Raw genomic sequence first — 130529 nt, 5'->3', positions numbered from 1 at the left:
TCATATGGGAGAGGAGTTGGCCTAACGGCTAGAGCAGTCAACCTCGAATCTCGGGAACCGAATTCGAGTCTCGGCAATGACGCTGAACATCCTGTGATTCTGGGCTAATTACTTAATCTCCCTGTGCCTAACAAAACAAGCATTTACAATGCAACGGTTTCGCCTTTGTAAAAGTTAGAGCTATTGGCATTGTGAATGACAATTTTTTTATTTATGTGTTGGTTTTGAAACAGATAAATAAATGGCATTGCCATTTACAATGCCAATAGCTTAATCTCTCGCAAACAGTAAAAATGATTAATAACTAACTTTCTTATCAAAGGACCAAAAACCCTGCCTTAAGTTGCAGTCATTAAAGTGCTTGCTGACAATTAGGAGCTCCCTGAGTGATGGTGTGTGTTTTGTAGGTGTGTGTGTGTGTGTGTGTGTGTGTGTGTGCACGTGTGTACTGCTGACATGCAATGCTCACATTCAATTAGGAGCTCACTGAGTGATGGTGTGTGTGTGTGTAGGTGTGTGTGCGCGTGTGCACGTGAGTATGCACATGTGCACGGGTGAGTGTGCATGATCATTGTGTGAATGAACGTTCACGAATGTGTATGAATGTGCACATGTGAGTGAGTGTGCATATGCATGGATTCACAAGGCATGAAAATGTATGTGCCACTCTAGTTCGTTGGTCTGCAAGGATTTTTTTATCATGCCCTCTGAGGCAATCATGGACAAGAAACAATGTTTACTGCATGTGTGAGTGAAAGCAAGTGAATGTCAGAGTGCATATGTTTGTATCTGTGGCAATGTGTTGAAAGTGGTGCGTGCATGTGTGAGGGTAAGTGTGTGTAAGAGAGAGATAGTGTGCAAAAGGCCTTGAAGGGCTAGTGTCAATTTGCAACAAATGTCAGCAACTCATTCTCCTGCTCATCTATGCAATCATAAACCAAAATGTACGTGTGTGTTCGTGCATGTGCACTCGTGTAAGTGTGTGTCTGTGTGCATTTGTGGAAGAATGCACAAGTGTATTAGAGTTTGAATGTGTGAATAATGCGTACGAACGAAAGGGTTAGGCGGGCCGCGGTCACAAGTGGGGGCCAGGAAGGGAGGTGCCTTGGGCGCGAGACGTGGACAGTGTTACGGGGTGGCCGGCGGCCACACACAGCGGGGTGGTGCCGGTGAGGCCGTTAACGTGTGTGGGCTCCATTAAAACATGTCAGAGGCTTCTGTTCATAATGGGAGGGGGCACCGAACTAAAGGGTTAGGCGGGCCGCGGTCACAAGTGGGGGCCGGGAAGGGAGGTGTCTTGGGCGCGAGACGTGGACAGTGTTACGGGGTGGCCAGCGGCCACACACAGCGGGGTGACGACGGTGAGGCCGTTAATGTGTGTGGGCTCCATTAAAATATGTCAGAGGCTTCTGTTCATATTGTGAGGGGGAAGGAACGAGAGGTTTAGGCGGGACGCGGTCACAAGTAGGGGCCGGGAAGGGGTGTGTTTGACTGTGATCTGTTCACCGGCGGCAGCTGCTGAGCCAGCCCATGACAAAGGCGGGACAGAGGGCGGGACGGGACGGGGCCGGGCTGTCCCGCCTCACAGAGCTGGCCGCTCGGAGATCCCACGCAGGTCCGCTGCTCCTCCATATAAGCAGCCGTGCGGGCGGTAACCATCATTTCTGCTCACAGGCTTATTTTTATTTAGGGCATTTTTATAGAGCGCGGACATTACCCAAAGGAACATTAACCAAGCGATGATACTGGGCGGGGGGGCATTGGGCAATGTGTCTGGATGGCACTGGGAGCGATCGACAGGAGGCGGGCAATCCGGGAACAGAGGACGACGGCAACGAGACACGCAAAGACGTAAATAAACAAAATGCTGCTTACCTGATAAGGAGAGGACTGAAATCGCGCAACCCACCCCTGCAAAACACACGTCCGCAAAGACGAAAATAAACAAAATGCTGCTTACCTGATAAGGAGAGGACTGAAATCGCGCAACCCACCCCTGCAAAACACACGTCCGCAAAGACGTAAATAAACAAAATGCTGCTTACCTGATAAGGAGAGGACTGAAATCGCGCAACCCACCCCTGCAAAACACACGTCCAAAATGGCCAAAACATCATGGGGAAAAAAAAAAACACCCGCCCACCGCCTCTTGACGTTTTAAAAGGGGCGGAGAGGGAAAAAATCACCGGAACACCCACGAATCGCCTCGGACAATGACGGACAGATCTCTCTTCCAATGCTAGCCTCCATTTATGGAGCTAGCCAATTGAAGAGAGAGGCCGGACTAAGCCACAAACTGTTCTAACATAAGATTTCGCCTGCGCGAACGCTGCTGCGCAGCGGACGCCAGGCGAAACCTAAAAAATGAATGCGTCCTCATGTAACGCAACTGGTGCTATGTAAACCGCTCTGATACCTGATACTTCGGGTCAAGTACGCGCTATATAAAACTCTGTAAAATAAAAAATATAAATATTAAAAAAATATGTCCACGTGGGTGTGTGTATGCATGAGTGTTAATATGTGTATACATATGTATCTGCCTACATGGCTGGATGTGTGAATGTGCATGCAGCAGTGTGTGCCTGTATGTCTGCAACTTTGCCTATATGTGAGTGTGTCTTTGTTGTTGTGTGTTTGCCTGTTCATGTGTCTGTTTGCCTGTGTGAATGTAACCCGTCATGTGCGTGCCGTGTGTGTGTCCGTATGAGTCTCTGCGACTGCTGTGTGTGCCTGCATAGCTGTGTGTGTGGTTGCGTATGTGGGAACGTGCAAGCCACAGCGTGTGTTGAAGCCGTGTGTGTCAGTGTGTGTGTGTGTGTGGTTGTGTATGTGGGAACATGCAAACCCCAGCGTATGTTGAAGCCGTGTGTGTGAGTGTGCGTGCATGTGCGTGTCGGGGGTGTGTGTATGGTTGTGTATGTGGGAACGTGCAAATCCCAGTGTATGTTGAAGCCGTGTGTGTGAGTGTGCGTGCATGTGCGTGTCGGGGGTGTGTGTATGGTTGTGTATGTGGGAACGTGCAAGCCCTAGCATGTGTTGAAGCCGTGTGTGTGAGTGTGCATGCATGTGCGTGTTGGGGTGTGTGTGTGTGTGTGGTTGTGTATGTGAGAACGTACAAGCCCCAGCCTGTGTTGAAGCCGTGTGTGTGAGTGTGCATGCATGTGCGTGTTGGTGTGTGTGTGAGTGTGTGTGAGTGTGCGTGCGTGTGCGTGCTGGTGTGTGTGTGTGTGGTTGTGTATGTGAGAACATGCAAGTCCCAGCGTATGTTGCAGCCATGTGTGTGAGTGTGCGTGCATGTGCGTGCCGGTGTGTGTGTGTGTGGTTGTGTATGTGAGAACATGCAAGCCCCAGCGTGTGTTGCAGCCGTGTGTGTGAGTGTGCGTGCGTGTGCGTGCCGGTGTGTGTGTCTCTGTGTACCAGTGTGTCTTTCTGTGTGTCTGAATCTCTTTGAAGGACCCCGGGTGGCCGGTGACTAATGCCATCCCAGCTCCACGCTGAAGCACTAAACGACCGCGTCTGAGACTTGCAATAAATGGGTATTCCACCAAGCATGAAATATGGAGGCGCATAATCACCTGGGGGCAGCGGGGGGGGGCAGGGAGCTGCTACAAGGCAGGGGGGTGGGAAACAAGGTCACCTTCCCAGAAAACAATTAGGGCTGTTCAGACCTCCTGGTCTGTGGCTGGGAATGGATTTCATGTCTGACTGGGCCCCAACCTCACCTTTGGGTCTGTGTGGGGGGAGGAGGGCGGTCACTGCCCTCTTACCGCCTCCGCTGTTCTTTTGTTGATTTTTTTTTAAATGGCTTGAAATGAAACATAAAACTTTATGGTACATTCCATCTCTACAATGTTTCACTGGCTTTTATCGTTACTTTTATTTTTTTCACTGAGTTTGTAGAGGTATCTGCGGTCTGCGGCAAAGGCTGGTGTCCTTGGCACGCGCCGTGCAGCCGCCACGCGGCCTCATTGTGTGCCCGGACATATGGGCCCAAAACGTAGGGTCCGATTCACACACTGCCTTTTGTAGTGCGTGAACTGGTACTACAGTAGCACGACTTACTTTCCACAAAATGCTATTCACAAACCTACGAGTGTAAATTTCCACTTCTCATATCTTTTCTATGGCGAGAGTCTCACGCTTGTAAGTTTAGTTCATAGCAGTAAATGTGGACGGGACCAGGGAAGTGGGGGGGAAACGGGAATACTTACTACTACGGGGGAGAGGTGTAGGGAGGAGTAGGGTATAGTGAGAGCTAAGGAGGTATTTAGGGAGGGACAGACAGTTACCCACAAAAAAATAAGCCCAGAGCTATTCACAAACGGCACATCTAAAGTTACTACAGCCCAAAAGATCAAGCACAGGAGTAAAGCTACTCCAGCTCTGACCTGGAGTAAGTCTATCACTACACGTAGCCAAGCACTGGTACTGTAACACCCTCCCGTACAAATAACGAGGCAAGGACATAAAATAATACCCAATCGGCAATAACGTTAAAATAATGAATTTATTTCAACTTTTTATAAATATATTTAAATTCATGTTAAAATATATATCTAAATACAAAATAAATATAATTTTATGGTAAAATATTTTGAAAACCTTTTTCTATTTAAAATATCTGTAATTCAATGTAACACATTGTTTAAAATGATTTATTTACATAATGTTTTGACTTTTTAATACATGAGTAAATGTAAACATTGTACTTTGGATTGGATTTTTTTTAAATAAATCTTTAAAATTACATTTAATCCTAATTTGAATGTAATACATTTAAATTAATTTAACATTTAATTCATAATTAATTCACTAGTGCTGTAGCATTTTTTTTATTTTGTTCGCCATTTAAAATAAACACATAAATAAACGTATTTTACAGTAATGTTTATTTACAATTTTTTTTAATTTTCCTATACTTTACCAAAGGGAGATCTCTGCCCCAGTAGTGAAGAACTCTGCCTGTATGCAAAATGTCAGTAGTCATACATCTACATTACTAACTTAATTTTCAATTAAATATGTAATTCATTTAAATATATTAAAATAAATTAAAATAATTTCCAAAGATGTATTTTTAAAAAGCCAACCTTGCTCACGCTATCCTTCAGCAGCATTTATTTATAGATTTTAATTGCAAGCAAGCCTACATGCTTTATTAGTAATGAGGCTGCTTGTGTGGCCAGAGTACTAGACAGAACCAGGTGCTGAGTTTTCCCTTCCCCTGAAGTATTTTGTAATACCTAGAAACAGGTGCTGCTTATCACACCTGGCCAAAACAGAAGAGGAACCCAAAAGACCCTTCATTATGGTTTGGATCCAAGCGTCCCATTATCCTCTGGCAAGCCTGGGGAAGCCAATATCCCGATGGGTGTCGTCTCCGAGCCATGGTGGCTTTCGAAGGACTGCGGATGGTTGTATATGGACGGCCGGGTACCAAGGACTTGGTTGGTTCTCCATGGGTAGAACCTCCAGGCTCTGAAACAGACTGCTATTCCTGTTTGTGCCAAGGACTGGAGAACTGCCCATCTGGAAATCAGGGATGCAAGGAACACCCACAGATTCTGCCTAGGGAGTTTTGAGGTGCAGATGTTACACACTTGAACAATGAGCCATGAATGTGTAAACAGCAGGCTCAAAAAACTGAAGAGTTTTGCGGCATCATACCAGTCCTTTGCAAGGATGCCGTGACCTGGTCGAGATGACACTTTGCTCGTTAGGTGTTCACCCTCTTGGGTCCACTTGTGGTGCCGTCATAATTCAGCGGTTTGAAATGACTCTAACTGTCCTTGCTCCGTACTCCTATATGTATGTTCATTAACCTCTCCCCACCAACTATATGCATAAAAGCAAGGTTAGAATGAAAAGGTTGTTTCAAATCAAAAGCATCTGACCCAGTGTTTCAGCTCTTTAGTGCTAATCTTACACAACATTGGTTGACTTCGTTGTCACTCGCATTTGCTTGCTTCTTATTGGTTAGCTGCCGAGTAGGCTTCCTTCCTCTTTGTGTGCTCATCCCACCCCTGGAGCAGAGATGCCTTACTTGTGTCTTATCAATGGTAATATTTTTAGGTGCCACTGTTTTCTTTGTGTTTAACGACTGTACCAAAGTGCATCTTTTTCAGCTGGCTCCCTGGTGTACTTGTACCAACTCCAAGGTTCCGCCCACCTACTGTTCTACCCTTTCGTTGTCCGGGGTTCTGGCCGCTCACACCCACCCACCCTTTTCCTCCTTCCATTCCATTCCATTCCCTGTGATGCTACCCCCACTGACCCACCCGCCTTCCTGCCCTTCAGTTCGCTGTGGTTTTGCCCGCTACCACTCACCCACGCTCCATCCCTTCCGTTCCATTGTCCTTGGCATTGCCAAGTACCAACCACCCACCCTCCTTCCGCCTCTTCCGTTGTCCATAGTGTTGCCCCTTTCCAACCACTACCCTTCCTTCCCTCCCACCCACCCACCCTCCTGGCTTCCATTGTCTCTGGTGTTGCCCCCTACCACCCAACCTCCTTCGTCTGGGCCGGCAAACATCTCTCAGCTTGGCGGGCGATGACTTGCTCAGAGCAATGGAGTGCTTCCATCCATCGCAACGACAGGGTAAATTCCCATCCACCAAACTATACATCAGGCTGATCGTATTGACACCATGAAAAACGACTTGATGATTAAAAATGACCGACCACCGGCCTCGCGGGCTGGATGTAGGCGCAGTCTTGCATTGTTGCATCAACTTGAAGATGGTGGAATCGACAAAAAGCTTCGTACAAAATTAGTACTGATGCTCTGAGCTTCATGCCTGCAATCGAGCTCTGTATAGACTTTGTATCTTTGATGTGAACCTTTACTGCTGTAAAGCGCTCTGATACCTTTGGGTCTAGCTAGCGCCATATAAAACTCTTAAATAAATAACTACATTGTCTGTCTTTCTCTGCTTGTTTCTTTATGTTAACTCAGAAAATACAAATACACTTTAAAAATCACATTGGTACAGCCTTATGGACATTCCTTCTGTCTTAACCTTAAGATCTCTGTAACCTGAATGGTAGGGCAAATATCTGAGGGGGAACATCCTTTACAACGCAACTTTTACAACGCACTACCATTACGATGCAACTTTTACAATGCAAGTTATTACAACGCATTGCGCTGGGGGGCGCTCTAGGATAGGGAATAGTTTAATTACTATCCAACACCTTCCCTACTATCCACGGGGACTGGAGTTGGAATAGTAAATTAAACTATTCACTATCCAGCACCCCCCAACGCAAGTCGTTGTAACGACTTGCGTTGTAAAACCTGCGTCGTAATGGCATCCGTTGTAAAAGCATGCGTTGAAATGTCATACATCCGTATCTGAGCATGTAATATCTGGCTAAAATGAGCGATAGCTCCGATGCCTAACTTAGGGGAATATTATCAACGGCCAGTGATAATGATCGCTGGCCGTGCTTAGCGATAAAAATATTATCGCAGGCTATCTCTGCAATTTATTACCCTGGTAGCGCGTTATTAACAACGCGTTTCTCCAGGGCGATAAAAATTCCAGAGATAGCGAGGTTATCGCCCTTTTGCAGGGAACACCGCTGGTTTTCCAGCGATGTTCCCTGCAAAACGGCGATAACCTTGCTGATATGACCCACAGGGTCGTATCAGCATAATCCACCCCACTGATGGCTAAGTCAGGATTTTAGCAGACGTTAGATTTTGGCGAAAACGTCAGTTTTCGCCAAAATCTAACGTCTGCTAAAATCCTGTGGGCTGCCTTGTAAATATTGCGATGTAAACATCAGCGATATTTGCAAGGTAGTCCATCCGGGGTACGCCCAGTAACACCCACTTTGCATCTCATGGGAGATGCAAAGGGAGGCGTTGGGAAAAAGGGTGCTAACATGCGATTATGCATGTTAGCACCCTCTAGTAAATAGGGCGCTGGTTTTATCTCCGCTTTTTTGGCTTTGTAAGTCAAAAAAGCGGAGATAAAGCCCTTGTAAATATGCCCCGAAGTGACACTGTAGGCCTTATTCACAAAGAGTGTTTTCCATTCGTAGGTGTAAATAACACCTACTCATCGACATATAGTTGGTCCCATGTGGCATTTCATTGTCTTACCTTCAAGTTGATTCAGAGTTAGAACCTAAAATATATTTATAGAGAAAGGATGGAAAAGTAAAGGGAGGTGAAAGGCAGAAGTCACTGAACATGACAAGAGGCCATGTCAAGCAGTGTATCTGAATGATTCGAGACACCTTTAGACCTATGGTTTTTAAGTCCTTTTTTAGGGAAATTGAACAAAAGAAATGTGCTGTTCTAGTAGCATTTTACGACTCCGCCAACACTTTTGGGCATGATCAGATTCCTTTGACACACCATAAACAAATAGACAGATTTAGTAAGTTCCCCTTCAGAACAACATGTAAAAATTAATGCTTTGTAGCAAATTTATTGCAAAATTGTGCCATAAAATCCAAAATTTGTCCCATATTTCTTGCATTTTACTGAGGGAGAACCCAAGACCTCACTCATTACCTGAACACTTCTTGGGGAAGATGATTTTGCACTTAGTGAAAATAGGTCCAGCTTTGTATGATGCTCTGTCCACCCCCTCCATGGAAGGTCACACATTTCACCATTACATTTCAGTAAATTTTTCACCAATATGTAACTGGAGTAAGGGTCCTTTTGGGGTATCTGAATGGCCAAAGAGATCACCAACTGTTTCATGGTTCGCGTAGTGCTAGGCGGGACAGTCCACCGGGGTTTGGTAAATTTGACCAGTGGGAGTAGACATGGTGTGGGACTTCCATGGTGTTGATGATGGCAGGTCCTGACAATGCACTAACGTCTGTGTGTTTTGATTCCTTGTTTCCACCAGGACTGGTTGGCAAGGTTCGGGTACCTACCTCCACCGGACCCGGTCAGCGGGCGGCTGCAGACGCAGGAGGAGCTGATGAAGGCCATCAAAGCCATGCAGCAGTTTGGGGGTCTGAAGGCGACGGGCGTGCTAGGTAAGATTCACAGGGGATTTACTTCGACAGCCGGCGAGAAGCAAAGAAAGTGCACCTGTGTCTTCCTTGCATGCTGTAATCAAGCCATTCCCAAATGATGCTATATTCAATTTTCTCTGACCCCCAACACAATAATGGTACCTAAGGGAGAGGTGTGTTCCCACCCTGAACAGATCATTCCAAACTCAAACTGTTTGGACCGTAGCCAGGCATGTGGCAACTCTACACGGCTCACACAGCTGAAAGGCAATGTTGGAACACATGGACACATGCCACCTGTTGAAAGGTCAGGTAGAACGCCTCCAGGTTAGACCATCTAAACATGCACCACCTTATTGGAATATCTGTACGCACACCACCATGTTGAAAGGTCAGTGTGAATGCGACATGTCAAAAGATCATTACACTGACCGTATGTTGGAATTTATGTATTCAAGCCACCATGTTGCAAGATCAGTAGACTCAAAACAACACACCAGGTCATAGAGGGTCTCAGGGAAAAGTTTAAAGACCAGCACGGATACAATCCCCACTTCAATACTATTATAAACATATGAAATCGGCGGGTCTATAATACTCCAATTTGAAAGCACAAATGATACTGACACGAATATAGTGTGAGAACATGGAAGGAGTCTTATTTAGGAAGACGTAATCCCATCACCCACTGAGGTGGCTTGCTTCATTATCTGGGATCTCCTCTTAGTTGCAAATTCTAGTGCAATCAAGGGCTTCAACCCCCTTCACTGTGAGGGAGGATCTCACGGATGTTTTCAAGAGGGACAGTTGGTCTGATCTCCTAAGATCTCTGAAGCATGTAAAAAATGATGTGGGGTGAAGTGTTTGCAGTGCCAACAAAGGTATTAATGTGACATTAAAATTGACTACCAACCGAAAAAATATATTTGATGGTTATCGCTTGGTATCAAGCAATAACAAACAACAGTGCAAACACGATCTGAATGAATATGCGAACGCGTTAGAAAGAGGGTCTACATGTTTCAGCCATGACGATCGTACTCCAATCTTGGCCTTCCTCAGGACCTAGATGATAATTGTACTGCAAAAAAGTGTGTGAAATAAAATCAAAATAAAGGAACTATTTCACCATATGAACGGGTAAGAAAATGAACTTTAAAAATATCTTGAATGCACAAATGATAGGAACATATATGTTGAAATAGTTCCTTTAGTGATACAACAGTGTTTTGAATACTTACTGATATGATTGAGGTATCAACATGGAATAGAATGTCACTGTGTTTATCTTCTCCCAGGTGACAAGACAAAAATCCTGTAGATCAGACCAAAGGTGATTGTAGGTTGTAACATTCCAGCGACGTGTTATTACTGTATTTCGATTTTTTTCCACACACACTTTTTTGCAGTAGCATTATCATCTAGGTCCTGAGGAAGGCCAAGATCGGAGTAAGAGAAGATCCCAGATGATGACGCATGCCACCTCGGTGGGTGTTGGGATTCCGTCCTCTTAAATAGGACTCCTTCCATGTTCTCACACTATATTCGTGTCAGTATCATTTGTGCTTTCGAATTGCTCCTTGTAGGAGTATTATAGACCCGCTGATTTCATATCTTTATAATAGATCAGTAGACTGACCATCATGTTTGAAGTTCTGTGCATGTAGCACGTTTTAGGAAGATCAGTGCATTCACAATCATGTTAGAAGATTTGTATGCACGTTACCGTCTCAAAAGATCAGTTCACATGCCTCTATTTTGGAAGATCGGTGGACTCACTATTATGTTAGAAGATTTGTACACACCCCACCATGTTGAAATATCAGTACGCTTACAATCATGTTAAAAGATCAGTAGACATGCTGACCATGTTAGAAGGTCTGTACATGCGCCACCATGTTGGAGTATTAGTACACTCACCACCATATTAGAAGATCTGTACGCTTGCCACCAAGTTGAAGATCAGACAGCTCATCTTCTTGTTAGAAAATCTGTACCCACGCCACCTTGCATGGCACTATTTTGGAATATCTGTACGCTCACCATTATGTGCAAAGATATGTATGTGTGCCACCATGGTGAAAGATAAGTACGCTCTACACCATGTTAGAAAATCAGTACGCGCATCATATTGTTGAAAGATCAGTCGTCCCACAGCCCGGTTGGAAGAATGAGTAGTCTTGCCACTGGTTGGAAGATCAGCCGCTACACGGCCATGTATGTCACCTTCATCGTGAAAGGGCAGCACGTGCACCGCTACATTGGAAGATCTGCACAGGCTCTACAATGTCCGAGGAGCAGTATACCTGCCAACATGTCAAAAAATGGTACCAATGCCACCATGTTGGAAGATCAGTATGGAAGAAAGGGAGTCTTTGACAAGTCGTCGTAAGCATTTGTACAAACTAGACGACCTAGTGCTTAGAAGCAGACTGGCCTATCCTAGAGTTCGTGGGAGACCGGTGCCTCGCAAGGGAAAGCATCGTTTGGGAAGAATCCATCACACCTGAAAGTCTGTAGAGAGCGGGGACAGTCGTCACACAGCAGGTTCATTCCTGTTAAGGACCGGTGAGGCTGGGCCTTATTAAGACAAATCAGGATCATCTTTGAAGGTCTAAAGATGGCTGAGTCTGATTCACCCCAGAAAGGCCTGCACAGAATAAACACAGGCAGACACATGTCAGGAGAAGGGGAGGAGATGGAAACCATGAGAGAAAGACCATCCCAGAGCAAGAAAGCAAGAGAGACATAGGAGAAGGGGGAGAGAGACTATCTCAGAAGCCTGAAGACTGAGCTAGATGAGGATGAGAGGGGATGGGGGGCAGGAAGGTCTTTAGAGGGAGAGACACATAAAGAGAGAGATACATAATGCTGCATAAACAAAGAGAGAAGCAGGTAAGCAGAGAGGCAAGGAAAGCGAGAAAGTGGGTCAAACAGGTGAGATGGAGGAAGGAAGGGAGCTAGAGAAAGAGAGAGAAAAGTTTAGACAGTGTAAGCGCAGAAGGGTGGAATGGAAACTCACCCTGCTGTACTTGAAGGCTGAGCCTTACCGATATGCCCCGGGGCCTGACGCTATTTACAAAGATTGTTAACTGACTTGATGGCTCCACTTCACTACAAGCAAGATACTGTGAAAATTATTATTAACCCCTTGGGCGCGGGCGCGATTCTGCGCCTGTGTGGCACTTTTGATGAGTGGGCGGGTTCATGACGGCCCCCAGCCGTCATCAGCACACGAGCACTGTGATGCATGGCGGCTGGGGGCCGTCATCAGCACCGAAGGGGTTAATATAACTTATTTTTTGTAAAGCGCATCTATCACCCAGCAGGCATCTTGGCACTGGGAACTGTCAGTGGATAATTAGAGAAACATCTTATCAGGCGCCAATTCCATAGGCAAGAACGGAAATGGTGTGCTGAGCCTTGCCCACGGGAAAAAGCCAAGTAGAAATCTTTCCTGCAGGACCTCAACCACGCCATCTTTCAGGCCAAATCCAGTTTTCTCACTGATAGGATAGTGTCGGCAAACAATTCCTCCAGCATGCTATTCAAAGTCATGAAGGAGATTGCTGAGCCCCCTGGGACACAGCTCTTGAACCCTTCCCTAGACTTCTGTGACAGAGTAGCACTCTACTTCCAGGAGAAAGTCCTTAAGATCTTTCATGAGTTCACCCGACTGCAGAGGATGAACCTATCACAGAGGAAACCAAAGGGGAAAATGAAGACCCATCTAAGGGGAAGCTTGGCCAGGTTCTTGGGAAGCATGTCCTGTCCTTCTTTCCATTAATCACAGCTATACAAACCAAGAAATTTTTACTTGGCCGAAAGTACGAAGCTCCCTCGGACCCTTGTATGCCTTCCACACTCAGACTTGCCCCAGACTTAATAGCCAACTCCCTGTGCAAGGTCTTCAATAACACACTACTGTCCGGCAACTACCCAGCCACCTGGAAGGAAGCAAATGTCTCACCTCTTCTTAAAAAACCCAACGCTGATCCCACAGGGTTGCAGAACTTTCTACCTTTCTCCCTTCTCCCCGTCCCTGCCAAAATCCTGGAAAAATTAATCGATGTTGAGCTGGTGAAACACATTGAATCCCAGGAAATCCTTGACAGCTCTAAGAATGGATTTCGTGCGGGTCATAGTACTGAATCGGCCTTGGTAGCGGCCACTGACTGTATCCACACGCAGATTGACCAAGGCGGATCTGCAGTGCTGATTTTGCTCGCCCTCTCGGCGGCATTCGATACCATCTCTCCAGTGCGCATGATACAGCGACTGCGGGAAGCAGGAGTCACTGGGGGGCCCTGCAGCTTCTCCACTCTTTCATACCCGGCAGAACTCACACCGTCAGTTGTGGAGGCTTTAACCCGTTCGAGTCTCATGACGAGCTGAGCTCGTCATGAGCCACGGTGCTAGTGTGCTCATGACGAGCTGAGCTGGTCATCACCTTTAGAACGCTTGCATGCTGGGATAATTCCCCTGCTGTGCGAGCGTTCTAAAGAAACAGGTGTGGTCATGACGAGCTCAGCTCGTCATGAGTACACGAGCACTGTGCTGCATGACGAGCTGAGCTCGTCATGAGCATGGGGGCGCTGTGCGCGCCCCCCAGCACAGCAGGGGAATTACCCCCGCAGCGAGGGGTTAAAGCAAAGGCCTTTGACCTTCCTTGTGGGGTCCCCCAGGGATCTTTGCCTAGCCCCACTCTTTTTAACCTCTATGTGACCCTCTGCCAGAGTTGGTGAGATCGTTCGGTTTCCAGGTGCTCTCCTACATGGATGACACACAAATCGTTGTTTCTATATCTAATGATTTGCAATTGGTTGCCCAAAAGTGTAAACAATGTATGTCCAGCATTGTATGCTGGATGAAGGACAACTCATTAAAAATCAATGTGGACGAAACCCAGGCGCTAGTTTTTAGACCACAGAATTCCATCTGGTCTAATGCCTGGTGGCCTGCAGATTGCAGTCCCTTTCCTGTACCAGTCAAAACTGCAAAACATCTGGGGCTCATCTTCGACAAGGGTCTGTCCTTTGATGCCCAGGTTAACCGTACAATCAGCACCTGTTTTTACATTTAAAAAATCTTGAGGAAAGTACTGCCGTATATTCCATCGGAACTACACCGGCCCACTATTATCGCACTAGTCACCATCCAGCTGGACTACTGCAACGCTCTGTCCCTTAACATCAACACAGGATCCCTGAACAAACTTCAGGTGGTACACAACGCTGAGGAGGGCCCCCGGCCGTCCCACGTGACTGTGGGCGTGTGCGGAGGGCGGCCGGGAGCCGTCCAAACCCCGCCCACTGATTAAAATGTCCGCACTGCGGTGGGACATTGCACTGCGGTGGAATTTGTCCGCACTGCGGGTGAATTTGCGCTGAGGTCACCGGGTTAATGCTAAAACTGATCACATATGGTCGTCTGACCAACTGACAGTAATGGAAGTATTTATCATTATCTAGTCTGGGGGAGCTAGAATTAGGTTCAGGGTGTGCCCACAGACATGGGTTGGACCTCTGACCTGTTGAGTTAGGCCCATACATTCGTAAAAGTTTTGGGGGGTCCCCTGTTTGACTTTGAAGGGGATTTTCAGCCCAGATATTGAAGTCACCTAGAATCAGCCAGTTGGAGTGGGATATTACAAAACTGTCTGTTGTTTCTAGGAAGGGTTGGATAAAGTCTTTTATCGGTCCTGGGGGTCTATAACATGGTTAACAACTGATACAAGGGCCCTAACTGTACGTGGCCCTAGGTCGCTTATGAAAATGGTGAACCCCTATGTCCTCACAATAATTGTGATTTCCTACATACTTATGAGACTTGTTCTATAGGCTCCCAGGAAGTTGATTGAGCTGATAATCACCATCGGTCACAGTAAAAGTGGTAATCTGCAAAACTGCACATTCAGAAACACTTGTGGAGAAGTGTGGCTCACTGGTTAGAGGAGGCAGACCTGGAAGCAGAAGTCAGCCCGGGACCAGGGTTCAATTCCCGGCTCGGTGGGGTCTTGAGTCCTAAAATGTCCATGGACTCGACAATTCTCGCTCCGGTGCCTACTCGATTCACGGGTTCACACTTTGCGACTCTGGGCAATAGCTTGCTTAATCTCCACAACGGCCCCTCGCGGTGGGATGCCTGGCTTTCACCTTGCGGTTACTCTGCCGCGGTTATCTCACAGGGGAATACCAGGACGGGTTCCCTAAGCAAGCGCTTAGAAACCGCTCGGTGATTTGCGCTATATAAATTCCTGTACATTTACATTTACTTGGTTATGTCACAAACCTTCTGCCCTGGTTAGTTTTTTCATATTTTAGGTGCTTTTTTATGTGGATCTAAGCAAGCAGTTGGTCGTTGTGTGGCCCTGATGAAGACCAGACAAATGAGCCACTGGGTCGAAACATGTTGACCTCTCTCTAAGGAATGTATTTTCTGTGCACACAACAACAAAAAACGATCAACAAACAACGTTCATATTTACAATTTCTGAATAAAGAAACCTCTTATCAATAGGATCGCCCCTTGCACTTGCCTGGTTCTGAAGCTGCCTGCAAATAAACAAATTAAAATTATCCATTCATTGTTATGCCTTCTTACAAAAGAAATTGATAAAGGACAGACAACTAGTGTAAACGTTTTATGATGAGTTTTTTTGTGAATATTATATTCTGTTTATAATGTGATGTCTGTCATCTTTGTGTGATTGAATAGATTGCGTTTATTTTCCACTGTTTACCATGGTATTTTGTATTTAGTTCAGTTTAATAATAATTTTTTGTAGTTCAATATAATAATAATTCCTTGTAAAAAAACAGTATTTTTCTACGTTAGAATTTTTTTTGTCATAAATGTAAAAGGCAGATTGGATCAATATGTTTTCATTGATTGGATTTTTTGAGCTAGAAAGAAAATATAATTACAACAATCAAGTACAGAAGCATTTATCAGGTGCAGAAAGAGTGGTTTGGGTCTCCTCATTAAATATAAGGTCTCACCCCGATTGCTCTGGGCGTCTTTACCTGTGACAGCGTGGCTGACGTCATGACGTTCTCTTCTCTTATCACACAGATGAGCAGACCGTGGGGTTGATGAAGACGCCGCGCTGCTCCCTGCCTGACCTGGCAGAGTCCGACGGCGCCAGGAGGAGGCGCTCCACTACCCCCGGCACCAAGTGGAGCAAACGGAACCTGTCCTGGAGGTAGGTTCTGTGGCTTGTGGTGCTCACAGGCAGTTCAAGTCTCGTGGCTATCTTGTGACATTAAGATTTCCCACCTGATCATCACATTGTATTTGTAAGGGGCTGAATAACAGATGTTTGTTGTTACCCAACTCAATGGTACTCATTTTATCGACCTCAGAAGGATGAAAGTTTGAGTGGGCCCCCTGGTATTTGAACCTGACCATGCGGTCACACACAGGTCCCTACAGTGGGCCCTACAGTGGGCGCCTTAGTCCACTAAAACACCAGACAATGTGGGCCCGATTCACACTTTTAACTTAAGACAAAATCCTAAACTTACTACTTTTGATATTCACAGAAGACATTTAGTAGTAGTAAAGTTAGGATTTTGTCTTAAGTTTGACTTAAGACAAACTTAAGACAAACTTAAGACAGACTTAAGACGGACAAGACAAACTTAATACAGACTTAAGACAGACAAGGCAAACTTAAGATAGACGTAAGACAGACTTAAGACAGACAAGACAAACTTAAGACAGACTTAAGACAGACAAGACAGACTTACGACAGACAAGACAAACTTAAGACAGACTTAAGACAGACAAGACAGACTTAAGACAGACAAGACAGACTTAAGACAGACAAGACAAACTTAAGACAGACTTAAGACAGACAAGACAAACTTAAGACAGACTTAAGACAGACAAGACAGACTTAAGACAGACTTAAGTCAGACTTAAGACAGACAAGACAAACTTAAGACAGACAAGACAAACTTAAGACAGACTTAAGACAGACTTAGATTAGGATTTTGTCTTAAGTTTGTCTTAAGTCTGTCTTAATTCTGTATTGTCTGTCTTAAGTTTGTCTTAAGTTTGTCTTAAGTCAAACTTAAGACAAAATCCTAACTTTACTACTACTAAAGGCCTTCTGTGAATACCAAAAGTAGTAAGTTTAGGATTTTGTCCTAAGTTAGTTCTGTGAATCGGCCCCTGTGTTATCTGTTTCCCAATAGCCAGGCGTGATGTCACAGATGGGTCCGTCTGGTGCTCTGGCACTGTCTGTCTGATGGGGCTTCACAGTTGCACTGGACTACACTCCCCAGGTTCCCTTGCTCTTCTTCCCAGCATGCTCTCGTGCTCACTCTTATTGTCATATTTAGACTCTTCAGCTGCCCCCAGGTGTGCACCAGTCTCTCCATGTCACGTTCTCATTGCATTTTATTTGTATTATTCAGTTTTGTAAGAGTCGCCTGCCACAGTCTCAGAGCGCTTGCTTTATAACTGTCGAGCCCCGGCCCTACCGTACCTAAGATATGAACTAATGCTATGTGTCCAGCCGAGCCGGATACGTGACTGCCTCTACTATTCTTTAGATGACTCAATGGTGGTATAAAACGGAATACAAATAAGCATATAACATAGAAGCCATGTGGCCTTTTTACTGACTCTGACCCATCCCTGTCGAGCCTAGCATGACAGACTCTTTCCAAGCACTACCAGGCCTATAGCCAGTGCTTAATTTGAGCCAGTGTTTTCCAGTTCTCAGCACCGGCACATAAATGTAAATGTAAATGTAGTAGTACTTGTATAGCGCACAAATCACCCATGAGTCATCTCGGCACTTGTACGAATACCGCTGTGGAACCCTTCCTGGCCTTTCCCTGTGAAGTGCCCACTCCTGGGCACCCCCAAGGCTAAGCCAGGCATCCTAGCGTTGTTGGGGCCGTTGTGGAGATTAAGCAAGCTATTGCCCAGAGTCGCAGAGTGGGACTTATGATAAGAATAGGCACCGAGGCGAGAATTATCAGGTCCGAGGAAATTGAGCCCAAGACCCGGCGAGGCGGGGAATTGAACCCTGGTCCCGGGCTAGACCTCTGCATCAGGGTCTGCCGCTCTAACCATTGAGCCACACTTCTCCACATACTACATATCATACTACTATACATTCACATAAGTATCAACATCGGCGCGTGAGCACCAGTTAAGGACACATTCTTTTTTGGTGGGCACAGAGAGATTGAGTGATTCGCCCAGAATTACCGGATGTTGAGCCGACGCCAAGACTCCAACCTGGTTCTCCAGCTCTGAGGTCGCCAGCTCTGGCCATTACACCACATCCCCTTCCCAAATGTAGGGTTTTATTGGTTCTGTGTTAGACAGCGCTAAAAGGAGAAATGGACTCGTGAAGCTGGCTCCTGACGGGAGCCCCGGCACTTCTGTTTTTTTTTACAAATTAACTACTGCCTATAGCTGCCTCTTGGGTAATATCCCCTTTCATATAGGTCTTCCTGCATGAAGCCTTGAGGTAGCCTGATAGCTCAGTGGGGTAAAGCAGCTGCTCTAGAGATCTGCAGGTCAAAGGCGTACATTCTGCCAAAGTCAAGATAGCCGGTACCCTTCCAAGGTCAATAATGTGAGTAACATTGAGCTAGTAACAGTCTGTTTTCAGAACATGGTAACAATTCCCTCTGTAGAATTCACAATAGAAGCTAAATAAGTTTTACCTCTACTAATAATGTAATAACAATATAAGGGATGAAGTACCCCCGGCCGTACATTAAATGGTCTTGCAAGTCACAGAGGTGTTCCGTAACCCTGTAGAGGAGCGAGTTCCTTAATGAGGTTATGTAACTCAGAGGTGATTTGCAATATCCTTATCATCTGTGCAAAGGGGGTACTTTAACCCATATAATACATGGTCACATCATCACCTTTCACACAAACCACTTACAACCTTGGAGCGTAGCTCTTTCATTTGAAAGAGCAAACACGTTTGCAAACATGAAGAATAAAAATAAAACCTGTAGTGCAAAATGAAACACATGAAAAACCTGTTAGATATTTGTTGCAAACAGATATTAGAAACAGTTCAATACATATCACTTTGAAAAAAAAACTGCAATAGCTCAAAATGTGTAGAAACATGTAGAACGATTTACAAAAAATAAACACGTTCTCTCTGCTTGTCAACTGTAATAACTTATTAAAGGTGACTTCTGTTGTCTTTTCTTTATAATTGGCGACTGGGTGCGTCACTAGTCGCCAATATAAAGAAATTAGAGACAGGCAAATATACAGGGATTACAGAATGTCATGAATTATCACAGTAATTATGAAAATGTAATAATAAGTCTATGAAATAAAGTCTGCAAAAACCCACATCCAGAGTGGCTCTCTATAACTATTTAAGGAAGCAGTGGCTTTTACATGAAGCAAGAGCGCCCCCTGTTGGCTTTAAGTGGAACCTACAGAACTGTGGCTAAGGTTTGCTGTATTTTCTTTCACCTGTTTAAGTTGGTCTTCTGCTCTGACAGCTTTAACTGTTTAGTGATCCTTTGCTAATAAAAAAATTATAAGTAAAAAATACATACAATATACATAAATAGAGAGGGTTGGGGACAGTCGTCTTCATCCACTGGTCTATTCATATGTCATTCACATCTGACTCCCTGCCAGCAAAGCATGCTTGGGGCAGGGGGTCAGACCCCTTCAGCCACGGCTCTCTTACACTTTGAGAGATGAGTTGCTTCTTGAGCACATGGACTCATCCAGCTAAAAACAAGGGCACTTGACAACCAGGACAAGTGGAACAATCCTGTACTTTGCCAATGCATTTTTTCATTCCTTTTTTAAAATGTGTTTCAGTCATTTTTGTGTGTTTATTTTATTTATTTTATTTATGCAATTTGTTAAGGGCACAAATACCCTTGAGTGTCTCGGCACTGTGGACAGCTGAGTTGAGAAAGAGTAGGGGAGGGGTGATTTATTCATTGAATAACCAGGGGGCATATTTACAAGGGCTTTATCTCCGCTTTTTTGGCTTAAAAAGCCCCAAAAAGCGGAGATACAACTATCGCCCTATTTACAAGAGGGTGCTAACATGCATAATCGCATGTTAGCACCCTTTTTCCCAACGCCTCCCTTTGCATCTCTAATGAGATGCAAAGTGGGCGTCACTGGGCGTACCCCGGATGGACAACCTTGCAAATATCGCTGATGTTCACACCGCGGTATTTACAAGTCTGCCCCAGCATTTTAGCACACGTTAGTTTTTGGAGAAAGCTGCTGTTTTCTCCAAAAACTAACGTCTGCTAAAATGCAGACTTACCTATCCCTAACATTGGGGTGGATTATGCTGATACAACCCTGTGGGTCATATCAGCAAGTTATCGCCGTTTTGCAGGGAACATCGCTGGAAAACCAGCGATGTTCCCTGCAAAAGGGCGATAACCTCGCTATCTCTGGAATTTTTAATCGCCCTGGAGAAACGCGTTGTTAATAACGCACTACCAAGGCGATAAATTCCAGAGATAGCCTGCGATAATAAAATTATCGCTAAGCACGGCCTTGATAATATGCCCCCAGGTTTTTAGATGTTTGCGGAAGGAAAACAGTGTAGGGATGGTTTTGATGTGAAGGGGGAGTGTGTTCCAAAGTTTGGCTGTGGCGACAGGGAATCTTCTGTCGCCGCAAGAGGACTTTTTGGTTCTGGGGACAGTCAGCAAATGTGCTGCTGAGGAACGAAGGGGTCTTGTCGGCCTGTAGGAGCTTAGACTTCTTTTGAGGAATTTGGGTCGTGTTATATGGATTGCCTTGCGGGCAATGCAGAGGGCCTTGAACTTTGTTCTGCTTTTGCTGGGCCGCCAGTGTAGCTGTCGAAGTACCTTGGATATAGATTTGGACTTAGGGGTGCCTGAGAGAATTCTCGCTGCTGCGTTTTGCACCATCTGAAGTTTGTGTAGGACTCTTTCCTGGGCGGTAATAAGTAGACCATTGCAGTAGTCTAGCTTGGACATGTTTAAATGTAGGGTCTAGTCACAAACTGCCCTTTGTACTACGTTTGGTAGTTTTACAATAGTACTACTAGCACACTACAAAATGCTATTCACAAGCCTATGTGTGGGGCTTACGCCTTCACCTTTTATCTTTTATGTGAACAGAGTTCTGCCACAATTGCAGAACTCACCATACACTTAGGCATATACTTTAGTAGTAAATGTGGCTGGAAATGGGAAGTAGTTACTACTAAATTAGATTGGCTAAGGGAGGGGTATGGAGGGGATTAGGTAGGGTGAAGGTAGGGGTTTAGAGAGGGACATGCACCCAACCACAAAAGAGTAAGCCCATTGGTAGTCATAAACTGCACTTCCAACGTTACTACAGCTAAATAGAACACAGAACAGTGGTATGTGGTATGTGTACTCCAGCTGTCTAGCACCACACAATGCTAACCACTGGTACTGCAACACCCTACCGGTGTTGCCATAAAATATAGAGGCTGGGGCTTAAAATAATAGCCCATAGGAGCTAATGTTAAATTAAATGAACTTTTTTAAAATATAAAATATCTTAATTTAATGTAAAAAAAAAATATATATATATATATATATATATATATATATACACCATTATTATTTGTTTATTATTAATATATTAAGAGTCTATAGATAACATGCTATATTTTTGCATAATGAATACAAATACCTTAGCTGGGATTTTTTAATATAAATCTCAAGAAAAATAATTTTTATCTGACATATTCAAAATAATACTTTTTTAAATTTAAATTAAAGTTAATGATTATGTAGCTTTTTATTTTTTTCTACATTTAAAACAAATATTTTTTTATTTACATTAAACTTTACATTAAAATATTTGTAACTAATTGTTTTTCTTAAGTTTAATATTTTTTTTTACTTTTCCCCATATTTTACCATATGGAGATCTCCACCCCAGTGGCATAGACCTTCGCCCAGAAGTGAAATCTTACAAGTAGTAATTTTACACTCATAAATTAGACTCCACCCCTTAAATTCAGGGAGTGGGAACAAGTAAATCTACAACTTTGAGTAACTCTACACTCTGAAATGGTGAATGGCCAAAAATAGTAAACTTACTCAAAAGTATAAAGGTACATTTATTTCTAGTAAATCTACATGTGTAAATTTACATTTGTGAATAGGGTCCTATGTCATTAGGTTACAGTACTTCAAATCCAACAATACATTTTCTTTGTGCTAATAAGAATCATATTTCTCTGTGAAAAAAAGGTTTATAAACATGTTCTAAGTACACCTGTCTGCTAAGAAGCAACCACACTGTGCAAATACAATTGTATGTGATTGTTACATTTTTATATTTAACATTTTTCTTACAAGCATATGGCCTCCATATTTAGCCAGAAGCCTGTTTTCTTTTTTTTCTTTATAGTATATGCTTGCAATAATAATAGAAATAAATGTAACCATTACTTCAGCTTGCCAATGCTAGGCTTATTGGTTTTGCCAATGTTTGTTGATGGCAGTTATACATTTACTTACTTAGGTCATGCTATTATGCATTTATTTTTTTACTGTTATTTGCCACTTGTGCTGTACATTTTGTAGGTGGAATGGCATACAATTATTTACGTAGTTGTTCCTGGGGTTTTCTACATCATAAACCGGTTCTGGAAGATGGACCGTTATCAGGGGTCCAGAGAACATGGGCCAAATGTTTAAATAAACAAACATACTGTATGGTATACTGACGATGGATTATAAACAATAGGATCCTCTTGGAATGACATTGGGCCCGATTCACAAAAGTGAACTGAGACAAAAATCTAACTTTACGTCTTTCGGTATTCACAAAGGGCAGTTACGAGTAGTATAGTTAGACTTTTGTCTCAGTTAAGCTTAAGTTTTGGTCTTAAGTTTAACTTTTTGGTCTCAGTTACACTTAAGACCGAAACTTAAGTTTAACCCCTCCCACGCTCATGATGAGCTCAGCTCGTCATGAGCCACGGTTCTCGTGTGCTCATGATTAGCTGAGCTCGTCACGGCCGTTAGAACGCTCGCACGCGGGGATAATTCCCCTGCTGTGCTGAGTGTTCTATTGAAACGGGCGTGGCCGTGGCGAGCTCAGCTCGTCATGAGCACAGGAGAACCGTGGCTCATGAGGAGCTGAGCTCGTCATGAGCATCGGGGCACTGAGCGCGCCCCCCCCCCCCCCTTCCCCCAGCACAGCAGGGGAATCGGGCCAGCAGCGAAGGGGTTAACTGAGACAAAAGTCTAACTTTACTACTCGTAAATGAACTTTGTGAATACCGAAAGACGTAAAGTTAAACTTTTGTCTTAGTTTACTTTTGTGAATCGGGCCCTTTATCTTTTGAACACCTTCTGGTGCAGCTGTTGGCTTTGCCAATATTTCTTCTAAATGTTGTGAATATTGGCTTCTGAATTTGATGTTTTCCTCATTCCACATCTCTAGTCAGTCAGTTTGGCCTCTAGAAAACATTTCTTTCCAGCATCCTGACTGTAATCTCTAAGAACAGGGACCTTCTCATTTCCACATTCATCCATTTGATGTGACCATCATATACTAGGGCTGGTGGAAAGTGCTGTTGGCGAGTGGAAGCGCAAACACTACAACGCGTGTTAGTGCGCCGTAAGGTTGGCGTCTCCCTACTTATTTTCAGGGCACCATGTTTCCAGCCTTGGGCTTCCATCTGACAGCCACCTGGCTTCTGGTTTGCTTCATTTGGATGTATGACGTTACAACGCATACTTTTACAACGCATACCTTTACAATGCATTTTTTACAACGCAACATCCATTACAACGCATTCCATTACAACACATGCCATTACAACAAATTTTTAAAAACTACCTTTACAACGCATTCCATTACAACGCATACTACCTTTACAACGCATACCATTACATCGCATAACATTACATTGCATGTATGGTAAGTATTGGATAGTGTAGGGGTAAAAATTACTATTCTAACTCCAGGGGGGTGCAACAGTAGGGTAAGTGTTGGATAGTGTAGAGGTAAAAATAACTATTCTAACTCCAGGGGGGTGCAACAGTAGGGTAAGTGTTGGATAGTGTAGGGGTAAAAATTACTATTCCAACTCCAGGGGGTGCAACAGTAGGGTAAGTGTTGGATAGTGTAAGGGTACTAAGCGTTGTAATGTTATGTGTTGTAATGGTATGCGTTGTAATGACATGTGTTGTAGTGGTATGCGTTGTAGTGTCATGCGTTGTAATGGTTGCGTTGTAATGGCATGTGATGTAATGGATGTTGCGTTGTAAAAGTTTAGTTGTAATGGTAGTGCGTTGTAAAAGTTGCGTTGTAAAGGTTGTTTCCCCTTCATTTGACTCTGCTGAACTTTCACACCTGTTACCAAGGATGTGTAAGAGAAAATCTGAGGCTAGAGGTATGACGTCCTGTGGCACGAGCCACCAAACGCAGTGCCACCCTGTTGTAGTGTGTGTGGCACCCGATTGCTGGCATGGGTGTGGTGGGGCTGGTGGTGGCGTAGTGACCCAGCCTCCCTGCAGTTCCAGACTTCTGTCATCTACAAAGGCTGTACTGAATGCAGCTAAAGTCGTCCTAACCCAGACCACGTCTCCCAGACCTAATAATAGTGTCCATTTAACTCACCGAAATGTCAGCACATCACAGCACTATAAATGATGCCAACCCATCCTAAAAGGCCAGGATTACAGAGAGAAAATAGAGATAATGAGAGGAAAGCCTTCTGCCCTCAGAAAATTACACACCACCACCAACAGCTTGGTTTTATATGGTACTTAGTGCCACTTTTTGCCATTTTTAAGTGCAGTAAATAACAGGTGTTTTTATCACCCAATTAAATGGTATTAAATGTATGAAACAGCTTTCTGGGAACCACAAATTGTGACCTACAACAGCAGGCACTTGACCATTTGTACACTATGTCCATCTGCTTCCACACCCTGGCAGCCACTAGGAGTCCGCACATTAGTAGTAAACTCCCAGGGCCACACTGGGCACGAAAAGCAGCCCTAGAAACAGTTTCATAACAGCCCAAAATGCACCATTCAAGCCAGCAAGCCTGTACACTCCACAGTGCACCATCAAACACAGCAAGGTCGGCCACGCCACACATCATATTTGGAGCAGGCGACCATAACCACACCGGAATGCAACCCGAGAGACAGCAGGCCTATCCACTCCATAGAGACCCACCCTAAAGATGAAGCGTGGCCGCTCCTAATGCCCTGTGTGAGAGAGTGAGCCACCATCCAGGGCGTTGAGCCCAGTGCACCATCCAAGACAGTGAGTCTGACCACTCCACAATGCACCATCCAAGAAAACAAGACTGACCAATCCACATATCACCATTCAAGACAGTGAGTCTACCACTCCACAATGCACCGCCCGAACAAGTGAGCCTGTCCACTCCTCAATGCACCATCCAAGACAGTAGGCCTGTCCACTTCACAATGCACCGCCCGAACAAGTGAGCCTGTCCACTCCACATATCACCATCCGAGACAGTAGGCCTGTCCACTCCTTAATGCTCCATCCAAGAGAGCAAGAGTGACCACTAAACAATGCACCATCTGAATGAAAGAGCCTGTCCACTCCACAAAGCACCATCCAAGACAGTGAGCCTGACCACTCCACAATGCACCATCCAAGACAGTAGGCCTGTCCACTCCTTAATGCTCCATCACAGACAGCAAAAGTGACCACTACACAATGCACCGTCTGAATGAAAGAGCCGGTCCACTCCCCAATGCACCATCCAAGACAGTGAACCTGACCACTCCACAATGCACCATCCAAGAGAGCAAGAGTGACCACTTCACAATGCACCGTCTGAATGAAAGAGCCTGTCCACTCCACAATGCACCATCCAAGACAGTGAACCTGACCACTCCACAATGCACCATCCAAGAGAGCAAGAGTGACCACTTCACAATGCACCGTCTGAATGAAAGAGCCTGTCCACTACGCAATTCACCATCCAAGACAATAAGCTGGTCCACTCCCCAATGCATCATCCAAGACAGTGAACCTGACCACTCTACAATGCACCATCCAAGACAGTAGGCCTGTCCACTTCTCAATGCTCCATCCAAGACAGTAGGCCTGTCCACTTCTCAATGCTCCATCCAAGACAGCAAAAGTGACCACTCAACAATGCATCGCCGAACAAGTGAGCCTGTCCACTCGACATATCACCATCCAAGACAGTGAGCCTGACCTCTCCACAATGCATCATCCAAGAAAGCGAGAGTGACCGCTCCCCAATGCACCATCCAAAGGAGTGAGCCTGTCCACTCCACAATTCACCATCCAAGACAGCAAAAGTGACCACTCCTCGGGGCGTGGCCAAGACGGCGAACATGGCGGACGTAGCCTAAACGAGCTCCGTCCCGCCAGCCACATATCCTGCCTGCATCCTACGTCGCCCCGACTGCACTGCGCCCATAAACCTGGTGGCAGACGGCGGATCCGACGGCGACGCCTCGGCAGTGACTCCGGTGTCCCGGCGGTCTGCGGCTGGGGAGATACAGCCGCCGGGAGTCCTGACGGCGAAGGGGCCTGCCTCCACGCCACGGCCGGGACCTCGATTCTGGGCTGATCCGCCCGGAAGTGTGTGGCAGCCGGGGCGCGCCGGCCGGAAGGTGCCGCTCCAGCGAAAATACAGTGGCGGAGAGGCGGCCGGGACTGATCGAGCCCCGCTGCCGCCTGGACACTTGCTGCGGTGGCGGCAACGCCGGCTGGGGAGGACGAAGTCGGCGCCCGTTCTCCAGCGGAGGTGGGGTAAGGAGAGGAGACTGGGTGTAAGGCCTAGTGGGGGAGGGGACGCCCTGGGACTGTGCCTGGCCCCATTCGGCGGCGGGATCGGGCCGCGGGGCTCTGAGACACTGGAACGCTAGGGGGGTGGCGGCCCTGCCGACCCCCTACTTGTCCCTCCCTCCCCCCTCCATATTCGGACTGCGACCCTGCTGGACTCTTCCTGGGGGCTGGATTACTGCTACACCCCTGCTCGGTGGCCGCCTCGGGCCGCGGTGGGGGCGAAGTGACCTGGACAGACCCCCGCAGTCTACTGGCACGATCCTGGGCATACAAGCGGCCCCCCAAATTGCTTTGACACTACAACCGAGAGGTGGGGAACGGGTGTTGGGCTGATTGCTGCGGGCCCGCAGCGGAGTGAACGGTCCCGATACCGCGTGGCACCATCCCCTGCCACTGCACGTATAGCGCCTTGCGGGAGCTCCACGGGGGTGCGCTCCATATCCAAAGGCTCACGGCGGTCCGGGAGACGTTCATTATCAGAGGCCGTGCACGACGTGAGGAGCACATTGGACTGCTGGTCCCTCGTGGTCGAAACCATCACTCTATCCGAGCCATGACGAGAGGGGGCAACAGCGGCAATGCTTCAAAGCAGGGCCCAATGGACAAATTTGCAGGACCCAGTGGGAATGCCGGAGCATCTGGGGGTCCCCAAAGCACGGGACCCGACAACGCGGCGCTGATGGCGGCGATCACGCAGTCGAGGGACATGTTGGATGCGAAGATCGGGGCGGTCGGAGCCGACGTGACCTTGCTCCGGCAGGACCTACGCAATGCGGTGGCCCGCATCACCGAAACGGAATCCAGGATCACGGAGGTCGAGGATGATGTGGCCGTCCTCAAGAAGAAAGTTGCCGCCATGGAGGGGATTCAGAAGGGACTTGCGCTGCGGGTGGAGGATGCGGAAGGGAGGGCCAGAAGGAACAACCTGCGCTTCGTTGGCTTCACGGAGGACTGTGAGAAAGGAAATATGGAGGCCTTTCTGACCCAATGGCTTGAGGGTTGGCTCCCCCCAGACACCCTGTCGCGCTGCCTTGTGGTAGAGCTGGCGCACCGAGCACTCCTTCCAAAACCACCTCTTGGAGCTCGCCCCCGCTCGGTGATTGCCAAATTGCTCAACTACCACAACAGGGACATTATCCTGCGACAGGCCCGCGCCCAGGACCCTCTCATGTTTGAGAACCACAAAATCCTTGTGTTCCCGGACTACACAAAGCTGGTCCAACAGCAGAGGCAGTCGTTCACCGCGGCAAAAGCACGTTTACGTGAGCTCAAAATTCCCTATGCTCTACTCTTCCCGGCCCGCCTCCGCGTGGTCTTCCAGTCCCGCACCCAGTTCTTCAACTCTCCGGAGGAAGTATTTGAATGGACGGACGAGACTGTGCGTGTCAAGGTGAACACCCCCCCCAGGCGGAACTCGGACTCGTCGACCACCGGGAGACCTCCGAAACCACCCAGAAGGTCACGTAGCAGAAGCAACTGGAGGGCGCGCTCCCAGAAACGCCCTCCTCCCCGCGACGAGTCGGCCGAGGCTCCGGAGGAGACAGACTCTTCCCCATCGAAATCCTGACGCCCTTCTCTTCACACTGGCTCCGGCGATGGATCTACAGGACTATTGAGGTGCTTGGCTGTATAGTGTAGGCCAGGCGCTGCTCTCGGACATGCCACTCATTGATGGACTACACAATTTCATACTCATGGGTGGGCAGTGGGTCGGGTGACGCCTCCCCAAGGGCGGGCCTCCTCCCGGAGTTCGTTCCCACGTGTTAAGTGGGAGGTTGTTAGATACCTTGTGGGTAGTTGGGTGGGATCCATTGGTGTAGTGGGTCTTGGATCTCCCGTTGGAGGTCTGTGATTGCCTGCACCGCGACAGGTACTTCAATGTTTCTGAGGTATGGGGTGGGGGGTTGGAGAGGGGGTCGTTGGTACAGTTCGGGGCAGGGGAAGGGGTGCAGGGGGGGAACCGGGGTTTTGGGAGTTCGGGAAACATGGGGGGGGGGAGTTGGATCTAGCTCTAGCACGGTGTTTGCAGGAACCTGGGGGCGATTGCATAGGTGCGTGTGGTCTTGGTGGCCCGATACTCTCGAGATTTGGGTGATTGATGGCGGCTGATGTACAGGGTGCGAGCCCCCCGCATGCTACGATACGCGTACTAAGTTGGAACGTGAGAGGTATGCTTGACAAAATCAAACGTAGTGCGGTTCTGAGATTGGGGAAGACTGAAAAAGCGGATGTATTGTTACTTCAAGAGACGCACCTCATGGGTACAAAAGTTCTTAGTCTGCGAAGGTATGGCTATGACCAAGTGTTTCATGCTGGGTTCACGAGAGGGTCCAGGGGAGTTGCGATCCTGATACACCGCAGGGTCCCTTACACACATGATACACAGTGGCTGGATGTGCATGGACGATACGTGTTTGTTAAGGGGAAGCTGGACGGTGAACCTGTGGTCTTTGGCAGTGTGTATGCTCCACCCCCACTACAAGACGCTCTGATTGAACGACTGTTTGATCTCTGGACTGGCATCCCGCTTGTGTTGACGATTGTGGGTGGAGACTGGAACGACGTGATGGACGGGAGGCTGGATCGCTGTAGACCCGGGGGAGGCCAGTTGACAGATGCCACTACACGCCTGAGTAGGATGGTGCAGGGGATGGGGTGGATTGACACCTGGCGACACTACCATGCGCGTATCCGCGAATATACCTTTGTATCAGCAGTCCACAAATCCTTCTCCCGTCTGGACTACCTGTTTATCCCACAGCCCTGGATAGGGAGGGTTGTTTCTACCTCCATACTTCCTAGGGGTCTGTCGGACCACTCCCCGACTGCGCTGACGTTGAGTCTGGGTGCGCGGCGGCAGCCGTTTCGTTGGCGACTCTCCACGTGGCACCTGCAGCGCGACGACTACCGATCACACATGAGGGAGGCGATAGCACATTACTGGATAGAGAATGAGGACCCGAGCATTGATGCCGTGACCTTGTGGGAGGCCCTGAAACCTGTGCTCCGGGGTGTGGACATTGCGTGGTGCGCCGCGAATCGCAGGGCCCGTACTTTGGCCCTGGCGGACGCGGCGGACCAGGTGCGTGCCCAGGAGGCGACCTGCCTGACAGGGGAGAGCGACGACGCGGTAACTGTGTTGCTGCACCTCCAGCGCTCTTATACCTCCCTATTGCTTGATGAAGCCAGACAGAACTGGCTAGCTACACAGAGTCGAATCTATCAATGGGGGGACAAATCTAGTACGATGCTTTATAGGTTATGTCGAGAGACACCTACCAGGCCCAGCCCTTGCCGGGACTCTGTGATGCCGCCGGAACTCCTATATCAGCTCCCGAGGTCTTGGCCCAAACGTTTGCCCAATACTACGAGGCGCAATATGCCCCCCAGGACTCCCTCCCAGCAGAGGAGATCGATAGGTTCCTTGCGGACCTCCCGCCCCGGGCGCTCTCAGATGAAGCTAGAGAGCAGCTGGACCTTCCGCTGTCTGCTGAGGAGCTGGGAACTGCTCTAGGCGGACTCAATACGGGCAAGGCCCCGGGGCCCAATGGATTCCCCTGTGAGTTCATGAAGCAGTTCCATCTTCAGTTGGGGCTGCGCTATAAAAAGGCCCTGGAAGTGGCTAGGGACCGCGGTAGGATGCCGGCGGACTGGCGACACGCCGAGATTGTGGTTTTCTGCAAGCCGGGGAGGCCCCAGGATAGTCCCGAATCTTATCGTCCGATATCGCTGTTGAACTTCGAGGCGAAAATACTGGCAAAGGCTTTGGTGAATCGCCTTCTCCCGCATATTGCGGACTTAGTCCACGCGGACCAGGCGGGCTTCATGCCCCACAGAGCGACACGACATAATATACGCCGCGCGCATGTAGTGGTAGAGGCGGTGCGGGCGGCGGGCATTCCTGCGGCCCTCCTGCTGGCGGACATCGACCGCGCCTTTGACTCCCTGAGTTGGCCGTATCTTCGAGCGCTCCTCCTCCGGCTTAATCTGGGCCCGCGCTTTTTGTCGTATATCCACTTGCTGTATACAGACCTGACGGCGGCGGTCAGGGTCGCGGGGCGGTCTCCGGTTCATTCCCCATTGGTCGGGGCACCCGACAGGGATGCCCCCTCTCACCCTACCTGTTCGCCTTGGCTATGGAGCCGCTTGCGGCTTGGGTCCGGATGGACGCTCAGCTGCACGGAGTGGAATGGGTGGGAGGTCCATCCGATAGGATTGCACTTTATGCGGACGATGTGCTCTTTTTCCTCACAGACCTCAATAAATCGGGACCGAGGGTCCTGGATATAATGCGCATTTTTGGCGAGGTGTCCGGTCTCAGGATCAATGTACGGAAGTCGAAATTGTGGGTCCTGGGTGACCGGGGGACCTTGGGTCCTTGGGCCTCGGCCTTACAAGAAGCAGTGGGAGGCCTTAGATATTTAGGATTCTTCTTGACGGATATACCGGGTGTGTCATGGTCCCGAAACATAGTGCCGGTCTGGGACAGGGTCCGTTCAGATATGCAGACGTGGTCCAGGATGCCCCTCAATGTTTATGGCCGCTCGGCCATCTTCAAGATGGTGGCACTACCCCGCTTGTTGTACCAGTTGCAGAACCACCCGTACTTAGTTCCGCCGCATTGGTTTCGGCAGGTGAACTCTGCCTTGGGTCGATTCCTGTGGACTGGGGGAGCGGTAAGAGTGGCGCTCCGTACCTGCTTCCTGTCGACCTACTGTGGAGGGCTGGCCACATCGGACGTCCAGTCCTACTACCAGGCGTCGCACCTGCTTGTCCTCAATGAATGGTGGTATGGGGATCGGGGAGACCCGGCCTATGCCCTGGAAAGGTATCTGATGGATCCGGACACACTCCATACTATCCTCTACTCGGTTGCCACCCGGAAACGACTCCCGATGGTCACCCAGGTGGTCTTTAAGGTGTGGCGCGACGCTCTCCGCCGCATGGGATGGTGGAATAGGCTAACAGGTGAGACCCCCCTGTGGCACAATGGGAGACTGCCCGGCTTGGCTTCCCTACGGGGCTTTGACGGTTGGGACGCTATTGGCATCTCGACACTGGGCCACGTACTGAAAGGCACAGTCCTCAAGTCGTTCCAGGCATTGCGAGTAGAATATGACATGCCCCAGTCTCAATTCTTCCGATACCTACAGCTCAGGCACGCGCTGACCCCCGCAATTGCGACTTTAGCGTCCTTGCCGGAATTCAGCCCCTTGGAAGCTAAAGTATTTATGGGGGAACTGGAGACGAAGAAAATTTCGACTATATACCAGACGCTGGTTACCCATTGTTCCCCCTCCCTTGATAAACTGCGGGCGGTTTGGGAGAGTGAGCTGGGGGAGTTAGAGGAGGAGGACTGGAGGGAGGCTCTGGAGGCCCCTAGAGGAGCAGCAATAGCAGTGCGCCTGCGATTCATCCAATTTAAGTACCTACACAGAGCATACTATACAAGGGAACGGCTGTGGAGGGCTGGGCTGATAGCCTCCCCGGAGTGCCTGAGGTGTGGGACTGAGATAGGCTCCTTCTTACATACGGTATGGGAGTGCGTGCGGCTGCAGAGGTTTTGGACGGTTGTATGGGACTGTCTGGAGGAAGTCTTGGCATGGGACCTCCCTCGCACGCCGAAGCTGGGCCTCCTCCATGTTATGGAGCAAGTAGGGGGCAATAGGTATAAACGGCATCTGCTCCTGTTGGGTCTCACGGTGGCCAAGAGGGACATAGCTCAGGCTTGGAAGGCACCCAGAGCTCCGCTGGTGGGAGTGTGGAAGCGAGGCATGGACTTCAACATGGGCCTGGAACGTCCTATCTTTGAGGCTAGGGGCTGCCCTCGAAAACATTACCGAATCTGGAAGAAATGGGCAGATTACCGGGGCCTACTGCTGGACCCCCCAGCGACGAGAGACGTGGGTCTAGACCTTGTTGGCTCTGCCCCTGTGTGAACTGTGCCACAGGTTGCTGATGTGATCCCTCAGGTTATGTTCTGGACAATGTAAACACCGTGCAGGGTGGGGGGGGGGGGGGGGGCGTTGGGTTGGGATACGGGGAGGGGGGCCTGGGTGAACGTTGATTGAATATTTTGACTTCTTTGCTCTTTTATTTTCACTACCTTCCTGATACTACGGAAGCGGTGTCTTGTTTATATTCTTTCAACTGCTGAACTCCAATAAAATTTGTTCTGAAAAAAAAAAAAAGTGACCACTCCTCAATGCACCACCCTAAAGGTCCGAGAGAGTGAACATGATGACCCCACAATGCAGCGTCCAAACGAGTGAACCCAGCCTCTCCCCAAAGCACCATCCAAGACAGGTAGCCAATCCACTGTCCAAGAGAGCCCGACCATCCATCCACTGTCCAAACAAACCAGTCAGACTACTTGAGAATGCACTGTGCCAGCAGGTCAGGCCACTCTACAATGCACCGTCTGAGAGAGTTAACCTCACCACTCCACAATGCACCATCGGAGCGATCTCAGACCGTGAGCTTCAGCAACACCCAATGCACCGTCTGAATGAATGAGCCCGTCCACTTCCCAATGCACCATCCAAGACAGTGAACCTCACCACTCCACAATGCACCATCGGAGTGATCTCAGACCGTGAGCTTCAGCAACACCCAATGCACCGTCTGAGAGAATTAACCTCACCACTCCACAATGCACCATCTGAGTGATCATAGACCGAGAGCTTCAGCAACACCCAATGCACCATCTGAGTGATCACAGACCGTGAGCTTCACCAACACCCAATGCGCCATGCGAGTGATCATAGACCGTGAGCTTCAGCAACACCCAATGCACCATCTGAGTGATCACAGACCGTGAGCTTCACCAACACCCAATGCACCATCTGAGTGATCACAGACCGTGAGCTTCACCAACACCCAATGCACCATCTGAGTGATCACAGACCGTGAGCTTCACCAACACCCAATGCACCGTCTGAGTGATCATAGACCGAGAACTTCACCAACACCCAATGCACCGTCTGAGTGATCACAGACCGTGAGCTTCACCAGCACCCAATGCACCGTCCGAGTGATCACAGACCGTGAGCTTCACCAACACCCAATGCACAATCCGAGTGATCACAGACCGTGAGCTTCAGCAACACCCAATGCACCGTCTGAGTGATCCCAGACCATGAGCTTCAGCAACACCCAATGCACCGTCTGAGTGATCACAGACCGTGAGCTTCACCAACACCCAATGCACCGTCTGAGTGATCATAGACCGAGAGCTTCACCAACACCCAATGCACCGTCTGAGTGATCACAGACCGTGAGCTTCACCAACACCCAATGCACCGTCTGAGTGATCATAGACCGGGAGCTTCAGCAACACCCAATGCACCGTCTGAGTGATTACAGACCGTGAGCTTTACCAACACTCAATGCACCGTCTGAGTGATCATAGACCGTGAGCTTTACCAACACCCAATGCACCATCTGAGTGATCACAGACCGTGAGCTTCACCAACACCCAATGCACCGTCTGAGTGATCACAGACCGAGAGCTTCACCAACACCCAATGCGCCGTCTGAGTGATCACAGACCGTGAGCTTCACCAACACCCAATGCACCATCCAAGTGATCACAGACCGTGAGCTTTACCAACACTCAATGCACCGTCCGAGTGATCACCGACGTGAGCTTCAGCAACACCCAATGCACCGTCTGAGTGATTACAGACCGTGAGCTTTACCAACACTCAATGCACCATCTGAGTGATCACAGACCGTGAGCTTCACCAGCACCCAATGCACCGTCCGAGTGATCACAGACCGTGAGCTTCACCAACACCCAATGCACAATCCGAGTGATCATAGACCGTGAGCTTCACCAACACCCAATGCACCATCCAAGTGATCACAGACCGTGAGCTTCACCAACACCCAATGCACAATCCGAGTGATCACAGACCGTGAGCTTCACCAACACCCAATGCACAATCCGAGTGATCACAGACCGTGAGCTTCACCAACACCCAATGCGCCGTCCGAGTGATCACAGACCGTGAGCTTCACCAACACCCAATGCACCATCCAAGTGATCACAGACCGTGAGCTTCACCAACACCCAATGCGCCGTCTGAGTGATCACAGACCGTGAGCTTCAGCAACACCCAATGCACCGTCTGAGTGATCATAGACCGAGAGCTTCACCAACACCCAATGCGCCGTCTGAGTGATCACAGACCGTGAGCTTCACCAACACCCAATGCACCATCCAAGTGATCACAGACCGTGAGCTTCACCAACACCCAATGCGCCGTCTGAGTGATCACAGACCGTGAGCTTCACCAACACCCAATGCACAATCCGAGTGATCACAGACCGGGAGCTTCAGCAACACCCAATGCACCGTCTGAGTGATCATAGACCGAGAGCTTCACCAACACCCAATGCACCGTCTGAGTGATCATAGACCGGGAGCTTCAGCAACACCCAATGCACCATCCAAGTGATCATAGACCGAGAGCTTCACCAACACCCAATGCACCGTCTGAGTGATCCCAGACCATGAGCTTCAGCAACACCCAATGCGCCGTCTGAGTGATTACAGACCGTGAGCTTCAGCAACACCCAATGCACCGTCTGAGTGATCACAGACCGTGAGCTTCAGCAACACCCAATGCACCGTCTGAGTGGTCACAGACCGTGAGCTTCACCAACACCCAATGCACCATCCAAGTGATCACAGACCGTGAGCTTCAGCAACACCCAATGCACCATCCAAGTGATCACAGACCGTGAGCTTCACCAACACCCAATGCGCCATGCGAGTGATCACAGACCGTGAGCTTCACCAACACCCAATGCGCCGTCTGAGTGATCACAGACCGTGAGCTTCACCAACACCCAATGCACCATCTGAGTGATCACAGACCGTGAGCTTCACTAACACCCAATGCACCATCCGAGTAACTGCAATACGTGAGACTGACCCTTTTCAGGCCTCACAGTCATTTTACATTTCATTTATTGCACTATACTGGCTATAAAGACGTCCTACAAGCTGTTATGAAAGGAAAAAGAACAATTGATGGACAGAATGCAGAACAATGTCATACATTCACTTCAGTACAGAGATCTGGGCCTAAATCCATTGTTTTTTTGCTCACCATGCCATTCCAGTTTGAACCCAGCCATATGCAAATCAGTCTGACCCTGTGCCTCTTGGGAACAGTCCAACCCGAACTGCCCGGCCAGGTCCTCCCTGGACCGTAAACAAGCATCCTAGGGCCGGTTTCAAGGTTTCAGACCTCATCAGCCAGTACACATGTCAGACAGTGGAGCAAGAACGAGAGGTGCATGTGTTAAATATAAAAATGAGCAAGGAAGTGAGGGAATGAGAGAGGGCAGTGGGAGAGAATATAGTATAAGCTGTGAGAATGACAGAGAAACTGGGGTATAACAAGATTACAAAGATATGATTACAGGGTACACTGCAATCACAAGGAGATGAGTGTCTGAAAAGTTTCAGAGCTCTGTCCATCATTTCCTTTTGTTTGCTTTGTTCACCCTAACTTGGCAGGGTATGCCCAGACGTGAGTCCCGTGCTCACTTTGCCACTGGATTCAAGCAAGCCGGGCTGAAGACGGCTGGAATGCCAGAAACCGGTCCTCAGAAGCTTGTTTCCAGTCCAGGGAAGACATGGCTTGGCAGTTCGGGCTGGACTGTTCCCATGAGGCACAGGGTCAGACTGATTTACATATGGCTGGGTCTGAACTGGGGTGGCAGAGTGGGCTAAAGAACGGTGATGGATTCAACCCAGATCAGTGGCTGGGGGTGAGTGTCTGAAAAGTTTCAGCGCTCCGTCCATCATCTTCTTGTGTTTACAGGGTACACTGGGCATGAGGGGAAAACAGGACAGGGTGAGGCGGAAAAGCAAAGACAGAGAAAATTATAACCCAAAGAGGTCGGAGTGAGGATAGAGGAAGAAGGGAAGTGTAAAACGCCAGTCAAGCACCAGAGTTTTATATCACATCTTTCAGCCACGTTCTTTATTACAAAGGTCACGCCCCTTGGAGAGACCCCTGTCCCCTTGTTTTTTCAACCACTTAAAGCCCTGCACGTATTCTTTCCAATTTGTGAAAAGCCTGTCATGTGCGGGTCGGGCTCGCTGGGTGAGGCTTTGCTTCCAGGAGCTGGCGGTTTCCATGAGAACACCTCTCTGCGCTGCATTCACCACCGTCCAAGGTCGCAGCACTAGAAGAGTCTCTCGCGGCGCACGCCTGCCCTCTGCCGGCCGGTGGGTATTCTGCAGCATTGCTTAAGGGCTGGAGGCACGCCACATGACTACATGGAAACTATACATGTATATACATTTAATCAAACAGGCTTATTTATGGAGCAACGCTAGGAGGGAAGTTATGCTTGATGTAGGTATTTTTATTAGTCACCAACTAGAGGACTGCAGGAAAAACTGTGATTTCCCCAGAAACCGAAGTGTTCCATTAGCACCGAAATTAACTAGCACTGACAAATCCAACCGGTTGTTGTGTTTTCTCTTCCTGATCTATTGGCTATACCAATACTTTTTGTAGACACACCTTCGTTAAAAAGGATAAAGGCAGGGGCATGGGTTAGAATGGATGCAATTAGCACTTTTTTTAATTTACCAATCTCCACTTAGATCAGAAAATAAAACTAGCAATGCCAAAGCCTATAGGTCTCACCTGTTCAAACTATCGCCTTGACAAGGCTGTTTGAAGGGCGGGTTGGGGAAAGCACATGAGAGAGGAAGGAACTTAGCGGGGTTGTTTTCCTTGGATGGAGAAGCCACAAGGCGAAGAGAGCAAAACAGACCGCAGGGGTTTGTGTCTTGTAGGGGGGAAGCACACAAGGGAGAGAGCGACACAGACTGCAGGGGTTGGTGACTTGTAGGGGGGAAGCACACAAGGGAGAGAGCGACACAGACCGCAGGGGTTGGCGGCTTGTAGGGGGGAAGCACACAAGGGAGAGAGCAACACAGACCGCAGGGGTTGGTGTCTTGTAGGGGGGAAGCACACAAGGGAGAGAGCGACACAGACCGCAGGGGTTGGTGACTTGAAGGAGAGAAGCACACAAGGGAGAGAGCGACACAGACTGCAGGGGTTGGTGACTTGTAGGGGGGAAGCACACAAGGGAGAGAGCGACACAGACTGCAGGGGTTGGTGACTTGTAGGGGGGAAGCACACAAGGGAGAGAGCGACACAGACCACAGGGGTTGGTGTCTTGTAGGGGGAAGCACACAAGGGAGAGAGCGACACAGACCACAGGGGTTGGTGCCTTGTAGGGGGAAGCACACAAGGGAGAGAGCGACACAGACCACAGGGGTTGGTGTCTTGTAGGGGGAAGCACACAAGGGAGAGAGCGACACAGACCGCAGGGGTTGGTGACTTGTAGGGGGGAAGCACACAAGGGAGAGAGCGACACAGACCGCAGGGGTTGGCGGCTTGTAGGGCAGAAGCACACAAGGGAGAGAGCGACACAGACTGCAGGGGTTGGTGACTTGTAGGGGGGAAGCACACAAGGGAGAGAGCGACACAGACCGCAGGGGTTGGTGACTTGTAGGGGGGAAGCACACAAGGGAGAGAGCGACACAGACCACAGGGGTTGGTGTCTTGTAGGGGGAAGCACACAAGGGAGAGAGCGACACAGACCGCAGGGGTTGGTGACTTGTAGGGGGGAAGCACACAAGGGAGAGAGCGACACAGACCGCAGGAGTTGGTGGCTTGAAGGGGGGGAGCACACAAGGAAGAGAGCGACACACACCGCAGGGGTTGGTGACTTGTAGGGGGGAAGCACACAAGGGAGAGAGCGACACAGACTGCAGGGGTTGGTGACTTGTAGGGGGGAAGCACACAAGGGAGAGAGCGACACAGACCACAGGGGTTGGTGTCTTGTAGGGGGAAGCACACAAGGGAGAGAGCGACACAGACCGCAGGGGTTGGTGACTTGTAGGGGGGAAGCACACAAGGGAGAGAGCGACACAGACCGCAGGAGTTGGTGGCTTGAAGGGGGGGAGCACACAAGGAAGAGAGCGACACACACCGCAGGGGTTGGTGACTTTTAGGGGGGAAGCACACAATGGAGAGAGCGACACAGACCACAGGGGTTACATGAATTTGTAAAATGAATGGTTGAGGATTATAAGGCAAAATGTGTATATGTGTCCACGTCATGATGAAGTCCAAGTGAAAGAAGGGGGGGCGGGTGGGGGGGGTTGAGATGCGTGTAGGAAGGGGCAGGGGGGGCGGGGGTACAGTGTCATAGGCAACTCATAATTTAAAATCTCGACACATAACAGGTGCAACAAAGTTACATTTTTCTCTGCTAAATTCAGACAACGTATTCCTGCAACTAAACGAATATTTGTATGGTTCGGACAGTGTCAGGCTCATGTGAGATTCGAGATTGTAAAGAAATAAAGAAATCATAATAAAGAAACATACTAAATGACAACCTCAAAACGACGAGCCCCAAAAGGGTCATTTCGTTTTAGGGGAATATGAAGAAAAAAACAATATTGAGATTAAATGCATTCTCTTTAAATTCTTCAAAGAAGTAAAACGAATCAAAAGGGGAAAACGTTGAAGCTGGGGTCAGAGTAAAGGGGAGAGGAAAGGTTGAGGCGCTGAGCTAGTCGAACGCTGGATGAATATTTTGGGAGGAGTCAGTCACGTGAGGGGCTCACCCTTGAAAGCCGAAGGGGTTTCCCTCCGTGTCGGTGACGTCATTCCGACAGAGTGTTGGCACGAGTTGTCCAGGCTGAGACCTTCTGCTGCAGACCCATAGAGAGATGGCACGAGAAAGCCTCAGGCTGTCAGGGTTCGTGCTCCTCTCAGGGCTGTGGGCCACGGTGCAACTGCACCTGCCGCACCAATGGTATCCTTGCCCCTAAGGACTGAAAGACAAGTCTCTTTCTTATACGGGATGCCTGCTCGCTCTCTCTCCTGCTGTGCCAACCGATATGTGCCTCCTCTGCCCATCGATACTGAAATCTATATCTATACTAATATAATAAAGAGAGAGCCCAAACCTTTGAGGCGGGTAATCTCAGGAACCACAGCACCAATCACAACACCCAATACAGCGTTGGAAAGGGCAGTTGCAGCAGAAGGACACAGGCTATGCAGACGCCCACCATATACATTTAAAAGGTAAAAGAACCGTGCCAGCAAAGTAGTCCCTTGTGGGCGTGTCTGCGTTGTGCTGTGGGCGTGTGCTGGGGGCGTGACAAACGCTGGGGGCGTGTGGTACGTTCCGCCCTTCATGCCATGTCTCAAATCGTGTGCTAATCCCACCCTGCTCCTTTTAAATACCCCTGCACCCCATAATCATAACCCACCCTTACTCCTTAAAATACCGCAACACCCTTAAACACTAACCCATCTTAACCCTATAAATATACCATGTACCCCAAAACCCAAACCTATACCTAAACCCTAAAAATACCCCTGTACCCCGAAACCCAAACTAGCCCTGAACCCTATAAATACCCCTGTACCTCAAAACCCAAACCTACCCCATAACCCTAAAAATACCCCTGTACCCCAAAACCCAAACCTAGCCCTGAACCCTAAAAATACCACTGTACCCCAAAACCACCCCTGAACCCTAAAATACCCCTGTACCCCAAAACCCAAACCTACCCCTGAACCCTAAAATACCCCTGTACCCCAAAACCCAAAATTAGCCCTGAACCCTAAAAATACCCCTGTACCGCAAAACCCAAACCTAGCCCTGAACCCTTAAAATTCCCCTGTACCCCAAAACCCAAACCTACCCCTGAACCCTAAAAATACCCCTATACCCCAAAAGCCAAACCTAGCCCTGAACCCTAAAATACCCCTGTACCCCAAAACCCATACCTATCCCTAAACCCTAAAACTACCCCTGTACCCCATAACCCAAAACTATATTTGAACCCTAAAAATACCCAAACACCCCAAAACATATATCTCAGTACCCCAAAACATATACCCCTATACCCATACTTACCTTATCCAAACATTAAAAAAAACATGCTTTTACCATTCATGCTTTTACAACAAATTTCGTTGTAAATGTATGCATGGTAAAAGCATATAAAATGTAATGCCATGCTTTATAATGGCATTGCGGAGTCATGGTACTTTCGTAATGAAAGTATGCGGAGTGATGGTATGCGGAAAGAAAGTTGCGGAATAATGGGTGTTTACCCTCCCCCGGTAAGTACATTGGTGGCACGGCGGCCCACATCTCCAGCAACATACTCATATTTTTTCACCACCCATTTCAAAAATGCACAGGTCTCTCTCATTGATGGCCAGCACCGACATACACTTTTAGACACACCTCCCGCCACACGTTCTAGAATTGCGAACTTTAGAGCTGGGGAGCTCCGTTCGAATCTCGACATCAGGTCAACATCCTGTGATTCCAGGCAAATCGCTTTGTCTACCCATGCCTACCACAAATGAATGTGTTCTTCTGTAATGTAAATTGTGCTCATGCCATGTTGTCGAGTTCGCGCTATATAATATTTCAAGGAAAAATAAAGTAGGAAAACTCGAGTTCACACACTACTGAACGCGCACTCTTAAGTGCATCAGCAGTGCACTGTGAATCGGAGTTTTTCACAGGCCTGTCACAGATAAGAAATGCTATCAAAACGAAATCCTACAAAACAATATACTACTGGCCGGCAGCAATTCATACCCGGACAACGTCGGGACGGGCTGCTAGTCTTGCGATAAAACACTGATCAGTAGATATTAACAAGCTCTTGACATGATGTTACCAATATTCTGGTGTGATATTCGAATTAGGTTTATTAGGTGTAATAGCCGTGTGACTGTAAAATGCTTTGAAAAGTACCTAATAATGTTGTGAGTATGGAACCTGTTTAATTAATTAATGGTGCAATGATAAAAAATGCTAATAACAGGATTAAAACCCTAAACCTTGCCGCTTGCTCTTGCTCCCGCAGAGTGCGTACATTCCCGCGCGAGTCACACCTGGGCCACGACACCGTCCGCGCCCTGATGTACTATGCGCTGAAGGTCTGGAGTGACATCACGCCGCTCAACTTCCACGAGGTGGCCGGAAACAACGCGGACATCCAGATCGACTTCTCGCGGGCCGAACACAACGACGGGTACCCCTTCGACGGGCCCGGGGGCACCGTGGCGCACGCCTTCTTCCCCGGGGAACACCACTCGGCGGGGGACACCCACTTCGACGACGAAGAGTCCTGGACCTTCCGGTCATCAGGTACGTCCGGGTAAGAGTCACTGAGCTCCCAGCATCGCATCATTAACCAATTCATCCTTTTCTATCGCGCGCGAGTTGTCGAGAGTATGGGTACCTACAGGCCAGTGTGTTACTACAAGTGCACATTGCAAGGCCCATGACTATACGTGCAAAGGCATTGGTGACCCTGGGCCCAATTCACAGAACTAACTTCAGGCAAAATCCTAAACTTACTACTTTTGGTATTCACAGAAGATCAGATTTTGTCTTAAGTTTGTCTTAAAACAGACTTAAGACAGACTTAAGACAGACTTAAAGACAGATTTAAGACAGACTTAGGATAAACTTAAGACAGAATTAAGACAGACTTAAGACAGACTTAAGATAGAATTAAGACAGACTTAAGACAGACTTAAGTTAGAATTTTGTCTTAAGTTAGTCTTAAAACAAACTTAAGACAAAATCCTAACTTCTGTGAATACCAAAAGTAGTAAGTTTAGGATTTTGTCTTAAGTTAGTTCTGTGAATCGGCTCCCCTGTAAGCACCTGTGACCTCTGCAGTGCACCAGAGTTTTTGTGCAGGATGAGTCACAAAAGCAGTCCTGAGCGGCGTGTTCCTTTCCACGTGTGCTGCAGAATGAAAGAGGAAAAAACGAGGTGAAATGGAGATATTTCGCCTCAATTTGCTTCCCCTGGGGAGGGGTACGGTTTTGACACATTCCCGGGTGTACACATCCTTGTAAATCTGGGACTGCAGCAAAACCAGTGGGTGTTGTGTGTGAACCTCCACCACAACGCTCATGGAACGCCTCCCTGATGCAGTGTTCGGCAACGCAGCGGCTTGCACTGCGTTGCCTCACATCATATCTAGGAGGGCATGACAAAGCCACTTAAAGTGTGTTTGCGCGGCCTCGTAGCTAAGGGTCTGCACTTTGTGCCATTTGAGCATCATTAAATGTGACGCACCGTCATTGCAAGGGGGTTGTAAATAAGCAAGGCAGTGACAGAAACACAGATTCATCAATGCTTATGTCAGTTTATGGTGCACACATTCATCCTGCTTTTGACCAACCAAAAATTCAACAGTTGATGCTTGTATAGTAGTATCTTATGGATCAGACATTTGTCCAACCTAGTGCCAAAAATATGCAAATTTGAGTCAATCTTCGTGAGTTGAAACTGGCAATGTTTCAACCTTGTGTAATCATTTCTTGGGGCTTCAGCAGGGCACAACTGCTTCAATCGTGTGATACCATCATTCTGATCAAAAACATTGCTAATAACACTCCAAAACTTCTTTTTGTTCCTTATACAGTAAACAGTATGTTGTATAAAACAATATAATATTGCACAGCAAATGATTTATTACAATACATTTCACGTGGCTTAGAAGCACACATTCCCTACCAACAGTATTTTGGTGAATCAACAACACGCCTGGATCGGCTCATGTAAGTGCCTGCACTTACCACACCAGATATTGACGCCCCTTGCGCCCTTATAGGTTCAGTGACAGTGTCGTGCATCCCCTTCAGTCAGCGGAAGAGTTTTTGCTGCAAGTCCAGACTGGGGCCTCTTTCTTGTGACTGTCGAACTGGTAACCCACCGGTGTGCCTAATCTTGTCTTTGGGGGTCTAACACCCCCAAACAACTTTACCATTGGAGCCTGAATCAGTACAGACGGGGAATGTAGTTTGGCCAATGCTCCATTCGGGAAACAACCTTTACAATGCAACCATTACATCGCACTACACTTACAACGCAGGCATAACATCGCAACATCCTTTACAACGCATGACACTACAATGCAGGAATTACAACGCATACCATTACAACGCATGACACTACGATGCAGGAATTACAACGCATACCATTACAACGCATACCATTGGAGTTAGATTAGTAATTTTTACCCCTACACTATCCAACACACACCCTACTGTTGCTCCCCCTGGAGTTAGAATAGTAATTTTTACCCCTACACTATCCAACACTTACCCTACTGTTGCACCCCCCTGGAGTTAGAATAGTAAGTTTTTACCCCTACACTATCCAATACTTACCTTAAAAGCAATGTAATGGTATGCGTTGTAATGGTATGCGTTGTAATGGTATGTGTTGTAAAGGTAGTATGCGATGTAATGGAATGCGTTGTAAAGGTAGTTTTTAAAAAAGCGATGTAGTGTCATGCGGTGTAATGGAATGCGTTGTAGTGGATGTTGCGATGTAAAAACTGCGTTGTTAGTGAATGCGTTGTAAATGTATGAGTTGTAACGTCATACATTCCTCTATTCTGGCCTGATTTGAACCTGTTCCCAAGAAGAGAAATGTCTTTTGAATTCGACCCAAATTATCGAGCCATCCTGCACTCCCGCTCTCTCCTGGCCTCACACCCTTACACTGAGACACAATACAAATGAGGCAGACGGAGGCGATTAAAATCCCATTTTCTGCGATGCCCGCGCCTCGCGTGCTGGATTGTGACTGTGCACGCAGGCAGCAATTATGGACCGATAATTCATTTCTTGCACCCTGTTCCAACCCTCATGATTCACGGTGGATCGAGCCGGTGCCGGCTCGTCGATCATTCTCACTGAATATTTCCTTCTCAAATTCACTCCTTCCTTTTGCAATGAGCAGACTCCTGAAGTCCACACCTTCGATCTGGCATCAGTGTTTGTCAAAAGGAGATAACAGTGGGTTTCATTTGCTGCAGGTACACCTGCAGCTCTGGAGTCCTGTGATCGTCTGGGGGCCTCATCTCCAGTTGTGTGTCCATTCTGTGGCCACAACAAGAGTATTGTGCACCATTCTATTGACCACAACTAGAATATTATGTCCCTGTTGGAAAGTGGGTTATTGGTAGGGGCAAATGTAGGCCTGCCACTGGCAATAAGGCCACTAACACATGATCGGACTCAGCATAGGTCTTAGGAAATTGTTCCTTTGCTCAACCCTTGGTAACGTGGCTGCGAGCAGACAGGCTTAACTTCAACGACAGGTACGTAAAGCATTTAAAAACACAATTTCAGTAAATAATTAAGACACAACTCAAAATAAAAATCCAACATCAATTTATAAAAATAGGTCATATTTTTATCTTTTAAATGACACCAACACGAAAAAGATCCACTTTAGGGAACCAGAGATACGAATTTTTAAAGATTAGTCACTTTCTAGTGCTTAGAAACCAACAGCACCCCTTTAAGTCTTTTTGTTTTTTCTGTCATGTACACACCTTTATAAATTGTTTTAAAGAATTCTCACCACTGTAGTGGGCCGCCTTCTTCAGCAAGCGGGATCCAGTTAGAACACCTTCCTGGCGTTCTGCTTGCGGGGCCCAAAGTATCCAACACACAATCCAAGGTTCTGGAATCTACAAGAGGGTCCTTGAAAGTGTGACACTTCAATTCTGCAATCCACTTGAACAAAACCCCTTACAAATCCACTGTGCTCCAGGCTTGGAATTCTTTGTGGGGCTGTCCAGGTGTGCTCTGTTAACCTGTAGCTTGCAGGGAGTCCACTCTTAGTCCTTTTGCAGCAAGGTAATCCACAGGGCTGCAGCTTTACTTGGTGCAATCTTCAGAGGTCAGGCCTTAGAGTTCCTTGCACAGCAAAACTTCTCATCAGGGCACTTCTTGCTCAAGTAAGCAGCAAATCTGGAGGGCTCTGCACCTAAGATACTTATTCGAAATTATCTGGGTCAAGCACCAGGTCACTTCTGACCAATGAGAGCAGGGCAACTCCTCAGAGTTATGACCACATTCTGTAGAGTGTGGCATTATTTTGTCCCAGAGTGCACCAATCTTCCAAATCCATATTGGCTGATTCTCCAGCAAGGAGGTAAGAGCTGGCTAAACACACCCCCTGGTATATCTTATTTCCATGGACTCTCCCCCTACCATCTGCACATACCTTCCTTAAGCCTAACCCTGACTCTGGGTCAAGAGTGTAAGAGTGAAACTGAAACCCAGGCCTCCCCTCTGCCTTTGAAGAGCATAGTTTACAACTCCGACTCCTGGCCTGGCATTCCTATGGAACAACACATTGCCCTCCCAGGACAGATGGTAACCCCAGGGGCCCTTTATCACCTCTTAAAAGCAGCCTGGCTAATCCCCTTACTCTGACCAATCAGGGCAGACCACTGGAAGGCTGAATTTGGACTTACAAACAAGAAAGTCTCATAACTTCTTGTATGTACATTTTAGGAGAAATTCAACAATATGATATTGTTGGATTTAGCACTGCTATTCTGATAAGTTTTTGAATGGGCACTCTAGGTCCTTCCTACCAGGAGTTATTATTTAATAACTTCCTGCAATGCTAACCTATGGGCCATGGGGAAAATGACTTGGGCCAGTTTTCTAGCACCAGGGCTAATAAAACATATTTTATAGGTATTCCCCTATTTTCTACAGGACCCCTACCCCCCTGTGCAACTAGGGGAGACTTCAGGGGTTCTGAATCTGAAGACATATTGCAGATCCTCCTTACCCAGTGCTCCTAGCATCAAAGTCATATTTGAGCAGCACTTTAAAACAATGTGGGGAGTGAAATGTGAAATTTCACTTTACCCAGGTATATAAAAACTTGTTTTATAAGGGTGTACCTTATAGATAACTGACCCCCCCATCCCTGGGATACCTAGGGAAGACCCTGGGGGTCCCTAATATGCCAAAACATTGTAGGTTTTCCATTTTTAAGTGCCCCTACTACTAAAGTCGAGTTTGGGCACAATTTACTATTTAAAAGCAGAACTGGCAACCAGTGCTGCTTTTAAACTGACCTCAGGCTTCAGCACTGCACACATGCTAGTACAGAAAATCTGCTGGCCTCTAAACTGCCATGCCCCAGGATACTGGGGACTTCTAGGTAATTTAAATCCCCTGCCCTATTATATACTAGGGGCTTATGGGGTAGGTCATGCCAATTACAGGGGCACCCCACCATACCATAGTGTATGTTGGGTGTCTTAACTGCATTCTAATGTGTTCCTTTCAGCTTGGCACTGGCCCTGGGCCTGGTTAAACAAAGCCCAGGGTCAGTCAGAGTCAGTTACCACCAGTTCCAGTCAGCATAAAGTTGGGGTGTGCCCAGGGCACAGGATGACTTTGCAACAGTCCCCTTCTGTAGACCACAACAAGGGTTTTGTTCCCTCTTTTGTAGGGCACAACTGAGTATCTTGCCCTTTTCTGTTTTCCTGGACTCCACCTCTGAAGTATTTTGCCTTGTGCTCTAGGCCATATATGGAGTATTGTGCCCCATTTGGTAGGCTACAACAACAGTATTACACCCACTTCCGGAGGCCTCTGGTGTATTGTGCCCTGTTCTGTAGGCACTACTTGAGAATTGAAATAAGCTTCTAAAGTAATTTCTCAAAGTCATACATTTGCATCTCTCAAAGATATTAGTTTCTCAGTTGCAAAGTGATATGTTTTTACTTAAGATATTTGACTGTCATATATCATGATGTCAGATGTCTCTTTTATCAATGCTCACTCAATGTGATTTGTCAGTATTTGAGATGTTGAGAGTACAATGTGGTATGTCTCTCTGTAAGACGTATGGCTGTTTAGCTCATAATGGGGAAAGTCCCGCTCTAAGGCGCTTTCTGTCGAGGTCATAAAGTCGTATGTCTTTTCTATTTAAGATGTTCTCCACTGAAGTCATTAGGTGGAATTTCTCTCTTCTAAATACTTGATTTGATTTGATTTGAATTTTAGATTGATAAAGCGCAACAAATGCCTTGAGGTGTATTGGCGCTGAAGAACTGAGAGGGTCGTGCAAGGGTCGGGTGAGCAGAAGTAAAATTAGAGGTCTGCTAGGAATACCCATGTTTTTAGTGATTTCCTAAATGATTTAAATACTCTGTCGAGGTTGTAAAGTGTCATGTCTCTCTGTAAGATGTTCGACCTTCGAGGTCAAAAATATGTCTATTTTTAAGATGGTCTCTGCCGGGGCCATAAACTAGTAGGTCTACTAGAAAGATGTTTTCTTTCAAGGTCATAATGGGGTGTGTCTCTTTTTGAGTTGCACAAAAAGTCAAAGGCATAAAGTCAAATCTCTCTTAGACATTAGCCTCTCGGTTACAAAGATTCTGATGTAAGATAATTGCTTGTTCTAGCATGATGGTGTCTGTCTAAGATGCTCAACCATGAGATCAGAAAGTGGTATGTCTAAATAAGAGGTTGTCTACTGTTAAGAGTACAATGGTGGCATATCTCCGTCACAGTCCAAAAGTGGCTTGTTTAGATTATAAAGTTATATGTCTCTGTTTACGATGCTCTCTGTTGAGGATATAACATGGTAGGGCTCTTCATAAGATATTCCACTCTCAAAGTTATAATGTGGTACGTCTGTTTAATATGCTCTCTGTTGAGGATATGACATGGAGGGCTCTTCATAAGATATTCCACCCTCAAAGTGATAATATGGTACATCTGTGTTTAAGATGCTCTCTGTTGAGGATATAACATGGAGGGCTCTTCATAAGATATTCTACCCTCAAATTGATAATGTTTCTCTCTTTAAGATGATCTCTGTTGAGGATATGACATGGTAGGGTTCTTCATAAGATATTCCATCCTCCATGTGATACTGTGGTAGTCTCTGTTTACGATGCTCTCTGTTGAGGATATAACATGGTAGGACTCTTCATAAGATATTACACCCTCAAAGGGATAATGTGGGACGTCTCTGTTTAAGATGCTTTCTGTTGAGGATATGACATGGTAGGGCTTTTCGTAAGATTTAAATGTAAAAAAATCCGTATTTGTAAAGCGCGAACTACCCACCCATACGGGTCTCAAGGCGCTGGGTGCCATCATGGAAATTAAGTGAGCTATTGCCCAGAGTCACATGGGTGCTGAGCTGAGCAGCAGTCGGAGCCATATAATATGGTAGGATTCTTCATAAGATATTCCATCCTCAATCTGATAATGTGGTACGTCTGTGTTTATGATGCTCTCTTTTGAGAATATAAAATGGTAGGGCTCTTCAAAACATATTCAACCCTCAATGTGATAATGTGGAACGTCTCTGTGTAAGATGCTCTCTGTTGATGATATGACATGGTAGAGCTCTTCATAAGATATTCCACCCTCAAAGTGATAATGTGGTACGTCTCTGTTTAAGATGCTCTCTGTTGAGCATATAACATGGCAGGACTCTTTATAAGATATTCCACCCTCCAAGTGATAATGTGGTACGTCTCTATTTAAGATGCTCTCTGTTGAGGCTGTAACATGGTAGGGCTCTTCATAAGATATTCCACCCTCCAAGTGATAATGTGGTACGTCTCTATTTAAGATGCTCTCTGTTGAGGCTGTAACATGGTAGGACTCTTCATAAGATATTCCACCCTCCAAGTGATAATGTGGTACGTCTCTATTTAAGATGCTCTCTGTTGAGGATATAACATGGCAGGACTCTTCATAAGATATTCAACCCTCAAAGTGATAATGTGGTACGTCTCTGTTTAAGATGCTCTCTGTTGAGTATATAACATGGCAGGACTCTTTATAAGATATTCCACCCTCCAAGTGATAATGTGATACGCCTCCGTTTAAGATGCTCTCTGTTGAGGATATGACATGGTAGGACTCTTCATAAGATATTCAACCCTCAAAGTGATAATGTGGTACGTCTCTGTTTAAGATGCTCTCTGTTGAGGATATAACATGGTAGGACTCTTCATAAGATATTTCTACCTCCAAGTGATAATGTGGTACGTCTCTGTTTAAGATGCCCATGGGATGGACCTGTTCGCTGTGGCTGTTCACGAGTTCGGACACTCCATAGGACTTACGCACATCTCTGCTATCGAGTCCATCATGCGGCCTTACTACCAGGGTCCACTGGGAGACCCCCTGAAATATGACCTTCCATATGAAGACAAAGTCAGGATTTGGCAACTCTACGGTGAGTACGAGCTCCCCGAAATCGTCATGTAGCATGGGTACAAGGTAAGCTTTCTGGGGTGCGTGTGCTGCCTTCTGTGAGTAAAGTTTGAAAACTGACTACAAAATAGTGATACATGCGTTATAGATTAGGAGACCAAAGGATTCTGCGTCAACTGGTTACCCGAGTTAGAAAAACAGATCTGGGAGGTAAAAGTAGTGATGCAAATTGAGCGATCAAAAATTAACCAGCAGAATGATGTTCGCAACATGAGTCTGATAAAAAAGTCGTTTCTATAAGTGATATATTAAAAATGAAATATTATTTTAAGGCTGTACTTCACCAACATGGAAAGGCAGAAACTCTTTAAAGACTAGAATTACAATTTATTTGTAGGGCGAAGGTACTCTTATTGAAAACTGTGAAAGTGAAGGAGTGAAATCTTTTACAGAGTAGATTTGATCAAAGAAGAAAAGGGACTTCATACATCTTTGGGAATCCGGTTTGGATGCACAGACAAAGATTATGAAAAAATAAAGATTGAGTGTATCATCGAAATTACCGCGTGGTTAGTGATTATCAAATACGTATAAAAACCTGAGGCCCTCCTTTCGATGGAGGGTGGGATAAGGCGAGTTACAATGCCAGTATAACCAAAGATATGTACTCTAATTAAGGCAGTTTGAGGTTCATACTTGAGGTTTTATCTAATAAAGAAATCAGATCACAATTCAATACAATGGGTAATTAGTGGACTAAATCACTGAGATTATGTGCTGCGAGTAACGGATAAATTTTAATGAATTGTTTGGGTGTTGGGCAAACGTCATGAAATTTAATATATGTAAATCAATTTATTCTGCTTGTGACCTTTAAATGTTATATACTTTATTGGATTATTTGGAATATGTTTTATATATATATATATTTATATATATATATATATATATATATATATATAATGCACACACACACATGACAGACAAGCAAGTTCCAAAGCAAGAATGCAAGACGCACAATCCAAATACTTGCCCCACGATACATTGCCTTAATAATCACCACAAAATCAGTGATAGGAAGCCACAAACAACACCGACACGTTTCGGCGAGCAAGTCACCTTTTTCACAGGTGGGTGAGTGCCACCCACTTCCAACTTTCAAAAGGTTTGTGATCAAAAACCCGCTGCAGTGAAACACAAAGGACTAACAAAGCTTCTTAATTTACAAAATAACAGGGCAGCCATCTTGAAGTGGCTCTCATAACTCCAAAGGTACATAAACAGTGCCAGTGAAAGCTATTTAACTCGCAGTTTGTGTAACATTGGTGTTGCAAAAATAAAACATTTGACATGCAGCACCATAAAACATCATATGCAATATGTACCATTTTCATGTCATCAGTGCCTGTTGAGCAAAAACAAGGTTTTAGAAATCAACAGGAAATCATAATTGTAGTGTTCGGACATCTTGGAGTCACTCGGTCATGCCCCAGTGGGCTGTGTCTATAAAATATCAAACAGAAAGTCCTCGTAACAGTCCAATGCAGTACTGGTTAGCAGTGGTAAAGTGCACAGAGTCCTAAACCCAACAAATATTAACAAATAAGTAAAACAGGAGGGGGAAGGCAACAAGTTTGGGGGAATACCGCACCAAAGATGTCAGGTCTAACAAAGTCTATAATAAGATCAACGATCTTCACTTTGGGGGGCAAAGTTCAATGTCCAATATGGCTTCCTGCTAGTAAAGCAAATGTGTTTTGTGGTATTGCTTATGTCTGGAATAATGTCCCACACAAGCCATATAAAATATAGTCTTTGTTGTCAAGTTCCTAAGAGGTAACTATAACCTTTTGTGATTGATTGGTATGGTACCATAATATTGTTGTCAGAATATCATCCAACATAAATAATGAGACCTAAATATTATATACAAACATTATTGTCCATTTGGAGTGAATAATAGAAAAATTGCAACCAATGGGACAATGTTCTTGTAAATTGTGTCTAGGACATTGTGTCAATGATATGTCAGTGTGCGATTTATTAAATCTTTCTAGAACATCAGAGAGCAGCATGCACAAAGATATGTCTCTTTCAAGAGGGTGATATCTACTTTTCTTTTCTTAATATATCTTTACATACATATTTGAAATTTTAATGATCCCATTGGGTCTCTTAAAGTACCACAAAGTTGAGTTCAGAGTCTTGCATGTGGTGGAATGTGAGTATTCTTGAGTTGCTCTGCAGTGATGAGGGTGTGGTCTTTGTATTTCATTCAAAATGGTCTACATGCCTTTGTGGTGAGGTTGTGGACTTGTTATCAAAGATGCTGACCTTGGGAAGGCTTGTAGGGTTTGTATAGGATGTTAAGATTATTCCACACTATAACCCTGGCACTAAGGTTGGCCGTTCCTTTTCTATTTGATTTGATTTTTATTTCATATAGTGCTTGAACGCCAGGGGGCATCTTGACGCTATGGCTGACGTACATGGGAACCCTAAAAACAGTGCTGCTCAATGATTAAACAGCCAGGTCTTGAGACATTTCCTAAAGGCCAGGAGGCCTGAGCAGTTCCTTAGGGCCATTGGGAGAGAGTTCCATAGCTTTGCCATTCTCAGCAGAAAGCTTCTGCTTTCCCAAGATGCTTCTTTGGTCCTTGCTAGCATTACACACTTGGCCAACGAGGATCTGAGTTTCCTGGATTGAGCATACCAAATAAATCTGTCCTGGAGAGAGCCTGGGCCGATGTTGTGCAGGGCCTTAGAGGCCAAGCAGAGGACCTTAAACGTTATCACTTTTGCCACTAGTGGCCAGTGTCGCTTGATCAGGGCCTGAGACACAGTCTGATAATTTGGGCTTCCTGACAAAAGTTGGGTCGATGTATTCTGCAGAATCTGCAATTTATGAAGAAATCTTTTCTAGATGCCCATGAATAGGGCATTCCCATAATCTAGTTTAGAAAGTGCAAGAGAGGTAATCACCGGTTTCAGAAGATCTTTGGGTATGAAGAGGCAACTTTTCCTTGTTATTTTTAATATGAAAAACACTGATGATGCAAGGGCATTGACCTGATCTTCAAAGTTAAGTTTAATGTTAAAGATAATCCCCAAGCTCTTCACTTTCAGACTGGCGAGGATAGAGCCCCCATTTCCCGAGGCCACCAGCTTGGCGACCAAGATCAAGTGTCTGAGCCCATGAGAAGGACCTCCGTTTTCCTGGAGTTAAGCTTTGGACAATTTGACGTCATCCAGTTACCTATTTGACACATGCAAGCGTTGAATCTAGAGGCCGTGTCTTCGGGGTTGCTCGATATTGATACCACTATTTGGGTATGATCTCTCCTAATGCAACGTGCTGCACTCTCTATCACTCTGATAGAAAGGATTTCACCAGGCTGAGGGCAAGGCCGCTTATACCTAACTCATGGAGCCGGTCAATCAGAATGGTACGAATGACCATATCAAAGGCCGCTAAGAGATCCAATATTATCAATGCGGCCTTGCCACCTCCATCTAGGATTGATCTCAGCTCCTCTGAAGCTGCTACCAACACTGTCTCCATACTATGCGGCCGATTCACAGAACAAACTTAATACAAAATCCTAAACTTACTACTTTTGGTATTCACAGAAGGAATTTAGGAGTAGTAAAGTTAGGATTTTGTCTTAAGTTTGACTTAAGACAAATTTAGGACAAGCTTAAGACAGACTTAAGACAAAATCCTGACTTAAGTCTGTCTTAAGTCTGTCTTAAGTCTCTCTTAAGTCTGTCTTAAGTTTATCTTAAGTCAAACTTAAGACAAAATCCTAACTTTACTACTACTAAATGCCTTCTGTGAATACAAAAAGTAGTACGTTTAGGATTCTGTCTTAAGTTAGTTCTGTGAATCGGGCCCCATGTGCATTTCTTAAACCATATTGAGTGGAGTCCAGCAAGCTGTGAGTATCAGAGAATAACATGAGTTTCTCCAGTACCTTGGCTGCAAAAAGTAATTTCAAGATGGGCCTGTAACTACTGGGCTCTTGTGGACCGAGGCCGTTTGTTTTAAGGTAGAATGGAAGTCTTCTGCCAATCAAAGGGGAAATAGACAGCACTGATTATTTTCTTAAAAATCACAGTCAGTTGAGTACTTAGAAATTCCAGGACAAGATGAGTAATAATTGGAGGACAGGGATCAAATGGAGATATTGATTTAGTGGCTATTAATAGATGAGAGACCTGCTTTGTACTAAGCATAGAGAATTTCCCAAAAACAACAGGGGTGGGTTGCCCTTCCTTGCCTGTCGAAACAGCGCCAGATAATTTATTATTAGTTACAAACAGGTCATAAACTTCTTTTACTTTTATTTGAAAAAAGTTAGCTAAGATATTACAAAAGTTTTGACTGAAGTTGTTACTGTTGGACATAGGCATTTTCGCTAAGCTTTTTACAGTATTAAAAAGGCTCTTTTGCCAAATTATTAGATTGTAGTATCGTGCTAGAAAGGTATTTAGTCTTTTCTTTGAATATATTCCTTTTATATTCTACGATTGCTTGCTTATAAATCTCTCTGTTTTGAAGATCATATTGTGATCTCCTTCCTTCTGCACAATTGTTTCTAGGCTCTCAAGCTCTCCGAGAACCAGGGTTCCGTGGGAGTTTTCCTACGATTAATAAAAAATAATCAGGCCACTAAGATGTGTAACCTTCCCTCTCTCCCCAAGGAAGTAAGACTTCCATCTCTCTGCTGGAATTCAGAAAGAAGCTTAAGACCATACTTTTTCACTCCATGCTGCACTTTGGCCAACGCCAAGACTGAGTCGCGGCACTGTGCAGGTGTAATTGGTTGAAAGAGAGAATCATCATGACACAAAGGGTACACACAGTCTCATATTCATGTATTCATGTTATCTTCTCACCACCCCAACCTATATGATGTCATTCAATAATGCTGTGTCTTGTCTTGTCGCAGGGGTGCGGGAATCAGTGTCCCCCACCAACAGGCCGGATACCACCAGCCCGGAGGACCACCCGTTGCTGCCCGAGCTGCCGCAGAACCGCTCCACCACTCAGTAAGTTCTACTTCTCTCTTGGCTTATCCGCTGTGGTGTCTTCAGGATGCCAAAGAGGACACACACTGGGATATCTTTAGGAAAGGTCTTTAATGCACCTTAGCCAATTCTCCACTGACCCCATTCGCATGCCCAGCATTCTTCCACTTCGCATGGAATTCCCACCTTGGTGGGGTCTCCTTGAGAACACTAGGTAGGTCGTCCCACATTCACCAGCCTGGCATGATAGGTGTGCCTGGACATGGTTGGCACAGGTCACTTCTCAATGCAGTGGCAATGGCAACTGAGTGTAGGCCTGAGGGGTCTCAGTGGAGGAGGAGTGGTCCAGACTTAGAGAGGGCCTGGCACCAGGCCAGCAGCTTCAGCAGACACCAGCATGAGCTTTAGTTTTCCAGAGCTGGTATTTGTAGAGAACAGACACGGGCAGAGCTTAGAATGGAAGTGTTTGATACTCCAGGCTCTCTTCAGGGCATGGAATCACTAGAGAGGGATGAAAAGGCACACATGGTGCCCTCACATCGTCTCATGAGCTTCCATGGTGAGGACCAGCGGCTCTGGAGCTCTACAGTGAGGCTAAACTGATGCTGCTGAGTTGTCAAAGCGAAGGCTAGCACCTGTAGAGCTGCCAGATGACGCTCAGCAGCTGCTGAGAGCCCCTGTGAGGCCCGGCTGCTGCCAATCTGCCACGTGAGGACCAGCAACTGCTGAGCTGACAGGTGAGACCCACCTACTGCTGAGCTGACAGGTGAGGACCAACAACTGCTGAGCTAACAGGTGAGATCCGCCTACTGCTGAGCTAACAGGTGAGACCCACCTACTGCTGAGCTGACAGGTGAGGACCAACAACTGCTGAGCTAACAGGTGAGACCCACCTACTGCTGAGCTGACAGGTGAGGACCAACAACTGCTGAGCTAACAGGTGACATCCGCCTACTGCTGAGCTGACAGGTGAGGCCCACTTACTGCTGAGCTGACATGTAAGGCCTGTCTACTTCTGAGCTAATAGATGAGGCCCAGCAACTCCTGAGCTGACAGGTGAGGACCAGCAACTGCTGAGCTGACAGGTGAGGACCAGCAACTGCTGAGCTGACAGGTGAGGACCAGCAACTGCTGAGCTGACAGGTGAGGACCAGCAACTGCTGAGCTGACAGGTGAGTCCCAACCACTGCTGAGCTGACAGGTGAGATCCGCCTACTGCTGAGCTGACAGGTGAGGACCAACAACTGCTGAGCTAACAGGTGAGATCCGCCTACTGCTGAGCTGACAGGTGAGGACCAGCAACTGCTGAGCTGACAGGTGAGGACCAGCAACTGCTGAGCTGACAGATGAGACCCATCTACTTTTGAGCTAACAGGTGAGGCCCAGCAACTGTTAAGCTGACATGTAAGGCCTGTCTACTTCTGAGCTAATAGATGAGGCCCAGCAACTCCTGAGCTGACAGGTGAGGACCAGCAACTGCTGAGCTAACAGGTGAGATCCGCCTACTGCTGAGCTGACAGGTGAGGACCAGCAACTGCTGAGCTGACAGATGAGACCCATCTACTTTTGAGCTAACAGGTGAGGCCCAGCAACTGTTAAGCTGACATGTAAGGCCTGTCTACTTCTGAGCTAATAGATGAGGCCCAGCAACTCCTGAGCTGACAGGTGAGGACCAGCAACTGCTGAGCTGACAGGTGAGGACCAGCAACTGCTGAGCTGACAGCTGAGACCTGTCAACTGCTGCCAGGTGAGGCCCACCTACTGCTGAGCTAACAGGTGAAGCCCACCAACTGCTGAGCTGACAGGTGAGGACCAGCAACTGCTGAGCTGACAGGTGAAACTCGTTTAATGCTGAGCTGGCAGACGAGACCCATCTACTTTTGAGCTAACAGGTGAGGCCCAGCAACTGTTAAGCTGACATGTAAGGCCTGTCTACTTCTGAGCTAATAGATGAGGCCCAGCAACTCCTGAGCTGACAGGTGAGGACCAGCAACTGCTGAGCTAACAGGTGAGATCCGCCTACTGCTGAGCTGACAGGTGAGGACCAGCAACTGCTGAGCTGACAGATGAGACCCATCTACTTTTGAGCTAACAGGTGAGGCCCAGCAACTGTTAAGCTGACATGTAAGGCCTGTCTACTTCTGAGCTAATAGATGAGGCCCAGCAACTCCTGAGCTGACAGGTGAGGACCAGCAACTGCTGAGCTGACAGCTGAGACCTGTCAACTGCTGCCAGGTGAGGCCCACCTACTGCTGAGCTAACAGGTGAAGCCCACCAACTGCTGAGCTGACAGGTGAGGACCAGCAACTGCTGAGCTGACAGGTGAAACTCGTTTAATGCTGAGCTGGCAGACGAGACCCGTCTACTTTGAGCTGACAGGTGGGACCCGTCTACTTTGAGCTGACAGGTGGGACCCGTCTACTTTGAGCTGACAGGTAATCCAAACTGCAGCAGAGCTGTCAGAGGGAGCCTCAACTCCTACAGAGCAGCGAGGAGGCCAGCTGCTGCTGAGAGCCCCTCTGCTGGTTTCCTGCTGCCACTCTGCCATGTGAGGCCAAGCTGCTGCTGAGCTGACAGGCGAGGCCCAGCTGCTGCCTGTCTGTCAGAGTGAGGTCCAACTTCTACTAAGCTTCCACACTGTTGCGGCCAATGTGAGGCCCAGCTGCTGCTGAGCTGGATCAGTAAGACCCAGGTGAGGCCAAGCTGCCAGGTGGGCCAGTCTCCACTGAGCTGCCCCAATGATGCCCCGGTGAGGCCCAGCAGCTGCTGAGCTCACCGTAGGCAGTCCAGCTGCTGTTCGTCTGCCCGATGATGACCAGCTGCTGCTGAGCTGTCAGGTGAGGTCCAACTGTTACCAGTCTGTCAGGTGTGGCCTAGCAGCTGCCAATCTGTGAGGCGAGACCCGGGTGCTGCTGAGTTGCCTGGGACCTGTCTACTGATTAGCTGCCTCCTGAGTCTTATGGAAGCCAATGGCTGCCGAGCTCCATTGCAAGGTCCAGTTTCTGCCAATCTGTCAGGTGAAGCCCTGGTGCTGCTGATCTACCAGGTGAGGTCTAGGTGCTGCTGATCTAGCAGGTGAGGTCCAGCTGCTGCTGATCTAGCAGGTGATGTCAAGCTGCTGATTATCTACCAGGTGAGTTCCAGCTTCTGCTGATCTACCAGGTGAGCTCCAGCTGCTGCTGATTTAGCAGGTGAGGTCCAGCTGCTGCTGATCTACCAGGTGAGCTCCAGCTGCTGCTGATTTACCAGGTGAGCTCCAGCTGCTGCTGATATCCCAGGTGAGGTCCAGCTGCTGATGATCTACCAGGTGAAGTCCAGCTGCTGATTATTTACCAGGTGAGCTCCAGCTGCTGCTGATCTACCAGGTGAGCTACAGCTGCTGCTGATTTACCAGGTGAGCTCCAGCTGCTGCTGATATCCCAGGTGAGGTCCAGCTGCTGATGATCTACCAGGTGAAGTCCAGCTGCTGATTATTTACCAGGTGAGCTCCAGCTGCTGCTGATCTAGCAGGTGAGGTCCACCTGCTGCTGATCTGCCACGACAAGTCCAGCTGCTGCTGATCAACCAGGTGAGGTTCAGCTGCTGCTGATTTGTCAGGACAGGTCCAGCTGCTGCTGACCTACCAGATGAGGGCCAGCTGCTGCTGATCTAGCAGGTGAGGTCAAGCTGCTGTTGATCTACCAGGTGAGCTACAGCTGCTGCTTATCTACCAGGTGAGGTCCAGCTGCTGCTGTTCTACCAGGTGAGTTCTAGCTGCTGTTGATCTACCAGGTGAGGTTCACTTGCTGTTGATCTGTCAGGACAGGTCCAGCTGCTGCTGATCTACCAGATGAGGGCCAGCTGCTGCTGATCTACCAGGTGAGGTCCAGCTGCTGCTGATCCAGCAGGTGAGGTCCAGCTGCTGCTGATCTACCAGGTGAGGTCCAGCTGCTGCTGATCTACCAGGTAAGGTCCAGCTGCTGTTGATCTACCAGGTGAGGTCCAGCTGCTGCTGAGCTGCCAGGTGAGGTCCAGCTGCTGCTGATCTTGCAGGTGAGGTCCATCTGCTGCTGATCTACCAGGTGAGCTCCAGCTGCTGCTGATGCACCAGGTGGGGTCCAGCTGCTGCTGATCCAGCAGGTGAGGTCCAGCTGCTGCTGATCTACCAGGTGAGGTCCAGCTGCTGCTGATCTACCAGGTAAGGTCCAGCTGCTGTTGATCTACCAGGTGAGGTCCAGCTGCTGCTGAGCTGCCAGGTGAGGTCCAGCTGCTGATGATCTACAAGGTGAGGTCCAGCTGCTGCTGAGCTGCCAGGTGAGGTCCAGCTGCTGTTGATCTACCAGGTGAGGTCCAGCTGCTGCTGAGCTGCCAGGTAAGGTCCAGCTGCTGTTGATCTACCAGGTGAGGTCCAGCTGCTGCTGATCTTGCAGGTGAGGTCCATCTGCTGCTGATCTACCAGGTGAGCTCCAGCTGCTGCTGATGCACCAGGTGAGGTCCAGCTGCTGCTGATCCAGCAGGTGAGGTCCAGCTGCTGCTGATCCAGCAGGTGAGGTCCAGCTGCTGTTGATCTAGCAGGTGAGGTCCAGCTGCTGCTGATCTACCAGGTGAGGTCCAGCTGCTGCTGATCTTCCAGGTGAGGTCCAGCTGCTGATGATCTACAAGGTGAGGTCCAGCTGCTGTTGATCTACCAGGTGAGGTCCAGCTGCTGCTGATCTACCATGTGAGCTCCAGCTGCATTGATCTACCAGGTGAGGTCCAGTTGCTGCTGATCCAGCAGATGAGGTCCAGTTGCTGCTGATCCAGCAGATGAGCTCCAGTTGCTGCTGATCCAGCAGATGAGCTCCAGCTGCTGCTAACCTACCAGGTGAGCTCCAGCTGCTGCTGATCTACCAGGTGAGCTCCAGTTGCTGCTGATCCAGCAGATGAGCTCCAGCTACTGCTGATCTACCTGGTGAGGTCTAGCTGCTGATGATCTACCAGGTGAGGTCCAGCTGCTGTTGATCTACCAGGTGAGGTCCAGCTGCTGCTGATCTACCAGGTGAGGTCCAGCTGCTGCTGATCTACCAGGTGAGGTCCAGCTGCTGCTGATCTACCAGGTGAGGTCCAGCTGCTGTTGATCTTCCAGGTGAGGTCCAGCTGTTGCTGATCTACCAGGTGAGCTCCAGCTGTTGCTGATCCACCAGGTGAGGTCCAGCTGCTGATGATCTACCAGACCAGGTGAGGTCCAGCTGCTGATGATCTACCAGGTGAGGTCCAGCTGCTGCTGATCTACCGGGTGAGGTCCAGCTGCTGATGATCTACCGGGTGAGGTCCAGCTGCTGATGATCTACCGGGCGAGGTCCAGCTGCTGAGGATCTACCAGGTGAGGTCCAGCTGCTGTTGATCTTTCAGGTGAGGTCCAGCTGCTGCTGTTCTACCAGGTGAGGCCCAGGTGCTGCTGATCTACCAGGTAAGGTCCAGCTGCTGCTGACTACCAGGTGAGGTCCAGCTGCTGCTGATCTACCAGGTGAGGCCCAGGTGCTGCTGATCTACCAGGTGAGGTCCAGCTGCTGCTGATCTACCAGGTGAGGTCCAGCTGCTGATGATCTACCAGGTGAGCTCCAGCTGCTGTTGATCTTCCAGGTGAGGCCCAGGTGCTGCTGATCTACCAGGTGAGGCCCAGGTGCTGTTGATCTACCAGGTGAGGTCCAGCTGCTGGTGATCTACCAGGTGAAGTCCGGCTGCTGCTGATCAACCAGGTGAGCTCCAGCTGCACTTTAATTGTACATTTATGAGTGCGGAGACTCTGCAGTCTGGGCAGAGAACTCTGCCCTTAAAAGATAGGCATGTTGTACCTTCTTATTTGCGTAGGTCTCCGCCCCGACAGCGGAGTCGTCTCCGCATTCATAAACTTATGATTAAAATGCAGTTTTGTGAATTCCAAACAAACGTAAACTTACGCAAAAGTGTACGTTTACCTTTGTGAATCAGGCCCTAAATGTTTAACAGATTGGTTACATTAGAGATTAAGGATCAGATGTACAACCCTTACATTTTGCGACTCACAAATTGCATCGCTTTGCGATTCGCAAAAATTCAATTTACAACAGTGTCTCATGGGGTCGCAAATTGCCTGCCTCATTATATGCATGAGGCAGGTGCTATTTGCGACCCCATTGGGAATGGCTAGCACGCCCAGGGATGGTGGCCTGCTGGGGTCAGCAGACCATCGTGTCTGTGACTGCGTTTTAAATGCAGCCTGTTTTCCTTGAAGGAAAACAGGATGCATTTAAAAAAGAAAAATGAAACTTTTCTGTTTCATTTTTTAAGAGTGAGCAGTGGTCTCTGGGACCACTGCCTGCTCGTAAAAAATATTTTCGCACACACTCACCCCTTCCCGTTTGAGAGTGGCTTACCACCAACTTGAAGTAGGTGGTATACTGTGAGTGTTTTGCGACCGCAATTGTGGTCTCACAACAATCATCCATTGAAGTGCGAGCCACTATTAGGAAGGGACGCCCATGGTACGACCCCTCCTAACAGCGATTCGCGAACTCTATTTTGCGAGTCGGTAATAGCTTACCAATTCACAAAATAGGGTTTGTATATGGGCCAAACTAATTTTGCAGTCGCAAACGGGCTCATCTCCCGTTTTCGAACGCAAAAAACAGTCATACATCTGGCCCTAGGGGATTTGTCCAATATCTTGATGGATTAAGGGCCATATGTATCATTCCAAAGTGGGATCGCAAACACCGAAATTCGCTGAATTTCGGCTTTGCGATCGCAATTGGGCTCAGTGGTATGTTTGAAAGAAAAGCTGCCTCACAAAATAAGGAATCACAAAATTTGCGATTCCCTATTTTGCAATTGTATTTAAGGAATCGCAAATTGCTATTCCTTAAATGCAATGTAAGAAGCACAAAAAAGTGCAATTTGGCCTTAAGGAATCGTAAATTACCACCAACTTCAAGTTGGTGGAAATTTGCCATTACTCAGAAAAATGCACTTTTTTGCAATTTTCAAAGTGCCATGTGGCGTATGCCCTTAGGCCATGTTTGTGTGCCACATGTGCACTCATGCACATTTCAGGGGTGCAACAGGGTGTCCTTTAGACACCCTGGCACCCTTGAAATTGCATTCTTAATTTGCGATTCTCTAATTGAGAATCGCAAATTGAGAATGTCTTCCCATTCATTGCTATGGGCCTCTAGGCCCATAGGAATGGATGGGGAGGAATCTTAATTGCAAATCGCAATTTGCAATGCGCAATTAAGGAATATGTAGGATTCGCAAAATTATTTGTAAATCCTACATACATAGCGTTTTGCGATTCTCAAATAGCAATTAGCAAAAAAATCGCAAAATCAGGGTTTGATACATATGGCCCTAAGTGATTTGTCCAAGAACACACAGTATCAGCGAGTGGAGAAGCGAGGATATAAATCTATGTGTTCTAGTTCCGAAGTCCTGCAGCTTAACTGTAAAACCTCATAGAAATACTGCAGATACAAGGGCTCACTGTAAAGCGAACTGACTGAAAGGCGCTCTCGACGAGATACTGCCTGGCTTGAAAGTGACTGTATGACTAAATAAAAACAAGACTAAAGGCATGGCAGGCAGAGCGATGCAGACATATGTTACAGCAGTGTGGGCAGACCAGAGTCCTTGTTCGGTCTGCACCAAAGCCAAGGTCAGCGGCTTCTCTGATTGTGGTTCCGCTTCCGGTGAATAGTGGTTATGGGGCCTGTGGTTCGTGTATGGGTGGAGTGTCGACGGACATGGTGTTAAACACTGCACTGCTAGTGGTGGGAGACTGGTTGAGGTCTAGCTGCACTAGATGGATGATGTTTGGGTTGATCCAGTTAGTGGCGGGTTTAGATCTAGTTTTGGTGTTAAGGTGACTTCAATGTTTCAGTGGCTCTCTTCTTGAAGTTGTTTGGCTGGTTACCAGCCAAGGTGTGGGGAGGTCTGATGGGTGAGGCTGTAGCTGTGTATGTAGGCTGTGGGTTGGTTTGGTTGGTTTAGCCACAGTTAGGGGTATTTTTGTGGTGAGCTGGTTGGAGTGTAACCATGATTTTGAAGTCAGTTGGATGTTTGATAAAGAGGGATTAGCTGAGACTTTGAGTGCCTTTCTTTCTTTCTTTATTATTATTTAAAACACTTGTTAAGCGCACTGTCACCTTGCAGGCATCCTGGCGCTGACTAGTTCAGAGAAGCGGACGGTAGCAGAAGGAGCGTGACCTTTCAGGGAGTTGCCTTGGGAAATAACCATGTTTTAATCTTTCTCCTGAACGGGAGAAGTTCCGTAGTTTGCCTAATCTCAGGCGGGAGCAGATTCCAAAGTTTGGCAGCTGCCACCTCGAAGGATCTGCCCCCAGCTCTGGCCTTCCTGAATCTAGGTACCTTCACCAACTTGGCCCCAGAGGATCGGAGCTGCCTGGTTGGAGTGTACCAAACAAATTTCGATTGCAGAGGGGCCGGGCCGATTCCATGGAGAGCCCTAAAAACTAGGCAAAGGGCCTTAAATTGTATCCTCTGCCTCACCGGCAGCCAATGCAATTTCCCAAGGGTGGACGGCCCATGTGCCCTTTGGCGCGCCCGCTGCGCCCGCCCGCAACGCAGACTAGATGACATCGTCCTTATATCCGGTGTTAAGGAGGGCGGGATGCGGCCAGCAACTGGACCGCAACCCTTTCCTCCTTCCAGTATGGCGGCTATCAGCCCTCTCTCCTACAGCGTCAGCACGTAGTCTGCTGCGCTGGGAGAGAGAGGTACTCGGCAGTGAGGCAGGTAAAGTTAAAAGCTTTTGCCAAATAAATGAACAACATAAAGATTTCCAAATGCACACAATTTTAAAAAGTACACTCTAGCCTCCGGCTTCCGCCTCAGAGGTGAGCTAGTCAAAATCCTTTGTGTGTCTGGGTGGAATGTATGACGTTACAACGCATACATTTACAATGCATGCCTTTACAACGCAGTTTTTACATCACAACATCCTTTACAACGCACTCCATTAAATCGCATGACACTACATCGCATTTTTAGAAACTACCTTTCCAACGCATTGCATTACATCGCATTATACCTTTGCAACACATACCATTATATTGCATTTAAGGTAAGTATTGGATAGTATAGGGGTACAAATTACTATTCTAACTCCAGGGGGAGCAACAGTAGGGTAAGTGTTGGATAGTGTAGAGGTAAAAATTACTATTCTAACTCCAGGGGGTGCAACCTTAGGGTAGGTTTTGGGTATTGTAGGGGTACTATGCGTTGTAATGGTATGCGTTATAATGGTATGCGTTGTAATGCCTGCGTTGTAGTGACATGCGATGTTGTGTCATGCGATCTAGTATCATGCGTTGTAATGCCTACTTTGTAGTGACATTCGTTGTAAGGGATGTTGCGATGTAATGACTACGTTGTAAGTGTAGTGCGATGTAATGGTTGCGTTATAAAGGATGTTTCCCTGCTGGGTGGGATCTGTCCAAGACTTTGGGGACTAACTGGTGATCAGGTGCTCTCTAGCCAGGGCTCAAGGTTCTGGGGTGTGATAGGGCGGGTGCTGGCCTTCGATTTGGGGTCTTTTGAATGATTCGATAAGGGCTAGTGGTTAGTCAAGAGTTGTCTAGCCGCTACTTGTAGGTCCATAACTCACTGGGTGGGGTTCCGCAGGGTATGGGAGGTCTTGGGTGGGTGCAGTTTGGGAGGTGGGCTGGTGGGTTCAGTTGGTCAAATGGGAAGGCCATCATGTGCACGGGGGTGGTCTGGTCATTGAGTGTAGGTGGTACAATGTTCCTCACATGTCCTCTCACCTCTGTCCTCAGGCTTCGGAAGGATGAACCCGAGAGGTGCAACACTCACTTCGACGCAGTCGCCCAGATCAGAGGGGAAGCGTTTTTCTTCAAAGGTGAGGATGGCTCCTTCTCTCTGGTAAAGTGCCTCGCAGGTACTAGCGGTCCAATGGCGCGGCACCTATGTGATCGATGCAGTCGTACCAGGGTTATCAAACACATGGCACTGGTGGGATTGTCTGAAGTGGCGGCAATGTGACTGAGTGTGCCGTGGTATCAGTGACTGGGTGCTCTTGTGCCAGCACTCGTCAAGGCCAGGAGGGGTGGGTAGTCATTTTTTTTTTAATATATTTTTATTGCAGCATCAATATGTGTACAATCAATTCGCCAATCAGGTCAGCATCCTGCAGTCGCGTAATACAGGCTCCTAAAAAAGTAGTCTTACACAGCCATTCAGCTCACATCCCGGAGGACGAGCGGCATTAGACAGGAGAGCATTCGTTACTGGAAGATGCATTAAGGCTCACATAGAACTGTTCTCAGGCAGTACTCAGGGCTGCGTTTCTTACCACCCGGTTCCCCCGCACCTGGCCTATTGAGCTCCTAACAATATCAAACATCCCCCCCTCCTCAACTCCCCACCCTAAGCCCCTCCATCCCTTACCCCTCTACCCCCTACCCCCCTACTCCACCCCCCGCTCCCGCCCCTCCCCCCAGGCGTGTCAGAGTTCCACAAGAGTAATCCAGAATCCCTCGCAGGCAGTGCAGGTCCGAGACCGACAATCAGGAGCAACCAATAGGAGACAGCAGTCAGCACGTGGGGCGTGGGGCAATCCAAAGGAAAGAACCTGGCCGATCACCAACCTAGGCCAAGGTGCCTAAGGAGGGGTGGGTAGTCATGTGGTTGACTTGTCTCTGAAATACTCCTGAGTGTTGTTCAGCGTTCTGTTGGTGTCAACGACCTCGTCAGGGCTAATAAGTGCCATATAAATAGTGCCTACTTACCAACAACATCTTGTGCCTTTCACCTTATCTGATTGTGGCATTGATGTTGGTGTTGGTTGTTGATTGCCCTGCAGGTGAGGGACATAAGTGTGGGTGGGCTACATTTTCTCAGGAGTTTCTTCCTGGCTTTGGGTAGTGCTGGTCTGTTTTCCTTAGTATCCATGATAATAGTTATCACATGCTAAGGTGATGTTAGCAAGTGTTCTTATGAAGTTAAGCATGTTCTGTGGGCATGGTTAGCACACACTATAGTGGAGGCCAGGCCTTGTATTAGCAGCTCCATGATGGTGCTAGCTTCTCATTAACCTTCTCCTAATTCAGCCACACTGTTGGACAGTTTTTCCAAAGGTAGTGGTTGGTACTCACTGCCTCAAAGAGGCAACTTCCATCTAGAAGCATCAGTTTAATGGGCCAGGGCAGTACCTGTCCATTAGCAGCACCGCTCTGACTGTGATTGACTGACATGTGGTTTCCACCTCTTCCTTTAGGCAGGTACTTTTGGCGATTGACGCGTAACAAGCACCTAGTGTCACTACAGCCAGCACAGATCCACCGATTCTGGAGAGGTCTACCCCCCAACATGGACAGCGTGGACGCTGTGTACGAGAGGACCACCGACCACAAGATAATCTTCTTCAAAGGTAAGGTTTCCTTCCCGCCCGTGGGTTTTCACCTTGACAGCTTGGACTGGGAATCATGACTCTCTCTGACAAGACCAGCCCATGACACCTGGCCAAGTCATGGACCTCCATAGTTCACCAAGAAGGAACCAGAGACATCTGTGGTTGGTTCATGAACGCATGAGGCGAACCTTCTTATAGGTGGTTTTGTGGATAGGAATAGTCATTTCAAGGGCTATTATAGTTCTACAGTCGTATGCCAGAATACCATGGCAAAAATATTACCTTATTGGGTGTGGATTTTCTAAAATGAACGCTGATGGAGGTATTTGCAGGAATGATGTTTAGGTCACAATATTTCAGTCAAGTGGCATTGTGGTCATGAATTTCTGGTACCATTCCAAGATGGCCGCAGCCACCCCAGCCTCCATCTACATTTCTGATAAAAGACAGCCTCTCCAAAGGGTCATTTGACCCTGGTCACTCCGCGCTGACCCTATTATTTACAAAAGCTCACTTACAGACCATTCTTTCCTGAGTGGATTTTAAACATTTTCACAGTTCTAATAGGGAATGCACCGGTCATATATTTGTTTTAATTTTCGCATTCACCAGCCAAGGCACGATTGGTACATGTACTGTACTTCATGTTAAGAAACGCAACAAATTTTCAGTTCAGTAAATAGGGTCATAGGTGCTACTGGTGTTGCTCAGGATCACACTGTCCAGCGCCTGGGCTTGGACTTAGAAGTCTCACCACAACCCATGCTAGTTCCATCCATAACCACCAGTCAACAAACACTGTCACGGCCATCCCTGGGTATTTTGGCCCCCTAGCCAAGCTGCACTGTTAAAACAACACCTTTGTGGAGACTCATGTAGCTACATCGGTGTTCATAGATGGCCCCAGCAGGGGGCGCCATAGTTGACTGACTCTGTGACCTATAGATAGAGATGTCTATGGCCACTCAGCTTGTGGCCATGGCCTTCTGGGTAACTAATCTGAGCATTCTACCAAAATATTTTGTTTTTGATATCAACCTGCAATTATATTGACACCACAATATTGACTACTAATATATTGTTAATATAGGAATTAAGATAGTCAGTGTATAATGCATAGTATGTTTGCGATTTGCTGTGAGTTGGGATTCTAGAGTCAATCTATGTGCAGGTCGATTTTATTGACCTCACTGTTTTGGCGTGCAACCGCCAGCTGTCAGATCCAGTCTGTTTTCTATTTTGAAGAGTTTGACCTACTCATGGTTGGTCCTAATGCCCTGTTCTTTCTTTCTTGGCTCCCTCCACCAGGAGACCGGTATTGGTTATTTAAGGACAACAATGTGGAGGAAGGCTTCCCTCGCCAGATCACAGACTTCGGCTTGCCCCTCGGTGGAATTGATGCAGCTTTTTCTTGGGCCCACAACGAGAAGACCTACTTTTTCAAGGACCACCTTTATTGGCGCTTTGATGACCACGATCGGAGGATGGACCCGGGGTATCCTGCTGAGAATACGCTGTGGAAGGGCATCCCGGCAACCTTGGATGACGCCATGCGGTGGGCAGATGGTGAGTAGCGGTTTGCTGAGATCATGACCTTAACTTAGATGTCACCAACTCATTGTCCAAGCACTTTCACGGGCATCATAGCTGAAAGAAGTCCCATATTTAGGTCACTGTGATCTGTTGTGACCCAGAAGAAATGTGCAACATCTTGGCTGGATATTCTTTCAGTGATGCTCCGAAGAGAATTTAGAAATGCATGCTTCACTCCAAGCATGTCTATTCACACACACACACACTTTAATAACAGATTAAGTAGCAAATATCAAAGTTATGACAAACACGAGATAGAGTAACAACTCCAGCATGCAATACACCAAAAAAATAGATACTCCCTTTAGAACAATATTTCATCATACAGAAGCTTGCTGCCATGCAACGGAAGCCTTCACCCTAGATTCCAGACTTTGAGGTAAGACTGCAGATGTTATCAATGAGCGGTGCCAACTAATTTAGCTACAGAATTTGCAGTTTGCATGTGTGTGTAGCTGCTAGCAAGCGTGTATTCGCAAAGCTAACATGACCAGGAGTTCCAGAGGTGCTCAAACACCTAGGAATGCCCCTTGAACCGTGCAGTTAGTAGGTGCAGCAATGATGCAGATCATTTCTGTGGGGCTCTATCGTCACAGTGCCATTGGATGGTATGTTGCGCTTGATGTTTAAGCTTCGATTACCTCCTTAGCTGGCACTGATACACCCAGCCAGTTAAAGGTGGGATTTTGATGGACGTCTTGACCAGTAGCAAGGCTGCTAGGTAGGATTTGCAAGGGAGAAGTAAAAAGACTCCTTGGATCTGAATGTTCCTAGAGTTGGTCCAAGAGATTGGTTTGGGGGGCTTGAAGAGCACAAAACTGACCTGAAAGCTGGTGCTCTCTACTCTTTGCAGTGCATACCTTGGTAAGATCATGCCTGGAAACAGTCATCTCAGTATGGCACAGGCTACATGAGTAGTGCAAGAGCCAGTCATATGGACAATTGGTGTAGCGGGATCTGCTTTCGAGCATTTATTTCCCGAGTGCACCTGATCTTCCAATTTACTTTGATGGATGGAGTGGCCCTGGACCTGTTTGTGCCTTGGTACCTTGGAATTCAGAGGGCAGTAGCAGAGCAGAGAAACTGGCTCATTGCAGCAGGGGCCCAAATCAGTGGGAAAGTTTGGGCACCAGGCAGTTCTCTATTTTAGTCTTTGGTAGACCACTAGTCCTCACGATCTAGCAGGTGACCGGTATCGATAGGATCTTGAACTTTCCCCACCAAGTTGTCTATGAGGTCATAGGAAGGCAAAGAGTGAGTGTCACAGACCCTATACAATCCAATACGTTTAATGTCCGTCACGTTCCCCGAGGCCAAGGATATGCTCCACCCTTAAGATGCGACACAGACCAGAAGTTTGGGTAGGTCTCGACAAAGCTTGATCAATAATATAGTGGATCCATGTGTCATCGCGTTCCATCCCCACTACACCCTGTATGTAGAGAGCCGAGCCAGTATGGGTGAATTTCTTGGAACAACATCCATGCGGTTCCATCAGGACCACCCTAATCCTGCCCCTATTTAGGGAAAAGAAGACCCACTTCTTAAAAAACACTATGGGAAACATCCCTTACCCCGCAGTCTCAATAACGACCAGCCTTTACAATGCAGTCACTACCCGACTGCGACATTTCCATAATTTCCTTTAACCCGCAAGCCATTACAACGACTTGCTTTAGGTGGCGCGTTGTTGGACAGGTGTTGGATTTTTAGGTCCAACACCTTCCCTACTGTTGTGTAGACTGGAGTTGGAATAGAAGCTTAAACTACTCTAAAGTCCACCACCCCGTAAAGCAAGTTGTTGCAACGACTTGCGTGGTAAAGTAACGCATTGGAAACGCCACAGTTGGGGTAGTGACTGTGTTGTAAAGGCATGCAGGATAAATGCATGCAGGGTTCCGTCATACAACCAAACACTAAAGCACAATTCACTTCAACTCCCAAAAAACAACTACTTCTCCATTCACTTGTTGATTGCATCTTTGTCTTTGACCCTGTACAGAGCTCCGCTGCTTTTTGGCTACATTGGTGATATACAAATACTAGCAAAAAGGATCCGTGGATGACGGATCAAAAGAACCTAGCCAAGGACATACGGGTAGTTCACCAATTGGGTGGAAACCAACCTATGTTAGCCGAAATTTTTTTTTTTTTTTCTTGAGTCCCCTCACTCACCAGGGTTTCTCCACGGTGACATGCTTCATCATTGGGGCCATCCCAAGCATCTACTGCTTGGAGCGTGCAGAGACTTGCAGAGTTACTTAGGACCACTTATTTTGTGAGGATATGTGCAGTGCAGTGTAGGGAGAGTGCTGTAAGTGATATTCAAAAATTTACCAAACTAGTGAGCCAAAGTTTTATTCCAGCTCCCAGATGGCAAGGATATAAAGGGGTTAATAAAAGGGAAAAATAACTGTTATGTAATTATAATTCCTAGTATTGTGTCGACAAGATGCGGTCCTCCCTGGGAACGAGTAGGTCGTATTGACGGAGGGTTGCTGAGCACAGGTTCCACAGGCCCCTCCACCCAGACAGACCATGAGGCGCAATTTGGCCATAAAATAAATACTACATGTTCAGAATCAACCGTTTGTATTTTTTTAAATGCTCACACAATCGGTGTGCATTCATTATCTTTATTTTCACTTAACTATAGATCCTGCACGGAGTGGTACACAAGGGGCTGGACCCTTTGTTGTTCTGAAGAAGAGGTTTAGGGGATACATAGAAACATGTTGCAGCATGCCCAAGCAGTAGATGCTTGGGATGGCCCTAGGGGCAACCCTGGGTGAGTGAGGGGACTCAAGAAAATACATTTTTTTTTTTCGGCTAACCTAGGTTGGTTTCCACCCAATTGGTGAACCACCCGTATGTCATTGGCTAGGTTCTTTTGATACGTCATCCACAGATCCTTTTTGCTACACTTTTAACACATAGGAGTGAACTTAGCCCAATCCTCCTTCTCCCCCTGTTTTTGATTGATATACAAATACCACATACGTATTTATATAAAGATCATACTTTTTGTCTAAAATCCCTAGAAATGAAGAGAGGAATCCTCTGTATAAATTCCCCTGGTCAGAATTCAACCCACTCAATCTACATTAGTAGTTTGGCACACAGGGAAATGTTTTGTGTCTTGACATGTCACATAACATGACACTGTGGAGTGTATGTGGTCGTCTGGGAACAAGATGGTTGTTCATGCAGTTCAGAGACTGTCATAAAATCAGACATGTAGAACTAGACTGGTTATTCAGAGGTGTTGCTTTTGGGGCAAGCTGAACTGCACACACCCACCTTCAGGTTGGAAAACTCTCCCTTGTTCAACATCACAGAGCTACACTCTGTGTTATGATCCTTTTACCCCTAGGGGGTGGCAAGGGGTAATAAAGGTTTACTCTACAAGGGATTTCTAATAGTTGTACCTCTGGGTCTGCATTTGAATCCGTCCATCGGCATACACTGAGTAGAAGCTCCATCCAGGTGTGTTGCACATCTCATGGTGCCTCAACCACAAGCTGTGGACGCTCACATCGAGTGGCATGGGTAGGGTGCAGACTATCAATAAAGACAAATTGCACCCCGTGGCCAACTCTGACCCGAACATGGGCATCATGTGTGGGTACCGAAATGGCTGGTGTTTCTGGAGCTCTACCTAATGTGATTCTTGCATAACACATATCTCTAGGACAGAGGAAGGTAGACATGTCCCCTTTTGTTGAAAGAGGGGCACTTGCCCAATAACCCCCAACTGGACATTGTGGTCCAAGTCAGTTTCTTCAAGGTATCAAAGGCTAAAAAGAACAATCAGGCTGTCGATACAGCCAACATTCACTCCTGTTGTTGCAAGAGTCATGGTGCAAGGGTAAAGACAGAAGTTCTGATTTAGATCTTGGCAGTGGAGAATCCTCAGTCACAAAAGTGACGAAGATCCCGTCCGCCGTATTACGATCCCATTATATTCTATGGCGTTTGTGCCGGAGTATTCCATCCGCCAAGATCTAAATAAGGCCCAGAGCCTAGAAGCAAGACAGCACAAGAAGGTATAACAGGCATTTTGGGTCCACAAATGACACATACCACATCTCCTAGAAACTACCACTTAAAAGTGGAGAATAATTTGCTACAGTACTTCATACAAATAATGTATTCACGCCTTTATGTCTTTTAGGGGCAACCTACTTCTTCAGAGGCAAGGAGTACTGGAAAGTGGTGGACAGCAGCATGAAGGTGGAGCTAGGTTACCCAAAATCCATCGCCAGGGACTGTCTGATGTGTGGCGATATGCTGTCAGATGCGCCGGAGTCTGAGAACAACAGAGTTGGGGCACGGAGCCGACAGGGGCCACACGAGCAGAGTCGATCCGAAAATGCCTACGAGGTCTGCTCTTGCACTTCGTCCACGTCGTCACTGCGACCGCAGGAGTGGTGGCTACCTGTGCCACCAAGCTTCGCTCTGGTTGTGGGTCTGTGGATAGCAGTGCTACGGACCAGGTCCCTATGACATATGTTGGGGCCCTAAGGCACTCACTATGGCTTCGAACACTCTGGGGCCAAATCCAGCTACTCACACCACAAGACGACGCCACCGCAGATCTTTCCCAAGGACTCCGAAGGGAAGCATTAGAGATTCTCCATGAGAATTAGACTGCACTACGGGGTTTTATTTCTTTGGGGGGGAGAGAGTTGTTCTGTTTATTTTGCTTTTTTTGTTATAGATATAAATATGTGAGCTCTCTGTGATTCCTCACAGGCACTTGTAAAATAAAGGGCACATTATATGTAATACTGGATTGGTCTGTTACAATTTACCACAACTATTACACTCTAAGGACCTGATTCACAAAGCACATTTTTCACTTTTGTGTAACTTTACAATTTTTTTGCTATTCACAAACTATGAGTAAATAGTAAGTTTACAACTGTGGCGATTCCGCAGTCAGGGTGGAGAATTCCGTGCGTAAAAACAGCCTGTCCTATCTTCTTGTATGTGGGGTCTCCGTCCGACTGCAGGCTCTTCGCATACATAAACGTTCTATTAACTGGTAGCTTGTGAATAGCAAAAAATAGTAAACATTCACAACATTGTAAGATTACCTTTGTGAATCAGGCCCAAAGGAGCTACAGCAGTTCCTACTTCTCCTCAGGGGACAGTACCTGAACACTGTGCATGAAATATTGTTATACAAAAATATCATGGCCTAAGCATTGACTATGAAAATGTCTTGAAGGTAAGGATATAGGTAGTTATAGGTTTACTCAGTATAAATGTACCTTGACTACATATCATCAAGCCAGGTGGATGAGGAGTTAAGAATAGTAGGGGGGAGGAGCCAAGATGGCGATCGGAACAGTCGCATAACCGCCTTGCTCCGTGATATCTTCCTCCCCGCCACCTATCCTGTATTTCATCCTGTTCGGGGTGTTCCGAATTTGGTCACCAAGGAAGAGCCTTCACTTACCATCCTTTTCCGGGGCTCTGGCGTGCAGTCATTTCGGCGTTCTGCCCCTGTTGCCTTGCTGGCCTTCCCGGCCCTGAAGCCGGGGCCTCGAGTGCTGTGCTTGCCCGGAGATGCTCGGAGTGCCGGCGGTCCGGAACCGGTGGAGAGACCCGATGCTGGGAGCCTGAGAGCCGCGGGCCGGAAGCCCTGGAGCGGACCCACCCCCGCGGGTGGGCCACCCCGTATGTCCGATTGCCTGCCTGCCCGAAGAAGAGAAGCCGCGCTGTCCGGCACCCCTCAAGTGGGTAGCCTAGTCCTGTTGCCTGTCCCGCCCGGGGTCCGGTGCTGGGCTCCCCCCGAGTGTTGTGGGGAGCACGCCCGTTCTTCTGGTGACTCTCCTTTCACCGCCGAGCGCCATCCGCCGCGGATCGGTTGTGTGCCCTGGGGCCGCCGGTGCTCCTGGTGGACTTGGAGGCGCCCACGATGATGGCGGCGGGCGCTGTGCTTAAGATGGCGGATGGCCCCTTGGAGAGTCTTTCTCCTGGAGACAGGGAAATTGCTGCATTTGTTCTCTCCAGCCCTCGTTTGATTCGGGCGGGCCCTACTCGGAGTGCTGTCTTGTCTGCCCTGGCTGCTCTGGGGATCGACCTGTCCTTGAAATGCCGAGACTTGGAGTTGCGGATCTCCGCCATGGCTGCTCCGCCATTTTGTGACGCGGTGTCGTCTTCCCGAATTGTAATGGTTGAAACTTCTCCGGCTGCTGTGCTGGGATCTCCAGCTGGGTGTTTGACTCTATGGGATCATGTGGACCCGGTGCCGATGCTGCAGTGTTTCCTACATCCTGATTTCTCTGCTTCGTGCTGGACAGCCCAGATATTGTGCTTGGCCACGTGGATCGTTGAGGTACTTTTGCATTCTGACTGCTGCCGAGTTCTCCTGGTTGCTTCTCGTTGGCCGGGACGGTGTTCTGCGGAGATCCCACTCGCCTTCCTGGACTGGCATGGACCCACGGTATCATTCTGCTTTTCGGCCGTGGCGGGGTCTGGAAGCTCGACTCTTCATAAAAGTGGACAGGGGTGATTGTGCCGGAGTACCTGTGGGACCCTTTTAAATGGCATCTCCAGGCCTCATTATTTTGGTTAGTTCTTGTTTTTCATCCTTGTGTGGGCTTTTTTCAATGTCCTTTCCGATCTCGATTGGTGATCCGCTGTTGCGGGTGGGGTAGTATTCCATGTTTCGATCGCTGGCTCCTCTCCTCTCTTATCCTTCTTTTTCCTCTCCTTTTCTCTCTTTCTTTGTTATTATTCCCTTTCTCTTTCTTCTATATTTCGGGTGACTCTGGGCGACAGGCACGCTGTTTAGTGGGGTAGGCCGTAGCCATTACAGTGATGTAGGGTGGGGGGGGGTGTTTGTTATTTTAGTTTGTTTTATTCTATGGTCCCTTTTTGCTTTTTCAGGGGGTGGGCTATGTCCCTTTGTCTTCACTCCTTTGTTTCGTACGTGTCCGCACTTTCTCCTTTTCCGGGGCGGGAGGGCTGTACATGTGGCGTCCATGTTATTTGTTCGCTGACATTTATCCTTTATTTTTGAACCTTTGCTGGGCGTGGGATGTCTTTGGGCTTCGCCCTACTAGGATTATTGATTGCGTGGGGGGCTGTCTCCCTCCCGCCCCCCCCCCTCTTTTTCTGTATATGTTGCGTGACGCCCGGTAGATATGGTTGCTGCCTCCTCTATAAAATGTAAAATGAAACCTTTATTATCCTGGCGCTGACTGTTTAACGTCTTTATTTCACGTCTATCCTGTATTCATTCTATTGTACGCATTGATGTTGCCCTTTTTTTGACTCTCCTGCTTTTGCGGCCGGCCCCTGTGGTTGTAGGCCTGCGCTTGTACTTCTACGTGTCTTTCAATAAAGGTTTTTAAAAAAGAAAAAAAAAAGAATAGTAAATCTATACCCACCTACTTATGCTTGCCTTTCTGGTATTTTGGTTGTCAATATGGTGACTAAAATATTTTTGTAGGCTGATATTTCTGTCCACAATATTCTGACACAACTTATACAGTTCAGGGGTGGCATTCTACGAAAAGTTGGGGAGCTCATAACTTAAGCCTTTTTTACAGGTACACTTTCTACAGAGCTCAAAGAAAGCGCAGGGAGAGTAAGAGGTACAAATGTGATAAGGTTTTGTCAGCGTTGCCCGGTAGTGAATACGGTGTTGTGTGATCGAGTTCTTAATAAAGCCGCTGTTGCAACAGTGTGAGGTTGCACCAATGTTTGCACCTCAGAGTGCAGAGAAGGGTGAGTGGAGCTTTGGGATAGAAACCCACCGGAGTGGAGTCAATGATACTGAAGAAAGTCAGCCATCCGTGTAAGAGTCATTGATTACCCAGGCCACCTGTGTCCAGTTTCAGCTAATAATACTGGGCTGTGGGTAGTGCGCTCACCTCAACAGCCAGTAGAGGCGCTCTGCAGATATTGAAATTAATTATAAGATGGAGCAAGAGCTGCTGTTGAGGAGGTAACAGAGCATCGAGTCAATGCATTGTAAAGCAAGGAATTCTGGGACAGACTGAACTCAACTACACTGGGACAGAATACACCGACGCTGGGACAGGGAATACACCGACACTGGGACAGGGAATACACCGACACTGGGACAGGGAATACACCGACACTGGGACAGGGAATACACCGACACTAGGACAGGGAATGTACCAACACTGGGATAGACTACAATAAAACTGAGACAGGAAACACATGGACAGAATATAATAACACTGAGACAGGGAATACACCAACACTGGGACAGAATATACTGACACTGGGACAGGGAATACACCGACACTGGGACAGAATATACTGACACTGGGACAGGGAATACACCGACACTGGGACAGAATATACTGACACTGGGACAGGGAATACACCGACACTGGGACAGAATACACAGACACGGGACAGAATACACCTACACTAGGACAGGGAATACACCAACACTGAGACCAAACGCACTGAAACTCGGACAGGGAATACACCAACACTGAGACCAAACGCACTGAAACTCGGACAGGGAATACACCAACACTGAGACCAAACGCACTGAAACTCGGACAGGGAATACACGGACACTGGGACAGAATACAATACCAGTGGGAGAGGGATTACTCCAAAACTGGAACAGAATTCACTGACAATGAAACAGGGAATACACCGACACTGGGACAGAATTCACTGACACTGAGACAGGGAATACACCGACACTGGGACAGAATTCACTGACACTGAGACAGGGAATACATCGATGCTGCTGAGACACAATACACCAACACAGGGAGGGAATACACTAACTCTAGGACAGAATATACTGAGACTTTGTTGGACCTGGCGCTCTGTGCAGGGACACCCTAAACATTTTGCCTTCACCCCTGATTTGCACCATTTGTTTTGCCTGACTTCAGTACACTGTGCACTGTACAACTGCTAACCTGTGCTACAGTGCTTGTGCTCACTCCTTCAAATGTGGTAAAAGTGCCTTACATCCAAATGGCACATTTAAGTTATTTGTAAGTCCCTAGTAAAGTGGCACTACATGTACCCAAGTTCTGTAAATTAAATACTACTAATGGGCCTACAGCACTTAGCATGCCACCCATTGCGTAGCCCTACAGAACATGTCTCAGCCCTGCCATGGCAACCTGTGGTTAGTTTAAAAATTCTATCTCAACCTAGCAAAATAAACTTTTTACCAGGCCTAAACCTTCCTTTTTTCAATACATATAAGTTACCCCTAGAGTAGGTCCGAAATAACCCATAATGCGGGGGGGGGGGTTGTATTTAAAAGTTAGACATATACGTGTACGTTTTACATTTCCTAGTAGTAAAAAAACTATTTAATTCATGTTTTACTACTCTAAGACTTATCTCTCCTATAGGATAACATTGGGTTACCATATTAAATTTAATAAGTGATACATTTTTATTGGGAGGAGGTAAGAATATCAAGTCTGTTCTCAAATGAATTGTAATTTAAAACCCTCTTTAATTGTAAAGTTGGATTTCAAGTCATAATGCTGACAATTCCACTTTTAGATAGTTGGAATTTTCATGTCCTAACCATTTGGTGGCTGCAGCCTGAATCCTGGGTCACATGACTTGGTGTGCTGGGTCCCAGACAGCCACGCAATAGGAGGACTAGAAGTTGACAAGATGGGCCTATCACCTACCACATTTGCCCTTCAAAGGGTCTGCCTCAGCACACTCACAAAGGATTTCACACTAGTAGAATCTCGACCAGCCCTCTCGTAACCAGCCAAATAACTAGGGCCCTTGCCGTTTAGGGCTTTATGCACAATGCAACAGATCTTGAATCGGATTCGCTTCTGTACAGGCAACCAATGCAGTTTCTGCAAGAGCGGAAGAGAGGGGGTGAGGGCATGAGCATTGGAGACCAGTCTTGCAGCGGTGTTTTGGACCACTTGCAATTTGCTCAGTGATGCTTCGCTGGCTGAGATCAATAACACATTGCAGTAGTCTAGTCGACTCAATACTAGTGCCTGGATCAAGGTTTTATGAATAGCCAAGGGGGGAAGGGAAATACTCTTCGCAAAAGGCCTAGTGCATGGAAGCAAGCACCAATGGTGGAAGAAGCCTGCTCCTTCATAATTTGTTTCTGATCCACTTGGACCCCTACATTTTTTACCACAGTCTTGGGCTCCGGTGCAGGTCCAATTCTGTTGGCCACCAGCTCGGAGACCATCTCAAAGGAGCATCACCAAACAGCATCATTTCCATTTTGCCCACATTAAACTGGGGCAAATGTTGTCTCATCCAGCTGGCTATAGCTTTCATACCTTCTGAGAGGATGGACTGGGCATCGGGATCATGTTTGTCAAAGGATAGCAAGAGCTGAGTATCATCAGCATAAGAGATGGGTGTGAAACCTAGCTTCCTGAGTACACCTGCCAAAGGAGCAACATAGATGTTAAATATAATGGTACTGAGACAGGATCCCTGAGGTACTCCTTTGGTTAGTTCCATAGTCTCAGAACGGAAGGGACCCTGATTGACAGTCTGGGTTCTGTGCAAGAGGAAACTCGTCATCCATTGTAAGGCTCTTCCTTGTATCCCAATCTCACTGAGTCTCCTGAGCAAAGTTCGGTGTGAGACAGTGTCGAAGGCCGAAAACAAGTCAAGTAACACAAGTATACCTGCATGTCCGTTGTCCAGAGTCTGTCTGATGTTGTCCGTGACAGCAATCAAGGCTAACTCAGTGCTGTGTCTGGGTCAAAAACCAGACTGAGATGGATCAAAACAGCCGGATTTCTCGACAAAGTCTGAAAGATATTAATATGTCTTTCTAGCAACTTTCTCAGGAGAGGTCGCAGTGAGATAGGATGATAATTGGTTAAATCATCCATAGGGGCCTTAAGGTTCTTCCGTATGGGGATAATTTGTGCTGACTTCAACTCAGCAGGGACATAACCTTTGTTTAGTGAGAGGTTAAGAATGGAGCAGAGGGGGTTAACAAGCAGTTTGGATCATAATGTGTAGTCCTAGCCGGGATTATATCAAGGGGTTAACCTGATTTAACAGTAGCGAGTAGGGACTCCACAGCATCGGGCGTAACCAAGGGGAAGTATTCCAGCTTCTGGAGGGGAGCTCGACTGGGTGAGAGATCGACAGATGCGTCGAGTTTGCCCCTACCATCTTGGGTAATTGTATCATAGAGCAGATCTATTTTCTTTGTAAAGTGCATTGCTATTTTGTCGCATAAGGCTTGCGATGGTTCCAGCTCATTATTACATACCTCTGGAAGGGTAAAAGTTTTAAGTATTGAATAGAGATTTTTGGGGTCATTCTGAGCCTGCTCCAGTTGTGGGATAATATGGGCTCTGCAGGCATATTTTATATTTTTGTGATATTTAGATAGAGCCAATTTATAGCTGGTTTTGTCTAATGAATTATGGGAGAGACGCCAGCGTCGTTCCAGTCTCCTGCAGAGACTCTGCTCCGTTTTAAGACTTGAAGAGAACCAGGCTGACTGGGAGCACCTGCCTGAGTTTATACACTGCTTTAGAGGGGCTAATTGATCCATGGCCGTTGTTATAATAGATTTGTATTGGGCTAGACCAGTCTCTATGTTCTCCGTGTCAAGATTCCATGAGTTAGGAGTTAGAACATGAAAGTTATCAGGAGTGATTTTGTGCCACTGTCTGGTGTCTACTGGAGTGAGTCCTGATCCCCAAAAACCTCACATCTCAGTCCAAGTACAACCAGGTACATTGCCCAGTGGGCTGAACTCAGTCCTGTACCTGGTCCTCAATCCATCGCGGTCAGCTTGAACTTACGACTACAGCCAAGTTTGGCACGACCAGATACCCCCAGTTGGTGCTTTGCTCTTCTTGGTTGTACTTTTACCTGAGACTTTGAAATTGCATATCTCCAGTTCTACTGATTGGAGTTATGTATTTCTGGTGTCAATTTATTTCTTAACATGTACTCTATCTCCCTAAATTGGTGTGGAATTTTTCTTGTGATGTGTTTTCACTCTATTACTGTTTGTGTGCTGCCTAAATACTTTACACATTGCCTCTAAGTAAAGCCAGACTGCTTTTGTGCCCAGCTACCAGAAAATTAAGCACAGGTTAATTTAGTAACTTTTGTGGTTAACCCTGTTAAGGTTTATGGTTATTTTTTAGAAGGTTTTTCATCCAGGTCAATCAAAAACCAAATTTCTCACACACTGGGACAAGGAAAATACCGACATTGAGACAGAATACACTGACACTGGGACATGGAACAAACCGATGCCAACATTGGCTCAGGCAATACTATGACAATAGAACCGTGAAAGCACTGAAGAAAATATTACACTGGAACTGATTAGGGAATACGATGACAAATGGGTAAGGAGTACACCGATCCTGGGATAGGGAATGCACTGACACCGGATAGAATTCCCAGAGATAGGGAATACATTAACATCAGGGCAGGGAATACTCTGAGACAGGGACATACTACTCTGACACAGGGACAGGGAATACACCGACACTGGACATAATTCCCAGAGATAGGGGACACATTAACACCAGGACAGGGAATACTCTGAGACAGGGAGTCCACTCACACCAGGACAGAATATGAGGCAGGGAAATCACTGAGACAGGTGCAGAATACTCTGACACGGGACAGAGAATACACTTGTGCCGGGACAGAATGTATTCCGAATGCACTGATACCAGAAATCTACTGTCAACAAGATAGAATACATGCAGAATTGAACATAATGACACAGGTGATACAGTCGCACCAGGGCAGGATACACCGAGATAAGGAATTGTATACATTTGAAGAAAAGTGGCTGCAGGTACACATGTTTAAATATTTATTACCAAGAGAAATTAAGTAGCCAGTTGTGTGAGTCAATGCCTGTGCAGATTGGCTCCCTGGACATCAGGGCACTCAGGGGTTACTGCGCTCCAATCGCCTCAACTGGAGTGTTCCCCGCTGGTGTCCTGGGGCCTCAGTACTAGTGGACTCAAAACTGGATAACCAAGTACTCTTCTCCAGCACTTGACTCTCTTAGGGTAGCAAGATAGAGCGTCCATGGCTTACTCAAGGAGGTAAGGTGGGTCAGACCTTCAGAATACATTTTACACCGTAATACCTGGTATTAACGTCATTGTCCAGTCAGTGCTTTATTTTATCAAAACAAAAGTACCTTAAAAAATACAAGACAAAAATACTACAAATACGCCCAAGTTACACAGTGAAAACCAGAAATCTGTACAACTCTCTGCGCTAGAGTTCTGACCCCAAACAGTATTTTAGCGCTTAGGCTCTAAGCACTATAAACACAGTTAACCTTGCATTTTACAGACCATGTTGCACAGGATAAGTCTTCAAAGCTAGAGCAATTGCACCACTACTTGTATTGCCGTGATATGTTTTCAGCAGTTGATATGAAGTCACGTGTCTCTTGTGGTGTCAGGGGTCTAGGTAGGGATGCCTGGTGTCTTGGCAGTGTTTATACAGAATATTGGAACCAAAATTATTTATTATTGAGGGACAAAATATCACGTCAAGTATATCGAGGACAAAAATATCATGAAGGCAAGTTTCTATACGTAATTAAAGATTTAGTATATTATAAGTTTTGCTATATATAACTCCACATATATATAGCTTGATGATATGGTAAACAGCGTTTACAATGCAACTTTTACCACGCACTACGTTTACCACGCAACTTTTACAATGCAATTTGTTACAACGAATTGCGCTGGGGGGGCGCTGTAGGAAAGGTAATAGTTTAATCTACTATCCAACACCTTCCCTACTATCCACGGGGACTGGAGTTGGAATAGTAAGTTAATCTATTCACTATCCAGCACCCCCAACGCAAGTCGTTGTAACGACTTGCATTGTAAAACCTGCGTTGTAAAGGCATGCGTGGAAAAAGCATGCGCTGTAACGACATACATCCTGATGATATATACATATATATTCAAGGTATGTAGATGTGGAGTTAAGAATAGTAAATCTGTTCTGCCCTTCTCGATATTATGGTGCTCAATATTTTTGACATGATGTTCTGTCCACACAATATTTTTGGTTCCAATATTCTGTCAGTGATCCATCTTGGCACAGTTTCTGAACTCTTCCTAGTCCAGTAGCCACTGGGCTAGCTGTGGAAGAGTAGTGGCTGGCCAGGGTGCATGTCCACCTTGATACCCTCTGTAGGAACCTGGGTTAGTTGTTGATGGGGGGTCAAACCTTACTCAAGTTGAAACCGCAAATCCTGTCAGGGTGAAACACCAGCAAACCACAAATTAACCTGTGCTTAACACTCTGGTAGCAGTCAGGCTTAACTTAGAGGGAATGTGCAAGGTATGTCTGAAGCACCAATTTAGAACAATAGAGTACATTTTAATAAAATATTTGAGACCAAAATGACAAAACTCCAGTCAGTTGAACAGGAGATGTACAAGTTTAAAGAGTTCAGGTAAGTAAAGCACCTAAAGGCACAAAGCGCCAATCGCACTTATCTGGTCGTACAAGGCTGGGTGAAAGTCCCAAGTTCAAGCCGACTTTGATAGAGCATGGGCCAGATACCGGGACCAGGTTAGTCTCACTGAAAAAGTTACCTTCAAATGTCAAGCGTGAAGGGATCCGTTTGCGGAGGAGGGGGCTGCGAGAAGCAGGAAGAGTGTCACTGATGGTCGTCAATGTAGCGTGAAGAGCAGGCCAGGTATCGCGGACAGTCATCGCTGTATCACTAACATCCTTTCGTATGTCACAGATGGTGTTGGTGTTTCGTGTTGGTGGTGACTGTGGGCTGTTGATGCTGTAGCGCGATGTGCAGATCTCGTGCTGCATGGCGTCATTGCTGAGCGCTGTGGCAAGAAGAGTCAGGTTCACAGGAACCTCACATTGGCAGGCAGGGCAAGCGGCAAGATCTTGGCGTGAACAGGCTTGTTTGTGGACGCAAAGACGCCAAAGGTTAAGTGTTTCTCCAGTTCTTGGGGGAGGAGCTCAACTGATGCCACACCAAGGGTCCAGGACCTGTGGGACGCCTCTTAGGGTCAGGCACTCACTCCAGAAGAGGCCAGCAAGACTCAGGCAGGTTCAGTTGCAGGTCAGCTGGGAAGATGCAGGAAGCCTCTGAAGCTTGTTATGTTCCTGTAACTCCGAACAGGAGGTCAGTCGGCTGACCCTAGGAGTGAATTCAGCCTGGGATGAAGGATGCAGGTCTAGTCTTCCTTCTCAGAAAGCAAGAGAGCAGCAGAGTAACAGGGCAGCAGAGTAGCAGTCCTTCTTACGGCAACATTACATAAAGGGGGGTTGAACCCATGCAGTCGCGGGGACCTGGGCGTAATATGGTACATGTATAGGGGGGTCCCCGCAAGGGAAACGTGTTGAGTACAACACACACAACCAACCGTAGTTGGTAACACTTAACACAAAATCATCAAATTCAAATAGATATGAATATTGTCATTTATTTTACAATATCACTTAGGAAATATATCCACAGACTTTCAAAAAGCCCCAAAGGAAGAGGAAAGGGCAAGGGAAGTGAGGGACAGGGTGTGCTCAAAGCCACGTACAATCAGAGGAGAATAGACACAGTCGTAGAAATGGAAACAATAATATGCAATATTGACATATGACTCAGGCCAATTCTAACACAAAGAAGCCTCTGTCTTCAAAAAGTCCATAACATTGATTATACAGAACCTTTCAACGGTCACATTAACAAACAATCAAGTTGGCTAGAGGGCATGTGCCGGAGGTATACAACAGGAGAGCCGTCGACGTTTCGACCCCTTGGCGTAGGCTAAATAAGGTCCTTTAACGGGGTCTTCATCAGGACAGGTGCAAGGTGAAGGGGAGGGGCGGGGTTGGTATGTAGTATCAGGGCACAAGTAGATCACTGACGCCTAACTGGCGTGTTTGTGACTACACTCGAAGGAATAAATCAGATAAAATAGCGTAAACAGTGGGATGACGCCTTAGATATAAATCAATGCTGCATCCAGCTTCTGAAGTTTGAAGGCTCCTTGGATCCACCGCCAGCTTCACATGAAAGGCCCCGCCCTCGACTCCGCTTTGCGGAGTTTCCTGCACGCAGACCCTTATCGTGTCACTGCCCCGTATCGACCAGTCAAATTGCACCGAGGTCCCCGGTGACGTTTCACGCCCTATTACCCGTCAAACCTTTCATGTGAAGCTGGCGGTGTATCCAAGGAGCCCCGGAAATTACGAGTTCCCATGATAGAAGACCGGTTGTTGTATACGGGTGATGGCAAATCGACACTAAAGCTGATGAATGTCTGACTCCACAACGGAGCGACCTTCAAAATTCAGAAGCTGTATGCAGCATTGATTTATATCTAGGGCGTCATCCCACTGTTTACGCTATTTTATCTGATTTATTCCTTCGAGTGTAGTCACAAACACGCCAGTTAGGCGTCAGTGATCTACTTGTGCCCTGATACTACATATCAACCCCGCCCCTCCCCTTCACCTTGCACCTGTCCTGATGAAGACCCCGTTAAAGGACCTTATTTAGCCTACGCCAAGGGGTCGAAACGTCGACGGCTCTCCTGTTGTATACCTCCGGCACATGCCCTCTAGCCAACTTGATTGTTTGTTAATGTGACCGTTGAAAGGTTCTGTATAATCAATGTTATGGACTTTTTGAAGACAGAGGCTTCTTTGTGTTAGAATTGGCCTGAGTCATATGTCAATATTGCATATTATTGTTTCCATTTCTACGACTGTGTCTATTCTCCTCTGATTGTACGTGGCTTTGAGCACACCCTGTCCCTCACTTCCCTTGCCCTTTCCTCTTCCTTTGGGGCTTTTTGAAAGTCTGTGGATATATTTCCTAAGTGATATTGTAAAATAAATGACAATATTCATATCTATTTGAATTTGATGATTTTGTGTTAAGTGTTACCAACTACGGTTGGTTGTGTGTGTTGTACTCAACACGTTTCCCTTGCGGGGACCCCCCTATACATGTACCTTCTTACGGCAAAGCAGCAAAGCAGCACAGCAGTCCTTCTTCTGTATCCACAGGTCTAGTAGTGTACTAAAGAGGTGGGTTTGAGGATTCATTATTTATTCCTGGTGCCCACTTTGAAGCAGGAGAAGATTCAGGAGGTTTTCACACCAGAGGTGTTTGGAATTTCCTGCCTCCCTGCCCTGGTCCCAGCTTGCCTGGGGTCACAAAAGACTGGTGTCAAAACCATTGGTGAGTGTGCTGGGCAGAACCTTTGTGATGTGCAAGTGTAGTAGGTGACATCACCCTCCTCTCATCAAGTCAGAGATGGCCCATCCTACCATCTACAATTCCTTTTTGTCTCGCTGTCTGGGAGCAATGCCCGGTCAGATTTGGCAGAGTGCCACTTTGCGGAGTTCCACAGAGTTGTAAAAAAAACTCTGCTCCGCTCTACTCCTCTCCACCCTCCCTAATATAATCATAGCATAAAAAGGGCACTTACTTGCTGTGGCGTCTCTGGGCTGCCTCCTCCTCGCTGTGGTCTCTCTCTGAAATGTAATTAAATGAGGGAGGATGGAGGGGGCGGCCAAATCCGCATCCGCTATGGAGTCGCCGTTTTGCCTGAACTCTGCGTTCTCAATGGAGCGCGGAGTAGGCAAAATGCCGTAAACTCCGCTGGTGGAGCAGAGTTCTCTGCCCGGGGTTAAGCAATACACAAAGACCAACTGTCAGCTACACCTAGTAATGAGACTCAGGTTACAGGCTGCAGTTGCCAAATGGTTGGGACAAGAAATGCCATCTTTCTACAAGTGGCATTTTCAGAATCCGACTTTACCATTAAAAAGGGGTTTTAAAATACCATTCTTTAGACACTACACTCAACATTCATATCTGCTCCCAATTGAAAGTTACCACTTATTAAAATTAACAAGGTAACCCTATGTTACCCCATGCAAGAGGTAGGCCTTGCAGTAGTGTTTTTCACAACCAAGACATGTAAAACATAAACGTACATGCCCACAATTTTAAATACATTGCACCCTGCCCTCTGGGCTGTGTGGGACCCACTCTAAGTGACTTATGTGTATTAGAAAGAAAGGTCTAGGCCTAAGAAAAGTTTTATTTTACCAAGTCGAAATGCCAGTTTTAAAACTCCACATACAGGCTGCAATGGCAGCCCCAAGACATGATTTAAAGGGCTACTTAAATGGGTGGCACAATGTGTACTGGAAACCCACTAGTAGCATTTAATTTACAGGCCATAGATACATGAAGTACCACTTTACTAGAGACTTATAAGTAATTTAAATGTGCCAATCAGGTGTAAGCCAAATTTTTCATGTTTTAGGGAGAGAGCACAAGTACTTTAGCACTGGTTAGCAGTGATGGCGTGCACAGAGTCCTGAAAAAGTCAACAAACACGGATTCAGAAAACAGGCAAAAGTTTGGGGATGACCCCGCAGAAAGGGCCAAGTCCAATACCCTCAGATGGCACAAAAGGGGTGGGGCCTGTAACACAGAGCCCACTGGTCATAGGCTAGATTTTCTAATAGCAGGGCACCAATGGGGATGGCGCTACTTACTACTAGTGCAGGACAAGCAAGGACAAAGCTGGCGACAATGCAAATCCTGAGGCATGCGCCAAGGTTTCAACTGGTACGTTCTTCAACGGGGCACTCTTCCCCCAGCAACAATGGAAAATGGAAGCACCCACAGATTCCCACAGCTTCCTCGTAGATGAGGCTCAGCAGGTTTGCTTATCTTGAGCAGCTGTCTGCAGTCTCCTTGTGTTCCAAAGCACCAACAGACTCCATAACCTCACAGACACATTTCTGTCAGACTGGCAAGTTCCTTGCAGCCGTAATCCATCACAGAGACACCTTCCCAATTGCAACACAGTTCCTGGGTCTGGCAGTAGATTGGCAATCCAACTCCCTGGATTCCACTCCTGGGCCTCGGTTTCCTCAACAACCCCTTCTGAGTGCTTTTTCCAAGAAGGAGAGAAGCCTTGAACAACCAACTGGCCATTGAGGACAGACTTTGATCATTCCCTGATACAGAGGCTAATCCAGTCAGGGTCTCCAACACTTTTGGATCATGGGTTCCCCTCCAATCCTGGGTATAATTCCTGCATGTTCACCGCTTGATCAGTCCATGTGAGGAGGACTCCATCCCAGATTCTTGCTACCTGTCCAGTCTATCACCCAGAGAGGAATTCTAATTAACTCCAGACCAGGAGGCCCTCACTGTTAGCCAGCAGAAAGGGAGGGGGCATCCCAGCGGAAGGAGTCTCAGTTAAATACAGATAAGAACTAGTGCCTACCCCAACCCTCAAACTTCTACAAGGAATAGGGAGGGGTACGGGGAACTAAAACGTGCATCTGAATAGATACAGGTTTGTCTCACGTTATAAACAATGGCTCACAATCCTCACCCAGTGAACACACTGGCTCTCAACACACACATCCCACACACAGAAGAGGCAAAATGAGCACAGGTAAGGGGGACTGCACGTGATTTAACTGAGAGGGAGCTGGTGAAGAAACCCCTTCTAAGGAGTCCAAGGGTAACCCTGAGTTAGATTAATGCTTCCACCACTGTCAGTCTACCACAGCCTGGGCAGAGAGAGCAGTAGCCACCCTCTGTAAAAGGGGGTGCATTATGCATGCCACATTGACCTCAGAGCCAAACTCCAGGGTCTTAATCATATAAACAGGAAGACCCTCAGTGGACATGCATGCTTGCAATGTTCACTGAGGTAGAGATCAAAATAAAAGACAGCAACTTTCTAGGAGATCAACAAAGGGCAGGGAAGCACGCTCTCCAGCACGCTCTCCAGAGCCACGCAGAAGACTTCCCACCCCAACAATGCCCAACCAGGAACTTGACATTATTAGCTCGTTCCCCCGGTAGCTTCCGCTTGGTTCTAACTGACAGACACAGGATCCAGAGGAACCACATGATATCACACTCAGAACCATGACAAGACATGACACCAGGACACAGAGGGGCAAAGAGACACATGCAAGATAAAACAGAATACAATGACCTCAAGACAAGGAATACATGGAAACTGGTGCAGGGAATACACAGGAGCCGGGAGTCCTGGAGGCAAGATGGCCGCTGTAGCTTTGTAGGAGACAGTCGCTAGTTCCTCTCTCTCCCACCCTTGATGGAATCGGCGTGATTAAGGAGATACGGGGATGTGGATGTTGGCTGATGTATGGTCCCGACATACAGTAGGCCTATGCTGGACTTCTTTTGTGAATAGAGGGGCTGCTTTTCTTGATTACTGGAGAGAAGTAATCTCTGCTTCTAAGGCAGCTCTCAAGATGTCACAGAGAACGAGAATGGATAAAACGGACAAAGACAAGGATAAAACACCAGGGCTGACTAAAGCCCAAGCAGTGAAGGAGGGTGCGATCCCAAAATTACCTTTAAACATTCCTAAGAAACAATCGGATCAGACTAACCGATCCGCCAAACTAACCTTGCTAAAGAAAACGGAGAAACCAGAGAGGAAGGCGGAAGCTAAACCGGAGACCCGACTCACAGCGAGCAAAGCTGCGAGAGAGACAGCCCCAGAAGCAGAAGTAAAGCGAGCACAAGCGCTTACAGCAAAAGAGCAAATGCGGCAGTCTACATTACCGGAGTCATTTACAGCAAAGGCACTCCCGACGATTCAGGTACAAGCGCCTGACTTTCAACAGCCTGATGCAGTTAGTAGCGATGTGATAACACAGCAGATTGAGACGGAGGCGCGAGCCTTGAGCTCGGTAAACGGGCTGGATACTGATGCCGGAAACGCAGCACGGCAGCAGACCGCGAGGACGCAGAGCGTCGAGGGCTCGGTTGCCCGGCAACCGCGGAAGGCCGAAGGAGACAGCGCGCAGAATGCAGGCGCGAGCACAGAGCTGGAAAAGACGAGTGAGGAGAGCGGCAGCGGTAGTTCAAAAGGTAATGCCCTGGAACAGCTCGAAAAGCGCAATAATTCCCAAATGTTGGATGCATTAAGGAATGTTGAACTTGGCTTGAACAGTAGAGCTTTAACCCCTAGAGATACAAGTTGGGGGAGCGCACAGAGCCTCAAGGATCTGCAAGACCTTGTAGCAGGCCAGGAGGATGGCAGAGGAGGAAGAGATAACAGGGGTGCCAGGGGTGGCTCGCCTGAGTTCTTTTCAGTTAATGAGGGCTCTGATACCACGGATATTAGCGGCCCAGAGGACGAAGAGGAGGAGGGTATTAGTACGGACCTGTCAGATGACTCTGAAGCAAGTAAAAGTTCCAGGGACCAGACGACTAGGAAGAAAAAGAGAGCTGGAATGAGAAAAGACGTAAGAGGGTCTAGAAGCAGTATGGATAAAAAATTGTCATGGGACTATTCCGCAACGTCAGAGACATATCAAGAAAGAGATCCAAAAGAGGGTGAAAATGGGGACACAGGAAACTCGCAAAATGTGACATTAGAAATGTTGTTTGGTACATTGAAACAGATGCACTCCGAGGCTAGAGCTGAAAGCAGAAGAGCGAAAAGAGATACAAAGAAGTTACAAGCCTCTATCAGAAGAGTAAGCAGGAAACAGGATGAGGTGGAAGTAAGAGTAACCCAAGTTGAAGAAAGGACTAGCAGAGTGGAAGATGAGGTAACAGACTGGAAAACTTTTAAGGCAGAACAAGAAAAGGTGGTGGTGGACTTGCAGTGGAAGTTGGAAGACTTCGAAAACCGCCAAAGGCGTAATAATGTAAGACTTTTGGGACTAGAGGAAGGGAGAGAAGGCCAGGACCCTAGAGGGTTTGTGATAAAACTATTGTCTGAAGCTTTTCCAGATTCAAAATGGCAATGGGACATCGAAGTTCAGAGAGCGCATAGATACCCTATGTTTCTAAAGAAAAACCGAGTGGGGCAGGAGAAGGCATTACCAAGAGCTATCCTAGTCTTTCTAGGGAATTACTTAGCAAGGCAAGAAATAATTGACAAGGCTAGACCTGATGCTAGAATGACTGTGAATGGCAGTACCTTCTTCGCCCGCCCTGATTTCTGCCATATCACTGTTGAAAGAAGGTGGAAGCTAAGGCAAATGATAACTCCATTTCAAAAGCAAGGGGCAGAAGCCTATCTGCTATTCCCTGCAAGGCTGAAAGTCATAAGGAAGGGGTATACAAGGATGTTTACTTCGGAGATAAAAGCGGGAGAGTACCTCAAGGAGATTTCGGATTTAGGAAGAAATGACCATAGATCTAGATCTAGAACCCCGTCAAAAGCCCCAACATCTAGTCCACCGAAAACTCCGTAAAACTACCAGCAATTAAGTATGTATAGAGTAGCCAATAGCGAATAGAAGGACTTAGGGTGGGAGAGGGTTGCGACTCTGCAAACTACAGGGGCCACACATAGGTCTGGCAGACCTATTTGCCTGTGGTAAGGGGGGGGGGATCCAGCTGGGGAGGGAGACAGGGGGGGGGAGGGGGGTGAAGGCAAGGGGGAGGGGAGACAGACACTTAGGTGACGGGCACAATCACAAGATAAAGCACATTGCACATAACAGAGAAAAGAAAGATTTGATGGAGAAAGGTTCCATTAGCATCCCTTTTTTAAAAGTTGGAGGTAAGGAAATAATGAACCACGTGAGTTTTGGAACCGCGAGCAAGAGGGGGGAAAAATTGATATATAATGTCCTGTAGGATAATCTCACTAAATATTTGTGGTCTAAATGACCTAAATAAAAGGCTTAAGACTACTGCCTATCTGAAATCATTGAACCCGGATTTAATATGTTTCCAAGAGACTCACATAGAAGATACTAAGGCCTACCTGCTAGAACAGCTAGGCTTCAACGTATTAGCAAAAACTAGCCAAAATACTAAAACGAGAGGGGTAGCCATTTTAGGGAAGAAACATGACACACAGATAAAAAGAAAGAAGGTAGATCAATGGGGTAGGTGGGTTTTAGTAGAATTAGTATTTAGAGGGGAAACTATTACGATTGTATCGGTGTATGGTTCTACAAGTGATGACCCCGAGATCTTTCAATACCTGGACACAGAATTAGCACAGTGGCCAGAACCCATTATACTATGTGGGGATTTGAACATACATGATATAGATAGTAGCTTTCTAGATTCCGGTAGGAACTACTTAGGAAGGAAAAGGAAAACTCATAGAGCTCTGGCAGATTTGGTAAGAAATAACTCGTTAGAAGACCCATGGGTAAAATATCATCCCAATCTAAATGGAAGTACTTATTTTTCAGCCCCTCATCAAATACTGGTAAGACTAGATTATTTCTTAATATCAAGAAGCATGATGAATAGAGTCAAGATAGATAGGGAACCGCGGATTATATCAGACCACAACCCATTAGTATTAACCGTAACAATTGGACAGAAGAAGATTAAATTGACCCAGTGGACATTTGATAGAACTTTACTACAAGATCAGGGGTATAAGGACAGAATGACCAACTGGATTAAGGAATACTGGGAGATAAATAAGGGTACAGCGTCGCCAGGAATGGTGTGGGACGCCTTTAAGGCGGGGGTAAGAGGTGAAACCCTGAGCTTTGTTATTAAGACACAGCGAGAGACAAAATTAAAAGCGGAGGAAGATATTAAGCTAATCAGGGAGTCAGAAGAAGCACTCCTCTCGGCTATTTCTTCTCACTCCCCCATTGACCAGATTTTGCTGAAAATAGTGGCCCTTAAGGCAGAAACTCTGGAGGGAATGGCTAAAAAGACAGTTGAGAAATATATGGCAAATAAAGAACAGGCCTATGAACGTAATGAACGAGTAGGACATATATTGGCAGTGCGGGCTAGGCAAAGGGAGGGAAGGGCTGATGTCAAGGCAATTAAGAACTTGCAGGGGGTTATAGTAAAGGAAGATGAACAAGTTAGAGAAGTCTTTAAACAGTTTTATGCAGAACTTTATGCACAGGATGGGCAGGAAAACAACGAAGAAATAAGAAGCTATTTAAGGGAGATAGAGCCTCCCCGGCTAGACGAGCAAGATAAAAAAATGCTGGAGGAAACGATACAGCTGAATGAATTGGTTGAGGCCCTGGGGGAGTTGCCAACAGGAAAAGCAGCAGGTCCCGACCAGTTGCCAGTAGAATTCTATAAGATTTTTCAATCAGCACTACTAGAAGAAATGCTTAACGTAATGCTACTAGGGCAAAAGGGTGAGGCTGTACCAGAGTCATGGGGAGGCGCAGAGATTATTGTGATTCCCAAAAAGGGTAAACCCACAGACGCTCCGGGTTCATACCGTCCCATAACACTAATGAACGCAGACGTCAAGGTGTTCTCTAAAATTCTGGCAAAAAGGCTCTCAAAAGTTATTGAATCTCTTGTAGCCCCTTCACAACATGGGTTTATTCCTGGAAAGGGAACGACTCAGCATACGAGGCTAGTAATCACTGTATTTGATGCTGCAAATACGTTAAAAGACCCCACGGCTGCCCTGTTTTTAGACGCCGAAAAAGCGTTTGACAGGGTGTCCTGGAGTTACCTATGGGAAGTACTGAGGTGGAATGGTATAGGGGCAGGATTTGTTAAAGCCTTACAAACTCTGTATCTCAACCCGACTGCCAAAATAAGGGTCAACAAAGGTCATTCCACTGCAGTTAAAATACACAGAGGGACAAGGCAGGGGTGCCCATCCTCCCCCCTACTCTTTGCTTTATATCTTGACCCCTACATTCGGAAACTGGAAGCTAACCAACACATTCCCCCTTTAATTCTTAATGGATGCAGATTTAAAACACTGGCATACGCCGACGATGTGGCTATACTGACTGCACAACCTATGGAAGCTGTGAGAACAATTGAAGCTGAGGCGGAGCGCTTTGGACAGTTTTCAGGATATAGTTTGAATAGCAACAAAACTCAGATTGTAAGAAATCAGTGGGTAACTTGTAACGATGATAGAGTGGTAGAAGAAGCAACTTATTTAGGGGTGAGAATCACAGCAGAGATAGATAATATTATCAAAAGTAATCTAGATCCCTTGCTCTCTACTGTAAAAAAAGACTTGGAAAGAATGAATAATTTACATTTATCATTGGTGGGATGCACAAATATTATCAAGATGATGATCTTTCCTAAGTTCCTATACTTCTTCAGAGCCATACCCCTACTATTTGAATCCCATTGGTTTATTAATATAGAAGCTATATGTAACCGGTTCATCTGGGCTCACGGTAAGACTCGGAGAGCGTATAGATTCATGACATTACCTAGGGAAAAAGGGGGCTGGGGAGTACCTGACTTTCGTTTGTATTATATGGTTACTGTATTACAGTATATACAAGGATTAATTGGGGGGAATGTAGATGATATAAGATTGCAAGATATGTCTACAAAGATTTATACTGTTGTACTAGGGTCAAATGCAAGTAATTGTTTTTTAAAATGTATAGACTATAGTTACTTTAAGAGAACTAGGTTCAAAACTGTGAGAGCTGCAGTTACGATATGGAATGCTTTTATGAAGAAAGTCAAACTAGGTAGATTTAATAGATATGTTTGGTTACATAATAACATTTCGCTCCCGGGAGAAATTTTTGCTGATCAAACTATGATAGAATGGGAAGCGTGTGGTATAATGCAAATAGGGGATTTATTCGATCAAGAAGGTTTTAAGCAATTTACGGATTTGAGAGAAGAATATGGCATCAGCAATAGGGGCTTCTTCAAGTATTTACAGATCAGAAGCTTTTTAAAGAACAAATCTGGAGGGCCTGCAGGTTTCAATAAGATAGAATTGTTGGACAAAATCAGGGGATCAGGGGAGTGTACAATAAGGTCTTTCTATGCTGCTTTGGTGAAGGAGAAACAGGATGATCTAGAGAAATACAGTACAAAGTGGGCAGACAAACTGGGTGTTGATAGTATTTTATTTATGGAATCCTTAAACTTAGGATGCACAATATTAAGTGCTGCACCCCTGCAGTCCCAGCACTACAAAACGCTCTACTTTCTTTATTATACGCCCGCGAAAATAGCAAAATGGGGAGGGAACACAGGAATAAATTGCCCGCGTTGTAATGAGTTGGAAGCGGATAGTATTCATATCTTTGCAACATGTCCACAGCTACACTCATTGATAAGGGAAATAGAGGGATTCCTAGACAGATCTCTGGGGATTAATATTCGTCTCACAACATCCTGTATAATGTTAGGAGTAGCTGAGCAAGGTCATGATCAATTTTTGGAATTTTTATTTGTAATAATGGCAGTGTATAGACTGACAATAGCCAGGGCTTGGTTAGATAAAAATCCCCCCAAATTTCAAGATTGGTTGGCTTCCATGCTGTATGCTCATAAGATAGAAGAAAATGTTTACGCACGGAAAGGTAGGGGAGGTAGACGTATGGGGAAGAGAATATGGGACCCACTAACCATATGGAAAGAGAATCAAAAGAAAAATTGACTAATTAATAGGGAGTCTTTACCCATCATATTCTTATTTGTTATTCTTCTTCTCTTTTTCTCCTTTTTTTTCTTTTTTTTTGTCTTTGTTATTTTGACTTTACTATTCCTTGCATTTCAATGAATGGTCTTGTTGAACTAAATGTCAAGTAAGGTATGAGATATTGTTTAAAACGTGTAAAATTGGTTTATTGTGTAAAGGTATTTTGTAATATCAAATGTGCCTATGTAACTAAAGGAAAATAAAAAATCTTTTTAAAAAAAAAAAAAAAAAAAAAAAAAAAAAGGAGCCGGGAGTCCTGACATACACTTCAACAGGAAATACAATGATTCCGATAGTGGGCATACATTGAGGCAGAGACAATGGATCAAGGAATGCACTGAGATAAGAAATACACTTAGAAAGGGTCAGAAATAGAATGACGTCAGGGAAGACACAGAAATTGAAACACAAAATGCACTGAGTCTAAATCAAGCTATACGAAGAGAGAATACCCTGAGACAAGAAATACATTGATATTTGAGCAGAATAATCAGGCAGAGAATGTGCAGACATTGCAAGAGAAAATATACAATGATATCATGACTTGGAACACACTGAGACGGAGAATACATTGACACTGGGGCAGGTAATTCAATGAGACAGAGAATACATAGAGACAGCGAATACACTGACAAAGGGATGGAATACACAAAGACAGGGAATACATTGAGACATGGAATACACTGACACTAGGATAGAATACACTGAGGCATGGAATACACTGACACTGGGATGGAACACACTGAGACATGGAACACACTGACACTAGGATAGAATAAACTGAGATATTGAATACACTGACACTAGGATAGAATACACTGAGACATCGAATACACTGACACTGGGATAGAATACACTGAGATATTGAATACACTGACACTGGGATAGAATACACCGAGACAAGGAATAAACTGACAACGGGATGGAATACACGAAGACATGGAATACACTGACACTAGGATAGAATACACTGAGACATGGAATACACTGAGACATGGCATACACTGACACCAGGACAGAATACACTGAGACAGGGAATACACTGAGATATCGAATACACTGACACTGGGATAGAATACACCGAGACAAGGAATAAACTGAGAACAGGATGGAATACACGAAGACATGGAATACACTGACACTAGGATAGAATACACTGAGACAGGGAATAGACTGAGACATGGAATTCACTGGCACTGGGATAGAATACACTGAGACGTGGAATACACTGAGACATGGAATTCACTGGCACTGGGATAGAATACACTGAGACAGTGAATACACGATGGCAGATGGCGGCCGCTTAGCTGTGGTTGTAACGGCGGAGCAGTGAGGGCTGGTTTTCAATCAAGCCAAATGAAGATTCAGACGTAGCCAGGAGTTGCCTTACCGGAGTGTGAGATATAGCGATCACGGTTGATCCTAGAAGGCATGCTGACGACGTTGGCTTGCCGCGGATCAGCTAGGCGTTTACTGCAGGAGTTTACTGCCGTGCTCGCTGCTCTCTCGCCTGGTCGGAAGCGCCGGGAAATCACAGGAGGGCTGGTCGAAGGCTGCCGCAACAGAGGACGACGGAAGCCGGAGCAGAAACTCTGAGTGAGGGGTTACCAGAAGAGTCGAGCTTTTTCGGTCTGCAAAGTACGGCATTGGAGCAAGTTATGGCCCCAAAGGTGAATATGACCGCTAAGAACACGGCGGGGAAAAAGAAGAACCAACGCGAGGAAGCTGCAGCAGAGGCACCCGGGATTCAAACACCCCCGCCGCCGGAACAGCTCAAGAAGAAACAACAGACGGCTGCTCGGACCCGCTCGGCTGCTACATCAATTGCGGATCTATTTACTAAAGCCGGTAAGGAGAAGGGGGTCGAGGCGGCATTGAAGGTGTCAGGGGGCGCTCCGCTGGAGGCGGTATTGGATGTAGATACGGAGGCCCATCAAGTCGGAACAGATATTAGCGGTGTCCCCCCCCCCAGATCCCTCCCCTGAGTTTTGAGACCATGCTACAGGGTGAGGACTCACAGGGGGGAGGAAGTAGAGGATCCAATGGATGGAGTGACTCCCGGTGCTGCCGCTGTACTATCGGGGGAGACGGATGGGCATTTGGGCATTTGGGACTTCCTGACTCTGGGGTTTTTACCCTTGATCCTCAATTGCTGGCTCAGACGGATTTGGATATTAATGAGGCAGAACACCTAGAGCTATCAGAGCAAGGAACTATGGGAGAGAAAGACGCCCAATGTAATAATGTGGCAGTTGTTGGATCTGGGGATGGAAGAGAAAATGCCCCAAGTGAGGCCTTCTTCTCGGCTTCAGACGGAGCCGGCTGGTCCGAGGAGGACGAGGAGTGTAGCTCCTGTCTGGATTCAGAGAGCGACCCTGAACTATATCAACTGACGACTGCTTTAAAGGCCCCGGGAATGGCGGTTAAAGGCCAGGCACAGTGCAAACTGAGCTGGGATCATTCCCCCGGTATGCCTTTGCAGGGCAGTCCTGTCACGGAGCTTGCCCAAATGTCATTATTAGAGACAATACATCAGGAAATAATTGCACATAGGGAAGAAACGCGTCAGGACAACCGGAAATCACAGGCAACTATGAGGAAAATGCAGGCCGTTGTCAGGAAGTTATCAAAGGCCTGCATAAATACTGGGGACAGAGTCTCAAATCTAGAGGACAGGATAGTGTCAACTGAGACAGAGGTGGCCGAGGCCATCTCCAAGGTTAATGCTCAATGCTCCCAAGTTGTGTACATACAGTGGAAGCTCGAGGAGATGGAAAATAGGCTCCGAAGGAACAACTTGAGGGTACTGGGAATCCCGGAGGGGGCCGAGGGCACGGACATCAGGGCCTATATCATCAAGCTCTTTGAACAAGCATTCCCTGAGCTGAGTAACTGGAACTGGACCACTGAGGTGCAGAGAGTACACCACACCCCTTTTAAAATCAGAAGGAACACTAAGGAGGGAGATAAGCCTAGGGCGGTCCTGATCTTTCTCGGCAACTTCATCTTAAGACAGGCTATTACGGATTTAGCCAGGCCAAACTCCAGACGAAGCGGTGAAGGGATTTCATTTTTTGTCCGGCCTGACTTCTGTCACTCAACAGTAGAAAGACGCTGGAGATTAAGAGGGATGATCAAGCCCTTCCAAGACAAAAAGCTGCAGGCATTTTTGATAAACCCGGCACAACTAAAAATCATCAATGATGGAAGAACATTGTTCTTCTCCTCAGAAATAAAGGCGAAGGAATATTTGCACTCTTTAGGTGGTTAGATGGGAAGTTCTAACAAAGTTTAATGACACTAGATTATGGAATTTGATGATTTTGTCTAACGATTGATTTTCATAAACTTCTGGTCTTGTTTTTTTGGGGGGGGATTTTTAGGGTTCCACGTTGGATGTGATAACTGGCTTGTATATATTTTTGAAGTCCTCACCGCTATCACCGTGCTTCATCACAAGCACAGACTAGGTCTGAGCGCCTCACAGAGTAGGGGTGGTAGGGGGTTCAGGGGGTGGGGGGTGGGGGGTCTAAGGGGCGGTGGGGTCAGAAGGGTGGGGGAGGGGGAGGGGGGTAAGGGTGTTATGGGAGGAATCTTGGAAAAAAGGAGAAGGGGTGCATTATCGGACAAAATTTAAGACTGACTAAGAAGAGGGTGATTAAGGCTCAGTTTTATGCTGTAGGTGCTTTTGCTCAGCAGAATGGCAAACATTAGAATCTGCACGATCAATGTGGGGGGTATGAACGACTGGAAAAAAAGACAGAGATTAGCATATTTTGTGAAGTACAACAGAATAGATGTTCTATGCCTCCAGGAGACCCAGCTCCCATGGGCTAAGAGGAACCTGCTGCTCCTCAATGGTTTTGAACTGGTGGCATGCTCAACGCAAACCTCAACCATTAGGGGGGTCGCTATCCTGGTACGAACTTCTTTGGGGAAAGCTAGGAAAGTTAAAGTTGATAGCAACGGAAGATGGGCAATAGCTGAACTGGAATTGGGTTTTACGCTTAGTGTAATTTACGGCTCAAATAAAGATGATCCGGAGATTTTTGACTATCTTGAAGCAGAACTAGTTAGCTGGCCTACCCCTGTAGTAGTAGCGGGAGATTTTAATATCTCAGCGGATTGGGGTAATATAGCACATTATGCAGGGCGGAAACCCAGAGTTTTTAGGGCAGTAAATGCTCTTATTAGTTCACATGGGCTACAGGATGTGTGGGGGGTTAAAGAACCTTTGAATCATGGTTTTACATATTTCTCAAACCCCGCTCAGAGATACACGAAGCTGGATTATGTCTTTATATCATCTTCTGAGATAAATAGAATTTGTATTATAAAGCTCCCTAGATTAATATCGGATCACAACCCTTTGGTAATAACTTATGATCTGGGAAGGGTTGAAAGGAAAAGGACAAACTGGACCTTTGAAAGAAGATTATTAGTAGATAACAGGTTCACAGACCATCTTACTAAATGGGTAGATGAATTCTTTGCAGCAAACAGATACAACACTTCCCGGAATGGGGTCTGGGAGGCATTTAAAGCTGCTTTAAGGGGGGAGACTATAAGCTGCTCAGCCAGGCTCAGAAGAGAAGATAGGTGCGAGGTGGAGAAGTTATTGGAGGACTTAGGCAAAGCAGAAGAACGACATGTTAAGGATATCGCCTTAGGGGGGGATAGTAAGGAAAGCCAAAATACATCACTAGCACTGAAGGCAGCATTACAGAAGGAGGTTACCCAGAAGGCGATTGGCAAATTCCAATCCTCCAGGGCCAAAAGATATGAAACCGGGGAGCAAGCAGGGAGAGCTCTGGCTCTTCGGTTAAGGCAAGAAAAAGCCAAGAATGCAATTTCATGTATAGAAGATGGCGGGAATGAGTATACCGAAGTAAGGGATATATTGAGGGTTTTTGAAAAATTTTACCAGAGGCTCTATGATGCGGAAGATCTCAGCAGAAATCAGGGGGAGGAACTTGTGGATAGGGGGCCTTGCTTGGATGAGGCAGCCAGAGAAGAACTTGATAAAGATATTACATACAGCAAGGTCATAGCTGCACTGCGTGAATTAGCCCCAGGTAAGGCATCCGGTCCAGATGGGATCCCCCTGGAGGTGTACAGGGCTATCGAATCTGAGATCACTCCCCTCCTGGTAGATCTGTTTAATGGGGTTATGTATTCAGGGGTGGTCCCGGATTCCTGGAAGGAAACCAATATTATAATTTTCCATAAAAAGGGAAAACCGAGGGAGAAACCAGGATCCTATCGCCCGATATCGTTGATCAACGCGGACACAAAAATATATTCCAAGATATGGGCTAAAAGGTTGGGCAGGGTCATTGGCGGCCTTGTATCCCCGTGGCAGCATGGGTTTGTCCCAGGTCGGGGTACAACAGACCATATATGCAGAGCAATAACACTGTTTGACGCACAGGCTGCCACGGGGGGGGGGGGGGGGGGGGAGATGGCCATGATCCTGCTCGACGCAGAGAAAGCGTTCGACCGCGTTGCCTGGAGCTTTCTCTGGGGTATTCCGGCGGGGAGAGGTTTTGGTGTAAAGATTATCAGAGCTCTCAAAGCTATGTATTTAGATCCGGTAGCTAGAGTGACGGTAATGGGTGAGAAATCGGATAAAATCAACATTAAGAGAGGGACTCGTCAGGGCTGTCCCTGTTCTCCCATCCTCTTCTCCCTGTTTATCGACCCTTTTATCCAGGAAATTTTAGATTGCCCTGGGATAACTCGTGTGATATTTAATGGCCACTCGAATAAAATCTTGGCGTATGCCGATGATCTGGCCGTAATTACTACTAACCCACAGCAGGCGCTTTCTATTCTGGCTCAGGTGGCAAAGGTCTTTGGCTCTGGGTCAGGGTATTTACTTAACGAATCTAAAACTCAGATAATATGCTCAAAAAATATTGTTAAATCTGATTCCAGATTCGTTGATTCTGCCATTTACCTAGGGGTGAAAATTAATGTGTCAGTGGATAGGATTGTGGAGGAAAATTACCCCCCCCTTATTAAATCAATAGAAGCTGAATTAAAAAGAATAGATGTGCTGCATCTTTCATTGGTAGGGAGGGTTAACGCATTAAAAATGGTAATGTTTCCCAGAATATTGCACCTATTCCGGGCTAGTCCCCTATTCATTGACGAAAAAATAATGACAAATTTGGAGTCTTCCTTTATAAGATTCATTTGGCAATATGGTAAGGTTAGGCGCTCCACCAATCTTATGTCGCTACCTAGGGAAAGGGGTGGAATGGCACTCCCGAATTTAAGATTGTATCACTGGTCTTGCCTTCTGATCCAAATGTCTATTTTCTTTCAAAGTGATCTGGGCACCGGGGTGGAATGTCCATCGGCACAGTCGTCCGTCCGTCCCCCCCCCAGCCACCCCCCGTCCCCCCCCGATTTTTAAGATGCTGTTGGGGGGAAAGGCAACTGGTTTATTACTTTGTGAAGTGGAACGGAGATTTTATAAAAAGGCACGACTCAAGACCTTATCCGGGGCGTGGCTTCTCTGGAAATCTATCCTGAAATTTTTTAACACCCCCAAAATGAATTCCTACCTACGTTTGAGTTACTCTAGTCTTTTTCCCCAGCTGAGAGCTGATAGGAATCTTTATATTTGTTTTGAAGGGATTTGGGGTTAAGACCCTTGGCGATATTATGGAGGGGGATAGGATACTTGGGTTTGATGTTCTGCAGGCCAGATTTGGCATTCCAGCCAATAATTGGCTTCTCCATAGCCAAATTGCTCGAACCCTTAAGGCCTTAAGACCAAAGCTGTCCCCCACGGCGGATCTTCCTTTGGTTGAGGTATTAGCTAGAGTCTGCAAGAAGATTAAAGTAGTGTATAATCTGCTTGTAGAGAGGATCGAGGACGACATCAAGAAGACGGAGTGTAAGTGGGCAGCCAAACTGGGGAATTCCGATGTCGACCTGGATCTTGATCTCTGCATGAATAAAAAGATATTTTGGGCTTCTAACCCCGGGCTCAGCACTGCAAAACAATCTTTAACCTTTATCATACGCCGACCAAGCTATTTGCCTGGGGTGTAAGGGAAGATGACTGCTGCCCTAGATGTAACCTTGGGCAAGCTGATATATTACATATGTTTTTTTACTGTGATCAGTTGGCCCCAATAAAGGATGAGATAATGAAATTTTGGGAGGGATGCTAGGTCATAAGATCGACCTATCCCCTACCCTGATGCTATTGGGCACGGACTCTAAGCTGAATCTTGGGAAGGATGAGGAGGCCCTAGTTTTTATGTCAGTTGCAGTGCTTCAGATTTTAATTTCCGCGGGCTGGAAAGATGTTACCGCTCCCTCCTTCCAGATGTGGCTCTCTAGATTATTGGGCAGACACAATATTGAGTCCAGCTTATATGAATTGAAGGGGGCAAAAAAACGGGAGATGGGAAGACGTATTTGGGCCCCGATAACAGAATGGAGAGAAGCAAGAATGTGATATACATAGGAGGTAGTGTCATAATGTTATAGCTAATAAGTTTAACCGGGCTGGCCCATGGGAATTGTTTTTTTTTTTATCATCGTGCTTTTATTAATAATCCGTATCTACCTTTTGATTGTTATTTCTGATTCTGTGTATATTGATATTAATTTTATGCTGATTGTGAATTCTGGCTTTATTTGCTTGTTTCAAATTAATTACAATGTCCTTTTAATGCACTTTTTATCCTAATAAAAATATATTTTTTTTTTTAAAGAGACAGTGAATACACCGACACTGGGATAGAATACACTGAGATATCGAATACACTGACACTGGGTTAGAATGCACTGAGACATGGATAGAATAAACGGAGACAGAAATCAATGAGACATGGAATACACTGGGACATGGAATACACTGACACTGGGATAGAATACAGTGAGATATGGAATACACTTAGACATGGAATACACTGCGATATGGAATCCACTGACACTGGGATAGAATACATTGAGATATGGAATACACTGAGACATAGAATACACTGAGACATGGAATACACTGACAACCGGATGGAAAGCACTGAGATATGGAATCCACTGGAACTGGGATATAATACACTGAGATATGGAATACACTGACACTGGGATAGAATACCCTGAGACATGGAATACACTGACACTGGGATAGAATACACTGAGATATGGATTCCAATGACACTGGGATAGAATACACTGAGACAGGGAATACACTGAGACAGGGAATACACTGAGATATGAAATACACGGAGACATGGTATCCACTGACACTGGGATAGAATACACTGAGACATGGAATACACTGAGATATGAAATACACTGAGACATGGTATCCGCTGACACTAGGATAGAATACACTGAGACATGGAATAAACTGACAACGGGATGTTATACACTGAGACATGGAATCCACTGACACTAGGATAGAATACACTGAGGCATGGAATACATTGAGATATGGAATACACTGACACTGGGATAGAATACACCGAGACATGGAATAAACTGACACTGGGATAGAATACACCGAGACAGGGATACACTGACACCGGGATAGAATACACTGAGATATGGAATACACTGAAACTGGGTTCGAATACACTGAGACATGGAATACACTGACACTGGGATAGAATACACTGAGACATGGAATACACTGACACTGGGATAGAATACACTGAGATATGGATTCCAATGACACTGGGATAGAATACACTGAGACAGGGAATACACTGAGACAGGGAATACACTGAGATATGAAATACACGGAGACATGGTATCCACTGACACTGGGATAGAATACACTGAGACATGGAATACACTGAGATATGAAATACACTGAGACATGGTATCCGCTGACACTAGGATAGAATACACTGAGACGTGGAATACACTGACACCGGGATGTTATACACTGAGACATGGAATCCACTGACACTAGGATAGAATACACTGAGGCATGGAATACATTGAGATATGGAATACACTGACACTGGGATAGAATACACCGAGACATGGAATAAACTGACAACGGGATGTTATACACTGAGACATGGAATCCACTGACACCAGGATAGAATACACTGAGATATGGAATACACTGAAACTGGGTTCGAATACACTGAGACAGGGAATGCACCGATATGGAATGCACTGAGAAAAAATTAACACACTAAGATAAGGAATAGAATGAAAACGTGGTAGAATGCACTGACAGGGAATACACTGAGAGGAGAAATACCCAGACACTGTGATAAAATATACTAGAAAAGGGAATCCGCTCACACAATGACAGAAACACACCGAGACAGAGAATACACCAACGCGCGGGATAGAAGAAACAGAGACAAGTGCTCACCAAGAGTGGTCTGGAAATACACTTATGACGAGACAAAATACATGAAACTCACACAGGGAGTCATACACAAGCTTAGGGAATACACAGGCACTGCAAGAGGTAACACACTGACACTGGGGCATGAAGACATGCACTTTAGTGGAGGCAAGCATGTTTCTGACAGTGTTGTGGGATGATCCACGAGTCTCTGCGCTGTGCGGGGCATGCTAAGGTAGACACCCGCCTACATCGCCAATGAAGTGTTGAGGCACCGAGTGGCGTAGCAGAAAAACTAAAGATGACTTCCCACAAAGGTGTTTTGGTTTGTGGGCCCATTCAGGGCTGAGACATGGGCAAACCACATTGACTTAATTTCCCACGTCACAAGGGCTAAAACAATATTAAAACAGGGAGGATGAGGTAATGCATACGCACCACTAAAAATAACAGGGTAATACTGGGAATGTAAGACATAAAAGCAATCAGTCGGCCATCAAGCAAGAGAGACTATGATAAAACTTTTCCTTAAAGTCCCATGCACAGCACTTTACTGCCAGAGAGGACAATAGTTCTAGCAATAGTCCTTTTACTATTTTAATTGTTTTAAACGTTTTTTCATTCTTATCTATTGTGTGAGATTTTAAACATGCCTTTGTTCATTGATAGAATATTGTAACAATTTTAATTAATTGAACAATAAAGTTTCATTCAAACAAATACTGGGTATAAAAAAGAGCCCTGGCAAAAATGTTCAACGTAGTCAAACAATATAGGAGTCCTGGGCTAGAGCAGGCTTTCATGAAGGGGTCCTGGCAGCCCATCCAGCTCTAAAAGAAACCCTGTGGCTTTCGGACTATTGGGAAATGTCAGAGTGGAAGAAAGGCCAGCCCTGCACTGAACACAATGATAGGTGAGACGAGAGAGTGAGAGAGTGAGAGACAAGCATGCTATAAAGAGCCAGCTGAGTGAGAGAGAGCGGAGAAAGAGAGAAAAAGTGTGAATGTATACACTAGATGAGAGAAAGTGCTGAATGTGAAAGCGAAAGGGATCCTAGAGAAAAGAGAGCGAAGATGAGAGAGAGAGTGAGATAAGAGAGAGGCAGAGAGGGAAAGAGGTTATAAGCAGACAGGTGGGAAAAAAGAGTTAGAGAGAAAGCAATAGAGGAAGAGACTGTAAGCAGACAGGTGGGAAAAGGAGCATAAGGAGAATGGAGGAGGATGAAAAACAGAATCAAAGGGCAGAAGAGAACACAACAGATTGACCACTGTGTGTGTGAGACAGAGAAACTTTACAATGAGGCTGCTAGGTGTTATAAAATAATAATTTCCTAAAGAAAGGAAATGTGCACAAGTTCAAGGTACAGTTGTGGATATTTATTTGTAAGCTTGAGCTGAGAGTCACAGAATGAGCGGTTCCCAAGTAATTCTGTCTTTAAAAACAGCCTCACAATACTTATACATTCTTTATTACATAGGTCAATATTACACACGCTGACTTATCACAAAACCAAATAGTGCGTGCAAGTTTCAGGCTTATCTGCACAAACATGTGCAACGCGGGACATCAGTTAAGGTACCTGCCCAAAAGTGCACACAAGTCACACACAGATAACAGCAGAACAAGAGATAAAGTTTTCCAAGAATCTCGAGGACAAGCAAGGGTGTATATTGTGAGACGTTAGCCTGGCACATGATGTCCACTAGTTCTAGTGGGCACCTTGCACCAGTCTAATCGACCCTTATTGATGGTGGATGAAAAGTCAACCTTATAGAAAGCTATCCTAGTGGTAGCGTGGACCAGCAGTCTTCAGGCTAAGACTGCAGTAGGCGAGTTAAGCAAGTTGTTTTACCATATATAATCCCTTGAATACCAAATGAAAGGACACCTCACCAGGTATATATCAAATATATATGTATTTAATTTAAACACACTCCCTCTGCACTCTTTATGAGGTCAGAGGTAAAAATACAATACAAGTCACACAGTTAATATACGATAAGTTGCACAGTATACGTTATGCCCTAGGGGCCTCACAAACCATATACTAAGAGAGTGGTATAAGTACCACAAGAGAATTAGAAAGCAGGCCTAAGGCCTGTGTAATCGCTGGGGCTACACTAATCGACCCAAGGTTAGGAAGTGGGAGGCCCAAGGGAGTCGCGTGCAGTGTCTAAACACAGATGTGGGTTACCATTGACTTTCTATGGAGTTCATAAAAGTTACAATTATTCAATTTAAGGACACTTCCGGATGGACTAGGACGGAACCCTTTTAGACTTAGACACTAGGAGAGCCAATACCCTCGAGACTACCAGTGTTACCTCACCCACGGACGCCGGGTGCATAGGTGTCTTTTGATGTCGGGTTTCGTCGTCGTTTTCTATGGAGAGCTGCAAAGAGGTGCTGTAGACGACCAGAGGAAAAGAGTCCGGGTGGATCCAAGGGTGGATTGAAGATGTGAAGAACCTGAAAGCAGAGGGGGACAGAGTCTGGGTCACTAGCCAGTGACCAGGAAGGTACCAGGAAGGAACCAGGCGATGTCGGGTGCTTGAAGGTGAAGAAGTGAAGTTTGTCTTTTCAGCCACGAGGACCAGGAGGTGTCAATGACAACCAGGCACTGGATTCGAGCTGTCCCATAAAAGAACTGGTTGACTGCGTTGTTGGTAGCTGGATTGGACCCAACAAGCCTTGGCAAATGCAGCCCACGCAGGATGTCAAGATTTGCTTTGTTGCAGACCAGCAAGGTCTGGGGAGCTTCTCCTTTGCAGGGAAGCTGGAGCAAGTCTGGAGCAACCAGGAAAGTAAAGTATATTTGAAATGGCATCTTCAGGGGGCTCACTAGCCAATGAGCAAGGAACCGGGAAGACGCATCAAGCTCAAATGCAAAGGTGAGACCCACGGGACACTCGCGGAGTGTGGGGGCCTGGGCTTCGGTGCAAATGGTGCTCGGGGCTGGGGCTTCTTGTACCCCAATTCACAACTTACTGAGGCTTCAGGAAAGGAGTGCAGGTAGCAAATTGCAGGATGTCCAAGATGTCCGGTCCCACGTCTCTCGTGTCTACCACAGGTCTCAGCTTTGCTGTGGATGTGGGTCCAGGTCAGAGAAGTTTGGAAACCTAGTTTTTATGTCACATAGTCTTTGGGTTCCAACGGGAGCCTTGAAACTGCAGACCTACAAAGTTGCTGTTGGTGCCTGTTTGCACAGGGTGGTCACTCCTTGACCACATGGGAGATGTCTTCCGTCTTCCAATCAGAATGGAATGTCGAAGGTCGAAGATATGTCTTTCAAAGATTCGTCCAGGATAATCTAAAGTCCTGGGGGCACAGCTCCTATACTTATACTAAGGATGGGGGCTGGACTACCTGGCTAGGTCCCTCCTATGGGTGGACCTTCGAAGGGGGTGGTTACACCCCTTTCTCTTTGTCCAGTTTCACGCCAGAGCAGGGCTGAAGTGACCCAGCAACTGGGTTGAATCGGGCTATGCATGGAGCACCTTGTGTGACCCAAGCAGTGTCTGGAAAAGCATCTGCTGATGCAGCCCTCCCTGCCCCAGTACACAAAACCCTGTCAGGGGAGGTGCTGGCACCTCCCTGGACAGGAAACCTATTGTCCAGGCTTCCCCTGCCAGAGTTTTCATCCAGCAGCAGGAGTTCAGACTCGTGTCTGTAGCATCAGCATCCATTTTGTGATGCTGAGGCTCTGTTTAACTTTAACCGTGTAAAGCAGAAACTACATGTCTTCTCTCTATAGAAGGGTGGAATGCTACCCCCGCCGCCAGGACTGGTGGAGGGGTAGTATTCCAAAGTTTTTGACACCTTACACGACATGTTTTGATAAAGCCAAACCAAAGTTAGCATTAACCGCGAGGATTATAATGCACTTAAGAGTATATGATATGGCTATATCATAGAACAGCTATAAGGAGATGATTCCGAAAGCTTCAGAGGGGCTCAGCTCATGATAGGGCACCCTCTCACATAAAACCAAGCACTCTGCCTCCAGGATTGTCGAGGCCTACCCTAGGAGTGGCTTATAGGTGTATATGTGTCTATATATAAAGGTAGATATAGGGATACTATATCTAAGTAAGGGGTGATTACACCACCTTACCCAGGCTGTTTGAAGAGACCTGTGGTGTCAGTTTGGAAGGCAAACCAGGGGTGGCACAATACATGCTGCAGCCCCTTGTAGGCCTAAGGTGCACCTATGCCCTGGGTACCAATGGTACACTATACAGGGGCTCACAAGGGTGACCCAGTAAACAATCTGGTATGCACCTAAAGTACATGGTATCAATTTATAGAGAGAACAGCTGGGCTGTGGGTCGAAAAACCAGAAAATCACAGCAAAAAGTGGGGGTGACCATAGGAAGCAGACCCTACTCTGCTACATACATGACAGTCAGAACTCTACAATACTCAAGAGTTTCATAAGATATAAGCCTTTAATAAAAATGGATTCCAATGGTATTTCACGAATACAAAGTGCAGTACTCTTTCTCAATCTCTCCTTTTGAACTAATGTTTTTTTTTATTTTATTCTAACTCTATCGATGTCATATTTCCTAATTCACTTTACTTTTTCCTTTTTTACAACATTATACCATTTGTCTCAGATAATTTCCTCACTAGACACATATTCATACACATTTTAATGCATGAAGGTAATACATTGATCAATACGCAACATATCAACAGAGTAGCTACCTTAATCAAGGTTATTTTTAGCAGCCACCCACCCCCAGTTTCCAAATTGAAACCCTATATCATCCCATAATGTCCTTTCGACTACCTCATGCACTTGATGGCCAATATCATGCAGCTTTTCCACTGCTTTATATACATTGGGGCATTATCAGGAATGTAGGTGCAGCACCTCATTTTAATCATCGTACAGACCCCCCAACTTTTAGCGAGTATCATGTTTAAAACCATCTTGTTCTGTAAAACCACAGTCCTTGTGGCAAATATTTCTACTGTTAAGTTTTCTAATGCTGCTGAGGTTTGAGGTATAGTTGCCTCCAGTAATCTATATCATCTGTGTCATTCTAGATCAAACCTAGATATTGTCTACAATGCATTATATTTATTATTATTAAGGGTTCATCTTCTTCATTACCTGACATCGCTCATTCTTTACATCCAGAGGGTATGGTGACCTCTTTATTTTGATCATATTTTTATTTTGGAAGTTGTAACCTTTCTCGGTCCCTTTCCAAAGGTAAGGGACCTAAATAGGGCCCAAAATGCACACCATGATGCATTAAACAGTAGAGGCATAAGTAACAAATGGGAACCCCTTTTCACTTTTGCAGGCATTTGCATACAAATCCAACAATCCAAGGCACACAGCAGAGAGCAGGCAGGAGGGACGGAGGGAGCACAAGCTGACAATGAAGGGCTGTCAGGAGGGGCTGGGGCAGCAAGTTGACAATGAAGGCTGGGCAGGGGTTATGGGGTGTACACAGACAATGGAGGATAGGTGAAAGAGGCTGGCAGAGCAAGATGATAACAGGCGGTGGGTTGGAAGGCTTGTTGTAGCAAGCAAACATGGAGAGAGGGCTAGAGGTGCTGCAGAAGCAACCTGGCAACAGAAATAGCCGTTAAGGGGCATGCTGGTCAGACCCTAACCTCCAAAGTCTTGTGGGGGGTCCAAAGGATTCTGGTACTGCAGTACTGAGGATTCTCATTGTCTAGCTGCAGCAAGAAGCACAATGTTGTGGCCGCCATTGCAGGACTTAGGAGGGATCAGTGCAATTATAATTGATGGCCCAGACTGTTTGCCCAGGAAAGCCCACACACATTTGGCATTGGAAACCTCAGACATTCAAGACAACATTTCATTGGTTAGCGTTTTGGGATTTATGATTGCACAATTGAGAAATGTAACCAAATATTGAGCATATTTTTAAAGAACATGAAAATACAGCCACATTTTTCACTATATCTTCCAATTTCAATAAGATATTGATAGGGTGTTTGTACCAATACATAGCCCTGTACATGGCAAACAAATGTTTGAATGAGTGCACAAAAAACAAAGATGTACATGTGTTTAAACAACCTAACACCAATTTAACTGGAAAAATCTCAGCATAGAGGTGTGCAAATGTCTGGCAGTGAATGGGTTAAGCAGAACCACAGTACAATCTCATTGTACTGGCCCATAATGTGAGCATGGAGGGCCACCATGGTAAGCACAGGGAATTGGCCTTTGTACTGAGATAATATCTAAATCTGAACTTATTACTACATGTACCCCAAATAACATAGCATGCATGTATATTTACGCGAAAATGGCCTTTCTGGGTAACGATAATGTCACGTTTGGTGGAAATGCATTCTGGAGTTTCGGCAATAGCTGTGAGCAACATTTCTAATGGGATCTTAAATGGAAAAACGTGTTTTTGGACCCTCTCAACATATTCCGCATACACAAACCTGGACAAAAAGTAGAACGCCAGACATTAGTTGACTATGCTAAGCGAGTGCCACCTTTGGTGCAGAACTATCAATGTGGGCCAAAGTTACAAGCAAGCCAAAAATGACTTTTCAATGGAAAGTGTGACTAAACCATATCTACACAGTGGCGACCACATGTACTTCAGGTGGTGCTTAATCAATATAGGGTCCGATTTACAGTACTAACTTAAGACAAAATCCTAAACTTACTACCATTTTGGTATTCACAGAAGGCACTTACACATTTTGGTATTCACAGAAGTTAGGAGTCCTAGTTTTAGGACTCCTAAATGTCCTCTGTGAATACCGAAAGTCTTAAAGTTAGGATTTTTCTCAGTTTAGGAGTAGTATAGTTAGGAGTCCTAACTTTAGGACTCTTAAATGCCTTCTGTGAATACCAAAAATCTTAAAGTTAGGATTTTTCTCAGTTTAGGAGTAGTAAAGTTAGGACTCCTCAGTTCTGTGAATTCCGAATTGAGTAAGTGCCTTCTGTGAATACCAAAATGAGTAAGTGCCTTCTGTGAATACCAAAATGGTGGTAAGTTTAGGATTTTGTCTTAAGTTAGTTCTGTGAATCGGGCCCATAGTGTCTTAATCAGGTAGAGGTTTACAGTGATGGAGAGCCTCAGGCAGAGCAGGGAACCCCAGGGCGAGAGATGCCCTGATTAGCCCCTCCTGAAGTGGAATTCAAAGATGAAGGGTGAGGCGCCTCCTTGTCACGTGTGCTCTGCCCTCATCTCATTCCCAGGGGCCCCCGGGATGAGAACAGAGTCAGTGAAGGTTCACCAAACCAGCTGGAAGGTGTCCCATGTCTCAAGGCAGACCAGATTATTATGTGAGGTTCCAACCTGTGCCATCCTCACCACTGAAAGATAATAAGGGCTATTGTATGCATATATTCTTTATAAAGCGCAACTGTCGCTCCAAGGGAGCATCATAGCGCTATTGATTAAGGGCTGTGTGAATACTCAGGCAGTGATGGTCATTTGTACGTTGTACTCGTGGAGCGTTACAATGGTAAGTAAGGTGATGCAATCCCTTGTGTCACTTTGCACCACGCGTGTGACCACAAATAACTTAGTTCATAAAGATTGATGTATATTGACTCCAATTCAACAATGGATGAGTGACTGGTGGTGCAAACCAGAAGAGACCGATGAAAGGGCTAACGGTTGCGACTCAAAAAAGAACAAAGAGAAGTGAAAAAGTGTGACTTGTGGGAAAAAAACGTTGTTTTTTATGAAGAACCCTCACTCACCAACTTAGTTGGTGACTTGCTTCATCATCGGGTTCCCACCGGGAAGACCGAATGTCTCCCCGGTGTGCTGCAACGCCTGTGTTACAGCGGAGCTGGGTTTTTTTGGAATGTGAAGCGATCTGGTGATAAGTGGTGATTTTAAAAGAAAGCAGACTGTTTCCAGAAGTAATTTTAATAAAGGACCAGTATGCGTTCGTTAAAAACAAGTGGGACGGACACAGGTTGGTTATAAAATTGAACCAATCGTGTCCTAAAAGTGAAGGTAGGTCGACATGTTTCTGCTCATGTATGCCAATTTAGCTGAGCTTTCATCAGGACCAAATTCAAAAACCCCGGGCGGTATACACACGCTAAGGTGTACCCTAACCTCGGGGGTGTGCGTGTGTTTTTTACTGGATAAAACTCACGGTTTTACCCAGACGCTCCTGGAATTTCCAAGCGTCCTAACCTGTAAAGAGAAGAAAAGATGTACCAACATAAACAAAATCTACGCCTGCAAACTATGTCTTCTTATCCAGGTACAGGTTTATATTCCACCATGCAACTCTGTGATAGTGGGTCACACTTATATCTCACATAGCTAACACCAAGTGGTGCCTTTTATTTGTTATATCCTCGGCGAATTAATTATTGGTGATATATCAATTGCCAGGAGTATTTTGTGTCCACTGTCCGGCATGTTTCATGCACACATGCGCTTGTCACTGGCATTCAGTGTTTATTAAACCAGGGCTAAAATGAATGGGGCATGACTTATGCACTAGTACTCATAGCCTGTTTAGTTAGTGCTTATTCCTAAAAAAAACTCGAAGAGTTTTGCCACATGTAAATAAAGAGAGTGGCCCCTAGAGCATGGAAGAACCTTGTAAAAGAAGGAATCTTACGTGAAGGCTAGATCCGCTTCACTTCATGGGACTCGCGGCAGGGGTAATCTTCACGTCTGTAGTGTCGTGAATGCAATAAGGACAGACACTACTTGATGTTCAAGGAGCTTTATTAACACACTCCTTCCTCGTCCCTGTCCCTACTCTGACTAACTCTTTCCTGCTCGTGCCCCGCCTCTTCCTCCACCCCATGACTCCACCCACGCCCAGCTACTAGAATGCTCAAAGACATAACATCTCCCCCGTTTTTAACAAAAGAACGAACTAACTTTATTCAAGTTCTTCAATCAGTCTTTTAGGTCTGTGAATGTTCCTTCTCGGTCGCAGACTCATACCGCCAGCATCCAATTCAGCCTCAGTCTGCTGATCAAGTCTTTGGATTGTGCCCACTTGACTGGGTCCTTGTGTGTCCGGTATGTCTCCATCTTGTTCAAGAGCCTCCTTCAGGCCCGGCGTGCATTTTTGAAAGTGAGACGCATTTCTGGTAATCTTTCTCTTGTCAAATGCCGCAGTGACCATGGTGCCCTTTTATTGGGTGATAACAAACGGTTCGTCTTTGAACCTGCAATCTGTCTTGCCGGATTGTTCTTGTTTGACCACCACACAGTCCCCCGTCTGCAAGGAAGGAGACTTGGCTCGCCGTCGATGGTCCGCATATGATTTCATCTTGTTCTTATTGGTGCAATCAGCAAGAGGCACCTCTTGGTGGACATGTGTCGGAGACACTGGTCGCAGAGCACCTTCCCACTTCGGGATTCTGGTTCTGATGGGTCGCCCCAGCATGAGAGTGGCCGGGCACTTTCCTGTGGTGGCATGTGGGGTAGTCCGGTAGGCTCGCAAGACTTCGTTGAGGGCAACTTGCAAGTCCTTCTTTTCAAGCGTGGCTTGTTTGAATGTTTTCTTCAGAGTTGCCATGAACCTCTCAATAGTGCCATTAGCCTGTGGCCACAGAGGCGTGACCTTTCGATGTCTAAAGTTAAGGTGTCGTACAAACTCACTAAACTCCTGGCCATTGAAAGGAGGACCATTGTCCGTTTTGAGTTCCTTTGGGACACCCCAGGTGGCAAACACCTCATCAAGAACTGCGATGGTGCAGGAGGCATTAGTGGAGGGCACAAATTGGGCTATCGGAAACCTTGAGTACTCATCCATGATAGCCACCACATACTTGCCCGATTGACGGGGTCCGTAAAAGTCCATGGCTAGTTCTTGCCAGATTCCATTTGGTAGTTTAGTCATTTGAAGCGGGCCTTAGGTGTTCCATGGCTGACTAGTTGACACTGGGGGCAGTCTTTGAGGGTGGCCTCCACCATGGTATCAAGCAGCGGGAACCAGACTCGCTCACGGAGATTTCTTTTGGTTGCGACCACTCCCCAGTGACCTTCATGAGCCAGGTTAATGACTCCTTGTCGTAACTGCCTCGGGATGACAATCCGATGGTCTCTCAGGAGGAGCCCCTCCGAGGTGGCAGATAGCTCTTCACAGATGTGTCTGAACACCTGCATTTCTTGGCGGACCTGAGGATCGGTCTGCTCCTCCTCACTGTCGTGTCTCCATCGATGGGTGCGCAGTCGGCGCATGACTTTCTGAAGAACGCCATCTTGGGCACTGGCTTCCTGGATTGCCTCTAAGGGAATGGCCGGAGGTCGGGCTGATCCTACTACAAAATGGATGTATTCTTCAGCAATTGACAGAGGCGAGGCCTGGGATTCCTGAGGGTGTCGGGACATGTAGTCCGCCGGATTCTCCCCTTTCCCCGGTTTGTGTATGATTGTGTATGTGTATTCCTGTAGGCGCAGGCCCCAACGTTCTATCCTAGGTGGCATTTTGGCATTAGGGTTGCCAAATATGGTGACCAACGCCTGATGATCTGTTATCATGGTGAAATGCTTGCCATTGATGAAGATGTGAAAGTGCTCACAAGCCCAGACAACTGCGAGACTCTCCTTCACTAGTTGAGAATAGGCCTTGTCTGTTTCAGTCAAACTGCGACTGGCGTAGGCCACGATGTGCCGTTGATCATTGTCTTTGTCATACTGGGCCAAGATGGCACCCAGACCTACTGGACTGGCATCCACTGTTATTTTAGTCTTTCTCTTGGGGCTAAAGTATGCCAGATTGTCTGCAGCCTCAACAGCCTGTTTGATTTCCCTGAAGGCCCTCTCACATTGGGAACTCCACACAAAAGGTTGTCCTTGCTTGGTGAGAGCTCTCAGGGGTTGACTGATGGTGGCATAGTCTTTGATATATCTGGCACAATAGCTCGCCATGCCCAGAAAGGAATGAATGTCACTGACATCTTGGGGACTCTTGGTGGCGTTGAGTGCAGTCACTTTCTCCGGGTCAGGCCTCATGCCGGCTCCCGAAAACACATGGCCAAAGAACTTGAGAGTGGATTGGTGGAACTCACACTTATCTTTATTGAGAGTCAAGTTGGCCTCCAGAAGAGGATGCCATACTCGATCCAGTGCCTTATCATGCTCCTGCGTGTTTGACCCATATACCAGGATGTCATCACTGTAATTCAGCGAGTTGGGTATGTGTCTGATGGTCTGCCGAATCATTTCCTGAAAGATTTCAGCTGCTGATGAAATGCCGAAACTTAGTCTTGTAGTGTAGCTCCTATCTTCCCAATAGGCTCTGCGCATTGGAATAATACCTACAGCAGTAAAGGCCTAGGCCAGACGTTAACTAGGTCTACTACTGTCGATACTAGACTTAAGTTTTGGGTTTGCCAGCTAAGCTCAGAGTTCGCTAGAAACTTTCTCGAATGTTCAGGAAAGAATTAACTCCCCTGATTAGACAAGAAGGGATTTAGTTTCTGACTATCAAGCTCGGCTCTCTTCTTCCTCGGGGCTGTGATGAGAGTCCTAATCCCGGCCCCACTGAACAACCCCAGTGCTCCGAGATAAAACACGAACGACTAAGGTGATACAGCGGGGCGCGGGAAAGGAAGGGAACAGCAGGGAGGGAGATCTGTAACGACAAAGAACACGCTATTAGAACACCCTACCTCCCTGACCTACACCAGTGTTCTACTTTTCTCCACCCACAACCCTTCCACTGCCCCTACTCATTACCTGTAAAGGAAAATACACAATGCCTTAATCCAATGGAGACAGGGGTAGGGTATGGATTGCAGAACTGTGCCCAACTGTGAAAACAAACATACACAAGATTTAATCTCACTGGTTCAGTGTGCTTGTACAGATTCGTGGTTTGTGCGCTATAGAGGTTACACACCTACCCTGAACAATGCTTGAAAGTCTTTACATAGGTGTTACCACAGTTCCCTTTATTGGCGTCCACTACCCCTCCTGTCTCCTGTTATAGCGGGATAAAGAAAACAAGTATGAACTCTGCACACGGGCAGAACAATCTTCGCAACTGGGTCACAGTGTTAACTCACTCTGTGACTCTCTCTTCCTAGGTAAACACTCCCCACATATAGGAAGTAAAGTGTATGTGAGGGCTACCAGTAACGAGGCTCAATAGGGTTCACGTGAGTCCTATCGTTACTGTGCCTGAAGGTGCTTATATACAATATGTACAATAGTTTACTAGGGGTTTCCGTAGGGCTAAACAAGCCTCAGGACTTATTTCCGGATCGACCACACCGAAATCCCCCTAGTTCAAACACTGTCTTTGAAGTTCGTGAACTTCCTAGCAACACTCCTCCGAGTGATACTCCCAGGAACCAAGCAGACTGTGGGTGTGTCGTTCGGATCGACACTACCAACGCCCCACACCTCACAGCTCTTGATTACTCACAGTTCTGGCGCTTCAGGGAACATCCGCCGCCCTTACCGCTACCAGCCTTGTAATCCAGGAACACGCCAACACGTAGACGGAATTATCGGCGTCTAACCGCCGTCTGACTCAGCCCTTTATTTCCTGGTATGCGCGCGCCGCTCACGTTCGTGCGTGGCGTACGCACAGCATGCCGGGAAGTGTAGTTCGAGGCGGCCGTAATCGTCCGGCGCCTCGGGACGAAGTGTAGTTCGAGGCGGCCGTAATCGTCCGGCGCCTCGGGACATGACAGTACACCCCCCCTCACAAAGGGGCCCTCACCCCCCCCGGCTTGGTAGGAAACAAACGATGAAAACGGGCCACCAACCGGGGGGCACGAACAGCCGACGCCGGTTCCCAAGAATCCTCCTCCGGACCAAACCCCTTCCAGGAGAGAAGGTACTGCAAACGACCCCTCACCCTCCTAGCGTCCCGAATGCACCTCACTTCATACTCCTGATCCTGTTGCACCCAGAGAGGCAAAGGGGACCTACGAACTGGACTCCTGGAGGGTTTTAGGAGGGAGACGTGGAACACAGGATGGATGCGCATATGCGCAGGCAAGCGCAGGCGCACCGCCACCGGATTCACATGCTCAACCACCCGATAGGGTCCAATGAACCGCGGGTTAAACACACTATGCTTCTTAAACCTAATGTGTTTGGTGGACAACCAGACTAGATCACCCTTCCTATACACCGGATTTGGTCGACGGTGCATATCGGCATGGCGTTTGTAACCAGCTTTGGCCTTCACAAGGTTCTTGCGTGCATTCAGAAGGATTCTGCGCACCCGCAACATCCGTTCCCTCACCTCCGGCAGCTTCACGTTATCAGAAGGCAACAACATAGGGGTAAACCTGGGATGGTGTCCATATGAACAAAAGAAAGGGGTGTGTTGAGTGGATGCATGTTGAGTGTTGTTATATGCTATTTCTGCCACCCACAACCAATCAACCCAGGAGTCGCTGCTTTCTTGCACATAACATCTGAGGTACTGTTTTAAAGATTGGTTTAGTCTCTCCGTCTGTCCGTCCGTTTGTGGATGGAAACTGGTGGACACAGACGAGGTTATGTGTAATGCTGAACACCAAGTTTTCCAAAATCTCGCAGTGAACTGTGCCCCGCGATCGGACACGATGTCCCGAGGAAGACCATGTATTCGTACTATGTTCACCAGAAGTAGATGTGCCAATTGTCCTGCTGTGGGTACCTGTGCACAGGCTATGAAATGGCCCATTTTTGTTAAAAAATCCACTACCACTATAATGGCCGTCTTGCCCTGGTCTTTCGGAAGACCCACAATGAAGTCGACAGAGAACCTCTCCCACGGATTCTCTGGAGTGGGCAGAGGTTGTAACAATCCTTGCGGTTTCTGTCTGTCTGATTTCATTTGACTACAAGTGGCACACTCCGTCACCCATCTGCGCAAATCTAATCTTATGGAAGGCCACCAGAATTGCCTCTGGGTTTTTTCCAACGTCTTGACGAACCCCATGTGACCTGCACACGGCACCTCATGACACCAAGAGAACACTGTCTTTCGTAGAACGATCGTGGGTACCAGCACCTGTGTTCCTCTCATCGGCACGCCGTGTCTTGGTTTCCACTCTGGGTGATGCCTGAGCCAAGTGCGCCACACACATGTTTGCACTCCCCTCCTCACACGAGACAAAAAGTCATCAGTATGGGTGACTCCTATGACTTTTGCAGGTTCAATGATGGACCGCACGGGTTTCTCCGATGGTATCAAGAGATTCTCTCTCCGTGTTAGAGCATCCGCCTTCCTGTTGTTGGTACCAGGCCGGAACGTAACCACAAAACGAAACTCCTCAAAAAACATCATCCATCTTAGTTGTCTGGGAGACAAACGTCTCGCGGCTCGTAGAAACTGAAGGTTTCGATGGTCTGTATAAACCGTGATCTGGTGTCGAGCCCCCATTAACCAGTGTCGCCATTCCATGAAAGCATCACGAATGGCAAGCAGCTCCTTCTCCGCGATAGTGTAATTGATTTCCGCAGGGCTGAGTTTCCGAGACATGTATGCAATCGGGTGCAGGGTGCCGGTTGCTTCGTCTTTTTGAGATAACACGGCCCCCAGGGCTATTTCAGAGGCATCTGCCTCTACTACGAACGGGATGTCCGGATCGGCATGCGTCAGTACAGGAGCGGAAGAGAATGCAGTTTTGAGAGCGTCCAAGGCTTGTTGGGCTTTTTCGTCCCACACGAACGGGGTGTTCTTTCTTGTAAGCCTCGTGAGTGGTGACACCATTCCGGAGAAGCCCGATATGAATCGTCTGTAGAAGTTGGCGAACCCCAACAGACTCTGGATGTCTTTGACGTTGGAGGGGCGGGGCCACTCTACAATCGCTTGGACCTTCCTTTCCGCCATCACTTGTCCTGAAGGAGTAAGCATAACACCTAGGAACTCCACCGTTGTGACGTGAAATTCACATTTGGTGATTTTGCAAAAGAGGTGATGGTCTTGTAGAGCCCTTAACACTGTTTTTACGTGCGTGATGTGTTCTTCCGTTGAATTTGAATAAATGAGGATGTCATCTATATATACGACCACATGTCGATCCAGGTATTCCCGAAGGACTTCATTCAGAAAAAACTGAAAAGCGGCTGGGGCATTGCAGAGCCCAAAGGGCATCACCAAGTACTCATAGAGTCCGTACCGCGTTTTAAAAGCGGTTTTCCACTCATCACCTCGTCTGATGCGGACTAGGTGATAGGCTCCGCGTAAATCCAGCTTTGTGTAGATGCGTGCTGCCCGGACCTGTTCCAGCAACACCGGGATCAGAGGCAAAGGATACTGGTTCTTCACGGTGATGGCGTTTAACGCCCTGTAGTCTATGCAGCACCTTTTTTCACCGTTTGCCTTGGGAATAAAGAATAGAGGAGATGCTGCAGGAGATCTGGATGGGCGAATATAACCTAAGGCCAGGTATTTGTCCAAATATTCGCGTAACGTGGCTGTTTCAGGTAGTGTCAGGGCATAAATCCTCCCGTTGGGGATCTCAGAACCAGGGATGAGGTCAATGCGGCAGTCATATGTTCGGTGTGGTGGTAGTACCTCCGCCTCTTTATCACTGAACACCGCCCTATACTCATCATAACAGGAAGGCAGAGTGACTTCTTTCTCTGCTGCCGTAGCTATAGCGTACTTAGTCTCTGCTGATTGAGCCGGATTGCTTATCCTTGGAAAACAGTGGTCGTGACAATAACTCGAAAGGAACTGGATCGTTTTGGTTTTCCACCGTATGTCAGGGTCATGTTTTTGCAACCATGGGAGACCCAGGATGATTCCATATTGTGGGGCTTCAAAGATGTTGAATACCAGACGTTCATGATGGGACGGAGCACAAACGGCTTCATACTCTCTCGTTTGGTAGATAATTGGGCCTGCTTGCAGTACGTTGCCATCCACGGCGTAGACTGTTTCAGGTCTGTCCTTAGAGACCAGTTTCACTCCCAAACGACGAGCCATAGCACAGTCCATAAAGCAGCCTGTAGCCCCAGAATCAACCATTACTTGCACTTCTTGAGGTATGTCGTTTATGTGCAAAGACATGTTCAAAAAAAGGTGGTTCCGCTCGTCCATCCTACTCGGGGTAAGGGAAGGGATAATGTGGACGCTTGAGGGTTTCCCTTCCTTCACCTTCAAGCCATGTAGTTTTCCGACTCTTTTGCGGCCACTCCAGCAAGACTCTGTCCTCCCCGAGTCCGGTTGAGTTTTGGCTTCACCGGGCACTCGCGTAGGAAATGGCCTTTTTTCCCACAATAAAGACACAGTCCTTATTTGCGTCTGTGTTCTCTTTCGCTGTTGGTTAGTGAGGCTCTCACTGCCCCTATTTCCATTGCTTCAGAAGCAGGAGCCGGCTTGTCACTGCTACCTGCTTGCTCATACGGCATCACTGCTTTATCCTTTTTCTTAGACTCTCCTTTTCTTTCCTTCATGCGATGGTCTAAGCGTAAGGTAAGGTCAATTAAAGCAGAACATGTGCGAGGCTGGGGATCTATTTGGGCTAAAACGTCCTTCATGTCTTCGTTCAGTCCTTGATAGAACAAGGCTGTTCTTTTTGCTTCTGGCCAATCAGTTTCGGCCACGAGTCTCCGGAAGTTGTTGAGATATGTGACCAGATCTGCATCTCCCTGTCTTAGCTTCAACAACTCTCTGTCTGCCGTGAGGGTCTCTGCCCTCCTGTCGAAGGTTTTTTCAAACTCCTCTTTAAAATTGTCCCAGTGGTACAGAAGAGGGTCATCCCTTTTTACTATGGGCACCGCCCACTGAGCAGCTTCCCCCCCTAGATACGAGATAAGGAAAGCTACCCTCGCTTGGTGTGTAGCAAACATCTTGGGTTTGCACATAAAGTGCATCTGTACCTGTGTCATAAACACTTGAATCTTTTTTATGTCCCCGTAATATCGTTCTGGTGGTGCCAGAGGGATCTGTGCGGGCATCTCTACCACCACAGACGTGGTAGGGGAAGTGCTACTAGAAGCCCCTGTTGTGGTGGTAATAGAGGGCAATCTGTCAAACCGGGCTCGCATCTGGGCGTTTTCAGCCCTTGCAGCCGCTACCTCTCTATTGGAAGCTGCCAGCTCTACCTGCACTAAGGCCAAAGCAGCCATGACGTCCTCTAAGGTGGTCATGGTTGATTCCCAACACAGCCAAGAGGAGGTAAAATCCGTGGGCCGATAATTCTATCAAGCTCGGCTCTCTTCTTCCTCGGGGCTGTGATGAGAGTCCTAATCCCGGCCCCACTGAACAACCCCAGTGCTCCGAGATAAAACACGAACGACTAAGGTGATACAGCGGGGCGCGGGAAAGGAAGGGAACAGCAGGGAGGGAGATCTGTAACGACAAAGAACACGCTATTAGAACACCCTACCTCCCTGACCTACACCAGTGTTCTACTTTTCTCCACCCACAACCCTTCCACTGCCCCTACTCATTACCTGTAAAGGAAAATACACAATGCCTTAATCCAATGGAGACAGGGGTAGGGTATGGATTGCAGAACTGTGCCCAACTGTGAAAACAAACATACACAAGATTCAATCTCACTGGTTCAGTGTGCTTGTACAGATTCGTGGTTTGTGCGCTATAGAGGTTACACACCTACCCTGAACAATGCTTGAAAGTCTTTACATAGGTGTTACCACAGTTCCCTTTATTGGCGTCCACTACCCCTCCTGTCTCCTGTTATAGCGGGATAAAGAAAACAAGTATGAACTCTGCACACGGGCAGAACAATCTTCGCAACTGGGTCACAGTGTTAACTCACTCTGTGACTCTCTCTTCCTAGGTAAACACTCCCCACATATAGGAAGTAAAGTGTATGTGAGGGCTACCAGTAACGAGGCTCAATAGGGTTCACGTGAGTCCTATCGTTACTGTGCCTGAAGGTGCTTATATACAATATGTACAATAGTTTACTAGGGGTTTCCGTAGGGCTAAACAAGCCTCAGGACTTATTTCCGGATCGACCACACCGAAATCCCCCTAGTTCAAACACTGTCTTTGAAGTTCGTGAACTTCCTAGCAACACTCCTCCGAGTGATACTCCCAGGAACCAAGCAGACTGTGGGTGTGTCGTTGGGATCGACACTACCAACGCCCCACACCTCACAGCTCTTGATTACTCACAGTTCTGGCGCTTCAGGGAACATCCGCCGCCCTTACCGCTACCAGCCTTGTAATCCAGGAACACGCCAACACGTAGACGGAATTATCGGCGTCTAACCGCCGTCTGACTCAGCCCTTTATTTCCTGGTATGCGCGCGCCGCTCACGTTCGTGCGTGGCGTACGCACAGCATGCCGGGAAGTGTAGTTCAAGGCGGCCGTAATCGTCCGGCGCCTCGGGACGAAGTGTAGTTCGAGGCGGCCGTAATCGTCCGGCGCCTCGGGACATGACACTGACAACCATAGAACATGACAACTTTGCTCTCCCCTAATCAAGAGTCAATCTCGAGAGTCGTGTGAGCACAAGGCAATTATTTTACTCAGTCAGTACGTGCATTCTTAGTCTCATCAGATTGTAGAGAAAAGGAAGAGACGGGCGTGTTCAATAAAAAGGTGTTATTTATTGATCAGTCTCTTTTCTCGTACAAGAGAAATGGATCGATATTATTGCAATACTTATAGTTAAGTAAAGTGCATACATTAAAAGCAATAGTATAAAATAATACTGTAAAAACATTGATATGGTTTCTGAGCCATATGATGTTTGAAATGATTAAAATATATTTACATACACATATACATTTGACTAAACGTACTCAACTGGTGTTTCTAAATACGCCTACCCCGTGTACCTGACCTAAGTCTAATGCGTGGGCGGGAATAGAAAGTTACAGTTTAAGTTAAGTTTGTTTTTGCCAAGTGAATAACTAAAGAATTCTCTGTGAGGGGTTATTCAGTTCTGTACCTGGAAGTTAGGATGAATGAGGAATGGTATCTCTTTCTCTGCTCTCGATATTCCAGGCTGCCTGCGAGGGCTACCCGGAAGCGCCGGTGCTGGGTCTCTCGGCTTGAGATAGCAGCGCGTCTCTCAGCGCGTCAGGAAGGCGGGGCTGCTGCCAGCGGGGTCTGCTTCTGCTCTCGGCTTCGGCAAGTGTGGCTGCTCCGTCTTGTCACCACGCGTGTGTTTGCATAGGGCAAGATCGGCAATATTTATACCTTAAAGGTGCCGAGATTGACGTAAGGATGGACATAGATACGTCAATAAAGATGTCATACGACTTGCTCGTTAGCACATTCTTTTACTGAAGTTCTCTGTGAAATCAAAACAATGGCCGCACGGATTTTCCAGGTTGTCATAGGTTTGATTTGTTATGAGAACGTCGTATGCCTTATCAGGGGCTGGAGGAATGTCGCTTGTCTAATTAGATCTCAAGCGTTATGACCTAATCAGATAACACGTTCCTGTGCCGTAGTGTGACTGCGTCAGATAACGGTATCTGCATCATGGGGGCTGTTCTTGCCTCATGGGCTGACTGTTAGTTAACTTGATAGTTAGTTTAACCAGAATAGGGTCAGGAATAGGGGGATCGATTCAGAACCTATAGGAATACATGCCACCCACTCCACGCTAACTATGGTCATATCTACTAATCTATGCATAGTATAACATAGTACAACATACTATAGAGTATAGTGTATACCTTACCACCCCAAAATACATAAATGCATTTTGAAATTTTCAAATATACTGAAAAATTGCAGTCATATATATTGTATGCACTTAAGCTATGAATTAAATGCAAAAGTAAACACGCATTTGTATGCATTATTGCTTATTTGGTATTTGAGAAATACACATGAAATGGCTCTTAATATGGCTATACAGAAAGGAAGTTCGAGACCATTTCATCACATAATAAAATCTTTATGAATATCCCAGCGGGCAACTAAAGTTTATAAAGTATCTAAAAATAGAAATCTTAGTTCTCTAGGAATAGTTTCTTACTTTAAGCAGAAGATTAGTGTCCCGAAAATTTTGTAAAAAATAATTTGGGGCTGCTAAAAAATTGTTGTCCGTGAACTGGTGGGAAAAATTGTTCATGTGACTTTATTTTTAAAGTTGAAGGCCGAATTCAGGGAACGCCGTGTGCGAGTTTACTCAAAAGTCTCTATTTCTGTTCTGGACAGAACATCATATCATTCAGGCTTTCGAAAAAACTGTCAACAGCTTCCTGGGAAAGTTCCACTAAGTCGGAAATAGGGGTAACCATGCATTCATGCGCATGATTGTCTCCATTGACATTCTGATTTGCATCACTGACAGAAGGTCGTACCTGTTCGATGCTGCTTTCATCTTGAACTTCACTACTCTTCAATCATAGTGGTGAAGATTCCAGGAATGCCGTCATCAGGATTGGCAGCCTTTGAGGGCAGCACAAAGCGTGAACCTTGGTAGGAACCAACAGTGTATCTGCATCCACTGGCGCATCCGATTGTAGCGTCAGACAGGTGTCTAACACGCATTCTTCTCCGCATAGCAGACACCTTAGTACAGGTAAAACACACCTTTGCCACATTGGTCGAAATGATAGAAACCAAGTCATGTTTAGGTCTCTAAGCCGGGAGAGTCCCAGGATTTTTGATATCCGGTCCCGGTATCCAATGGCTAGGATCGTATCTTCAATTGTCGCGAGAGTTTGATCTGTGACATGGGTTGCCATAACGAAAAATAAGGACTAAGAATAGGATTCCTGCAATTAGTCCCAGGATCAGGGGAAGTCCGCCAAAAATCGAATGGACGAAATCTGGAAAAATACCCAGTATGGCTTTGAATGGTGTTAATGCCATCGAAAATACTGTCTTAAATACCTTTGAGACCCCTGTGGTATCAGAAATATTTAAGATTTCGCTCAGGATTTCCGCGAAATGTACGGGGGAATTAGTTGATAATAATGTATGTATCTCTGCAGTCGTCCTTGCGACTTGTAGATCATACGTTTCTTTTGATGACGAGAGCCTTGTAGGCGTCTGAAGAAGCACTGTTTTCATTCTGCTTAAAGTATCTATTCGAATAGAAGTAATTTTCAAATTGGGCCATGCCCTTGCCTCCCTGTCTGGAAAGGAGCTGGGGAACAAAGAACGTCCACAGCACTTGACCTTCGCCGTCGTAGTGACTAGATAAGGAGTCCCGGGCATAAGACTACAACATCTGCGGTCTACAATAAGAATGTAACTCCCATTATAGAGTCTTTGAAAGAATGGTTCTATTTCAGTTGCAGGTGCGCCTTGCTGGTGACATGAAAGGTTGTATGAATTCCCTTCACAGGCTCCATGCAAACTAATACCGTTACACAGAAGCGTGCCGCCTAGTGACATAGCACAATTGTTGCCACTAAGAAACACTTTCTGTCCTTTATTACTGACACATGCATGTGAATAGGGCAGGTTCCAAGTTGTTTTAAGGTACCCCTTTCCCAATTTCTCGTACATGCCAGCCTGTATATATTTTTGGCAGTATTGAAACCTGAAGGTTGAGATTGGAATATTTATGATTCCGTGGATTATCCACTCACTGACAGGTCGTTCTGACATTGTCATTGGTAATCTTTCTAGTTTTTCAATGCTCAAGATTGTATAATCAGCACCCTTTTGCGCCATACCGATTTGTCTATCAGTAAGGTTAAAGATTTGGAATAGTGACGTTGTGTTGATTAAACGCCAAGGCACATAGCCTGAACGCAGATTTTGTAACGTCCAGCCAAGCTGTACAATAGAACGCAATTGTGACTGACCATGTTGTAATAACAGTAAGTCTTGCGATAATATATCGATTGCTGAAGACACAATGCTGTCCAATGAAAAAATTCTGGAGGACAGAGTCATTAACCCATTGTCCACTACAGAAAGTGATTTTTCCAAATTAATACGGTCAATTTCCCGTATTCTTTCTGCTGTTTCAATTTGAGTAACCTTCTAGGCCTCATTGTATGCTGCATATACAGAGGCTGCTATGAAACGCTTTTGACGCTGTTTGCGTGGTCCCAAAGTGAAATCACGCAAGTCAGCACCATCAGTAAGTAAAGTTAGGTGTTGCTTAATTTCAGGCAGTGTGGAAGTTTGTAGCCATTGAAGGCATAATTTGCCCACACTGTAGGTTGTTATTATCCCTGGGTGATGTCTTTGGGGATATCTTGGGTCTGGCCTGGTCATTTTGAAACCCTGTGTTTTATTCAGGAATCTATCTTGACAGTTATTTGTATCTGTGGGCCAGATCAACCATTGTTTCCAATCAGGATGTGTTCTGTTTTGGTTTAGTATATGGTTTACGTCTATCTCTTCATTTGTATCAGAGCTATTGCTAAACATTGTTGGCTTTGGAATAGACGGGTTATTTAAATCTTTGATTTTGGCTAAGCCAAGACAGGTGGTTTGTTGAACAGTGTCATTTAAAAATATCATTTGTTCTGGGATCATGCAGGCTCTAAACAAAGCTTCTAAACCCTGTACTTGCCATTCTTTTGTACCCCAAACACTTTTCAAATCAACATTTTTGTCCCAATAATCAAATCCAAAAGTATTCATTTTTTCAAAGAATGAATCTGAATATATCAATTTTGTGTTGGTTATCATGGTTTTCATCCCTGTCTTGTTTGACAATTTAAAATAAAATGTTTCAGCATTACTTATGTTAAAACCTGAAAAATATGAATATTTGTCATAAACGGTTCTAGAGCTCCCTTTTGGAGGTGTAGCACAATGTTCCCATTGATTATAATTTAAAACATTTCTAGGTTGTGCAGATTTATGTAAAAAATGGTTACCATAATGGTTATAGCAATACATACTATCATAATTTGTAGAACCTTGCAAATAATCATGTTTTGTAAATTTAGCAGACATTACTAAGTCAGACATCATGTTGTTAATGCTTTCGAAGTCCCAATCATCAGCAAATGAGTTTGGTTTTGCAAAGTCACTCAAGGAGATCTTGATTTGGTGTGGATATTTCAGGATCTCGACCGGACCATAAATTTCATAGTCAGTGTTGTCCCAGGCTACCCCACCAGGTATAGGATTGGCTGTGAAGTTGGCTGAAGAAAGTTCTATTTTCTCGACGTGTGAAGATGTGTGTGGTTTGAGGACCAAGTTGATGTTCTGACTTGCTGTGTCCATTTTAGCATATTTTCCCTCAATGAAGCGTCCCAAAGTAAATACCATGATGAGCCAAAGTATGAGGATAAATGCACCAAAACCCACCCAAAATTCAATCCATGGAGAAACTAGATATGTTTCTTTCAGATGTTTCAAAAGTTCCTTAGCTTTGTCTTTAAAGGATTTTGATGATGTCTGTGTCTTTGATTCACTGAGGCTTTCAGAGGAATCATCGAAGCTGATGAAGTACCCGGATGCAGTTCTGTCAATTGTTCCAATTGCTTCAGGATTTTTGTTTCTTGCATTGTCACTTGGTACTTCATTGTAGATTGGTGTTTCTCTGCTAAATGTTTTTATTTGGGTTTTCAGAGGTCTTAGTTCTATTGCATTGTTGCATAGTCCTTGTTGTTCTTCTGTAGGCGTTTCGAAAGTGATGAGCCTCTTTGTTAGGACCTCTGTACTGGTAGCAAACCTTGGTGTTCTGCTACTTATTGGGAGTCCACTTGGCCTACTGTTTGTTATCGGCCACATGTTGTGGTTTTACCAGGTCGATGGATACAACTCGGTTCTCCTTTTTTCCAGCAAGTGGCGGTAGTACAACTGATCTTGTTCCGTTGACAGACAAGACAGGAACTGCTTTTCTGTAGGAAGGCCCAAATTCCTTCTTTACCGCGATCTTCTCCCTGACTAGATCCCCGACTTTTGGAATCCAGACAGGTCTTGCTGGGACAGGTGGTGATTCTTCAGTGGTTGTTGGCTGTTGTTTCAACTGTATGTTGCTCAGGTCTTTTCTTGTTTTGTTTAAGTCCTGCAAAATAGCCAAACGGTCTTTGACATCAAAGCTTTTTTCTTTAACCACTGAAGTCTGACTATCAAGGTCAGAGATCAACATCCTAGTTCCAAATAATAATTCGTACGGACTGAATCCCTTCAGAGAATTTCTTGGCAAGTTATTTAGACTACGTTGGACACTTATTAGATGTTTGACCCACCCAGCTCCCGAACCTAATACCTTTGCCGTTATAGATTGCTTTATGTCACGTTTTTTTCTTTCAACAATTCCGTTCCCCTCAGGGTGAAATGGACAAGAGTACCGCAATTGCACGCCCATGCTGACCATGGCCTCCTTATAAGCCCGAGAGCTAAAAGCAGGACCATTGTCCGAATGCAGCATGCCAATTGCGTATGTGCCGATAAAGACTCGCAAATCTTTTATAACAGTTCTGGCGTCAGCCGTTCGCTGGGGCCACATCCATATGAATCTCGTGCATGAGTCCACTGCAACCAAGATATATTTATAGTTACCATCCCTTTGTAAGGGACCGCAGTGGTCTAGATAAACACAGGCTAATGGTTTATCCGAGATTAGAAGGGGCGTCTGCGCTGGACGTCTCACCGTTGATACTTTCATTCTTTGACATATTTCACATTCTAAAACATAGTTCCTTGTTTGTCTTCTCATTTGTGGCCACCAGTATCTCTGTTTTAATAATCATACTGTGGCTGAGACGCCAGCATGGATAGAAGCAAGCCCTTCGTGTGCCGCTATTATTAGTCCTAACCTATGTTCCATGTTTGGAATTGCCCTATCCCCCACTCCAGGGATTTGAGCAAAAGGAACATTGTTCGCATCAGTTATGTATGAGTATTTTACTGGAAAGCCTTTAGGGAGTGGTTCTATCGAATCCTTTTCTGAAGCGCTGACAGCTTGTAATATTTCGCTGTCTATTTTTGTTTTTGACCGGGTGACGGCAGCTACGGAAGCCGTTTGCACAGCTGCCTTCGCGGCCTCATCAGCCAATGAATTCCCTGCAACGTGAACGCCATCACGTTGATGACTCAGTGTATGTATCACGTGAGTCTTTGGTAGTTCTTTTTGTAAAAGAGCTACTTGTTCCCAGAGCATTTTATGCTTGATTGTGCCACCTTTCGCATCCTTGAAACCGTTCTGAAGCCAGATCTGCAAGTATTCATTATAAGATTGAACGCAATAATACGAATCGCACACTATGAGTGTGGGGAATTCTCGATCGGTATTTTCAAGCGCCATCTTGAATGCTAGTAGTTCAGCTCGCTGAGCTGTACAATCTCCTAGAGATTGTGTTTTAGTGAGGGTTGGTTTAAATTTCCCTTCGTGCCAACGACCTTTAACAATCGCGCACGCAGCACTGTAAGCTTGTTTACCCCCTACTGCGGGTTGTGCTGATCCGTCTGTATATATTATACAGCCGTAGTGATCTAGAGGCAGAATTTCGGTTGGCGGAGGACATTCAAATTCATATTGGAGAAATTCTTGTGTTTTTAAGTAAGGATCAAATTCGTACACCACGTCTGTTGCAGCAAGAGAGTTAGCCCATTGTATCCATCTCGGATGGAGTGCTTTTGCATTTGGAATGCTTGCCTTTGTTACCGCCTCTAGGGCTGGTATTGGTGTCACGATTACTATTCGTTTACCTTGTGCCAGGGCTCGTTCTTTTGCTATAGCTGTCTGTGTTGCTGTAAGAATTTTTTCCGTTGGGCTAAATTTCGTTTCAGCCTTAGTGTACAAGTGTGATTTGAATGCAATTGGTACCTTTTCTCCCTCATTAGAGGTTAGGTATGTGAATCCGCATCTCCCTGGGATGACTCGAATCACAAGATTGCGTGTGTTATCACGTGTTTCTAATTTTGTTTTAATTAGCATGTCTGTTTGTAAGGATCTCAAAATTTCTGTGTGTGTTTGAGTCCAATTGGATCTTGTAAAGTCTGGTTTAATTAGATCATAAAGGGGTTTGACCCTTTCTGCGTAATTTGCAATGTATGTTCTTCCGAAATTTAGGAAGCCTAGAATTGACTGTAGGTTTTTTAGTGTTTTAGGAGCTTGGATTACGGCACATTTCTCTAGGAAATTGTCAGCCAGGCTTTTACCTTCACTTGATAACTCATATCCTAAGAATAGGACCGTCAGATGGGCAATTCTGGATTTTTTGAAGTTGAATTTGTAACCCTCTGCAGCGAACCCAAGTATTATGGTGTTCACCCTTTTCAAGTGAGTCTCCAAGTCATCATCTGTTAAGTAAATGTCATCGACATAGGATAATGCTTCATCATCATATAGTTGTAGTAATTCTGTTACTCTCGCTGAGAATACCCCCGGGCTGTTCTTGTACCCCTGGGCTAACCGACAGAATTGTTTTTGAGTGCCATTTACTGAGAATGCAGTTAAATATCTGCTCTCTGGTGCTATGTTTTGACAAAAGAATCCATTGGAGATGTCCAAGGTAGTTTTGTATTTTTTGCGCACTATGTTATTCATTAGTGCAGCACTGTGTGAGTTTTGCACTGCAAAGGTTTTGCAACATGTGTTAAGGTGTCGGTAATCCAAAACTAGACGATATGAATTGTCTGGTTTGGAGACCGGAAACAAAGGATTGTTCATTTGTGAGGTGCAAGTTTCAATCACCCCCTGGTATTCTAGCTGATCTAGTATTTCATTTACTTGTCTTTTAGCTTCTTGCTTAATTGGGTACTGCCTTTGTGCAGTAGGTTGTGATTTTAACTGGATTTTGTGAGGAGGAGCATCCTCATCCCATCCTACATGATTTTTATATAAAGCAGGTGCTAAAGCCACTGCCCACTTTCTAGCAAGTGTGTATTTTTTATGAATCGGGATTTGATTTGAGAAGGCAGGCATAATTACTTCTTCGCCATGAGGGCACTCCCTGACAAACTCTGGTGGCCAGTCTTTTTCAGCTAGGAGGATATCATAGCCCTTGGAGAGATTATCCCAAAATAGTCCCCTTATTTTCCTAGTCTTATCTCCCTCTATACGTAATGTTATCTCGTA

At 46.5% G+C, this 130529-nt stretch overlaps 1 protein-coding gene across 1 annotated transcript; it reads left to right on the top strand.

The window, feature by feature from the left end:
• The first annotated feature begins 8892 nt into the window (after positions 1–8892).
• LOC144791604 (matrix metalloproteinase-17-like) lies at positions 8893–72605 on the top strand. Its single transcript, XM_078666336.1, has 9 exons — positions 8893–9009; positions 16063–16192; positions 41753–42036; positions 49759–49935; positions 54866–54965; positions 64736–64818; positions 66196–66348; positions 67639–67896; positions 72098–72605. Exons 1-9 carry the CDS (start codon positions 8952–8954, stop codon positions 72427–72429), a joined length of 1575 nt encoding a protein of 524 aa, XP_078522462.1. The 5' UTR covers positions 8893–8951; the 3' UTR covers positions 72430–72605.
• The last annotated feature ends 57924 nt before the right edge of the window (positions 72606–130529 follow it).

Source organism: Lissotriton helveticus, chromosome 11 (genome assembly GCF_964261635.1).
Source record: "Lissotriton helveticus chromosome 11, aLisHel1.1, whole genome shotgun sequence".
In the NCBI taxonomy this organism is placed as follows: domain Eukaryota; kingdom Metazoa; phylum Chordata; class Amphibia; order Caudata; family Salamandridae; genus Lissotriton; species Lissotriton helveticus.
Note: the sequence above shows the minus strand (reverse complement) of the source record. Positions and strands in the feature narration are given on the sequence as shown.

What these genes read in the sequence shown, in the direction of transcription:
- LOC144791604 (XM_078666336.1), top strand. Translation starts at nt 8,952, where the DNA reads ATGAAGGCCATCAAAGCCATGCAGCAGTTTGGGGGTCTGAAGGCGACG. An exon ending in CAGGATTTGGCAACTCTACG is followed by an intron (nt 49,936 to 54,865) that starts GTGAGTACGAGC and finishes GTCTTGTCGCAG; the next exon opens with GGGTGCGGGAATCAGTGTCC. An exon ending in CAGAACCGCTCCACCACTCA is followed by an intron (nt 54,966 to 64,735) that starts GTAAGTTCTACT and finishes CTCTGTCCTCAG; the next exon opens with GCTTCGGAAGGATGAACCCG.